Source organism: Carcharodon carcharias, chromosome 13 (genome assembly GCF_017639515.1).
Source record: "Carcharodon carcharias isolate sCarCar2 chromosome 13, sCarCar2.pri, whole genome shotgun sequence".
Taxonomy (NCBI): Eukaryota; Metazoa; Chordata; class Chondrichthyes; order Lamniformes; family Lamnidae; genus Carcharodon; species Carcharodon carcharias.
In genome coordinates this window covers 91186548-91330726 of record NC_054479.1, presented here as the reverse complement: position 1 = coordinate 91330726, position 144179 = coordinate 91186548, and the positions used below count along the sequence as shown (strand labels likewise).

The following is a 144179-nucleotide window of genomic DNA, read 5'->3' as shown; positions in this document are numbered from 1 at the left end:
GTACTCTGCATCTGTCTTTACAAAAAAGAAGATACTGCCAAAGCCAGTGCAAAGTGGAGGCATTTGAGATTTTAGGTGGGCTAACAATTGATAAAGAAGAGGCATTAGAAATGCTGGGTGTACATAATGTTGATAAGTCGGCAGGAACAGATGGAATGTATCCAAGGACACTAAGAGAAGTAAGGGTGAAATTGCAGAAGTACTGGCCAGAGTCTTCCAATCCTCCTTAGATACATGGGTGGTGCCAGAGGACTGGAGAATTGCAAATGTTACACACTAATTCAAAAAAGGGTGTAAGGCTAAGCCCAGCAACTACAGGCCAGTCAATTAAACCTTGGTGTTGGGAAAGCTTTTAGATCTTCCGGTCCCGTCAAAGTCAATGGACTTTTGGCTGGCTTGTCACACCTCCAAACCCATGGACCTGCCACCCTAGATTTTGTTTATTTTTTCACGGCTGTGCAACCCAGTGAGGGTGCCTCCATTTGGAGGTGCCCTCACATTCTCTGACCTGCCCCAGCAGTGCCCGCCTCTCCCAATGAGGCCACCAAGGCACCAGATCTGCCGACCCTCTGATTAGGCTGGCATCATGACCCCATCTGCTGTCCTTAATAGAGTGGGGAGATGGCCAATCAGAAGACCACCTCCCAGAAGATCGTACCTCCGCTCACGGGACCCCCATTTGGACCCTACATCTGAGTTCCAAAGCCCACAGCAAAATCCAGCACTGCGATACTGTGATAAAGACAGAGACAGCTGCTAGAGTTTCTAATAATGAATGAAATTACAAATAAATGCCAAAACCTGAGTTTATCAGGACTGGGCAATGAGTAGAGTAAAGGGGTACATGTGGAGACAAATTATTAACATGTCAATAAAAGTGGATTAAGGTTGTTAGAAAAGGAAAATTGATTTCTTGGCTATGTATTTGGATGGATGAGAATAGAAAAGCAAGGAGCTAAGAGACTGTTAACAAAAATGAAAGCACATGGAATTTGAGGCAATATTTGACATGCATAGTGAATTGGTTTGGAGGGTAGGAGGCAGTGACTATGAATGATGGCTATGCACTCAGATTGATAAGATGCGACTCATGGTGTCCGGCCTGCAGGGATTTGTACTGAGGAATGAGCTTTTCACTACATTAATAAATGACTTATGAAGGAATAGACAGCCATATATCCAAGCTTGCTGGTGAAACCATTAGGTGCCACAGTAAATGGTGCAAACATGAACAAAAGGTTGCATAGGGATATTGAAAGATTAAGTGAGTGGGAAAAACTGTGGCAGATGGAATTCAATATAGGAAAATATGGGTCTGGATTTTCCGTGCCCGCCAGCATTGGGCGTGGTCGGTGGCGTGAGCGGACAAAATGGCGCAACTGGTTTCACGACGGCGTGAGACCAGTTTGTGATCATCCGCTCAGCCCGATGATGGTGGGCCATGTTTTCCACTTCATTGTAATACATCAGCGTATCATTATCAGGCCAGCCCACTGGAATCGTTCCTCCCACCCTTGTCGACAGGGAAACATGCCGTTGTTTCACAACAGCATATATAAGTCGTACACTTGACGGGCTGCACTTCTCTCGGGACTTCCAGTTCTGTTTGCCTACCTCGCTTCAGGCAGCACTCACGGTCATCAAAACCAGGATTCACAGGCAGAACAACATCACTTTTAGGGGGACTCACAGGTAGGTCTCTACCTACCAGATTAGCCAATATGTGGGTGGTTTTTCAACATCTGCAGGACTAGGACTTCCTTGGCAAAGGGGAAGACATGGCCTCAGGCAAGGGAAGAGGCTGCAGGACGAGGGCTGTACTGGGGAAGTGGGGTAACCCAGGATATGTGAGACGGCACTTGTTGATCTGTGCAAGTGGCCTCAAGATGGTGAGGGTTGAGGAGGAGTCGGAGGAGATGAGGCCAGATGGACATGTGAGAGTATGTATGTGAGAATGGGTGGTGATACCCCTTGAACTGGCAGCGAGTGAGATGCCAGTGAATGTGTGATGGGCTTGAGTGTGTGAGTTTAGAGTGATGGGATGGTTGCCTTACCCTGGCAGCGCAGATGAGATCATTCATCCTCTATCTGCATTGAATGGCCAACTTCTTCTGTGCAGCATTGGCACTGATCACCACTGCCATCGCCCACCAAGCTGGAGTGGTAATGTAGCTGCCCCTCCTGCGGCCAGAGCTGGAGTAGAGGACATCATAATGGGCCTCCATGGCATCCAAAGGGCACTCGAGGACTGCAGTCTTCTTGCCTTTTGGGGCTACGTCTTCTTTGCTGCAGTCCTGGGCTGGAAGCACTGAGCACAGCTGTACTTTAAATGTGTTGCCTAACATGATGAAGCGACAAGGTGACAGCATGGCAGACGAATCAGAGCCCACTCACCATGGAAACGGTGGGTTTCCTGCAAATTCATAAATAACATGGCGGGTTTGTGAAAGCGGGCAGGCATACACCCGACCCAATCGGGCGCAAAATAACACGAGAAGACATCGGGCAAGCATTCGGATGCCATGGCACAATCTTCAGGTCGGCAAGCGCGTGCAGGTGTCAGAGCCACGCCCGCTATGAATTAAGAGGCCACTTAAGGCCATTAAAAACCCAATTGAATTCGATAGTAAGTTGCCCATGCGATTTTGCGCTCATCGCACAGGCAAAGTGGGCAGGTGGGCAGCCCACATTTTGCAAAATCTCATCCAAGGGTGGGATTAAAAGGGTCAGCAGCATTACCATTGTGAGTAGTGAGGAATTTAGGAAATAGTTTGGTACTGGTTGCTTATTTGAACTTGAGAGCTTCATCTCCATTCTGAGCTTCATTCTTACCATTTCTAGGCTTCATTTCAGGACTCATTGAAGACTCTAAGGCCCCAGGAGGATTTTGAGTGTGTGGGTCCTTCCAGGTATCAGACAGCCTTCTGTTACCCTGGTAATGGGGATTGTGGTCTTCGCTGGTGGCACCTCTTCTGAGGAGGAAGAGAGGGTCAGAAGTGAGAGGGTGCTAGATGTCCCAATGCAGCTTCCAGGGGAGGGACCTGTGGGAGGAGAGGCACAAGAACAAGGGGCACAGGGCCAGCAGTTAGTCCAAGGTGGAAGGAGCCACAGAAGACCATAAGACGTAGGGGCAAAAGTAGGCCATTTGGTCCATTGAGTCTGCTCCACCATCCAATGAGATCATGGCTGATCTGATAATCCTCAACTCCACTTTCCTACTTTTCCCCATAACCTTTGATTCCCTTACTGATTAAAAATCTCAGCTTTGAATATACTTAATGACCCTCTATAGCCCTCTGTGGTAAAGAATACCACAGGTTGACTACCCTCTGAGAGAAGAAATTCCTCCTCATCTCTGCCTTAAATGGGTGACCCCTTACTCTGAGATTATGCCCTCTGGTACTAGACTCTCCCACAAGGGGAAAGAACCTCTCAGCATCTACCCTGTCAAGCCCCCTAAGAATCTTATATGCTTATAATAAGGCCGACTCTCATTCTTCTAAACTCCAATGAGTACAGGCCCAACCTACTCAACCTCTCTTCATAAGAAAATCCCTCCATACCCAGAATCAACCTAGTGAATCTTCTCTGGACTGCCTCCATTGCCTGTATATCTTGCCTTAGATAAGGGGACCAAAACTGTTCACTGTATTCTAGATGTGGTCTAACTAGTGCCTTATATAATTTTAGCAAGACTTCCCTATTTTTATACTCCATTCCCTTTGAAATAAAGGCCAACATTCCATTTGCCTTCCCTATTACCTGTTGAACTTATATGTTAGCTTTTTGGGATTCATGCACAAGGACTCCCAAATCCCTCTGTGCTTCAGCCTTCTGCAGTCTTTCTCCATTTAAATAATATTCAGCCCCTCTATTCTTCCTGCCAAAGTGCATAACCTCACATTTTCCCACATTAGATTTCATCTGCCACTTTTTTGTCCACTCACTTAACCTGTCTGTATTCCTCTGTCAACTCCTTGGTTCTTCCTCACTACTTGCCTTCCCACCTATTTTTGTATCAGCTATAAATTTGGCAATAGTACGTTCACATCCCTCATCTAAGTCACTAATATACATTGTATATAATTGAGGCTTCAGCACTGATCCCTGTGGCACTCCAGAAAATGGCACTCCAGGTTCCCATCCAGAAAATGCCCCCGTATCCCAAATCTCTGTCTTCTATGAGTTAGCCAATCCTCTATCCATGCTAATATCCTAATATACTAAGACGTCATTATCCTGCTGCCAAGGTTTACAGGCCACGATGTAGCTACCTCAATATGTTCAAGGTGCAATGCCGAAGGAAGCTCTGCCATTCCAAGGAGACTGTGGCCTCTATTTGTCAGATGATTGGGCCTGAGATCAGCTTCGACTGTGTGGGTGGACACCCCATGCCAGTGGCTCTGAAGGTCACAGTGGCTCTCAAATTCTATGCCTTTGGCACTTTCTAGGGGTCTGTGAAGGATCATTGTGGAGTCTCCCAATCAGCTGTGCGCAGTTGTGTCAAACTGGTGACCGATGCTCTGTTCAGGCAGGTATTGACATTTATTCATTTCGGTACAGACATGGCCAGCCAGGCTGAGCTGGGTTCCCCGCATCCAGGGTGTAATCAAAGGCACACATGTGGTCATCAAGGTGCCAGCGGGTGAGCTAGGTGCCTTTGTCAACAGGAAGGGATTCCACTCAATGAAAGTCCAGCTAGCGTGTGACCACAGGATGCAGGTTCTGCAAGTTTGTGCAAGGTACCCTGAGAGCTCCCATGACACTTACATCCTCAGACACTCTCAGGTGCCAAGGCTATTCAGTGCTCCAGCCCAACTAGATGGATGGATGCTGGATGGCAAGGGCTATCCATTGAAAAGGTGGTTTATGATGTCTCTCCACCACCCAAGAACTTGGGCAGAGCAGCATTACAATATGAATCATGCCTCCACAAGGACGGTGATAGATAAGACCATAGGTCTTCTGAAGATGCATTCCCGATGCCTGGGCCATGCAAGGGGGGGCTCTACAATACCCCCTACAGCATGTGTCACTGGTAGTAGTTGCATGCTGCACTCTCCACATTCTGGCACTGACAAGGGGGACCCACTGGAGGAAGAGGATCTTGAGGCAGCTCCACAGGCCACAGAGGATGAATCCAGTCATGAGTCAGAAGAGGAGCCCAGTGTGGAGAATGCAGAGGGCATGGAGGCAGACCTCTGTATCCTTCAGAGAGGCAGGGACACCAGGGATGCCTTGATCCTTCAGCTAGACTGCCAAAGATATGTTTCCACCTCATGCCAAGGCTCCCATCTCCAATTTGGATGTCTAAAATGACCCTTTCATTTGAACCCAAAGTCCACTCAGTGCCTGTGCAATAAAGCTTAGAGCCACTCACGTCCAGCATTACACATAGGCGTATCTTGCACCAAAAAAATACAAAGGTGAAGCACAGTTAGGCCATTAGGACAAAAATAAAATTTATCTAATTTTGACAATCCAAAAAAATTAACATAATCTTCTCTGTTCTTAATTCCCAGACCAGAAAACAGAAACAAAATGTTACACAACGTTAGAGCACCTGTGACCAGTCGCTCTTGTGGCCTACGTTTGCGGGTGCTATGTCTTAGTATCCCATCCCCCTCGCTGGCACAGGCATTGGAGGCAGCCTGCTGACTCTGGCGTCTTGTTGGTCTTGATGACCTTGGCCATCGTCCTCTGACCAATGGAGCTTGTGCTCCAGTGCCACAGCCAGTGCCAAGGCTGGTATCTCCCCAGTCATTGCAGCCTCATCAGATGTCAGGGTCACTGTCAGAGGGGTGGAGGATCTGCCACTGTCATCCAGAGTGCCCTGAGAGGAGCCCACAGAAACGACAGGCAGCTTGTGCGCCAATGTGAGGTCGCTCTGGACCTCCCTGCTCACCATTGATGGACGGGCACCTAGCTGAGATACTGGGCGCCTCATCCATCTCCCACTGACCACCTGAGGTTATTGCCTGTGTGAGGGCTTGCAGGTCCAAGCGCAACCCCAGGAACCCCTGATTCTGTCCCTGGAGCTGCCTCTCCATGAGAGTTGCCACTCTCTTAATGAAGGAGTCGGTGCGCTTGGCCATGAGGATCAACACAGTGCTCATGCTCTGCATGGACTCCTCCACAGCACAGACCATGGCACACATACCCTCATGGATCTCCGCCAGATCCTCCCACACATCCCGCTGGACATCCAGCATCTGCCGCCTAATGGACGACTCCAGAGGCTCATCATCTGCCTTCGACTCAGCATCAACCTGGTCTCCAGTAGACCTCCGACTGCCAGCGCCCTGGGCACTCTGTGCCTCCGCCCGCACCTCAAGTGAGTGTGAAGTGGCCCCACCACTGTGCTCCAACATTCTAGCCCAGGATCTAACGCCCACTGAGGTGCTGGTATCTGTGCTGGTGCCTGGTTCAGAGATCGGGTGTGATGAAGATGCATCTGAAGCCTGGCGGCCCTCTGGCGTCAGGGGTGGCTCTTCTGGGTCCTGCAAATGAGTGCATGCTGGTGAGTCTAAGGGAGAACAATGACATGTCATTAGTTTAAGTCATCACACTGTCACTGTGCATGCCAGGCACCCTGGTGAGACCATGGAGATCTGAATCATGGTGCCATCGTCTTTCAATGATCAATGGGGAATCCAGGTTTGAAGCTCCTATCAATGACTATACAAGAATGTTTGCACCAACCAAAACTTTCACATCTGCTTACTGCAATCTTATCTTTGCCTGACACCCAAGCCTCTTTGTGGCAGCTGACCGGGGTGCATGATGCTTCTCCAATTCCAAGGTGTCCTGCTTGAATCTGGATAGGATTAAGAGGTTCAGGGACCTCCACTTGTCTGTGATGTTTCAACATTGTTATGGGTCATTTTCTCCCGAAAGGACAGAGGAGCATGGATTAGTCCACTCTCTACCTGCAGCGCCATTGCAGCCTGGCCAACTTCAGCGGACGAACACCTTGCAGGGCACATCCGAGTCGTGGCCCTCAAGCCGCAAGGCACTCAGTCCAAGCAGCCAGGGCTAACCTGCTTGGCCAGCTCCAGCATCAGTGACAATTGGCACTTAGACTCTAGCACCCCTTATGCTCCTTGGATGGTCGCCAGCTCTTAACACTTCTCCATACCGATCTATGCCAACACAGTATTCACCCTTCCCGAGCGCAGCAGGCCGTTAAACCTTTTGCGGCACTGCACCCTCGTGTGCCACACAAAACGTCATGGCTGCTGACCTGCACTGCCACCTCCTCCCAAGCGCTTTTTGTCAGGTGCAGTGGCCTCCTCCTTCTATCTCTGGGGACAAGGGTGTACCTCCTGGCAACCACCTCCTCCAGGAGGACTGCAAGGCACTCATCCAAAAACCGGGGCTGGGTTGGGGCCAAGTACCCACCCGACCTGCCCTCTCACCTATCATCTCCAGCCACACTTGATGCCAAAACTTCAGTGTTCTCAACGCAGAAGATATGTTCTTCCCCGGCAGCATGAAATCACAGTCAGGGGCTGATTGCAGGCGACGGCCCATTTCTCGGCTGTTCGTGGGCCTGCTGATCATGCCAGTCTGCCAAGGGTAAAATTCAGGCCATTAAGATGAATAGATTTCTGTGAGGTCATGGTTTCTTAAACAAGGAAGGTAAATGGAGTTAAGGTACCAATCATTCATGATCTGAATGAATGGTGAAACAGACCTGAGGCAGGGTAGCCTACCTGTTCCTAATGTTGAACTTGAATGAAATCTAAGCCAAGCTGCAGTTGGAGAATTATGCACCATTTGAAAACACCATTCTACACAGGATATAAAAGCAGTGGAAGAAAGTGCAGAGTAAGTTCACAAAAGTGTTACCAGATATAAGGAATTGCAAGCAAACCTGAGATACCAGGCTTTTTTAACAGGAGCTAAGAATATTTGAGAATGACACCTGATAGATGTCTTTAAGATTATGACGGGTTATGATATATTTTTTCTACTGGTCAAAGGAATGGTAATGACAGAGCTTAATTTGAAGGCAGTTACAGAAAGAATTAATGGAAAAATGTATTTACAAAATGGGTGAGTAAAGAATTGAAACAGTATGTAAATTATTTTAATGGGGAATTGGAATAACTGTCCGTATACTGCAAAATACATTACTCTCCTTGAGAAAGTTCAACGCCGGGCAGCTTGTTTCGTTACAATAATTCGCGAGATACCAGTATCTCCCATTTTGTCACTTTGCTAGGCTGGCACAATCTCCAGAAGAGGAAAAGCCCCTAAATTGACAAATATATGAACCAGGAGCAGGAGTAGGCCACTTGGCCCTTTGAACCTGCTCTGCTATTCAATAAAATCATGGCTGATCTGAGTGTAATCTCCCACCTACCCCTGGTAACCTTTCACCCCCTTGTTTATCAAGAATCTATCTACCTCTGCCTTGAAAATATTCAAAGACTCTGCTACCATTGCCTTTTGAGGAAGGAAGTTCCAAAGACTCATTACCTTCTGAGAGAATGCTTCTATAAAATTTTGAATGGACAATTAAACATTTCTGAGCAGTACATCAAGCCCAAAAGTTACCGAGCTCAAAGAGCTCGCAACTAACAGCTCTAACTGTACACACCCCAATGTACTTCCTTTGCTAACTCCTTTTTCCCAAGAACAAGGAAGGACTGGAACAATCTTCCACAAACATTAATCTCCATGCCCACCTCAAGATTCATTTAAGGAAAATCTGTTGAACATTAATGTTATCATTGACTGCACTCATTGTAAACCTCCTGTGAAAATTCCCTAGTGGAAGACTACAGAGGGAAACCTTACCAAGTACCAGTACCATCGGAAAAAGTCATAGGGAGCACGCAAGTGAGTAGGATTTGAAAAGGTGGCTCAAGTGCAGAAAAGCACCAGTGCAGATTTGCTAGGCCAACCTGCCTGGTCCAGTGTTTCCATGATACTAGTTAGCCACAAGACAATCTTGTTAATCCCTTAAAACTGTTTCAATACGATGCACTTTAAAAATGAAAAATGTTTATTTTTATGTTCCTCTCTGGGCATCATATTAAAGATATATTATTTGTCCAGTTATGTCTTGAGATAAGCAACTGAGACTGGTGAAAATAATATCTAATCACCATTGTTTACCAGGTAAATTAGAGCTTTCAAGGTATCGTTTTTCTGTAACCAAAGTGTCTAAATATTTTCATCTAATTATGTTGTAAACCTGCATCTTGCAGGCTGGTAAGTTAAATCATCCCACCCATAATCATAAACACCAGGGTATTCACAATAATGAAAATACTAAAACAGCTGCCTCCAAGGGTTGACCTTTCCTAGTTGAATTCTGCCATGAGAAGACTTATCATAAATCAAGACCCAATAATGATACCTCAGATTGCTGCTCGCTCATTTTCTCTCAGTGTGATTCACTCTATAGATGCAATGTGGGGGGAGGGGGGCACAGTGACTCTTATAGTGTCCAAATAGCACAAAGTTAATGACAATTGCCACAATCTAAAGTGGTCACCAGTCTTCTGAAAATTTTAGTTGAAAATGGAAGTAAAATAAAAAAGCAGGAGAGTGCCTCCTTTGCAAGACTTCAATAAAAAGGAAACTAAACCTTTTTAACCATGTACAGGATCTTGCACAATGTGTGTGTATGCCTGTATGCATCTTTTTAAAAGTAGGCCTCCTTATTAGTTCCCACTGTATTTCCAGAGGCACCTGATGGGATAGGAGTATGCACCTTGTACAATCTCCATCCATGTACCTCTGAGGGATGGTTGTTGGTGGGTACATACCTTATAATTATTTTACATTGTTAACTGGCATAATTAATTCTTGGCCTTTCAAAGTGTGTATAAAAAACTGAACGAGCCCAAAGTTCAAGTCTACTTTCTACAATGAACCTTGTTAAGTTGCTGCCTTTTCAGACAATGTCCTCCTCATTCCATAATGTACCTGACCTTAAAAATTAGGAGACCATGTCTGCACTAATTTCAATAATATCACCAGAGGCATTCATATCAAAATGAGGCTCATGCCCATTTTCAGAGCTTCCAAACGTCTATTCTACTCCAGGCTCGCTGACCCCGAAGACCAGAAAATCAACTTGATTAGCTTTACTGAAATTTCCAATGGATTTGAAAGAAAACATACTTTGTAAATTTATTCCTCTTTTAACCTTGATTTCTAGTTCATGTGCAACATTAATGGATGGTCCCATAAATATTTAAAACACAGCTTCCAACAGAATTTCATCTAAAACGGCTGAAATGATTAAATTGGGAGAATCGGCCCCATTGTTCTTCCTGTAATAATAGTAGCCTTGTTATTTCTTGAATTGTGAGAAACTGATACTACAATCATTGAAAGACGTATATGGCCATCTTACTGTGGATTGAAACCTTCCATTTCCTTCTATCCTGAGTGACCAGACTATAAATTACAGTGTTTGAAGTATTCTTTCATGAAGATTCTGAAACTAGGCACGACTTCAGCATTTATTTTGAGATGAGACAATTCTGTAATCTCACCAAGCTGCACCATCGCCTGGACCTTTTCAGACGGTGTCTAATTCATTGAAATGTTTTCCGTTGCTGCTACTCTTTGAGGACTGCACTGTAGTGATTTAGAGTGTCACTATGATAACTGCTCGTTCAAATAAAACAATAGATTGATTCCTGGGATGAAAGGGTTGTCTTATGATGAGAGTTGAGTAAATTAGGCCTGTACTCTCTGCAGTTTACAAGAATGAGAGGTGATCTCACTGAAAATTTGAGGATTCTCAGGGGGCAGGACAGGGTCAATGCTGAGATGTTGTCACCCCCTGCCTGGAGAGTCGAGCACTAGGGGGAATAGTGTCAGGAAAAGGGGCCAATCGTTTGAAACTGGGATGAGGAGAGGTTTCTTCACTCAGAGGGTTGTGGATTTTTGGAATTCACTACCCCAGATGCTTGTGGGTGTTCAGTTGTTGAGTACATACAAGACAAAGACCAATAGATTTGTAGACTCTAGTGAAATTAAGGGATATAGGGATCAGTCAGCAACATGTATTTAAGATCAAAGATCAGCCATGATTTTGTAGACTAATGGAGCGGGCCTGAGGAGCTATGCAGCCTACACCATCTCCTATTTCTTAAATTCTATGGTTCTAAAATGTGTGGTGTTCAGTTAGCCAAAACCACCAGAAACATTTATCTCATTTGTGGGATATTGTCTGCAAATTAACCAATTGTTGTGTTTGCCTGAAAAATGACATGAAACACACTACAAAATAATTAATTGATTATAAAGCACTTTGGGATTCCCTGAAGATGTGAAAGGCACAACATAAATGCAAGTTATTTCTTTCAATGGAGACATCTAAAAGGAAAGCCATGTCTAAGGCCTAGCATGTAAACCACACTGGGAGGTGATGAATGCGTTTGGCATCAGTCAGGGGTGGTAGCACTCCTACCTGAGTCAGAAGGTTAAGCATTCAAATCCCATTCCAGAGACTTGAACCCAAGTCTGGGCTGGCACTCCAGTGGAGTACTGAGGAGGTGCTGCACTGGTGGAAGTGCTGTCTTTCCGATGTGATGATGAACTGTCTGCTCTCAAATGGATGGAGAAGATCCCATGCACGATTTTGAAGAAGAGCAGGTTGTTCTGGTCAATATTGATCACTCAACCCACACTTTCAAATTATCTGATCATTATTGTGTTATTGTTTATAGGACCTTGTAGTGCATTTTTGGTTGCTGCATTTTGTGTGTTGCAGCAGTGACTACTCTTCAAAAATACCTCATTGATCTAAGTGCTTTGGAAGGTACCGAAATGGTGAAAGGTGCTATATAAATACAAGTTCTTTTTCAAAAGGAAAACTCTTTCTAATGACAAGTCTGAAAACATACACTGGGGGTGACAGCAATGAAACTTGGCTTGAGAGCAACAGAGTAAACGAAACCATGTTTGAGTATTTTTATTTATGTTATTCATCCATACGAGATCTATTAGGTTAATTATTAATCCCATACATTTGCTGGCTGAGACACATGAGGCATTCCTTCAAGTAACCATTGAGGTAGAGGCTATAACATTGTTTAAAAGGGAAATGTTTATTGGCCTGACTGATTAGATTAAGGCTAAAGAAGGATGGATCAGTTTGGCTGAGAATTGGTTTTAATGTATCCATAGTTATACTTAATTTTAGAAGCAATCACTGCTCAACACTTACAACTGATATAAAATGAAAAATAATTACAGAACTGAAAATATGTTAAATAGAAAACAAATACCTTAAATCTAATTATAATAATAAACATTTTTTTTTAAATTTGGTTTCAGTACACTGGGATACATTTACATTGTTTGATAGCAAACCAGTCCCTAAGGAACTAAACCCATAATAAACTATCTCACTTCTTTTGGCTTAAATCGAGGCCATTCCACTGCCTCCACAAGTGAGCTGTTATAGGGCATCAGTAAGATCATAATAGGAAGCATTACATTTTAATAATGCTAATAATGAACAATATACAAGACTATCAGAACCATTGAAAAGCAAACAATGAAGGATGATTGCAGCCAGGAACAAAAAACTCAGAATATTGGGTCATGGGAAAAGGAAAGATTAAATTAGGACATGCTAGGGTTTCAATATTATGAAGAGGTTTTAGAAGGTAAATAATGAAAGATTGTTTTCACTGATCTGTGGTAAATCAGTAACAAAGGACATGGATTGGGGACCATCTTGGAATAGTAGGTGGTCATTCGAACCCTCGAGCCTGTTTTGCCATCCAATTAGACATAGGTTGATCTGTGTCAACTCCAATTATCTGCCTGTTCTCCATAACCTTTGATTACCTTAACTAACAAAAATCTATTGATCTCAGCCATGAATGGTCCAATTGTCCATCAGCATCCATAGCCTTTTGGGAAAGAGAGTTCCAGATTTCCTTCTATCCTTTTTATAAAAAGTGCTTCCTGATTCTACTCCTAAATAACCTAGCGCCAATTTTAAGGTAACATCCCATTGTCCTTGATTCTCTCACCAGAATAATTACTTCCTTGGTACCTACTGAATCCTTTTCATTCTTTTTAATCCTTATATCCCTAGAATAAGAAAGGAGGAATTAAGAGAAAAGAAATTACGCAGGAAATGCATTCCTTCAAGTGGCCATTGAGGTAAATAACATAACCTTGTTTAAAAGAAAATTGGAAACGATTTACAGAAACAATATAAAAGGCTACCAGGAAAAGACAGAGAAATAAGGTTGAAGTGAATTACTCACACAGGTGCAATAGGTTGAGTGGCCTTCTTCTGCATGGTAATCTATATGATTCAAAGGGCACTCTAGATTTAAAAGCTTAATGCTTCATTATCCAAAAAACAACTTCAATATAAATAGAACTGGATTTGCCCTCTTTCACATATGTACATACTTTGGGGCCTATATATATTCATACTTCCCTTTCTTGCACATCACAGTGTCTAACATGTGTACTATATAAACTGTATTGAATTCAACAGTAAAACCAGTAAAGCTTGAGCTGAGGCATCAAGTTAAACAAAAGAATGGGCCGCTCTCATTAGGCCTCACTTAACATGACATACAGGCTTTAACAATCTCTGAGTGATGACTCACCTGCCCTATGAAAGTACTGCCAAAGGTCACTTGTAGCATATTAACTGAAAGGATTCTAATATAATTACAGCTATTTATGTCCACAATTTTGGATAGCAGAATATTGCCACTTTTTTGTGTCATCAACTATAGTTTTCCAGCAGAATTGCGAGCAATCATCATTATGTTATTGTGGGAAAGTACATTAGGGTTATTGATTTCCTAAAAGAATTTCTAGAGAATGGTTGAATATATTTTTAAAATTGGGTGTATATCCATGCTATTCAGCTGTTATCTCAAAATGTGTCCTTGATGGTGGAGGTAACTCCCTTGGCGATTTTTTTTGCTCAGTCCCAGGGATGGAGAAAGAGAGAGCACGGGTAGAGAGAGGGGCTGCTATTATCCTCATAAAACCAGGAATGTGCATACAATCTGGATCTGGATGAGACACATGAATGAAGTAAGTAGATGATGTGTACATTTTAATTGGGAATCCCTTGTATTTCATGTTAAGTTGTGCCTAGAACAAAAATGGAAGGTGCACCAGATAGATTGTCCCACCTTCCATGTCTCAGCCATTATCCAATCTCTCTGCAACAACAGTCCACTTCTTCAGTGCTTGACCACAATAGCCTAGACAGAGAAAGACCACAGAGCACTGCTTCGCCCTGTGTTCAGGGGTCTAGGTGGGGTTTTTTGAGGCTTTCCCTGTTACCCTAAGAATGCAACCAAAGACTGTTATTCATTTTTTAAAAATCTTGTTTATTTACAGATGTATATGCATCTCAGTACTCACTAGGTTCCCTCCACATCTCAGTCTCTTAGTCATGCATCACAGTTACACCAGTATCAGTTGCTCCTGATGTTAACTCTTTACTCTACAAACATCTCTTGTAGAAGGCCGTGTAAACTTCCTGAGCTAACTGTGGACAGGAGTGAACACTTGTTTGTAAAAAGCATGTGAGTCTAGAACAAACAATGAAGAGTCAATAGGGCCAACAAAGAGGAATAACCAGCATCTACCCCATTGACGATATATTGCACCAGAAAGCTCCAGATGGGTAACTATTCCACTCAGGCTTGTTATTTTTGTCTCTAGGAACTTAATAAAATGATCAGTTAACAAATTTTAGCTTTATTTACTGAATCTTTCCTCTCTCTGAGCCTGCCATTCAAAGGCTGTTAATTGTAGATTTAGATGGTATATTCCAGGATATTGGTTTCAAATTATCCTGTGACTGTTGACACATTCTCACAAACCCCTTGTCCAAAAGCTTACGAAAGATGCACTGCAATACAATTTGCGACCAATTATCAGACCACCTTCAGTAATGAGATTTTTATTTTTAGCTATTTGGCTGCAGAACTCGTGATAAGATTGCAGAAATGTTTTATAATGATTGATTAACATTCATAAAATCAGCACCTTACTTAGCATTTCTATGGTTTATATAAATTTAGCATTATTACCCCCATGATTATAAGGAAATCAAATAAAGCTTATGGGTAGGATTTTATTTCGTTAGGTCGACGCGAGCTCTCATGATCTTTTGGTCAGCGGGCGCATGCAAGAGTTGGCAGCACGCCCGCCAACAATCAAGAGGCCTACTAAGGCCCTTAAGCAGGTAATTAATTTGTATTTTTTGCTGCCTGCTCAACCGTTTGATCAGGCGGCCTTTGCATTTTTTACAAAACCTCATCCACGGGCGGGATGAGGTTTCCAATGGCAAATAAAAAAGCAGAAAATTTTTTCAACTTCATTTTAAACTTGTCCCTCTTCATGTGACTGAGTCACATGTGGGGAGATGTTTATATCATTTATTAAATCTTTATTTTCCTTTGTCCAAATCTCCAGCTCCCTGAGGCAGCTCTGTGCCCTCAGAGAGCTGTTAGCGCGTGCACCCCCGCACATGTGCAGACTTCCGTGCCCACCCTCCTCCCCCCCCACCCCAACCTTGGCAGCGCTGAGCCTTTCAGTGCGCCTTTCTTGCTGGCTGGCCGTTAATTGGCCAGCCAGCGTGAAATCATGGTTGGGAACCGATCACGGGCAGCGATCCGTTTCGTGGGCCCACCCACTGCATCGGCCCGACGGAGGGAAAACCCTCCCCTATATGTTACCAACTTAGCTGTCTATTGATGCTACATTTTTGTTTGGCCAATTAAAAGGATCAGGATTAGACTCAATGTACAAGATTGGTACTTACAGCATTCATTAATTTATATTTAGTAGGACCAGAATAATACAAATGGTGCTAATAGGGAACATGATCAAGTTAACAATTCCTTTTGTGCCATTTAAGCAGGGCAGCTGCTGAAAATAGCAAGCCTTTATTGTCTGTAAACTTGAATGTCTCCCTTGAGGAAAACAGGAAATCAAAGCAATGAAAATGAAAGCAGTAAAACATGGTTTCATAAAATAAATCAGTTGCGAACCAAATTGCACATTTGGCCCCAACCTCAGTGAGGTCAGTGAGATGCCGCTGTCCATGATCACACCTACGCCAGATATAGAAAGGGTGACAAATCGCAGCCAATGGGTGACAACAAAGAAATGTCAAGAGTCCCATCATGTAAATTTCACCCAAGGAAACAATTTAGACTTTGTGGAAAGGAGCAGCTAACATGAGGTGACGTGAATATTTTCACATAATGATGTCGCCAAATAGATCTGCCATGCATGACGGTAAGTGCCAGTGTCATTGTACAATTGGAATACAAGATACAGTTTAAGAATTTGACAAATGAAGTGAATTTTGCCTTAATAAATCAAATTATTTGCATTTAGAAAACATACACCCATACACATTTCCAAATCCAGAGCATTTTTGTTGAACTTACAATACGGATTTCTTTGAATGAATTCTGTAGTTAGGAACATTTCTCAACTCAAAATCTTTTCTGTTTATTTTAATTGAAAACAAAACTCTTCAAATATTAAGCAGCCAGGAATTTTTGAAAGTTTCTCTAGCTTGAAAGGCTCTTAACAAATCTTTGTCATCTCATTGTTGGGGAAATGAATTGGAAGCACAGATAAGTCCAAAAAATGTTGATGTCAAATACACTCACCGTACAGAATATCAAATGTTTCTACCTTGTTGCATTTAAAGCAGTGGCGGAAATGATTCAATCTATTTATCTGTTCAGTCAGTTTTCCTTTAATCAAACTGTAATGGACATTATATGTATGTATACATTTATATATATAAAACAAAAAAACAATCAAACTTTAAAAAAGGGTCAAAAGTGACAATGTCATTGTTGCATAATGGAAACAAAGGCCTGAATTTTTGCTCCCGGGTCAGGAGTTAGGACAATTCCCAGCTCTACAAGTCCGACTTGGGAGAAGGTGTCCCGGAAGGTTAGATTTTCAGTCTGCGGTGTGGAGGGTTAGGGGACTGGGCTGCAGTGGCAGTGGCAGTTGTGGGGGGGGTGCTGGTGGGTGAAAATGTGAGTTGTGGTGGGCGACACTGGGATGAGTACGGAAGCTGCCAGCTGCAGAAGCTGAAGGCCTTCCTCAGGACACCAGCACTGCGTCAGAGTTTTAAAAGAAGCAATAAAACATAAAATAGCCCTCCACCCCTCACACCCCTAACACTCCTCACACCCCACATCCGCTCCCCATGCCCATCCATGCCAACCTATGCCATCTCATGGCCCCCCACATAACCCCATGGCCTCCATACCCTGTATGCCAACATATGACTCCCACCATCCCCCATGGCCCCTCATACTCTCTGTGACAACTATGCCCCTCTACCCATTCCCCATGGTCCTTTATAGCCACTCTGGAAACTTAATGCCATCTTATGCCAACCCATTCCCCCCCAACCACCACACTTTGCCCTTACACCTACCCAACTCATGCAGTATCCACCATGGGCAGACCTCAGGTCCTATGCTGAGATGAAATAAAATAGAATTGAAGAATTTGCTATTTCAAATAAAACACTCTCATTGAGTTAAAAAAACATTCTCTACATTTAACTTCATTTAATCCCTTATAAAAACAAGCATTGGAATTCATTGTTCCACTTCAAATAGTCTAAAACCTCTTGGAGCAATGAATCAAACTGTGAACTGAGAGACACCCTACTGTGATAATGGAAGATTGTGAATTCAGTCATGCAGCACTAATCCAGCAATAATAAACCTCCGCTTATGTCAATAAACAGAGTGAAATAGGGACCACTGTTTTTTTCAAACATTGCAGACTTTTTTTTCAAGTATTTAAAGGGCAGGAGTTTCACATGGCTAGACAGCTTGACATTTCTTTTTGGCAGTTTCTTTTGACAGTTCCAATGAATTAATGCACTTCTTACACATGCTCAGGTCTAATTTTAACAATCCAAAAGGGCACCTTACCTCTCCCAAAGGTGTCCCAGGTCCATAAGCCAAAATGGTAGCTTAGCTCTCCAAAAGGGTACCCCACCTATCCAAACAACTCCACAAAGTTTAGACTTGGTCCTACCAGTTCTAATCTACAAACGTCATGTTTCCCACTCCTAGCTGATGAAAATCCAACATGATTGGAGGCAGCTGCTGTTTTATATGGGCATCTGTGAACCACAGATGTGCAACTTAGAACCCATCCCCATTTCCCTCCCCACCCCATAAAAATGGCGGGTGCCATGTTTGGAGGCAGGGATACTGGATCTCTGTCTCCACAGCCATTTTCTTAACAATAGAGAGGCTTTCCATCTTTACAAAAATTCAGGCCATAATATTCATTTTTAAAAAGTCAACAGGTTAGAACCCCACCCCTCTAACTGAGGTACCATATCATTCTGATAAAAGCAAAATGCTGCAGATGCTGGAGATCTGAAGTAAAAACAGAACGTACTGGAAAAACTCAGCAAGTCTGACAGCATCTGTGGAGAGAGAAACAAAGTTAACGTTTCGAGTCCGCATGACTCTTCAATCTGACTTTACTTTGCTATATGCAATGTAAATCCATGTTGTGTAGCAGTATAGATTCAAGCTATACAAAGAAACATACCAGGACATTTTTTCATTTTAAATCACAGAATTGCTTCAGCACAGGAGGAGGCCATTTGACCCATCATGCCTGCAATGTGTCTCTGATTAACCAATTCACTTAGTATGATTGTCTTCAGTTCCTCCACATAACTCTGCACATTCTTCATTTTCAGATAATAATCCAATTCCTTCTTGAATTTTTTTATTCACTCATGGTATGTGGGTGTTGTTAACTAGGCCAGCATTTTATTGCCTATATTGTGAACCACATTGCTGTGGGTCTGGAGCCACATGTAGGCCGGACCAGGTTAGGTCCTTCCTTAAAGGATATTAGTAAACCATATGGGTTTTTACAACAATCGACAATGGTTTTACGGCCATCATTAGACTTTTAATTCCAGATCTTTATGGACTTCAAATGCCATGGTGGGTTACAAACCCAGGTCCCCAGAGCTGGGTTATGGAATACCAATCCAATGATAATACCACTATGCCACAGCCTCCCAATAATGCCACAATTGAACCTGCCTCCACCATATTACCATGCAGTGTATTCCAGATCTAACATTATCATTCTTTTCTGTCACATACACATGTCTGACTTCATTCCACTGCAGCCCTGCTATTACATTCTGGGCTTCCAGTAATAGACTCCTACATCTGACGAACTAAAAAAAGTTCTCCGAGGACTCTTCAGTGCAATGAACTACAGACATCAGTCTTGCTTGAATAACAAAAGCACAAGGAGCATCATACTGAAATTGGTTGGACTATTGGTTTGCAATCTACGCTCCATTGAAGTGGATGCTTCACTTTCAACATTTCTAATTTCCACATTAACAAATGATGCAAGTCCCGTGGATTTGTCGCCTTTTACTTAAACAAGGTAATCAGTCTTGATGTTCTGCATCAAAATTAAAGTGGAACATTTATAAGCACATAGAAATAAAGGTCCCTTTTCTTAACCTTCCACAATTTATACATTTAACATTGAAACTCCTAGCAGCAAAGTAATTGTTGAATGATAAATTTAAAGCAGCATTAAGAAAACAGTGATGATATCTTTCCAAAACTTTCTCCTACCACCATCCGCAACACTCAATTTCTATTTTCTTCTCTCCCCGACAGGGATAGTGCCACTTTTCTGATCTGAAGCAGTTCTAACTGGTTTAAAATCGTCTAAAATGCCAAGTGCAAATAGCAGTTCTCTATCAATTAGCTGATGTAAGCTAATACAATGGATCTAAGGAAGGTATTCAAGGTGGGAGAGGAAAATTGTACACATGTCAAATTTAAAGGGACAGGGACAACTAGAGACAAGTGTCACAATCATGGAACACGAGGTCAGAAAGCTTCTGGAGAGAATTAAGAGAACCTGAACTCAACATCCAAAGCTGAAGGAGTTGGATGTTCAGAAACGTCGAACAAAAATGAAGGGTAGTGGAAGCACAAGTGCAGGACGAATCCACAGTCAGGTAAAGACACTGTTCAGCATCAAACATTATCTGATGGAAGGACTGCTGCATAAGGTTGTTTTGAGAGCTGTCCTCTGGATTAACCGCATAGGGCAGCATTAAAGTAAGGAGATATTGAAGTACAGTCAGGTTATGGGTCATAGCTGGCATGACCTTTTTTTTATGTGTTCATGGGATGTGGGCTTCACTGGCTGGGCCAGCATTTATTGCCCATCCTTAATTGCCCTTGAGAAGGTGATGGTGAGCTGCCTTCTTGAACCACTGCAGTCCATGTAGTGTAGGTACACCCATTTGTCAGCCCAAGCCTGGATATTGTCCAGGTCTTGCTGCATTTGGACATGGACTGCTCCAGTATCTGAGGAGTCACAAATGGTGCTAAACATCGTGCAATCATCAAAGAACATCCCCACTTCTGACCTTATGATGGAGGAAAGGTCATTGATGAAGCAGCTGAAGAAGGCTAGGCCTAAGGCACTACCCTGAGGAGCACCTGCAGTGATGTCCTGTAGCTGAGATGACTGACCTCCAACAACCACAACCACCTTCTTTTGTGCTAGGTATGACTCCAACCAGCGGAGAGTTTTCCCCCTGATTCCCATTGACCCCAGTTTTGCTAGGGCTCCTTAATGCCACATTAGGTCAAATGCTGCCTTGATGTCAAGGGCAGTCACTCTCACCTCACCTCTGCAATTCAGCTCTTTTGTCCATGTTTAAACCAAGGCTGTAATGAGGTCAGGAGTTGAGTGGCCCTGGCAGAACCCAAACTGGGCATCAGTGAGCAGGTTATTGATAAGTAAGTGCCTCTTGATAACACTGTTAATGACCCTTTCATCACTTTACTGATGATCGAGATTAGACTGACGGAGCAGTAAGTGGCTGGGTTGGATCTGTGTACTTGACATAGTTGCTTTTTGTGTACTTGAAATACCTGGGCAATTTTCTACATTGCTAGGTAGATGCCAGTGTTGTAGCTGCACTGGAACAACTTGGCTAGAGGCGCGGCAAGTTCTGGAGCACACGTCTTCATTACTATTGCTGGAATATTGTCAGGGCCCATAGCCTTTGCAGTATCCAGTGCCTTCAGCTGTTTCTTAATATCACATGACATGAATTGAATTGGCTGAAGACTGGCATCTGTGATGCTGGGAACCTCGGGAGGAGGCCAAGATGGATCATCCACTCGGCACTTCTGGCTGAAAATTGTAACAAATGGTTCAGCCTTATCTTTTGCACTGATGTGCTGGACTACCCCATCATTGAAGATGGGGATATTTGTGGAGCCTCCTTCTCCAGTGAGTTGTTTAATTGTCCACCACCATTCACAATTGGAGGTGGCAGGACTGCAGAGCTTTGATCTGATCCATTGTTGTGGAATCTCTTAGCTCTGTCTATCGCTTGCTGCTTATGCTGTTTGGCATACAGGTAGTCCTGTGTAGTAGCTTCACCAGGTTGACACCTCATTTTTAGCTATGCCTGGTGCTGCTCCTGGGAGGCCCTCCTGCACTCTTCATTGAGCCAGGGTTGATCATCTGGCTTGGATCTGCATGTATCCTTACAGTAGATGGCTTCAGTTCAGCATCTGGTTCTGTATCAACCCTGACCCCCAGAAGACAGGTCCTCAAGTTCATTGGCAGGTACATGTGCCCTTGAGTGGTTGGTGCCATTTTGTCAACTGTAGTTAATCAGACTTCTACTTTCGACCACTTATGACTTGCCTTCCTTAATGCCAAAGGCATGGCACACTGTATTGGAATGTCTCTGAAGAATCATTAACAGAATGCTTAGTCAGGAATTCAGATAATATAACTAAGTCTCCTGGGGTTGTGCACCTGCTAACTCAGGCTCCTTTGAGAATGGAGTCCTCCACCAGCATTGTTTGCCAATGTAGATAAAGACAGCAGTGAAGTAAGGTCAGCCCATTCCCTATTGTTGAGACACAGATTTCAAGGTGTCCCCTCACCTAAAATTATCATTCATCATGTTTGACTCAGGCAGTGTTTATTGGCAGGCAGGATATTGTGAACTATTGCGACAAGAGCTTTGCCCAATTTTTTCCTCACCTGTGTCTACACTATTTCTTTTTGCAGCAAGGCATGTCATTTATTGGCTAGTAATGGAAACTCCAGCTGATTTTCTTTTCCTGACCTCCCCCCAGGTCCAGAGGCGCTGAGGTCAATCGTAGCTTCTGATATTCTTCTGTCAGTGAAATCCCAGACTAGGAATTGTAGGGAGATTCCCTTTATCCTTCGGAGATCCTCCACACACTCAAGTTCGTGACACCAGATTCACAAGCATATAGCTTCAACAGAATGACCAGCAAGACAAGTTTCTTCTTTTAATTCACAATCACTTTATTGAATTACCCACAGCCCTCAGAGAAGGTCTGCACTTAGCAATGATGAAATACAGTTACAATTACAGTTATGTTCCATGGAACTCTATCCCATTAGAGGCTGCATCCCACAGCCTGTTCCTAATTTAATTCCTAACTTTATCTCCTAATGTAACACTTACAATCACCCCATGATTGCAGAAGCCTCAGTGGAGTTGACCAGACACTGTCGACTTCCTTGACTGCTTGCAGAAACACTGGGGTCCCACGCTTTCTGTTCCCAATTATACTATTTCTGCTGCTGGCCTGGTCAACTTGTTTCCCAAATTTGGCAATACTCTTGTCATGAAGCTATTAACGTATATAATGATATTGGAAATTATTTTTTTAAATAGAGGTTTAGTCTGTAAGTGTGTCTGTATGTGATTTAATTGGATTAAAGCCGGCTAGTCTGTGTAGTCTATAGTAGTTTTGAGATGTAAGCACAGAGGTAGAGGGCATTTGCATTTTGTTGAATGGAACATTCAAAGATTTGGGGTGAAGTCTAGCTAGGAGACACCAATCAATGTATATTACTTATAAAATTGGTACTATGAAAGGGGTTTTATTGTTTGAAGGGGTGGAGTTCAAAGGGCCTGGTGATACACTGAGAATGTAGTTTTAAAGAGAAGTGCTGTGTATAACTTTGTGTGTGGAAGCAGAGAAATGTAACATCAAAGCAGCTGTAAACATACAACTGTCTGCAAAGGAATCAAATTGAAAGGAACCTCATTCTGAATTTGTAGGTGAAAATGCTTTGCCTGGCGCCTGTGTAAAGTCTATGGATTGTTGTTACCTTAGTGGAGATTAGTTTGGGAATTTGTTAAAAAGTTAAGATGGTAGTAATTTGTAGCCATGTACATACGTTTAACTTGTGTAAATTAATAAATGTCTCATGTATTTTGATATAAAAATCTCTCGAGAACTGGTGGTGGTCTTATTCCTGAATTTATAACTGCAACTCAAAACATACCACTTGAAAATATAGGTTATGATAGTTGTTTAAAGTTTCCCTCTGGGTTTTTAAATAACAGCCTTTACCAAGTTCTGTTGAAGAGTCATACAGACTCAAAACATTAACTGTGTTCCTCTCCACAGATGCTGCCAGACCTGCTGAGTTTTTCCAGGTATTTTTATTTTTGTTTTGGATTTCCAGCATCCGCAGTTTTTTTGCTTTTATTTTTGCTTTTAGCCCTTACCAACTGCTGAGTCATAACAACTCTAAATCTTTAGTTCTGATTGGCAACTTATGATCTCATCCATGATATCTCCTTTTTTAAAAAGAAAGGTTTTCCGTGAAAGGCACAACTTGGATCTATTTTCTGCTGATAATCCACCTCAAGAATGCCAGTCTTTCACACCTCTGATTCTTGAATTAACACCACATTGGAGCTGATCTCCTTCTGTTGTCTGGTTCTTGAGGTTATCAGGTGCTTATCTCTTTCTCCCATTGTAGGTGTGGTACACACATGTTTACTGTGCCTCACTTCTTAGTTGAGCTATGTGATTGTCTGCTCCCATCGAAATGTGTAACTCCAGCAGAAGCTCAAACAAGGAGTCAACCCATTGTTGTCCTTCAGAATCAAACTGATGGATCACATCAAGTGATCCATCTAGCCACTAAGCCAGCAGTGCCTCTAAACTGTAGCCAGTGGGTCACAGCTGGCCTATAAACTGTGGTAACCAGCCTTGCAAAGTTTAAGTGACACACATTAACTTCCATTTACCTCTTGCCCTATTTGAATCTGTTTAAAAGAAAAAATAACTTGCATTTGCATAGAACTTTTCAAGCCCTCCGGATGTTTCAAAGCGCTTTACAGCTAAGTCGTACCTTTGAAGAGCTGATTCTGTATGAAATGCAGCAACTGATTTGTACACAGCAGAGTCCCAAAATGAGAGAATAATCAGGAAATCTGTTTTAGTGATGCTAGTTGAAGGATAAATGTTAGCCAGGATACAACGGAGAATTCCTCTAAAGCACTGTTACTTCATTGGTGGTTAAAGCATTAATCAGAATGACAAGATCAGTTAGTAACTGGAATATATACTAATTGATGGAAACAATGATTTAGGTTTTATAGCCATAGTATATACTCAGGAAGACAAAAATACTTGAAGACTCCTGCACTAAAGCATTAGTTATAATAGGCTGAAATCTTCCGTTCTGGAGTTTAAGTTAGGCGACAGGACCAAAAGAGCATGTTTTTCTCACCTGAAGGTGTGTTGGGTTTTGTCTAGCAATTACACCCAGGTCAGTTCATTAGCTAAGTATGCACGAGGAAAATGGCAAATCTTGCAGTGAGGTTGGCGCTGCCTCACGGGGTCAAAGATCCAGGTGCCCTATTTAAAGGGAATGGTGACAGGAATTCATTGCCTGTGACCCAGGAGTATCGTTCTTACTGTCATTCTCACAAACTCAGAAACAATTTCGCACCCTTGGGAACCCAACTGCTGCTTGCAGTGATGCCTCAGACCAGGCAACGGATGGCCCCATGGTTTTCCTCTAGGACTGGCAGCAGAGACCCTCCCACCAAACCAAGGCGGCCTGGACGGAAGTCGCAGCACAGGTCAGCGCCAGTGCAGCCCACAGAAGAACCTGGTCCAATTGGCTTGGCCCAACATCCCATACTGTTCTGTGGATCTGTGAACATTTTGCATGGAATATATAGTCAGCTTTTTTCTGGAAACTGTTCCTCGGGCCCGTAGCATTTGTGTCCCTTGTAAGGCCTACTCTTATCTTTGGTCAAGGGTTGGCCTACATGCACTCCACAACAGTGAAGGCCATCCTGGAGAACCACAGACCAGGTCTGATCTCTTTTATGCAGACATATGCTTGGAGACTGGATTCTTAAACCACACACTGGAAGCTATGTATGTGTAACCTCCCTCACTCAGTTTTGAGGTGCTCTCCATCACCCTTGAGACACTAGCCTTAAACCCTTACCTTGACATCATCTACAACCCATGCAATCCCTTAACAGCCCGGACAATCCGCCTGGGACACTGGAGAATCCAGTACAGTTCATTGGTTGCTGCCCTTCCACCTCCCCACCACTGCATGCCCCTTCACTCTCCCAGAGCCCCCCCACCATGATACTATTGACTGCCTTCCTATGATCCTGGAACTCCCACTCTACCTTCCCCCTATCACTTTACTGTCCCAGCAGCTTTGCAGTACCCTCAGTCCAATCCTCAGGACCCCACCAGAGACCTCGCCCATTAGGTTCATCCATTATCCAACCTCCCTCCCCACTAACCCCCTACTTCGCCAGCACTAATTACCTTAACCTAACATCTTTGCTGCCTTGCCTGCACAGCATGCCTATGTCCGTATATATTACTCCCTTCATGCCTTCCCTGTCACACCACCTAACTTGGCCAGGCTCCTTGCCACAGATAGAATACCTCCCTTGGAATGCCTCCATGCCTTGCGCCCTTAAGGGCTGCTCCCCTGGCCAATCTGAATAATAGCCTGGCAAGGACAAACGCTGTGCAAAGAGATGAAAGTAGCAGGTACTCACGAGAATGACCAGGAAGATGAAGACCTCACCTTCTGCACGCCACTATATGCAATTGGGTTTCCAAAGGCACGTGTTTAGCACTAATTGAGAACTTAATTGGGAAGGGGCACTTAATTCTGGCAGGCTGGAGTTTTAATGAGCATGCTTGAGATGTAAACACATGCAAAGAGCTTCCTGCCAATTACCATGAGGAAGCTCAACCCACCTTTAAGATTCTGAGAACTTAATTCCAAAATTTCATCCTGCCATTGGGATTCTAAATGTTGGCCTCCTGTGCAATAACTCTCCATGCCTGCCTTTCATCCAAACGCTGGCAGCAGCAGACGATTCCGCCCAATGTGTTGTGGCATCCTCCCATCTACAAGAGATGGCAGCAAACAATCCATTTAGGTGGTGTGTCTTTGCTGTGAAGGTCAGTCCTTCACAAATGCCGCACATGTAGCTACCAAGTGTCATTGGTGGATCGTTGTTTCAACATTGGTGCCTCTTGCCAAACTTCTGTAGCCACCACTCCTGGTGGTGGTAGTGGTGCACACTAGCCTGCAGGAGGCATTTCCATTTCCCTCTTCACCAGCTAGTGACCCCCAGGCACGATAGTCAATGTTTGGGGCCTTATATAATGCTAGCAAGCATCCTTGTAGCAGAGACTCGGATGCCCCACTGGTCGCCTGGTTCCAGATACCTCACTATACAGAAGGTCCTTGGGTATCTGTCTGTCTTCTGCCCTGTGGACACACCGAAGTCTCTGATGAGGGCCAACACATCTGGGAGCTCAGCCTGTGAGAGGACTGCCGCATTCGTGATTTTGTCCTGCCAGGATATACCCATATTGCACTGCAGACAGCAAAAATGGAAATTGTTGAGCTTCTTTTCCGGGTAGCTGTAAGTCGCCCATGTTTCCCAACCATACAGTAAGGTGCTGAGAACACAGGCCTTATAAATCATCAGCTTGGTCCTAAGGGTCAGCTTGATGTTATCCCACATGCATTTTGCGTGTTGGCCAACAGTGGTAGCTGCCTTCCCTATTATTTATAAATAATGTTTTGGGATGTTTTTCTGGACCAATACGTTGAGGAACCAACTAGAGAACAGGCCATCTGAGACTGGGTATTGTGTAATAAGAAAGGAATAATTGGCAATCTAGTTGTGCGAGGCCCGTTGGGGATGAGTGACCATAATACGATAGAATTCTTCATCAAGATGGAGAGTGACATAGTTGATTCTGAGACTAGGGTCCTGAATCTTAATAAAGGAAACAACGATGGTCTGAGGCATGAGTTGGCTACGATGGATTGAGAAACGTTACTTAAAGAGATGACGGTGGATAGGCGATGGCAAACATTCAAACAGTGCATGGGTGAACTGCAACAATTGTTTATTCCTGTCTGGCGCAAAAGTAGAACAGGAAAGGTGGTCAAACCATGGCTTACAAGTGAAATTAGAGATAGCATTAGATCCAAGGATGAGGCATACAAATTGGCTAAAAAAAACAACAGACCTGAGGATTGGGAGATGTTTAGAATTCAGCAAAAGAGGACCAAGGGATTGATTAAGAAGGGGAAAATAAAGTATGAGAGTAAGCTTGCAGGGAACATAAAACCTGACTGTAAAAGTTTCTATAGGTATGTGAAGAGAAAAAGATTGGTGAAGGCAAATGTAGGTCCCTTACAGTCAGAAACAGGGGAAATTATAATGGGGAACAAAGAAATGGCTGACCAAATAAATACGTATTTTGGTTCTGTCTTCACAAAGGAGGACACAAATAACATACCAGAAATGTTGGTGAACACAGGGTTAGGGAAGAACTGAAAGAAATCAGTATTAGTAGGGAAACGGTGTTGAAGAAATTGATGGGATTGAAGGCCAATAAATCCCCAGTTCCTGATAATCTACATCCCAGAATACTTAAGAGAGTGGCCCTAGAAATAGTGGATCCATTGGTGGTCATCTTCCAAGATTCTATAGACTCTGGAACAGTTCCTACAGATTGGAGGGTAGCTGATGTAACCCCACTATTTAAAAAGGGAGGTAGAGAGTAAACAGGGAATTATAGGCCAGTCAGCCTGACATCGGTAATGGGGAAAATTCTAGAGTCCATTATAAAAGATTTAATAACTGAGCACTTGGAAAACAGTGGCAGAATCAGACAAAGTCAGCATGGATTTATGAAAGGGAAATCATGCTTGACAAATCTACTGGAATTTTTCGAGAATGTAATGAGTAGAGTTGGGGGAACCAGTGGATGTGGTTTATGTGGACTTTCATCAGAAGGTTTTCGACAAAGGCCCACGTAAGAGACTAGCGTGTAAAATTAAAGCCCATGGGAGTGGGGGTAGTGTATTGAGATGGATAGAAAACTGGTTGGCAGACAGGAAACAAAGAGTAAGAATAAACGAGTCTTTTTCCGAATAGCAGGCAGTGACTAGTGAGGTACCACAGGGATCAGTGCTGGGACCCCAGTAATTCACAATATATATTAATGATTTAGATGAGGGAACTAAATGTACTATCTCCAAATTTGCAGATAACACAAAGCTGGGTGGGAGGGTGAGCTGTGAGGAGGATGCAGAGATGCTTCAGTGTGATTTGGACAAGCTGAGTGAGTGGTCAAATGCATGGCAGATGCAGTAAAATGTGAATAAATGTGAGGTTATCCACTTTGGTAGCAAAAACAGGAAGGAAGATTACTATCTGAATAACTATGGATTGAGAGAGCAGAATGTGCAACGAGACCTGTGTGTCCTCGTACACCAGTCGCTGAAGATAAACATGCAGGTGCAGCAGGTGGTAAAGAAGGCAAATGGTATGTTGGCCTTCATAGCGAGAGGATTCGAGTACAGGAGCAGGGATGTCTTACTGCAATCATTCAGGGCCTTAGTGAGACCACACCTGGAATAATGTGTGCAGCTTAGGTCTCCTTATCTGAAGAAGGATGTTCTTGATTTAGAGGGAGTGCAGCGAAGGTTTACCAGACTAATTCCTGGAATGGCAGGACTGACATATGAGGAGAGGTTGAGTTGGTTAGGATTATATTCGCAGGAGTTCAGAAGAATGAGGGGGGATCTCATAGAAACCTATAAAATTCTAACAGGACTAGACAGGGTAGATGCAGAAAGTATGTTCCCGATGGTGGGGGAGTCCAGAACCAGGGGTCACAGTCTGAGGATACGTGGTAGACCATTTAGGACTGAGATGAGGAGAAATTTCTTCACCCAGAGAGAGGTGAGCCTGTGGAATTCACTACCACAGAAAGTAGTTGAGGCCAAAACATTGTATGTTTTCAAGGAGGAGTTAGATATAGCTCTTGTGGTGAAATGGATCAAAGGATATGGGGAGAAAGCGGGAGCAGGCTATTGAGTTGGATGATCAGCCATGATCATGATGAATGGCGGAGCAGGCTCAAAGGGCCGAGTGGCCTACTCCTGCTCCTATTGTCTATGTTTCTATGTTTCTATGTGTGTATCGAGCTCTGCATCAAAGGACAGAGTACATCAGTTATGATTATCACCAATGATGCTAATGCCTTTAGAAAAATTCAGAACTGACAATGTACAAAGCTCCCTGTACAGGCAGCAGAAATGCCAAAGATCACAATTCAAACAGTCAGGTTAACACATTCAGGCTCATAAGAGCAACTAGATAAACTGGAGAGTTAGCTTGCCATGATGAGTGCACTTTAGAGAAAGTCTCTTTCTTGTAGTGATGGCCTTACTGATGTTCTGGGATTAAAGGAGTGGTTTAATTGGAACTCAGTAGAACAGTTTACATATTTAAATGTCCGCTTCATCAGGGAAGTGGGGAAAATGTCAGTTAATTTTACCAGGATAAGTACCCAGCTGAAAAATGTCCAAGGGTTTCTCTTGTGACATTCGAGTGCATGGAAGGTCTGATGTGTGGGAAGTTCTACCGAGGTTTATTAATTAGAGTTCTGATCTGGGTAAAACAATTACTGTACTACACAAAACGGACTTTAGACAGAATAAACTCATACACCACTGATAGAATGTATTTGTGCTGTTGTTATGTTTCATTGTGAAGATTCAACTTCATCCCATTCCTCTGTTAGGCATGTTTACTATTAAAATTGCCTCATGTAGCACCAATTCTAGTGATGCTGCGGGGACCATGCCACACTTTACCTGTGTGGCCTGTGCTGCTGACTGCTTCCTGCATGACTTACATGTTGTTGCTGAAGGATAATGGCACTTGTGGAAATATTCCCTGTATGTGCCGGAAGGCTTTGAGTCAACACTACCCTGACACCATACAGCCCAACTGGCTGGTGTGATGCCATGATTCCAAATTTGGACTGTACATGCTCAGATGGCCTCTTTGTTGTTTATTTCACAAATAACTAGTGTGAAGCGGCAAGATGGGCCCTACAGTGTCATTGTTTAACATACCAGGAACCCAAATTGGAGGGAAAATATTTTTCTTTTCTATTGCAAAGTGTCTGGATAAGTATATGCTTTCAGATATTTTTGGTGGGTTCCAGGATTTGCCAGAGAGTGTTGCCACATCCTCACAATAGAGGCAGGGTAGGTGACTGCACGCACAAAGGCTACAACAGGTAAGGGGATAGCAGTGGCAGTGCCTCTGGGTCAGCTACATAACAGGGAAATGGAGCAGAGGCTGTGGAGTGGGAAAGTTCTGTGCAATGCCCTAGTTAGGTTAGAGCTGGAGTCCTTTGTGCTCATTGACAGTGGCAGGAAGCTGGCAGGCCAGCCAATACACCTAGCATGTGGATGTAGTTGCCCATCCACACATTCCTGTACATTCCCCCATCAGCTTCCTCATCTGTGCCCTCTTCAGCAGTATTTGCCTGCCACTTGTCCTCTGGTGAGCTGGTAAATGAACCATCCTTTACCCTTGGTCTGACTGAGGGCTCTTGTGCTCTCATGACTCACCACATGTCGGTCCCAACTCCATACTTGCCTCTAAGGTACGTGCAGTACCAGAACCTGAACTTGTGGCTCTGAGTGTCAGATCACGTAGCAGGACCAATGCCATGCTATTGCTCTCTTTCCTCCTCCTTGAGTTGCTGTGGTTGGGCAGGCAGCAGTTCTTGGGTGTCTGTAAGCAGGAATTCAGAAGGGAAAGTCAGGTGTGAGGGATGGAGGGGTTCAATTGGGAATAAGCAGGAGGTCCATGGTTCACATCATCTGCAGCTTGCTCATTATGCCAGATAGAAGGATTAGGGTGGGCTGAAAGTTGAGAAGGGCTTAAGGCTGGATGATGGTGTCATGTTCAATGTTCTCAACAACTTAGGATGCAGTGGGCTCCATTGCAGCCAGCTCCATGGTGCGGAGAATCATCTCATCTTTAGGCCGCAAGAGATGCAAGTGCCTTTGTTACCCCACTGGTTCTGCTCAGCTCCTTTCTGTGAGAGGTTGATGTTATGCTGGGTAGAAGTTGTATTATGAAATCATTTTTACTGACATTGAGTACCTATGTGAGGTCATTGAAAATTTGTGAATCGAGAATCTGTCCCCATGAGATATAGAAAGAAGCAAGCAACAGGATCTCTTTAGCAAATTAACCTTTGTCCTCAGATAAGAAACAAAAATTTCAGGCAAAATGAAAACCTTTTCCCAACAGCCTTTCTCAACTTCTCCCCTCCGTGACCAGCTTTTTTGTCTTGTAAGACAGTAAGACAGATGCGACATGGCTTAATGAAGGAAGACAAACACTGAAAAATAGAAGTGTCAACGAGGTTTTGGAGTCACATTGTATTGTGTACTGAAGTAATCAGTGGGTGGATTACTTCAGTGTTCATGATGAAAATGGCCAATTCTGCTTATTGAACGTGACGTGATGTGACATAGAATTATTCAGTCTTAGTTTTGTTATCAGTTGCCACTGCACCTTTGTGACCACGAGCAATGACATGATGTTCCTTCAGTGGTGGTAGCTGACGAAATTGAAAGGTTCTGTGTCATTCCTCTGGGGAATGAGAAGACTGTGCAGTCACAATAGTATTTTGTACAGCCAGACAGTTGTTGTTATAACGATATCAAGCAAAATTGGTAAAATTAAATGTAATAAACATAGATCACATAAAACTATTTTTAAAATAGAACATTTTAAAAGTACAAGGAATGCTATATCTTAATGCTATATATACATTAAACTATATACTATATATACATTAATACTATATATACATTAAGCTTGCTAAAACGTTGTTCCAAATATTGCAGCAGTAAGGAATTCAGGAGAAACCGCTTTCCCTAGAGTGATTAGAATGTGGGAGAATGAGTTGTTGAGGCATACAGCATAGATGCATTTAAGGGCAGATAGATAAATACATGATGGAGAAAGGAATAGAAGGATATGTTGATAGAGTGAGAAGCAAGGGGTTGGGAGGAGCCAGACCAGTTTGGCCAAATGACCTGTTCCTGAGCTGTAAATTCTATGTAATATGCAATTCTATACAACTTGACAAAGTAAAAAAGACATTCCAGTGTGCAAATTCACAGTAAATAGAAGAAAGTTAGAACATGTCAATCAATTCAACTATCTAGGACGCACAATTACATCCAATGTTAAAAGCAGTACTAAAATCCGAAAAAGGATTGGACGACCCAAAAGTGCCTCTACAAAATTAAGTAGCATTCTAAAAAACATCAGCTCGAGTCTTGAAACCAGAATCTGTGTAATAAAATGTTGATCAGTAATGAATTATGGATGTGAAGCTTGGAGCATCAGGAAACAAGAAGAAAAGAAAACCAACTGCTTTGAAATGTGATGCTTAGGAAGAATCCAAAGGGTTAGCTGGGTGGAGGAAAAGCTAATGAAGTACTGAATGAGGCCAGAAGAACAAGAGAACTTCTAAATAATATCAAAGGAAGACAAATTAAGTGCTTCGGACATGTTATCTGCGTAGAAGAGTTGGAGTAGCTAATTACCACTGGGAGGACTAATGGAAGAAGAGCAAGACGTTGACAGTAAAGGAAGCAGCGAGACAACATTAAAGACTGGCTTAACCAGAACTCCAACAATAAGGCCATCCATTGTTGCTATGATCGGAAAGTTTGGAAGATCACGATCGCTTCCAACACTCTGTATTACACTTAGACGATGAGGATATAGCTTACACTTTTATGAGCATATATGAAAATGCAATGTTGTTATTTTATAAAGAAAGAGCTTGCATTTATATTGCACGTTTTTTTACAGCCATTGAAGTACTTTCAAGGTGTAGTCAATGTTGTAAGGTAAGAATTGTGGCAGCAAATTTACACACAGCAAACTCCCACAAACTGTAATGAGATAAATGACCAGAGAACCCATTTATTTGCTTTTCATTCCAGCCCTGTACAACAAGACAACTTCAAATCACAGTCTTGATGATTCTTTTCTTAACATCTCTGCTCATTCCTATGCTGAGTAATTCTTTACGTTTGGAGAATACACTATTTATTGTCAGTACCAATGATTTGCCTATCAAAAAACCAACAATACATATATTGAAATCTGGTTGCAGTATTGGAGAAGGATGCAATACATTACGGGAAGATTCTCACTGGTTCTGGCAGATTTAAATGTTTGCGCAATCTCAGATATTTTGGGGAAAATCTTATGTCCCCGTTCCTACTCCCAATTGACTGGCACTATCCTGAAAAGGGCCCCCTGCTTGGCGATGGGAATGCTAAGCTCATTCAGATGATCGACCCTTCCAAAATGACAGCCTGTGACCTATTATCAACAAGACGTTGATACCATTTTTGGAGACAACTATGCAGATTGCGCACTAAAGAAAATCAAGTTTAAAATCATTTTTGTGGAGCTAGGAGAAGCAAGAATAATGTGGGTTGCCCTGGGTCCCAACCATCACAATCTCCACTGTTGCACACAGTAAGTTCCCACAAACAGCAATGCGTTAATGATTAAATTATTTGTTCTGGTGATGTGTGTTGAGCGTTAAATATTCAGCAGGACACCAGGGACCTCTCATGCTCTTCTCTGAAATACTGCCATGGGATCTTTTACACCCACCTAAAACTGCAGGTTTGATGTGAAGGAAGCTGCCTTTGCATTGATGCTATACTCATAGCTTGAATGCACTCAAAATTACACAACAAGATGGTTAAATGCTATTTTATTGCTCTGAAGCTTAAGTCATAGCCAAAGTTTGCAAATTAGAAAGGTTTTTATGAAATTGAAACAGGTACATAAGTTTTTTTTACATATAATCTGGATTTGCTGCTTGAAGATGTTATGTGAGCTACTAAATGCTGCCTGCTGAAGTGAGAAAGGTTAAAGCTGAAATATCTTCTCCGTCTGTGCTGCTTAATGAGCTTATTGATGGATCACTAATTGGTTGAAGATTTTATTCAAACCATTCCAAGCCACCATTGAAGATGCTGAAAATTACTTGACTCGCTTCTACTGATTTATTTCCCGTACCTCAATTGCGCTGATAAAAAAACACTCAAGTGCAATTAGGATCAACACTTGTCCATGATCTGTATAAGTACATGATAAGAATACATTTAAACTTCAGCGCAATGATCACAAGAACAATCATTTTTGAAAGGGCTCACTTCTTAAGGTTTTCTATTAATTAGTTGGAAGTCTCTTGGTTTAACCATTTTATCATGGGATGGAAGCCACTACAGTACAATAGCATCACATAATCAGACCCAGAGTTAATTAGGAAGATGCAAGGTGACCACCACTTATGAAGATACAAACCTGTAAATCTATATTACTCTAACCTCACATGTTCCAAAAGAAAAAAATGATACAGTTATGAGAATTCCTCTCAACTATTCTACTTTAACTGATGTTTAACTGCTGTATCTAACCCATGCTGCACCTGCCCTATGAGTCTTCGATGGGACAGTGTAAAGGGAGTTTTACTCTGTATCTAATCTGTGCTGTACCTGCCCTAGGAGTGTTTAATGGGCAAGTGTAAAGGGAGCTGATTCTCTCCGTCAGTGCTCTGCCTTGCAACATAACACTGGGGGAGCAGGCATTCTCCACAGTTTGACGACAGCGTTAGGCAGACTATGATAGAGACATCCACCCCTCCATGTGGCACATAATACAAGACACTTTGAAGAGTACATTGTTAGAAAAAATATTTTAGAGGGGAAAGTACAATGTCAGAAATAGAGAAAGACTGAATCTGTTTAAAGTGACATTTATCATGTTATTTCTGCAGGTTAATTGAAAAAATGATCCATTAGCATTGTATAAAATTAAATCATTAATCATCACTGACAGGCATTCCAATTAAAAAAATGGCCCACACATAAAACCTAAGCACATGTGGCATTTTTGTTTTTAAAATCAAGATATTAGAAGGGAATTACACAGTTGTTTAAACAAAAAGCTAGTTTAACCTGCCATCTTTGCTCTGCAATTAATCTGCAACATAGTTCTGAGAGGAGGGACTGGTTCTTTGGGTTGGACACTCGTCTGCTACCTGAGGAATCTGTGTTTGAATCCAGCCACACTTGCAATGAAAGACCCCTCTCCATACTGGGTCTGAGAACTGGGCAAAAGAGTGAGCTATACTTTAAATTAAATAGTGAGGGGAAGATATATGATAGAGTTCAAAGTAGTAAAAAGGAAATTGAAACTAATATCAGGAGTTGTGGAGGCAGAACAAATGGTGCCTGCAGCGAGAAGAGACCAATATCCTCATAGGAAGATGCAGCACAGCGTCCTGTTTCATGGCTGCTCAAGTCTAGATTATGCTGCATGAGGTGCTTGCAAGGAGAATTGATGTATTTGAAATTCTCCAGCACTTTCACCACGGGGCAGCATACCTGCAGTCAAGTTTCATGACATAGTGTTGCTATCCCGGCATGTGCCAGCCCACTGCCACGCCTTTAGGTGCCCTTAAGGTAAACATCAGGGAGAACTTGTGGTGCAGCGGGTAGTGTCTCTGCCTCTGAGCCAGAAGCTCTGGGTGAGACCCACACCAGGACAAGTTGAGTATCAACTCAAAAATTCTTTAATGCCAATGGTAAGCAGTAAGAATGGGAGAGATTCCTGGTCAGCCATGTGATGGATCCTCTACCTTCAATATCTGTTCTGATTGGTGGCCGAGTTGATCAGCAGAAACATTTTGGGTGGAAACTTTTAGTTTATTTACAAAGGTACTCAGCATCAACTACACGTGTGCTTCCAACTCAAACTCTATCTCTACACTACTAACTATCAACTATAGAGGTAGCACATGCTACTCTCCTATTGGGTACTAAAGATCATGTGATCTTCCTTGCAAGTATTATACTTAAAGGTATATTACACACTAAATAAAACCATAATTACCACACTATCCGTAGCTCCAGACTACAAAATGAATGTAAAATGTACATGTTGCCACAGCAATTGGACCCGCTTAGTGAACTGTAATACACCATGGCAAATAGCATATCTCTGGATTTGCCTCCCTGCTGACCCATGGGGCAGGATTTTCCCAGTCCCACAGAGGTGGCTTTTGAGGGCAGGAATCCAGGAAATTTATGGTAAATTTGGGGCCTGTTTCCCCATGCGTTCCCGCATCCTCACGCATTTCCCTGTGGCAGAAGCACAACGGTAATGGCAACACATCTGGCAACGACAGACAGATTGTCGAAGCAATTATTGATGTAATAAGCAGATATTTCTCAAAAGGATTGCAATTTTGCCAAAGGTGCACAGGATCCCTGCTTTGTCTGTAACTTTCATACTGGAGAGAATAGAGCACCATGAGGTGAATATGAAGCTTTAAATTGGAAGGGTCAAACTGGCGATCCTTGGGCCATTTGCCTGCACGGGTTTACAAATGGATGCACTTCATCTGCAGACAGATCCACCGGACAGTGCTGGAGTGGAAGCGATTGGACACCAGTCACATCTTCACGTGTCTTCATCTTGTGCTGCCCTCTTCTGCTCCATTCAGATCAGCAGCATACAGCCTTCACAATGTGGCTGCCAGCCACCCTTTGTTTGGGGGGGTTCCGATTGGCACTCCCGCTTCCTCAGCCCACCCATTCTTTCTATTTGGGTGGCAAATGCGGAGGCAGCCTATTAATTGGCAGCAGGTGAGGACTCTGAAATGGCCCCAATCTCGGGTTCCTGATGCTCGCAGCAAAATTCAGCCCATAATCTTTCTTGGATAAGTGTGGCATTACCTAGAAACATACAAATATAGAAAATAGGAGCAGGAGTGGGTCATTTGGCCCTTCAAGCCTCCTCCAGCATTCAATATGATCATGGCTGATACTCCTGTGCCACAAACTACCCTTAATTAGGCCCCTAAGAAGCATTATGGCAGCTTTCTTTATGTTAATAGAATAAATTCAAGTTGCTGAAGTCTGTCTAAACTGAACACAGTGCCAGAATTTTATGCTCCACCCCCTCCTCCTGCAGATTCTGATGTGGGGGGGGTGGGTGGTGGTGGTGGGGGTGAATGGTGGTGGGGGGTGGTGGGGGGTGTGGGGGGGTGGGGTTTGGGTGGGGGGCGTGGAGCATGAAATTCAGAATCACAAGATTGTTCCAGTGTAGAAGGAGGCCATTCAGCCCATCGTGTCTGCAACGGCTCTCTGAGAATTTTAACTTAGTGCCAATCTCCTGCCTTTTCCCTGTAACCCTGCACTTTATTTCTATTTAAATAATCATCCAATGACCTCTTGAATGCCTCAGTTGAACCTGCCTCTACCACACTTCCAGGCAGTGTATTCCAAACCCTAACTACTCGCTGTGTGAAAAAGTTTTTTTTCACGTCAATTCGCTTCTTTTGGAACACACCTTAAAGCTGTGTCCTCTGGTTCTTGATCAGTTTATGAGCGGGAACAGTTTCTCCTTATCTACTCAGTCCCTCATGATTTTGAAATTGCATGGAAGGGATTCCCTCCGGGTTCCCACCCGCCCCGACCTGCTAGCGATTTTACACTGGGTTGGACAGGGCCTTGGATGGGAAGCCAGCCCTTGCCCCAATAAAGGCCCTTAAATGGCACTTTATGGCCACTTAGGGGCCTCTGCCTGCCTAGCCTCAATTTTTAGGCTGGCAGGCAGGTGACAGCTCAGGGGGAGAAATGCAAAAATAAAGTAAGTTGGATTTTGGGTGGGGCAGAGCGCTTCCTTCAGAAGCCCCCTTCTGACTAAGGGCACCCTCTTCTTTAGGCCTGGTGACCTCCACCACCCTCCCAGCCTATCCCCCAAGACCCCAAACATTCTCCCCCCCACCCCCGCCTCACGACCCCTTAGGCCTTCCCTACCCTCTCTGCCCTGGGACCCCTGCCACTTACCTGTCCTCCAATTCCCAGGACTTAGTGCCAGGCAGCTCCCTGCTGTGCCCCTTGTGGCCAGTGCAGCGCTGTGCCTGGAGGGACTGGAGAGCTGCCAACCAATCTGATTGACTGGCAGCTTTCCAAGGTGGGATTTCCTCCCAAGTGAGGGGCCGAAGTCCTGCCTTATGCCGATCAATGCTCGTAATATGCCATCAGGGCTGCTGGAGTCAGCAGGGATGTGTTCTGGCGATGGTCGAGCCCTCACTATTTTGGAAATTCAGGCCTGGGATGGTGGGTACTGCTGCAATGGAATGAGTAAAGTGTTTTCTTAATAAAACAAAATACTGCGGATGCCAGAAATCTGAAATAACAAAATGCTGGAAATACTCAGCAAGCCTGGCAGCATCCGTGGAGCGAGAAACAGAGTTAATGTTTCACGTCATGACCTTTTATCATGAATATAGTAAGATATCCCAAGGTGATTAACAAGAGGGATATCAATAAAAAGATTTTTGACATTTTTTTGACACCAAGCCATAAAGGAGAAATCAGGACAGATGATCAAAAGTTCGGATAAAGAGGTAGGTTTTCGGGAACACATTAATAGGGAGAGAGAAAGAGGCAGAGGAGTTTAGGGAGGGAATTCCGGAGTTTAGGACCAAGGCAACTGAAAGCTTTGCCACCAATGGTGGATTCAAATCAGGGATGTGGTCAGAACTGCAGCATCAGTGAAATCTGGAAGGCTTATAGGGCTACAGAGATAGAGAGCATTGAGGCTATGGGGGAATTTGAAACCTAAGATGAGGATTTACAAATTGAGGTGTTGTTGGACAGGGTGTCAATGAAGATCAGCAAACAGCAATAACTTATCTTTATTTGGCACATTTAACATAATGAATCACCCCAAGGTGCTTCACAGAAACATTATAAAATAAAGAATGATATCAAGCCACATAAGGAAATATTAGGCTGGATTTTGACAAAGTTGGGGAGACTCTGCGGACCTTTAAAAATGGCAGCTGGGTGCTGATTCCAGGATTTACAGCCCTTTCTGCCAGCATGGGATAAGGATGCAGGGCTGCCAAGATTGCATAATGAGGTTTGGCAAACAGTCCAGACATCCACTAGTCTAATGAAACAACTCTGCCCGAGGGAAAACATTGCTTGATTGACAGCTCTTTCTCTGTGATCTATTTTGCCATTGCACAATATTTACTTTCACAAGATAAACGGTGTCAAATGCTAGCAGTTAAGCTATTAAAGGGCCTCAATGATTGACACTTTAATAGGGTTGTAGTAAAAGCATGTTTTTAAAGGGAAATAGAAAATTATGAATGAATGACTTTTTAAAAGTCTTTTTCCATATGCTATTGTTATTATAGGATTCAATGCTTCTATACAGGTGAATGGACATGGAAGTGCCATAGGTTGGCATGGAGGGTGTGAGGGACCATCGGGAGTAGGCTGGGAGCATGAGGTTTCATGACTTAGCACGGATTAGGCATGGGAATTATGTGAGGGGTGAGGGCTATAGGGCTGTTTTTAGTTTATTGATTTTACTGTAACTGGGACAAAGTCCTAGAGCACAAAGGCAAGCCTTTTAACCAATGCACCTCTGCACTCGGCAGCCCCTGTGCCTGCCTCTGAACCCCTTCTAAGGGCAATGGGCCCTACTCCAATTAGTCCCGATACCCCAGAATAAAAATTCCACATTTGCAGCACTTTCACGCAAAGTGGATGTGCCGAGCCAGGAAATTTCTCAACTTCTGCTACCTGCTTCTAGGATGAAAATCCAGCCCATTAGGTCAGCTGACCAAAAGCTTGGTCAAAGCAGTAGTTTTTAAGAAGTATCTTGAAGGAAAGTGAGGTGGAGAAGTGTAAGAGACTAGGCAGCTGAAGGCACAGTCGGCAACGGGGGGAGCAATTATAATTGGGGATGCACAAGAGACCAGAAGAGCGCAGATATCTCTGAGGGTTGTGGGGTTTAAAGGAGATAAGACACAGTCACCCAAAACTCCGATGATTTGACCATTCTAGAACCTTTTATATAGGAAATGTTTCTTAATATATAGTAAAACAAACTGCAATAAATTTATCTGAAGTTTTTTTTTTAGGTATTTTTCAAATATGAAAGTTATTCAGAATGTATTTTCTTGCCCAGGAAACAGCTTGTGAGAATCCAAAGATTCACTGCATCATATTAAGTGCAGGTTACCCCGTTGCTGTGAAAAAATGGACAGAGCAGTGACATCGAATGACAACTTGACCACTGACGCAGACTATCCCGAACCACGTGGGTTAAGGCTGGAGGACGGCGCATGCGCAGAGGTTTTCAGCGCTCCCAGACGTTCCAGCGACGGAGGGTTCAAGTTCCGCTGACGTCGTTTCCGGGCGGCTGGTGGGATGCCCATGTTGCGCTGCTATGGCGACGGGGCCAGACCCAGTTCGAGCCCGGTTCATCGTGGTGGGAGGCGGAGTTGCAGGGGTGACCTGCACCGAGCAGGTGTGCGGTGTGCGGTGTGCGGAGGCGGGGAGAGTGAGGGTTGGGATAGGATGGGATGAGGTGCGAGGTGCGGGGTGGGGGGGGGTGAGGGTTGGGGTGCGGGGTGGGGGGGGTGAGGATGGCGGTGAGGGTTGGGGGGTGGGGGATGAGGGTGGGGGTTGGGGTGAGGGTGGGGGGGTGCGGGTTGGGGGGGTGCGGGTTGGGGGGGTGCGGGTTGGGGGGGTGAGGGTTGGGGTGCGGGGTGGGGGGGTGAGGGTTGGGGTGCGGGGTGGGGGGGTGAGTGTTGGGGTGCCGGGTGGGGGGGTGAGGGTTGGGGTGCCGGGTGGGGAGGTGAGGGTTGGGGTGCCGGGTGGGGGGGTGAGGGTTGGGGTGCCGGGGGGGTGAGGGTTGGGGTGCAGGGTGGGGTGAGGGTTGGGGTGCGGGGGGAGGGGAATGAGGTTTGGGGTGTGGGGGGGGGGAATGAGGTTTGGGGTGTGGGGGGGGGAATGAGGTTTGGGGTGTGGGGGGGGGGGGAATGAGGTTTGGGGTGCGGGGGGGGGAATGAGGTTTGGGGTGCGGGGGGGGGGATGAGGTTTGGGGTGCGGGGGGGGGGGGAATGAGGGTTGGGGTGCGGGGGGGGGGAATGAGGGTTGGGGTGCGGGGGGGTAATGAGGGTTGGGGTGCGGGGGGTGGGGAGAGTGAGGGTGGGGAGGGTGAGGGGATGGGAGTATGAGGGTAGGGGAGGTGTTGGGCCGGGTGGGGTTAGGGGAGGTGTTGGGCCGGGTGGGGTTAGGGGAGGTGTTGGGCCGGGTGGGGTTAGGGGAGGTGTTGGGCCGGGTGGGGTTAGGGGAGGTGTTGGGCCGGGTGGGGTTAGGGGAGGTGTTGGGCCGGGTGGGGTTAGGGGAGGTGTTGGGCCGGGTGGGGTTAGGGGAGGTGTTGGGCCGGGTGGGGTTAGGGGAGGTGTTGGGCCGGGTGGGGTTAGGGGAGGTGTTGGGCCGGGTGGGGTTAGGGGAGGTGTTGGGGCTGGGGGGGGTTAGGGGAGGTGTTGGGGCTGGGGGGGGTAGGGGAGGTGTTGGGGCTGGGGGGGGTGGTTAGTTGGGGTGGGGGGATTATGGGGGTGTTGGGATATGGGGGATGGGGAGCAGGTGAACGGGCTAGGCATGGAGCAAGGCCCTGGAGAATGAACCTGCCTCCCTCCCCTATCTGTGTGGACGCGCTTGCCCGGGATCCCCCGTCGGTGTGGACGCGCTCGCCCGGGATCCCCCGTCGGTGTGGACGCGCTCGCCCGGGATCCCCCCGTCGGTGTGGACGCGCTCGCCCGGGATTCCCCCCGTCGGTGTGGACGCGCTCGCCCGGGATTCCCCCCGTCGGTGTGGACGCGCTCGCCCGGGATTCCCCCGTCGGTGTGGACGCGCTCGGCCGGGATCCCCCCGTCGGTGTGGACGCGCTCGGCCGGGATCCCCCCGTCGGTGTGGACGCGCTCGGCCGGGATCCCCCCGTCGGTGTGGACGCGCTCGGCCGGGATCCCCCCGTCGGTGTGGACGCGCTCGGCCGGGATCCCCCCGTCGGTGTGGACGCGCTCGGCCGGGATCCCCCCGTCGGTGTGGACGCGCTCGGCCGGGATCCCCCCGTCGGTGTGGACGCGCTCGGCCGGGATCCCCCCGTCGGTGTGGACGCGCTCGGCCGGGATCCCCCCGTCGGTGTGGACGCGCTCGGCCGGGATCCCCCCGTCGGTGTGGACGCGCTCGGCCGGGATCCCCCCGTCGGTGTGGACGCGCTCGGCCGGGATCCCCCCGTCGGTGTGGACGCGCTCGGCCGGGATCCCCCCGTCGGTGTGGACGCGCTCGGCCGGGATCCCCCCGTCGGTGTGGACGCGCTCGGCCGGGATCCCCCCGTCGGTGTGGACGCGCTCGGCCGGGATCCCCCCCGTCGGTGTGGACGCGCTCGGCCGGGATCCCCCCCGTCGGTGTGGACGCGCTCGGCCGGGATCCCCCCGTCGGTGTGGACGCGCTCGGCCGGGATCCCCCCGTCGGTGTGGACGCGCTCGGCCGGGATCCCCCCGTCGGTGTGGACGCGCTCGGCCGGGATCCCCCCGTCGGTGTGGACGCGCTCGGCCGGGATCCCCCCGTCGGTGTGGACGCGCTCGGCCGGGATCCCCCCGTCGGTGTGGACGCGCTCGGCCGGGATCCCCCCGTCGGTGTGGACGCGCTCGGCCGGGATCCCCCCGTCGGTGTGGACGCGCTCGCCCGGGATCCCCGGTCGGTGTGGACGCGCTAACTTCAGATTCCCGTGTCAATATCGACACACCCACCAGTGATTACCTGTCAGTATCGACATATTCACCTGGGAACTTTGCACATCTGTAAGGAAAGGTAGAATGTTAACATTCATTAGTATTTGCCTGAACTGGAAGCGACTACAGATGAAGAACCCAAAAGGGGAAAAAGCAGCAGATGTGGGGTGGGTCCGGGTGCTGTGTGTGTGGCGAAGAGAAGACTACACATAATCCTTACGAGCGATGTGATGTGGAAATGAAACAGTATTTACAAGTGTAATTTTGGTGTATGTTTAATGGCAATTTTGTAATGTTAATATGTATGTAACGTTTACGTTTGTTGAAAGTCAATTAGGTTGCACCTCTCTGACTTCTATCTCATAGTTCTGAACACATGGATATCTTTTTGTTTCGGTAGCTTGCTGGCCAGTTTCCAGCAGATGTGATCCTTTTAATTACAGCATCACCATTAATTAAAGCAGTGATGAACTTCAAACAGGTGCGTATGGTTTACTGTCAATAAACACTAGCTTTTATCAGCCATTTCTGCTGTTATGTCTTTATGCCTTTAAAATCAATGTGGGTTGCAAATTTCTCTTTTTTATTGAAGGTTTCCAAGACGTTGGAAGAATTTGAGGTTGAAGAAAGGCCATCTCACATACTGGAAGAGCACTATCCCAACATTAAAGTGGTACAATCTGCAGTTCAAGGACTGGATGCAGCAAAATATGTAAGGAAGAATTTGTTTAATGATAATTCATGCTTATTGCTTACTAAGAAGAGATTCTGGGCAGTTGGATCCATGCAGAATATTTAAAAAATATCAAAAGTATTTTTTTTTTTGGAAAATATTGTTCACAAATTGAAACTTCTTTCATTTCTCATAATAGAGCTTTCTCTTTATTTTACAATTCATCTTGTTGAAAAAGTATTTGTGTTGTGAGAAAAATGCACCAAAATCATCTTTAATGTCTCTTCAAAATGGAGTCATATGTCAGATTGATTGATAGAGAATCTTGAAGGCTAACGCAAAACAAAAGATTCCTTGCTGGGGAAAAAAGCCAAACCTTCAAGATCACAGGACCAGAGATGGCTCATTAAGTGGGATATAAATACATTCTGTCTTATCTGGACCTGTGCATGAGCTCTGTGTGAGCAAAGACCTGCAAAGCTTCAGAATGTATGAACGCCTTGGGTGCTGATGTTTTTGTTCACATTATGTAAAAGGGTGTCTCTGTAAAATTGGAAAATGCATTTCTGAGAGAGAGATTGAGTTTACAGGAGTTAAGCTTCTATAGCCTAATCAGTCAGGTACAAGTAGATATAAATGTATTATTTAGATGTGCAAGTTTCCCTGAGTTAAAGGAAAGTGAGCTTTAAGCTACTGATCCAGAAGGTGAACTTAACCATAGCAGAGAATCCAGAATGGTTAGCACCTCTACACCTGGAGGTTCATCACTCTGTCTCAGAAGGCTAATACCTGCCATGCCAGCTCACAAGGACGAGGTCGCATATATTCTGGAAATATTGATAACTATACACGCGTAGACTTCAATCTATCCAACAGACTGGCTTTCTAATGCTGTCAAATTTTCAGCTATTTAAGAACCCTAAATTAATCTCATTGATTTAGATCTTGGACATAATCCTGCAGTTAATGCTGTACATCACTGAGCAGCCTTTGTAATCTGTCACTAACTTGTCAATTAATCCTATTTGCTAGTTATTTGCTTACCTAAATGCAAATATTTAAGTGATGCTAAGTATGATTCTAAGGTTGCCGAGTAGGTTATTTCACGAAACTGTAGCATACATTTTACTAATGTACCCAATGATTTAGTTAGTTACTAAAGATTGGAAATGTCTTTTTGTTCATTGGGTTGCTATCCAGCTGGGTAGGACTGCACTCACCTGGTTCCATTCTTACCTATTTAATCATGGCTGTCAGATAATCACCTGAAATAGCTTCTCTTCCCACTCCCATACTGCTGCCTATGATGTCCTTCAAGGCTCTTATTCCTCATCTACATGCTGAACCTTGCTGACATCATCCAAAAACACAGTGCCAGATCCCATGTATCCACTGACGGCACCCAGCTCTACCTCACCACCATCTCTCTCGATCCCTCCTCTGTTTCTAATGTAAGCTGCGACTATTTTAATGGGCCAAAAATTATATGGATATGAGGATTTTCAGGATTTAAACACTTTGCAGTTAAAATTATTTTCCACCAAGGTTAGAAATACAGTCGTTTACTACAACAGAAATGACTCTCTGTTAAAAATAAATTGCTGCGCTAAATGGAATTTTAGGATCGTAGATGGGTCCAAAAGGATGTCATGTCCTATGTGTCCAACCCACAATTTGCCCTCCATACAAAAACGCTGGTTATACCATGTGTTTTTTGTCCTATTCTTGTTTGAAGTGTCATTGCTTAGACCAAGCCTAGCAGTAATATCTGTGTTTCAATGTTATTTGGATGTTAATCCCCAGACAATGACTGAAAAAGACTTCTGATGTGCAGCTGCAGACTTCTGTGCCAGTAAATTCAAAATTGTTGTCCTTGTGTTTAGGCCTTTGGATGTGGAGCATTAGCCCCACTCATTGTAAGAAAATTATTGAACACTCAGCAACAACTTGCATTTTGTGCACTGTAGCATAAAAACAAACCATAAAAGGAGATATTAGGATAGGTGACCAAAAACTTGGTCAGAGGTGATTTATAAAGAGCACCTTAAAGGACAAGGGAGAGGCAAGAGATTTAAAGGAACATTTCAAGATATTCAATAAAAATACATTCCAGTGAAAAACAAAAATTCAGCAAGAAAGACCCACCTGTGGTTTATGAAGGAGATTGAGGATAGTATTAGATTAAAAGATGTTTATAATGTTGCGAAATATGTTTTAAGTCTGCAGATTGGGAGTGTTTTAGAAACCAGCTAAGGACCACCAAAACGTTGAGAAGGGAGAAAATAGAATGTGAGAGTAAACTAGCTAGGAACATAAGAAACAGATTGTAAGAGCATTTACTAGTGTATGAAAAGGAAGAGAGTAGCTAAAATAAATGTTGGTCTCTTGGAAGCAGAGGCAGGAGAAATTATTATGGGGAATAAGGACATGGCAGAGACATTGAACAAATATTTTGTCTGTTTTTACAGTAGAAGACACAAGTTACCAGAAAAATATGGGGTAACCTAAGGGCTAATAAGAGTGAGGAAATTAAGGTGATTAATATCAGCAGAGAAAAAATACTGGAGAAACTCAAGGGTCTAAAATTGGACTAATTCCCAGGACCTGATGCCCTACACCCTAGGGTTCTAAAAGAGTGAGCTACAGGGATAGTGGATATGCTGGCAGTGATTTTCTAAATTCCCTAGATTCTGCAATGTCCCAGCAGATTGCAAGTTAGCAATTCAAGAAAGGAGGGAGAAAGAAAATGGGGAACTACAGGCCAGTAAGCCTGACATTGGGAAAGTACTGGAATATATTATTAATTAAGCCTTAACAATGCACTTAGCAAAGCATAGTATGATTAGAGCAAGCCAATGTAGTTTTACAAAAAGGAAATCCCGTTTGACAAATTTATTAGAGTTTTTGGAGGGTGTAACTAGCAGGGAAGATAAAGGGGAACCAGTGGATGTGATATACTTGGATTTCCAAAAGGCAATCGATGAGGTGCCACATGAAGGGTTAGTGCACATGAAAAGGACTCATGGAGTTGGAGGTGATATATTAGCATGGATAGAGGATTGGTTAAATGTCAGGAAGCAGAGAGTAGGGATAAATAGGTCATTTTCAATTTGGCAGGCTGTGACTGAATGCCGCAAGGATCAATGCTGGGGCTCGGCTATTTGCAATCTATATTGCTGACTTGGACGAAGAGAAAGTAATGTATCTAAGTTTGTTGACGATACAAAGCTAGGTGGGAATGCAGGCTGAGAAGGACACAAAGAGTCAACAAAGAGATATAGACAGGTTAGATGAATGGACAACAAGGTGGCCGATGGAGTATAATGCGGGAAATGTGAGGTTATTCACTTCAGTCGTAAGAATAGAAAAGCAGAATATTAAAAGGTGGGAAACTTGTAAATGTAGATGTTTATAAAGACTTGGATGTTCTTATACAAAGAATACAAAAAGTTTGCATGCAGGTACAGCAAGCAATTAGGAAAGCAAATGACATGTTGACCTTAATTGCAAGGGGATTGGAATACAAGAATAAGAAAGTCTTGCTAAAATTGTAAGGCGCTTTGGTGAGGCCACACCTGAACTACTGTGTGCAGTTTTGGTCTCTGTATTTAAGGAAGGATATACTTGCTTTGGAAACAGTATGGTTCACTAGATTGTTCTCTAGGATGAGAGTGTTATCCTATGATGAGAGACTGAGAAAATTGGGTCTATATTCTCTGGAGTTTAGAGGAATGAGAGGTAATGTCATTGAAACACTCAAAATTATGAAGGGGCTTGACAGAGTAGATACTGAGACGTTGTGTCCCCTGACTGGGGAAGCTAGAAAAAAGTGACACCGTTTCAGGATAATGGAATGATGATTTAGGACTGTGACGAGAAACTTCTTCACTCAAAAGATTGTGAATCGTTGGAATTCTCTACTTGAGAGGTATGTGAATGTGCCATCATTGAATATATTTAAGGCTGAGATAGATGTTTGGTCTCTCAGGGAATCAAGGGATATGGGGAGTGGGCAGAAAAGTGGAGTTGAAGCCCAAAATCAGCTATGACCATATTGAATGGTAGAGCAAGCTCGACGGGCCATATGCTCTTCGCCTGCCCTATTACTTATGTTCTCCTGTTAAGAAGAGAATTGCTTCGTGACCAGACATGATTACCAGTGGTGGCATGATTAACATCCGGGACCTCAAGAGGCCAGAATTGAAGGAGGGAAAAAATCTCGGTTTGTAAGACTATAGAAGGTTAGAGATGGGGAGGAATAAGGCACTGAAGGGATTTGAAAACAAGGATGAAAATTTTAAAATTGCAGCAATGCCACTCTAGGAGGCAGTGTAGGTCAGCAAGCATAGGGTTGAACAGGGTTTGTTGTGATTTGGGTTATGAACAGCAGAGTTTTGGCTAAGGAATTTATGGAGGAATAGAGGCTTGCCAGCAGACCATTAGGATAGTCAAATCTAGAGGTAACAAAGTCAAATGTCATACCTTTCATGCAGAATACTGTATAGTACTTTGCATTCAGCAAATGGACTAACAATCTGTTTTGAACATGGTGGTAGCTGACTTCAGGAGCTCATAGACTGGTGAAATAGCATATTGTAGATGCAGTGGAATGAACATAAGTGTGAAATGATGCCCTTTGGGAGAAACAACGTGGAGAGACAGTATAAATGGTACTATTTTGAGGGTAGTGCATGTTCACAAATCTTTGAAGGTAGCAAGGCAAATTGATGAGGTCACTTGAATTTGTAAAGGGGGTCACTGAATGCAAAACCAAGCAAGTCATGGTAAATCTTTACAAAACTCTGGCTAGGCCTCAGCTGGAGTTTTGTGTACGATTCTGGACCCCACACTTTAGGAAGGACGTCAAGGCCCTAAAGAGGGTACATAAGAGGGTTACCACTGTAATACCAAGGATGAGGGATTTTGGTCACGTGGAGAGATTGAAGAGACTGGAATCGTTCTCTTTGGAACAGTGAAAGTTAAGGAGAGATTTAATAGAGCTAATCAAAATTATGAGGGAATTTGATCAGGCAAGTACAGCGAAACTGGTTCCTCTGGCAAGTGAATTGGTAACTGGAGTCATAGGTTTAAAATAATTGGCAAAAGAACTAAGGGAGAAATTGAGAAATGTCTTCACACAAAGTTAAGATCTAAGATGCATTACCTGAAAGGCTGGTGGAATCAGATTCCATCAGAACTTCCAGAAGGCCTTGGAAGTGTGTTTGAAAAGGACTACTTTGTGCTGTTATGGGGGAAAATCTGGATGTGGGACTAAATTGGACAGCTCTTTCAAAGAACTAGCAGCATGACCAGCTGAATGATCCCCTTCTGTGATGTAAGTTTCTATTATTCTAATTTTACCATTCACATTTTGACAATCCTGTTAATTTACTTGCAGAAACTTCACACAGAAGAAGGCAAAGAGTACATTTACGAGAAACTGTGCATATGTACTGGAGCAAGGCCAAAACTGATAGCCAAAGGCAATCCGTTCGTATTAGGAATTCGGGATACTGACAGTGCAAAGGTAATAACCAACTTCTAATGAAAGCATATCATTCATGCAATATATGTTCAAAGAAGAAAAGTTATTTTTTCCCTGAAAAGTAACTTGTTGATTGTGAGCAATACAAATACATAGCATTGAAACTGTGCTGTATTTATGTGTGAATAAAGCATTGAGTTCAGATAACATGAGCCTTATGATATTTTTTCAATGTGATCTGAACTCTGAAATTAGTTATATCTTTGTAGTATGCTCCTGGTTGTGATAATTTGCTTACAGTGTGAATTTGTAGAGGTGATTTTCTTCAACTTCCATCACAGACAACAACTTGCATTGAAATAGCTCCTTTAATGTAGTAAAGAATCAAAAGTACTTTAGAGGTGTGTAACTGGACAAAAATTGACACCGAGCCAAGAAAAGTGACATTAGGATAGGTGACCAAAGGCTTGGTGATTTGGTAGGTTTTAAGCAGCATCTAAATAAGGAAAAAAGAGGTAGAGAAGTGAAGAGATTTAAGGAGGGAATTCCAGAACTTGGGGCCAGGTAGATTGAAGAAGCAGCTGCTGATGGTGAGCAATGCCTGTGATCCAATCACTTGATTCAGATAGAACTATTGTGTGGTGTAATTTGAACAGCAGAAATGTTCTTGTATTGAAAGTTACAGAAGAGCAGCCTTTTTTACATCACGTAAAGAGCACTAACTGGGTTTGCATATGTTGCACACTTGGTTGCAGCTGATATGAGTCACGAGAGTAAAGCTGAAGTGGTTTGTTGGCACCTAAGCTTCTAAGTTTGAGTAATGAGCTCTGAGTTTCCTGGGATGCAATTCTAGGGTCAAGGGTTGAAAGAGGAGCAGCCAGAGTGTAAAATTGAACCCAAAATGCTAGGTCTCTAACTGTAAAAGGGCTCCATGACAATTACTGCTGGGGCTTGGGGTGGGTGTTAGTTCCATATACAGCACAATGTTGTCTTTTATTTAAAAGAAGCAGGGTGGCTTCTGAGCATGCAGTGAATTTAGCACCCAGGTCAATAGAAAGGCCCACAGCAGCTATCCAAGCCTGGGTCTTGTTCTGGAACAATCCAGCAAACTGCAGGCAGCTAGGCACAAACAATAAAGGCCTTTTTGGTGCTATTACAGATGGTGATATCAGCTTCTGTCCTCTGTGGTATTCTAACATGGTGCCTTGCTTCCTTCGCTTAATTGCTGATGCATATCAACATTTTTAAAATGAGCTGATCCCATCTTAACCTTATACACTAGCAGGATCAGGAGTGCAAAATATCATTGCATTAAGAATTTCAATCTGATGAATTAATGACAGTGGAGTGGAATTAGTGGACTTATTTTGTCAGAACTATGAGGTTTATAAGATTATCATGTTTTGGACTGTGCCTTTAAACATAGGTTAAAAGGAAGAGGATCATGTCAGACAGAATTCAGAAGAGTCACAACAAGCCTGGCTTAGTCAAGGGACTGGTTAAGCAAGGTGCAACGTTCTCATACTTGGGAACAAAAGGCAGGGGCAGTTGTGCTAATACTAAAGAGACTTGCCAGCTCCAAGCTTTTGGATAGAAGAGAAGCGAGAGAGGAAAAGAACAGCAGTTGGTGTGGTCAGCAGACAGAAGAGACTGCAGGTTCTTTGTAAAAAAGAGAAGGCTGAGAGAGAAACTAGCAGACATTTTAAGATTACGAAAGGTTTTAATAAAATAGGTATAGAGAAGAGGTTTCCACTTGTGGCGGAGCCCGAAACTAGGAACCAGAAATATAACGCACCAGATCTAACAGCATCTGTGGAGAGAAAAACAGAGTTGATGTTTCGAGTCTGTATGACTCTTCTTCAGAGCTGCAGAGAAGTAGAATTGTGGTGAAATTTATGCTGTTTAAGGGGGATGGAGTAGGTGTAGCTGGATAGAAGGCCAGTGATAGGTGGGGGCAAAGGAGATATTGACAAAGATGTCATGAACAAAAGGACAAAGAGGGTGTTAATGGTAGTGGTGAGGGTTAAAGGAGGTGTTGATGGTGGCATTAAGGTAAGAAAGCAGAATGTGATAATAGCAGGACAAGGGTAAGCCCTCTGGAAAGAACAACATGAACAAGTAACAGATGGCCCTTGTGGGGATGGGGTGGGGGCAAGGGACGGTGGTGGAGGGATAAAGATCAAAAATAGGATAAAAGGTGGGGATAAAACAATGAAAAAATTAAAATGAATAAAAATAAGTGGATAAAAAATGAAAATGACTATTGAGAAAAGGGGGTAAGAAAGGGGTGAGGATAGAGGAGAGTTCATGGTCTGAAGTTGGTGAACTCAGTGATAAGACTAGAAGGCTGTAAAGTGCCTAATTGGAAGATGATATGCTGTTCCTCCAGTTTGTGTGGAGCTTCATTGAAACTAAGCAGACTAAGGAAGGACATGTGGGCATGAGAGCAGGATGGGCGTTGAAATGGCAAGTGACAGGAAGGTCTGAGTCATGCTTGCAGTCAGACCGAAGGTGTTCCACAAAGTGGTCACCCAGTCTGTGTTTGGTGTCTCCAATGTAGAGGAGACCGCACTTGGAGCAACAAATACAATAGACCAAATTGAAGGAGGTGTAAGTGAAGCACTGCTTCACCTGAAAGGAGTGATTGGGCCCTTGGACGGTGAGGATGTAAAGAGGCAGGGGTTGCACCTTCTGTGATTGCATGGGAAGGTGCCTTGGGAGGGGAATGAGACAGCGGAGGTGATGGAGTGGACCAGGGTGTCCCGGAGGGAACGATCCCTATGGAATGCCGATAGGGAGGAGGGGTAGCTGTGTTTGGTGCTGGTATCATACTGGAATTTTCGGAAAGGGCGGAGGATGATCCTTTGAATGTGGAGGCTGGTGGGGTGAAAAGTAAGGGCAAGGCTGACCTAATCATGGTTCTGGGAGGGAGAGGTGTGAGGATAGAGGTGTGGGAGATGGTTGAGGGCCCTGTCAACTGCAGTGGGTGGGAAACCTTGATTAAGAAAGAGGGAAGACATGCCAGAAGTGTCGTTTTGGAAGAGACTGGGATAGCCCTCACCTCCACTGTTAACACCTCCTTTGTCCTTTTGTTCATGACATCTTTGTCAATCTTTCCTTTGCCCCCACCTATCGCTGGCCTTCTATCCAGCTTCACCTCCCCCCCTCTTTAACAGTATAAATTTCATCACATTTTTACTTTTCTTTGGCTCTGAAGAAGAGACATATGGACTTGAAACTTTAACTTTGTCTTTCTCTCCACAGGTGCTGTTGGACCTGCTGAGTTTTTCCAGCATTTTCTGTTTTTATTTCAGATTTCCAGCATCCGCAGTATTTTGCTTTTAACCAGAAATGAACCCAATAAAAAATTCGAGAGAAACCTCTACCCAGAGAGTGGTGAGAATGTGGAACCACGTGGAGTATTTGATGCGACTAGCAGAAGCTCAATGTAAAAGAGGAAGCAAGAAATAGAAGGATGAGCCGAGAGGCTTCACATGTTTTAAGGTGGAAGGGAGACTCATATGGAGCATAAACATCAGAGACAAGTTGGGCTGAATGACCTGTTTCTATGCTGTAAATTTTATGTAATATGCTCCTAATCATTGACCCTGCCAAGAAACGTTCATCAGCAAGAGTGTTCAACATTGCCATCAAAGTTTTGTTTTTGCAAAATCTCGTTAGAAGGAATTAAGAATCAGAAATTCTGGCACGGAAGGAAGTCATTCACCCCTCATGTCAGTACCAATGTAATTAGTCCCCATCCAGTCTTCATGCATTTGACAGTTGCAGCAACAACTTGCCTTTGTGCAGTGATTACCATAGAAAAACAAGTGTTTCAGAGCCAGAATTAGAGATACATCAACATCTTGCCAAAGGAGGAGATGTTATCGTATAATTTACATACAAGCATACAAAATAGGTGCAGAAGTAGGCCATTCGGCCCCTCAAGACTGCTCCACCATTCAATAAGATCATGGCTGATCTGTTTGTGTTTTAAATTCCACATTCCCATCTACCCCCAATAACCTTAGATTCTTGCTCGGCAAGGTAATCAATCTATCTTCACCCTAGAGATATTCAATGACCCTGCCACCACCACCTTCTGAAGCAGAGAATTCCAAAGTCGCATTACCCTCTGAGGGAAAAAATTTCTCCTCATCTCTGTCTTAAAAGGGCGACCCCTAATTTTAAAACAGTGGCCCCTAGTCCTGGACTTGCCCAATCTGAATTTTCTTTGTCGTTGTAGGAATTTCAAAGTCGTTTAGCTAAAGCCAAAAGGATTATTGTTATCGGCAATGGAGGTATAGCGCTGGAACTGGTGTAAGTATGTCTTTTGGTGAAAAGTCCAAGTGCTGGAGAAGTGTAAATTGTTGTTCCCTTTGCTATCAGTATTCTTATGAACTGTCCTGATGAGTGCACAATGAAAAGCTTTAACAGCATGTTTCTTTTTTCAGCAATACTGAAGCAGACATTCTTTATTAGGGCAGTACTGTTGAGGTAGGGGGAGGAAGTGTTATGTGAAGTGTCACAAGGATCATTGGTATTATTCCTACTCTTTTTAGTTTACAACAGTGACTTGGACTGAGAAGTTCATTGCCAACTGATCAAAGCACAGATGATGCTATACTATTTGTGGAAGCAGATGAAGGGCAGTGAGATCTGAAGAGACATTCAAGGGACCACAAGATGAGTTAGCTCCATTAAATGGGCAAGACGATTAAAAATACAATTTAATACAGGTATAAGTGGCCAATATGTGGAATGGACTTCTGGGTAGAATAGCGGTGGTTAAGACCTTAGAATCATCGAAGAAACCGTTGGATGAGGGCGTTTGTTTTTGATGGATCTTGTGACCTCTCTTTCATGTCCCCTACAAAAATAAGAGTGGTACTGCCAAATATAGACCTCCCTGGTTGTCTAGAGGAATACAGAGGAAGATCAAACAGAAAAAGAAAGCGTACGATAGGCACAAAGAACTAAGCACTGCAGATAGCCTAGATGAACATAGGAAGTTCAGGGACGAAGTAAAAAAGGAAATCAAAGAGAGGGCATGATAAAAGATTAGCAAGTAAAGTTAAAGATAGCCCAAAGATGTTTTACCAATACATTTAATGCTAAAAGGTTAGTTAAGGAAAAAGTGGGACCTATTAGAGATGAAGATGGAAACCTGTGTGTAGATGCAGAAGCTGCCGGAAAGGTTTTGAATAAATATTTTGTCTCCATGTTTACAAATGAAAGGGAGGATGTAGATATAGTAGTCCAGGAGGAACACTGCAAGATATTGGACGGGATAGTCATAAAGAGAGAGGAAGTATTCGAAGGGTTGAAATCCTTGAAAGTTGATAAGTCACCAGGGCCAGATGGATTTTTTCCGAGGCTACCGAAGGAAGTCAGGGAGGAGATAGCAGATGCTCTGAGGATGATTATCCAATCTTCACTAGGTACAGGGGAGGTATCGGAGGACTGGAGAAATGCAAATGTAGTTCCATAGTTTAAAAAGGGATCAAAGGAAATGCCAAATAGTTATAGGCCAGTCAGTCTTACATCAGCGGTGAGCAAATTAGTAGAATCAATCCTGAAAGATAGGATTAACCATCATGTGGAAAGGCATGGACTAGTCAGGGATGGTCAGCATGGATTTGTTAAAGGAAGGTCTTGCCTCACAAATTTGATTGAATTCTTTGAGGAAGTGACAAGAAGGGTTGATGAAGGTAGTGCAGTGGATGTTTTGTACTTTGATTTTAGCAAGGCATTTGACAAGGCCCCACATGGCAGATTGGCCAGGAAAGTAAAAGCCCATGGGATTCAGGGAAATGTGGCAAACTGGCTAAAAGGTTGGCTTTGTAACAGGAAACAAAGGGTAATGGTGGATGGATGCCCTTGCGAATGGAAAGTTGTCTCAAGTGGTGTTCCATAGGGCTTGGTGTTGGGACCCTTGCTGTTTGTGTTATATATTAACGATTTGGACGTGAACGTGGGGGGGCACGATTGGGAAATTTGCAGAAGACAGAAAGATTGGCCGAGTAGTAGATAGTGTAGGGGATAGCCATAATCTCCAAAATGTTATAGATGGGTTGGTGGAGTGGGCGGTAAAGTGGCAGATGGATTTTAACATAGAGAAGTGTGAGGCCATACATTTAGGGAGGTCAAACAGTTACAGGGATTACAAAATAAATGGGAATATGCTAAGAGGGATAGATGAAGTGAGAGATCTTGGCGTACAAGTACACAGGCCCATGAAGGCAGCAGTTCAAGTAGACAGGGTTGTAAAGAAGGCAAAACAAAAACGGAATTACCTGGAAAAACTCAGCAGGCATATGGAATGCTCTCCTTCATTGGCAGAGACATAATGTTGGAATTATATAAAACACTGGTGAGACCACAACTGGAGTATTGTGTGCAGTTCTGGTCACCACATTACAGGAAGGATGTAATAGCTCTGGAGAGAGTGCAGAGGAGGTTTACAAGAATGTTGCCAGGGTTAGAAAAGTTTGGCTACGAGGAGAGATTGGATAGGTTGGGGTTATTTTCCCTGGAACAAAGAAGGCTGAGAGGTGACTTGATTGAGGTGTACAAAATTATGAGGGGAATAGATAGAGTGGACAAGATAAAATTTTTTCCCTTGATGGAGAATTCTAGAACCAGGGACATAGATTCAAGATAAATGGCAGAAGGTGTAGGGGGGACATGAGGAAGAACTTTTTTACGCAGAGAGTAGTGGGTGTCTGGAATTCGCTGCCCAAGTTGGTGGTAGAGGCAGAAAGTTTAAACTCTTTTAAAAAGTACCTGGATCTGCACCTAATGTGCTGTAAGCTGCAGGGCTATGGGCCGGGTGCAGGAAGGTGGGATTAGAAAGTGCACCTGGGTGTCCTCGGGCTGGCATGGACAAGATGGGGCGAATGGCTTCCTTTTGTGCTGTAAATTTTCTATGGTTCGTTAGTATGGTTGGCTGAGAAGCTGTCCATTTCGTACAAATAAAGGCAGAATTTACCTATACTATTTAGCAAGAATTGAACCTGCTCCATACTGTAAATGCCAGCCAGTGAATACTGCATATTGTGTGTTATGTTACTGTGTTATTGTGCGTATTATGCATATGCCCATTATGTTTATGTTAACAGGCTAGGTTTGAGAGTTTGCAACAGTAAGAATTTTATTGTGAGTGCCCGATAAACAACCTACGTTCTAAAATTGTTCCACTGTATTTCTAGCTATGAAGTTGAAGGATGTGAAGTGATTTGGGCAATAAAAGATAAAGCTATTGGAAATACTTTCTTTGATGCAGGAGCAGCTGAATTTCTAATTCCTCAGCTCAAGGCAGATAAGCCTAAAGCTATTTTCCCTTGTAAAAGGACAAAATACACTACAGAAGGTAATTGCACGGATGCAGTTTTTATAATCCACTTTACACTGAATAATGTGTAGATAACTTTATACCAATTGTGCCATTGTTAAAGCTGCATTATCCCACATTTTACATGTATCTAATTTTAGAATATTTGCTTTTCTCCTTACACCTTGTGGAATAAAATGAGCCTGAACTAGACTGAAATTTCACTTGTTCTTGCAGTTATCTACAATTTAAATTGATAACTTTCAAATATTGTTTTTTGAAATCAATTACAGCACCATAGAGCATCAATGGATGAGCAGAATTTCAAGTTTGAGTGTTGTGTTCCCTCAGCCAGGTCATATTTCTGTATATTGTTTCGGAAATCATTTTTAAAAATGCAGCCTGGTATCCTGAAGCTGATCTGTTTTTAGTCTCATGTTGGGAACAATCTGACCCCTTGTAACCCCATGTAATATGTTAAACGCTAGCATGAATTTGGGGAGGCATTTTTCCCCCCAGAGTGAACTGCTTGTGTGAAGTTGAAAATATCTAAAAGATCATTTTTAAAATCAAAATTAAATATGTAGCTGATATAGCAAATGCCCTTGGCTTATTTGTTTGTTTTAAACGCAGGCTTAGAACAGGAAAAGAAAACTTTTGCTGAAGATGGAGCGCATGGTAGTGCATTGGGACCGGACTGGCATGAGGGCATGAAATTGAAAGGAACAAAACAAGTAATAAGCTGCTTCAGTTCTATTCTAGTGTGTTTGTTTTTGCAGTTTGATTTCTTGCCTAATCAAATTTTTGTTTAGAACCTGTGCATTACCTAATATAAAATTTCAGCTAACACTTCAGTACACAGTACAGCACTGAGTGCTATGCTGTCTGAGGCAATGTTCTTTGGATGAGATGATAAGCCTGAGGCCCCATCCGCCCTCTCATCTGGATGTAGAAGATCCCATGATACTATTTCGAAAAAGAGCAGAGGAGTTCTCACCGGTGTCCTGGCTAGTATTTACCCCTCACCCAGCATCACTGAAAAAAAATGTGGTCATTATCACATAGCTTTTTGTGGGAGCTTGCTATGTGAAAATTGGTTGCTATGCTTCCTACATTATAACTGACTACGTTTCAAGAAATTACTCAACTGGTTATAAAAAGTTTTTCTGACATCCTTATGGTTGTGAAATGCTCTGTACTTTTTGTTTCTTTCTTTCAGATTTCCCACAGAGTCCATGTTGAATACCAGTGTGAGATTGATAAGATTTACTTGCAAGATGAGTTTGTATCATCACAGAAAACATCACTGGCATTCCCTGAAAATGGATCAGAAGAAAGAAAAAGAAAGGCAGATGAAGGTATTTAGGAATGAGGCTATCTTTGATTTTGTTTGAGTGCACTTTTTCTTTCGTTGTGACACCTGACTTCAAAGCAACAGTGGGTAAAACAACAATTTGTATTTACCTAGTGCCTTTTATGAAATAAAACATTAGAAGGCACTTCAAAGTGCTATGAAGCAAAATTTGACACTGAAGATATAATATCTTAGATGATATAGCAGATAGTCAAAAGCTTGGCCAAAGATGTATATTTTAAGAACTTCTTAAAAAAGGAAAGTGAGGTAGATAGGCGGAGAAGTTTAGGCAGGGAATTCCGGGGCTTAGTGCCTAGGCAGCTAAAGCCATGGTCACCAATGGTGGAGTTATTAAGGTCAGGGATGCTCAGGAGGCCAGAATTAGAGAAACACATTCATCTAAGAAGGATGTGGAGCTGGAGGAAATTACAGAGATAGAGAGGGAAAAGATTTTAAACCAAGGATGCAAATTTTAAAGTTGAGGCTTTGTTTAACTGGGAGCCAGTGTAGGTTGGTGAGCAAGTGCAAGTGAGGACATGGGCAACAGAGATTTGAATGACCTGAAGGTTACAACAGGTAGAATGTAGAAGGCAGGCCAATAGTGTTGGAATTTTCAAGTTTGGAGGCATTACAGGCATGGTTGAGGATTTCAGCAGCAGATGAGCTGAGACAGGAGCAGAATCTGGCAATGTTATGGAAGTGGGAAGCATGTGGGCTTAGTGAGGGTGCAGATATGTGGTCAGGAGCTCATCTCGGTCAAATATGACACCAAATTTGTGAACGGTCTGGTTCAGCCTTGGACAGTTGCTAGTGATTTATGAATGAATTAAGAGGCAGCCCATCTATGAAGACCAATGTTCAGTAGTTACTATGCAAGATTCATTGTTCTGATTTTTCAGGCAATAAGAAAAAGGAAGGCAGCAATTAATAGTAATGCTGTATAGTAATTCTGTAACTGTGAGGACATTTCCATTTTAAAAACAGTGGGTATTGCTATTGTGATGACTGACAGTTGCTGCAATCTATAAAAAAACTTCTGTTTTCAATGTTGTTTATAGAGTTAATGCTGCTGCCTTGCACAATACATCGCAGTTCAAAACTCTGATAATTTTCCAATCCATAATCTTGGGAGCCAGCGATGATACATCCCTAGCTGACTGCATAATGCTACAAACAAGGCTTCTAACATAGATTATAGATGCTGTATTTGGTTAAGCAGAATAAACTGGCATGGCAGTGTTTAACAGGCGGCTATAAATAATTGAAGGGAGTAACAATAGCAAATCTGTGTGCAACTGTATTCAATCTTCATTCCGTACTGCCTGAGGCCTTCAATGGCATAAAAAGTAAATGAAGCACTTCCACCTGGATGAAAGTTGGTCAACGACTGCACTAACAATGAAACAAAATGAATGTGATATGTGGTAGTAATGGATACTTGTAGTTAGACATTCCTTATTTTGTGAAGCTATATGGAATAGTGGATTAGCACAATATTCTTTCCCTGCTAGAATTTACATTCAAATTCAACCCAGAGTGACCTGGGTTCCCTCTGTCTCCCACCTATAAGGGTCTTGTGCAAAATGTGCCTGGGTAGAATCAATCCAGTACATTGTAACTCTTTCGAGTATAAACCCGTTTCCATCTGTTTCAGATGAAGTTACATTGTTTCATAGTTTGCTATTGTGAGATTTGAACTCTTGATCTTGGGGTTACAAACCCAGTACCATAACCACTTGGCTATTCAGGCCAAGCCCTCCAGTACATTGTAACTCTTTCGAGTACAAACACGTTTCCATCTGTTCCTATTCAGATGAAGTTACATTGTTTCATAGTTTACCAATGTGAGATTTGAACTCTTGATCTTGGGGTTACAAACCCAGTACCATAACCACTTGGCTATTTAGGCCAAGCCATAAATGCCAATAACTCTTTCGAGTACAAAGCCGTTTCCATCTGTTTCAGATGAAGTTACATTGTTTCATAGTTTGCCATTGTGAGATTTGAACTTTTGATCTTGGGGTTACAAACCCAGTACCATAACCACTTGGCTATTTAGGCCAAGCCCTCCAGTACATTGTAACTCTTTCGAGTACAAACATGTTTCCATCTGTTCCTATTCAGATGAAGTTACATTGTTTACCATTGTGAGATTTGAACTCTTGATCTTGGGGTTACAAACCCAGTACCATAACCACTTGGCTATTTAGGCCAAGCCCTCCAGTACATTGTAACTCTTTCGAGTACAAACCCATTTCCATCTGTTTCAGATGAATTTACATTGTTTCATAGTTTGCCATTGTGAGATTTGAACTTTTGATCTTGGGGTTACAAACCCAGTACCATAACCACTTGGCTATTTAGGCCAAGCCTCCAGTACATTGTAACTCTTTCGAGTACAAACCTGTTTCCATCTGTTTCAGATGAAGTTACATTGTTTCATAGTTTGCCATTGTGAGATTTGAACACTTGATCTTGGGGTTGCAAACCCAGTACCATAACCACTTGGCTATTTAGGCCAAGCCTCCAGTACATTGTACCTCTTTTGAGTACAAACATGTTTCCATCTGTTTCAGATGAAGTTACATTGTTTCATAGTTTGCCATTGTGAGATTTGAACTCTTGATCTTGGGGTTACAAACCCAGTACCATAACCACTTGGCTATTTAGGCCAAGCATTACATTGTTTCATAGTTTGGCATTGTGAGATTTGAACTCTTGATCACCAGTTACTCTTTCGAGTACAAACATGTTTTTCCATCTGTTTCAGATGAAGTTACATTGTTTCATGGTTTGCTGTTGTGAGATTTGAACTCTTGATCTTGGGGTTATAAACCCAGTACCATAACCACTTGGCTATTTAGGCCAAGCCATAAATGCCAATAACTCTTTCGAGTACAAAGCCGTTTCCATCTGTTTCAGATGAAGTTACATTGTTTCATAGTTTGCCATTGTGAGATTTGAACTCTTGATCTTAGGGTTACAAACCCAGTACCATAACCACTTGGCTATTTAGGCCAAGCCCTCCAGTACATTGTAACTCTTTCGAGTACAAACATGTTTCCATCTGTTCCTATTCAGATGAAGTTACATTGTTTACCATTGTGAGATTTGAACTCTTGATCTTGGGGTTACAAACCCAGTACCATAACCACTTGGCTATTTAGGCCAAGCCCTCCAGTACATTGTAACTCTTTCGAGTACAAACCCATTTCCATCTGTTTCAGATGAATTTACATTGTTTCATAGTTTGCCATTGTGAGATTTGAACTTTTGATCTTGGGGTTACAAACCCAGTACCATAACCACTTGGCTATTTAGGCCAAGCCTCCAGTACATTGTAACTCTTTCGAGTACAAACCTGTTTCCATCTGTTTCAGATGAAGTTACATTGTTTCATAGTTTGCCATTGTGAGATTTGAACACTTGATCTTGGGGTTGCAAACCCAGTACCATAACCACTTGGCTATTTAGGCCAAGCCTCCAGTACATTGTAACTCTTTTTGAGTACAAACCCATCTGTTTCAGATGAAAAATTACATTGTTTCATAGTTTGCCATTATGAGATTTGAACTCTTGATCTTGGGGTTACAAACCCAGTACCATAACCACTTGGCTATTTAGGCCAAGCTTCTCCAGTACATTGTATTTGAATCAAGAAAGAAAACAGTCTAAAAATCTTGCTTGGAGTTGCACAGTACTTTTCAATTACTACTGATTATTCCATTGAATGATCTTCTGTGATGGGGCAATGGATACATCTGTGGCCTAGCTCATTACTGTGTGAGGAAGGTTTCAGGTATGCCTAAATTCCCAAACATGAGTTATCTGGAATTTGCTTTTCCATTCCTTTCAGAATCTTGGCCTGTTTATGTACAATTGACAAATGGAAAGATCTTTGGCTCAGATTTAATAGTGAGTGCAACTGGAGTAAAACCAAACATTGAACCATTCATCACAAGCAATCCTGTAAGTACTATGTTTGATTTCATCCAGTCAGTTGTTACTGCATTAGAAGTCAGAACTAGGCCTTACTAAGGCAAGAAGGTGTTTCTCCACAGGGATACTATCTTTGTAAGAAATTAGTCAGAATCTTGAAATATGAATGGTTGCATCTGGTGTATATTTTGTAGCCCAATTTAAGCTATCTGTTCAAATCTGATGCCTAATTGAAAGCTTCCTCCTTGCTATGCTTCTCAAACCAGTAATTCTTCCGCTTTATTGAAAACAGTTCATAAATCCTGATTTTAACCATTCAGTTCAGTTGGGCTGGTGAGGAAAGCTGGTTTGATTTCCACGCAACTCTGAGCAATTCCTTATATTGATAACAGATTTTAAACTGAGTAATTCCTAAAAGTTGATTTCTTCAATAATATTATGGGGTTACTGAATTTAAATCCAACTTCTAACTGGGATTTTTTAAAAATTTTGATCATTTGTCTTTTATCAATGAGTCCAACCCTTGCTCTCTTAATTGCTGAACCAGCTTATACCCATGCATCTGTGCAAAATCGGGTACAGTCCAATATTTTATTAGAAACATTTGATTACGTTTGGTTTCACAGAATAAGGAATTTCATAACTAGATTCTGCTAAATACTCCCTATTCAAGTAACACATACACATCCTGTACAGTTAGAGCCTCTGGTGTGTAGCTTGTTGAAAGACGCAAGTCAAAATTGAAACCCTAGACACATTGTAAAATGCTTAGACCTTGGAACTACACGTGAGTTAAATTATTTTAGACTCCGAATGAACTCTGTTCATAAGTTGCATGAGATTCTGTTTTTTTCTTGTTTGGAAACTGTTAATCTGATAATTCCAGTGAGTTTGCTGAAACAAAGTTTCAAAAATATTTTGAAGAATTTGATTGGTTTACCTTTTCCTTATTTTATTTGTCGCTGTTGACTGCCCATTTTGATTTGTCAGTTTTTAAATTTTAATGGTTGGTGTTTTTCATTCCTACTTGCTAAATGGTAAGTTATGTTTTGCTATCTGAATTAGGATTGAGCCTATTAGCTCCTAGTTTGACACAATTTTATTTGAATATGGTCACTCAGAAGCTTAGTGGAGAAAAGGCACAGCAAATGTACATATTATATCCTTAAGTTAGCAGATTTCTCATGAGTAGATTCAGGTGGTTGAGAAATTAATCATTTTATTGGGGAACTTGGGAGATTGGAATGTGTTTATTAGTTTCGAGTTTGAACTTTAGGTCGGAAAGCGCCTAGCATTTTAAAAATGTTCTCAAAATCGCGAAGTGTGATTTCTAAACTGAATTCCTTCAACTTGAGTGTAGGTAGGCCATGGAAAATTACTCCCAATAGTATTCTGAGTTTAATAAATAGGGCATTGAGTACAGAAGTAACATTATGCTAAATTGGTACAAGGCAATGGTTAGGTTGCAGTTAGAGTACAGGAGTTTGCACATTCAGGTGTCCCATTATAAAAGCATTAAAGAACGTGCCAAGGTCAGGGCCGGACACTGCCTGGGGCCTCAGTGCTGGTGTGAGCTCAGTCTTGGAGAGTAGGGAGCTCGTGACCCCATTCGCTGTTTCTGCAATCCCATTTAGGTTCGTGACCCACAGTTTGGGAATCACTGCCCTAACTGTTGAGTTGATAATAGTCTTAGGATAAGGAGTTAACTACTTAGGACTGAGATAAGGAGAAATTTCTTCACCCTAATGGTTGTGAAACTTTGGAATTCTCTATCCTGGAGAGCTGTAGATGCTTAACCTGTGAGCATTTTCAAGATTGTGATCAGTAGGTTTTTGGGATGAAGAAAATTAAGGATATGGTGGGAAAGTGGAGATGATGTAGAAGTTTAACCATGATTTTATTGAATGGTTCAAGTGATCATGTGGCCTACTCCAGCTCCTATTTCACTTTCGGAGTTACAACAGCATCGTATTAACTGGATTGAAATTAGTAGGATGTAACTCAGACTGTATTAAGAGCTCTGAGTTTGATATAACCTATAGTAGTTCAGTAATAGCATTTTGCAGCTTCCTGGCTTACACTATTATATCCAATTCTATAGCAGCATAACTAGTAGCAATCACAAGCTCCCTATGTCTTAGGTTTAAAAAGGCTTCAACCTCCTTGCCCTAGTAGTAGTTGGTGCATTAAAGTCGAATCTCCCTCTGCCCCCAACACCCCTGTGCCCAACCCCATTTCCTCCTGTGGCATGAAATAGTTACAATATCTAGGTCAGTGTTCTCAAATTGTAGTCTACAGACCCAGGGGGTCAGTAGGAGCTTTGCAGAAGGCTGTGACAAAGACCCAGCCTTATGATGGGTCACAAAAACAGAAAGTGCTGGAAAAACTCAGCAGGTCTAACAGCACCTGTGGAGAGAAAGGCAAAGTTAACTTGTCGAGTCCATATGACCGCGGGGTGAGGTGGGGGGGCTGGTGGTGGGACATAAGGTGGGGATATAACAATAAATAAAAATGAAAATAGATTTAAAAAAATAAGTGGATAAAAACTAAAAATAGAAAAATAAAAATGAATATTGGAAAAAGGGAATAAAAATGGGTGGGGATAGAGGGGAGAGTTCATGGTCTGAAGGTGTTGAACTCAATGTTAAGTCCAGAAGGCTGTAAAGTGCCTAGTCAGAAAATGAGGTGCTGTTCCTCCAGTTTGCGTTGAGCTTCACTGGAACATTGCAGCAGGCCAAGGACGGACATGTGGGCATGAGAGCAGGGTGGTGTGTTGAAAGGATATGCAACAGGAAGGTCTAGATCATGCTTGCAGACAGACTGAAGGTGTTCCGCAGAGTGGTCACCCAGTCTGCGTTTGGCCTCTCCAATGTAGAGGAGACCACATTGGAAGCAGCAAATGCAGTAGACTAAATTGAAGGAGGCGCAAGTGAAGCGCGAGATGGTTGAGGGCCCTGTCAACCACAGTGGGTGGGAACCTCGGTTAAGGATGAAGGAAGACATGTCAGATTCGCCATTTTGGAAAGTGGCATCATCGGAACAGATGCGACAGAGGCAAAGGAACTGAGAATGGGCTGGAGTCCTTACAGGAAGCGGGGTGTGAGGAGCTGTAGTCAAGGTAGCTGTAGGAGTCAGTGGGCTTGTAATGAATATTAGTGGACAGTCTATCACCAAAAATTGAGACAGAGAGGTCAAGGAAGGGAAGGGAAGTGTCAGTGATGGGCCATGTGAAATTGATGGGGGGGGGGGGTGGAAATTGGAAGCAAAATTGATAAATTTTTCCCAAGTCCAGCCGAGAACGAGGTGGCACTGAAACAGTCATCAATGTACTGAGAAAAGAGTTGTGGGGGCGGGGGGTACCTGTGTAGGACTGGAACAAGGAATGTTCCACATACCCCATAAAGGGACAGGTATAACTGGGGCCCATGTGGGTACTCATAGCCCCTTACTGATGGGTGACAACTCAGAGAGCCTCGGTCAAGAGTAAGTAATGAATTGTGGTCAGAGGCATGCTCTGCAGCATCATGCTCAAGTTTTTTCTTAACTTAGAACAACACATTTTTTTTAGACTTGTTGCTATGCTACAGATGAATCTTTGTAATGACAAAAAGCCTTGTCCTCTTTTTGTGTCAAATGAGGCAGCTTCCGTGGAGCAAACTTGGTCAATTCTATGGGCCTTGGTAACTTATTAAAGGCTGCCCCCTGCTGGCTATTTATGGAATGTTTCGACTGAAAATACTTTCTTTTGAATGCTGATTTGGTGTTGTGATTGGTTTGTCATATACCACAGATTTGTATTTTAAAATATTGTTTCTGGACGTATTGGTTTAAGGGCTGGTTTGCCACATTTATGTAGAATGTCTCTTATAACCTTGTTATAACCTTGTCTCAAAGGTATGAGCCTTTGCCAGAAAAGTAACAAATGAATTGCTAGTTTCACTTGGAATGCAAGGATTAGTCATCTTGGGAACTTTTTTTTTGCATTAGAGTGTGCTCATTTGAATTTGGGGTTAAAACAGATAACAAGAGGTTTAGAGAGCACTGGTTGAAAAAATACTCATCCTCCAAGTGCCTTCAATTTGAACATTGAGAGGGAACAAATAATTCATCTCTTCCCCCTCAAAACCAATAGTTAAATGTGTTTGGTACACATTCAAAAGCAAATAAGCATTAAAATATTTATCTGTCATTAAAATATTCATCTGTCAAAATGACAAATGAAAGGCACTGAGTATTTTGCTTCTTGTAAGTAATCATAGTTTTGTAGCACAGTTGACAAAGCAAATTTATTTCTAAAATGAACAAGTCCTCATCATTTGGAAGATCTGACCTCTAACGAACGAAGAACAATTGAAGAGATTTGTAATTGTTTTTGATATCTCGGTTTGTCATTTGATCAGACTTGACAGTGAAAATAATATACCTTCCAAGTTTCCACATGTGATTATTCCTGTCCCGATCAATAGTATCAATAATCTGGAAAATGAAAAGCTCGATCTGAATGTTATTGGTGGTTCCATACTGAAGTGTTATAACTTTTCCTGCAGGCATTTCACCTGAGTCATAATTCCTCATATATGTTTCATTATCTGAGTGCTAAGCAAGTGAATTTGAGTGTATGTGCCACATACATAGTACACGATATTTATCAGCAGTCTCCAGTTGAAGACAGTAAATGTTGTATGAATAATAATCATTTGACTTTTTATATTGCACTGATTCTATTAAGATCTGTGGTGATGTACAGATTTGAATTGTGAATTTCTAGGAAGGCATTTTGTGCAGTTTTTCTTCTTGCCCTCCTCTTGAAGGGTATATGTGCCTTTGCTTGCCCCCATGCATGCACCTGGACAGAGGTTGGCAAAAGGTTCCCACACCTACCCTCTCAGCTTGTCAGAAATTAACATCACAGACTATTTACTACATAATTCAGCTGTTCAAGGGATAAACGTGCTGAATCATTATGAAGCACTGAATGTTAATCTTAAAAATGTTCTTTCTATACCATCTTTATAAAGATGCTTTTGAACCGGGAACACAAGTTTATAATTATCTCAAATGTGCTGCCAAAGTTTTATCAAGCTCAGTGAAGGGCACCTCTTCCTTTCAAATCTAGATCTGTGGTTAAGGTTCTTTAATTTAGAAATCAGTGTGAGGGATATAAAAAAAAAACTTTCTTCAAAGTTGCAGAATCCCAATATTGACAAAAAGTAGGTACTTCTCACTTTCGAGTGTTTTCTTGCCATACTGACTTGCAGTTATTCAAAGCTGGGTTAGTTCTCAACACATTAGCCGAGTTTTTCTTGTGTATCAAGTTGTATGAATTGAACTTGCTTTGTTTTTAACATCTCTTCCCCAGCACACCTGGCTCGCATATCTTCTGCAGCTGTTGTACTACTTGGTTCTGTTCTTCTCTGTTCAAAATTCCTTTGTCTGCAAATAATGTCCAAATTTGGCACTTAAATGGAGCTTGAAAAACTGGTAAAGGAGCAGTTGTTGAAACTTAATACAATGTCATGTATCAAAGATGGCTGTAACCTTCTGAAGCTCACCAAGCCTCACCTTTTATTTGGCCTTTTTCTTCACTCTGAAATTTTTCTTTATTCATTTGATGTGAGCGTCACTTGGCAAGTTCAGCATTTGTTGCCCATCCCCACTTGTCCTCGAGAAGGTGGTGATGAGCTGGCACCTTAAACAGCTGCAGTTCATATAGTATAGGTACATTCACAGTGCTGTTAGGGAGCAAGTTCCAGGATTTTGACCCAGCAACAATGAAGGAACGGTGATATATTTCCAAGTCAAGATGATGAGTGACTTGGAGGGGAACTTGCAGGTGGTGGTGTTCCCATGCATCTCCTGCCCTTGTTCTTCGAGGTGGTAGAGGTTTGAAAGGTGCTGTCGGAGAAGCCTTGACAAATTGCTGCAGTACACCTTGTAGATGGTACACACTGCTGCCACTGTGCACTGGTGACACGGGGAAGAAGGCAGTGAATGTTTGAGGTGATGAATGGGGTGCCATTCAAACAGACTGCTTTGTTCTGGATGGTGTCAAGCTGCTCGAGTGTTGTTGAAGTTGTACTAATTCAAAAAAGTGGGGAGTATTCCATCACACTCTTGACTTGTACTTTATAGATGGTGGACCAACTCTGAGGAGTTCATGAGTTACTTACTATAGAATTCCCAGTCTTTGACCTGACCTTGTAGCCACAGTATTTATATGGCTAGTCCAGTCAGGTTTCTGACTCCCAATGGGATGATACTCAATGGTATTATTCAATGGTAACCCCCAGGAAGTTGATAGTGAGGGATTCAGCAATGGTAATGCCATTGAATGTTATGGGGTGATGGTTAGATTCTATCTTGTCGGAGACGGCCATTGCCTGACACAGGTGTAGTGTAAATGTTACTTGCCACATCAGCCCAAGCCTGAACGTTCACTCTTGAGTCATGCTGCGTGTAGGGACAGACTGCTTCAGTATCTGAGGTGTGAATGGAACAGAGCATTGTGCAATCACCAATGAACATCCCCACTTCAGACCTTAGGATGGAGGAATGGCCATTGATGATGCAGCTGAGGATTCTTTGGCCTAGGACACTACCCTGAGATGTCCTGGGACTGAGATAATTGGCCTCCAACAACTACAACCTTCTTCCTTTGTGTTATAACTCCAATCAGCAGTGTTTTCTCTTTGATTCCCCATTAACTTCAGCTTTGCTAGAGCTCCTTGATGCCACACTCAATCAAATGCTACCTTGATGTCAAGGGCAGTCACTCTCCCCTCACCTCTGGAATTCAGTTCTTTTTTCCAAGGCTGTAGTGAGGTTAGGAGCTGAGTGCTTACGGCAGAACCGAAACTGAAAATCAGTGAGCAGGTAATTGCTGTGCAAGTGCCGCTTGATATCATTGTCAGTGACACTTTCCATCACTTTGATGAATGGGAGTAGATTGATGGGATGGTAATTGGCCAAATTGGATTTGCCCTGCTTTTTATGGACAGGATATACTTGGACCATTTTCCACATTGTTGGATATATGCCAGTGCTCTGGCTGCACTGGAGCGACTTGGCTAGAGGTGTGATTAGTTCTGGAACACAAATTTTCAGTACTACAGCCGGATGTCATCAGCGCTCATAGCTTTTGAATATCCCGTCCCTTCAACCGTTTCTTGCTATCACATTGAGTGAATCAAATTGGCTGAAGCTTAGCGTCGGTGATGCTGGGTCTTCAAAAGAGGGTGAGATGGATCATCCATTCAGCACTTGTGGCTGAAGATGGTTACAGACTCTTTAGCCTTGCCTTTTGCACTGATATGGCTAGGCTCCCCTTTTACTGAAGTTGGAGATGTTTGTGGAGGTGTCTGCTCTACTGGAATATCTGAGGCATCGGGCATCATTACAATTGCCAGCAGTTCCACAGTTATTCCACTTCATATATACAAAAAGCTGACAATTTGTAGCTGCTTGCGTACCAGCTGGCCCACCTAGTGCCTTACAAATGGTGTCTTGAAGCATACTGTGTGGTTGCTATACTTGGATGTTCAACATCAAGATTAAGTGACTTTTTGGCAACAGTTGATTGAAATGCCTGTGAGAAATCGTTATAGGCACAGCTTTTATTTTAAACAAGAATGTTGTGGATAATGTTGCAAGTTAAAATAGATAATTAACTCTAGGGAGAATGGCTGGATGCCCATAATGCAGGTTTGTGTGGCTTGTGCATCAATTGCCATCATTGCAGCTCTTCAAAACTGTGAAAATCTCCCTTAACTCTTAGAGTAAGCTATTGATTAGTATAGGTGCATTTAAAGAGAAGTTAGATGAGTACATGAGGAAGTAGTATATGCTGTTAGAGTTAAATGAGTTACATAGAACTTACAGGACACACGGGCCATTCAGCCCAACAAGTCAATGCTGGTGCTGATGTTCCACATGACCCTCCTGCAACTCTACTTCATCTACTAAGGAAGTTTCTCCTGAATCCCCTATTGGGTTTATTAATGGCTATCATATATTGATAAATATTAAGTTCTGAATGGTCCCCCCCCCACCGAAGTGACGACCCATACCCATCAGGACTACAGCCTAGTGTTATACTGCTTATAACTGAGTCACAAGACACAACTCAAGTTAGGAAGGGTGGAATCTATCTCCATACTCCTGGGCAACTTTTACTGCTCAATGTGGCAGGAGACCTTTGAGCCATGACGATTTATACTTCCCAAATGTCAAGGTGCAGTTTTAGCCCTGTCCATTTTGTTGGATTTGCACCTACTTTTCTCTTAGTGTTACCTTCTAATTCATAAAATGCATTTGAAATGAAACAGAGATAATAATGAAATAAGCGGTTTGTTGATGCAGATTTGTACCAATGTATCATTGGTTCATACTGTGCACTGATCCAGTATGGGTTTTGCTTGTGGTTCCTTATAAGGAATTCCCAATCTAGTCATTGCATTGGAGGCAAATTGATGGTTGAGCCACATGCACCCCATCTTGTGGATGTTCAGAGCAGAAATGCCAGACAGATCACCTGCAGGTTCCTAATAATGAGTGATTTTTGGCAGGAAAATGTTATTTCTTCTAATTGTGGAGTCAGTGTCCAAGCACGCTGGTTTAAAATTATAAACGGTAAATCGAAAATACTAAATGCAGAAATACATTAGAGCATGTAATGTTTTACAACGGCCCAATTTTGATCAATGAAAGTTGTTTATTGTACCAAAAAGATTTGAATTATCCAGATTAAATTTCTGCTTCATGTGCTCTGCCCGAAGGCAGCTCCTTAGTTCGTTGTCTGCTGATGTTTCATCCTGAATCCTTTATCTTGGCAGTTTTTATCAGTGGTGGCTTGTCATTGCCTCCCACTCTCAGGCAGGGTGGGGAGGCAGACCCCAAATCTGCATCATCCATTATGGGAATTGAACCCATTGGTGCTAATCTGAACCACAGGCTAGCCATCTAGCCAATTGAGCTAACCGGCCCCCTGATTTTAATTAAGGTATGTAAGTAATGTAGGAAAGTGGGAAGTTAGTGCGAAAATGTTGAATTACTTGGTTACATTCAATGTCTCCAGGCAAATACTTATTTCTCAACCAACATTACTTTTAAAAAATCTGGTCATTATCATGACTATTTTTGGAAGTTTGTTGTGTATAAATTGGCTGCTGCATTTCCCTACATTAGAACAGTGACTACACTGCAAAACTACTTCATCAGCTGGAAAGTGCTTTGGGACATCCTGAGGTTGTGAAAGATGTTATTTGAATGCAATATTTTCCTTTAAGCAACTTTAAATTAAGAGGACTAGACTGGAGTTGAGACAAAGACCATATTCATTTCACCTTTTAATGGAAAAGTAGATAAATATTTGAAGACAAGATAGATCCAGGGTCACAGGGAGAGAGCAGGGAGGTGGAACTAATTCAGTATTGCTCTAGCAAGGCACTAGCATAGACACGACAGGTCAAATGCCCACCTGTATTGCTGGTAAAGAAAGAATAACTTCAAAATGGAGAGGAAATCTCCAAATAGAATTCTTTATTCAAAACAGGTGGATGCATTCATGTATAGACCGTACTGTTCTAATTGACTAGCAATTCTAACTTCTCTCTTATAGTTTGACGTGGCAGAAGATGGGGGCCTTAAAGTTGATGAGCAGATGCATACTTCAATCCCAGATGTCTTTGCTGCAGGTGACGTCTCCACTGTATCTTGGGAGCCTCGTGCTCTTTGGCAACAGGTACAGGAAGCTCCATCTGTCAAAGTATTTTTCATTCACCTTAGAAAATGCAGTTTGCCTGAATGATTGCAATTTTTTTTTTCTTCATTCACATGACCAAACAGATGCGACTGTGGACCCAGGCTAGACAGATGGGATATTATGCAGCAAAGTGTATAGCAGCAGAAATGTTGGGGGAATCGATTGAATTGGACTTCTGCTTTGAATCATTTGCTCATGTCACCAAATTCTTCAATTATAAGGTAATCTAGAAAGCAGTTATAACAAAATAGGTAGCAATTCATGGAAGCCGAACCCAATCCTTTTAGCTAAAGCTTGACCGGTTGTACTAATGATTGAGGAAAATTCCCTATGTGCCACTTTTTAAATAGATTTACCATTTTTTACACAATGACTGCTGAGAGGGAATGGCCCTTAAATGACTCTGATGTTATAATAACTCATTCATTAAAGGAATTAACTTGACATTGATGCTCTCAGGTTGTTGATTCTTTTCTCATCTTGCAGGTGGTATTGCTAGGAAAGTACAACGGCCAGGGTCTGGGGACAGATCATGAGCTGTTACTGCGGTGCACCAGCGGCCAGGAGTATGTGAAAACGGTGATGCAGGATGGAAGGATGAAGGGAGCTGTGCTAATTGGTGAAACCGACTTGGAAGAGACCTTTGAAAATCTCATTTTAAATCAGATGGATCTTTCTGCATATGGAGAGGATTTACTCGACCCAAATATTGATATTGAGGATTATTTTGATTAAGATGAACAAATCTGTAACACATTTGAATTTTGTTATGCAGGTTCTGTAATTCTGTCCTGATGATCTATAACCAGGTACCATACACACACCTTAAACCAGCTTATATTTCAGCTCTTTCCTGGACTCGAACTCAAGTTCTGTCGAAGGGTCATGAGGACTCGAAACGTCAACTCTTTTCTTCTCCGCCGATGCTGCCAGACCTGCTGAGTTTTTCCAGGTAATTTTGTTTTTGTTTTGGATTTCCAGCATCCGCAGTTTTTTTGTTTTTTTTTTTTACCATGTGCCTGGTGGTTGTTAATGACCCCATGGTACTAATGGAGGAGATGCAGGGAATTCTTCCGGTTTCCTAACCAACTTTCCTCCCTCAGCAACACCACCAAAACAGATAGGATGGTCCTTTGTCTGCTTTACTGTTTTGGGGACATTGCTATGTGCGATTGGCTGCTTTGATTGTTTACATAATAAACTAGGAACTACACTGTAAAGTACTTCATTGACTCTGAAGCACTTCTGGACATCCTGAGGATGTGGTAGGTGCAGGTTCTATCTCGAATGGTGATAAGTGCTTTAAGTTGCATTTTTACTAAAATGCCATAAATTGACTCCATCTTTCTCTGATGCTTCCAAATGAATTGTGTTCTTCTGGAAAAAGAAGTGCTCTGAATTATGTTTTGTGATTGATTGTGATTGACCTTGTAGGAATCAATACTTTGATGAGAAGGCTTCTTGCTCTACTTTGTTTTGGAACTTTATAAATAGCATCGTGCCATCAGCAGCAACAACTTTCATTTATATAGTGCCTTTAAATTAGTAAAATGTCCCAAAGTGCTTCACAGCAGAATTATCAAACTAAATTTGGCTTTATTATCTAGACATTTATGGAGCACAAATGAAACTTGTCATTTCTTTTGTCTGTAGTCATTTTCTCTAACTAGCCATTTATTTCATGTCATTATGTTTAAAGCTGCTCTGCCTGTTTTATTTTTAAATTAAGGTAGTTTATACCCAATACATAATTTATTTTTCTTTATAAAAGTCACATTGTCCCTAGGGCCATTGAGTATGTTGTAATATTGAAGGAACCAGATGAGAAATTGCGGTGTACCACAGTGTGTAATAATTAAGTAAGGTCACCATAGCAATCTCTCCCCTAGACAATTAGGAAATATCATTACCACAAGATTGCATATCTCCCTCTCAATTGACTGCCTGAGTTCAGACCAAAATTCCTTCACTACTGCAGTTCCACTCAAACAATGGCTCATCACCCATTTTTGTGAAAGGTTTTCCTGGTAACGGGGTTTTCCTCCAAGTCTCCCATTTGAGAGTACCCTGGCCATTTTATAGATCCTGGAATTCACAGCCTAAACTTTCAGCGATATTGAAGTTCTGGAATTGAGTGAAACACTAGGATTAGTGCTCTGGAATTCTCTCTATCCTTTTCTGATGTGCTCCACTGATGGTCGCCTGGAAACCTCTTCTTCTGAAGTTCTACAATCTCAGGTTCCTGCATCCATAAAAGAAATATATTTTTATTCTAGATATTACTTAACAGGACTGATGAATTACAGATGGTTGCCATCTTTTTTCCCCAATTATGAGGAGCAGCTAATTGGAGTCATAGAGGTCTACAACATAGAAAAAGGCCCATCGGCCCATTGAGTCTGAAGCGGTCAAACAAGTACCTAACTATTCTAATCCCATTTTCCAGCACTAGGCCCATAGCCTTGTTTGCCATAGCATCACAAGTGCATATCCAAATACTTCTGAAATGCTATGAGGGTTTCTTCCTCTATCATCCTTTCAGGCAGTGAGTTCCAGATTCCCACCAACCTCTGGGTGAAAAAATTCTTACTCACATCCCCTCTAAACCTCCTACCCCTTACCTTAAATCTATGTCCCCTGGCTATTGATCCCTCCACCAAGGGGAAAAGTTCCTTCCTATCTATCCTATCTATGCCCCTCCTAATTTTATACACCTCAATCATGCCCCCCTCAATCTCCTCTGCTTCAGGGAAAATAACCCCAGCCTATCCAATCTTTCCTAATAACTAAAACTCTCCAGCCCAGGCAACATCCTGGTAAATCTCCTCTGCACTCTCCCTAGTGCAATCACATCCTTCCTATAATGCAGATTCCAGAACTGCATGCAATACTCTAGCTAATAAAAACAAAGTCTGTCACTGACTTTAAAAACAGCATCAGAAAACCTTGTGTACACAGTATAATCAATCAGTAAACGGTGGCATAACGTGCAGTAGGTTTTAATGATTGAAATCTTGTTGAGCTTTGTGAGCATAGTGTTTGTTCTTTGCTTTATTGAACATTTTTCCTGTCATCGTATCAAGGCCTACTTTTCAGTCTGCTAGTTGTGTAAAGGCAGATAAAGTTGTTAAATTATAAAGTCTCTGAAGGATCAATGGCTTTGGAAAACAGAAAATGTTTGCTTACTTAGTTTTAAAATGGGATCTTTTTTAACATGCCTAACTTTACCTAGTGTCAGCTTGGTTCCATGGTAGTGCTGCTGACTCAAAGGCTGTGGGTACAATTCCCACTCTAGAGTTTAAGCACATAATCCAGGCTGACACTTCCACACAGTACTGAGGGAGTGCTGCATTTTGTCAGGTCCTGTCTTTTCAAATTAGGTGTTAACTTGAGGCCATGTCTGCAAATGTGAGAGATCTCATGGCACTTTTTTTCCAACATTAGATGTGATTCTGCAATTGGACAACATTTGCTAAATAATCCTCAGTGTGCTAAGAATTACGCTGGCAACCAACTTAAGGTCGTCTGTCAGGCTCACAGTGTTGTGTGTTTGTGTGTACTGAAAGCTACATTTATTAATACATAGAGCCCTGTTCTTTGCAGACAGAACAGCTACACACATTGCACCTGTTTTAGCTAATCAAAATGTGACAGCCATTCATTGGCTCATTCCTCAGGACAGTGCCTTGACCAATCAGGGTCAAGCTGACTGGTTTAAATTTCAGACAATGCTTGGCAGTTAAATATCGGTTACCATCACTGGTGCATTCTCCATAGCAGCACCACTTGCCAACCATTCAGCACTCTCTTTACATATAGCATAAATTGTTGTTTTCCCCTTATATTGATATTCTTTTGAGTGTCCTGAGGAGTGCAAGATGAAAAGCTTCAACATGTCTCTTTTTTCAACAATACTCTCATTCGTTATCTTTGAAACGCTTTGAGACATCCGGAGGTTGTGAAAGTTGCTCTATAAATTATTTCTAATAATACCCGGAACCGCATGTGTTTGTCATTTCACTCATCACAAGTATTGTCTCTAATCACACATTTATTCAAATATGTGCCAGAATCTTTATATTTAGCAACCTCTTGGTCCTAACCTATATCCTCCATTCATCCCCAACACCTAGACCAGCCGGTAGCAAACTTCAACCAAGCATCACCCTCACCCAGAGCTACTTCCCAAGACACGGCCACAGCCTGCGAGCAAGAGATTCTTAGTATGTACATGTTATCTTTTGAAAGATGCCACCCCTAGTGCATTTAATTGTCTCCATCTGTTGGCAGGCCATGTGGGTACAATATGTGTGGCATGCTTTTGCATTGTTTCCTTTAAATAAATCCCATGAATTAATGTGTGCAAACATTTTATCTCGTCTGTTTTAATTAGATAAGTTGGGAATATTAAAAATCTCATGTTCCTGCATTTGCTGGGAATTTTGCCTTGTAAATTCCTATCGGCATATTTATATAGAAATTGGCAAAGTAAACTGTATTGCCGTAAAAGCAGAAAATGTTGGAATACTCAGCAGATCTGGCAGCATCTGTGGAGAGAGAGACTTAATATTTCGATCGATGACCTTTCATCAGAACTTGGAGACTTCAGATTACCAGTGTCCACAGTATTCTGCTTTTATTTTAGTGTTTAATTCACTGCCATTTCTCTTCCAGGAATCCTCACCTTGAAAAAGTTCTGTCCTGCTGTTCTCTGACGGAACTTCTGTTCTACCTCATTAATCTTCATTGCTTTCTATTTCCCTTTGTGTTTGATCAGGTCTCTCCTGCCCTCCATCATAGAACAGACCTTCACTTCTGTTCTTCTCTTCCCCCACTTACCACTTGTTCAAAGCCTATTACATTTCTAATTTTTCCCAGTTTTGAAAAACAATCACAGACCTGAAATGTTAACTCTGTTTCTCTGTGCACAGATGCTGCCTGACCTCCATACTTTCAGCATTTGCACTATTTTGGGCTTTTATTCCACTAAGCTTCATTGAAACAGTGTAAGAGGTAGAAGCACAGAGTCATGTTTGTAGACTGGAAGCAAAATGATCACCTAATCTGTGTTTGGTCTCCCTCAATGTAGTGGAGACTACATTTTAAGCAATGAATGGAGCATAGTAAATTAAAAGTAGCACAAGTAAATTGCTGTTCTCCTTGGAAGGAGTTTGAGGCGCTGGACAATGGGAATGGGGGAAATGAAGGGCCGGGTATTTCATCGCCTGTGCTTACAAGGGAAGGTGACGTGGGAAAGGGAGTGGATGTCGGAGATAATGTAAAAATGGACCAGGATTTTGTAAAGGGAGCTGCCCCTTTGGAATGTTGGGAGAGGAGGGAAAGATGTGTTTATGGCGGAGGATGACCCGTTGAATGTGGAGCCAAATATGGTGGAAGGTGAGGACAAACGCAACATTATTGTGGCTCTAGGAGGGAAGTGGTGAAACAGAAATGGGATGGACATAGTTGGACGTGGGGAAGGGGAATATTCTGTTGAGGAAAGAAGTCGTCATCTTGGAGGCATAGGTGTAGAGGGTGGCATGATCAGAACAGATGCAGCAGAGATGGAGAGCCCATACAGGAAGTGAGATGGAAGGAAATGTAGTCAGGTACCTGTGAAAGTCAGTGGTTTTGTAGAGGATATTGGTTGACAGCCTAATATCAGAAATGGAGATAGAAGGGTCAAAGGGAAGTGCAAAGTTGGAGGTCAACAAAGTAATGGAGAGGGAGGGGTGAAAATTTGAAGCAAAGTTGACAAATTTTCTAGTTCAGGGCAAGCACAGGAAGCAGCACTGATGATCAGTAATGTACCAGAAAGAGATGAAGGAGGGGACCTAAGTAGAACTGGAACAAAGAATATTTCATATAATCTCACAAAAAGGCAGGCAGAGATGGCTAGGTCCTATACAGGTTCCCATAGCAACACCTTTTACTAGGAGGAAGTTGAGTGCAAACAAACAAGTTCAATGTAAGAAGATTTAAAGTGTCATTTAAGAAACCTATAAATTATGTACAGTAAGTAAACTTGTTCCAGAAATTGAAAAAGATAAATACTAGATAACTGGTGACAAGTGGGCATTATTTGTCTGTTTATTTAGAAAACAACGGATCTCAAGCAAGGAGTAGTTTCTCACAAACTACGTGGCCAAATGAACAAATTTGTAAAGGCAAAATACTGCGGATGCTGGAAATCTGAAACGAAAACAATCAATGCTGGAAAAACTCAGCATCTGTGGAGAAAGACAGAGATAATGTTTCGAGTCTGTAAGACTCTTCAGATCTGAAGAAGTCTTAGAAACTTGAAATGTTATCTTTGAATAAATTTGTAATTGTCTTTCTACAAATTGACAGTAGATGGCAGTGGAGACAATGTTCGTTGAATTTGGTTGTCAACTGAATATAACAATTTAACCAACACTAATGGTACAATCATGGGACCATGCAGCACAGATGGCCATTTGGCCCATTTCTTTGCCAGCTCTTTTAAAGAGCTGTTCATTAATTCCCACTCTCTGCTCTTTGCCCATATCCCTGCACGTTATCATTTTCAAGTGTTAATCCATTTCATTTTGAAAATTAGTGTTAAATCTGCTTCTACCAGCCTTTCACTGATACAATAGAAATGTCACAGCTGTAGATTTACAGTTTAGAACAAATGCTAAGTTTATTGTTGTAAAAACTGTTTTCATGGTTATAATAGTTAATTCTTATCCAAATTGCTGTAAGAGGAGATGTATTCTCACTTGTGGTAAGAATATTCAAGTACCACATTATTTTTCAGTGAATTGGACCTCCTCAAACGTATTTAATTGTGATTATACAGTTAAATGATGTTTCTAAACTACCTCCAAAGCAAGAGAGAAAATTAGTGTGTGAGATTCTTTGTACTGCCAGTGGTGGGCCTTTTGGGCCAATGCAAATTTGTGATGAAAAATAACAGTCCTGATGTATAATAGGGAGAAGGATCAAATAGGTTGCAAACCATTGGGCCAGAGGAGATTAAGTCAGTGATGAAGCTGCAGAGTTTGGAGTAGGGGCTGGAGATGATGGTTTCAGTTTTTCCAGTGGATTGAATGTCATAGCTTTTACTTTGACATAATCCACCACAAAGGGCCAACATTAGCACAAGCAAAATTATGCCAAAATGGGCTCTGCAAGTTGGTAAAGAAAAATCTTCCCACCATCTGCACCTTTACCCTGGAAGACATCTTGCCACTTCCTTTCTCCTCAAAATTCAATTCTCTGACAAAGCTTTGGCGACTTCCTACATGAGGCTTATCCAACCTTTTCCATTGGAGGGGCAACATTTCCATTTTTTTCTCCCTCAAGGGGCCAATGAGCAAATTTTGGAAAGGTAAGGTTCAGCACAACTTGAAACAATTTCAAAAAAACAATTGAGGTATTAAGAATTGCTGAGCAAAACTGAAGCAATGTCATAGCAATCAGTTGTTAAGTTAGAAAAGAGTAATTAGTAAAAATTATTGGACCTTGAATAGGTCAGTGTGTGTGTGCCAGGCTCACAGTCTCAGGGTGCCCCCACATGCATACACAGTTGGTGAGGGTGAATGTGTTGGTGTGTGGTGGTGACAGTGAGAAAACAGACTCAGAGTAAGGCAGACACAATCACGCTCATTCACACTCTCATAATCACGCTCTCTCCCTGCCCCCAACACAAACACACTCCCATGCATGCACTGTTTCTCCCACACACAAAGGCACACTCTTTCCCCCCCCCCCCCACACACACACTCCCACACCCTCTCTCAACCTCATTCCCACACCCTCTCCCCCACTCTTTCTCTCACACCCCCTCTCTCTCTCCCCACTCTCTTTTTCTCTCCCACCCCAACTCACCTTCTGCCAGGCTTGAGGGAGAATGTAACAACTAAGCTTAAAAGCTGCATATTTTGGCAGATCCAGAAACAGATGGTATATCTTTTAGCACTCGGTTTGCCTGGTTTCTTGAGTTTGGATCTCACCTCAAATATGCTAGTTTGCATCTATAAGTGTAAGCCCAATAACAATGAATGTGAAAACCCAAGTATGTAAAAACGGCCACCACTTGTGCTCTGAATTCGATATTAAGGACTATGCCCCCTTGTTCTGGATTCTCACACAAATATTAATGTAAGAAATTGCCAAGAGCAATTTTCAGCTCATTAACCTTCTGAGGCTTATTAAATGTTTGTCCTATTGTACACAAATATCTGGTCCAGATTAAAAGCAGATATAATTAGGCACTGTTTTTCATAATAAAAGCTATCATTGGGTTAAAAATTAGTAGCAAAGACTTGAACATATTTATACTTACTGTCATAATGAAGGAAAAACACAATTGCATCTGGAAATATTGGACTTTAAAAAATAAGACCCCAATTTTTAAAATGCACACAAGCCACTGACTGGAATGCTGCAGGGTGACTCCCTAAGAGGTAATGGAACCCCACTTCTAAAGAGACAATGGGACCTAATGGAAGAGATGAATATCATCTCATCAAGAAATTCTTTGGGTATTGCCCAGATTTGTGAATTCACTTCCCACTTGGAATATACAAAGGAGGGGTTAAAAATGAGCAGAAAAGCTGCCCCAGTGTCTGTCTGTGGGGGTATTCTGAGAGAGAGCAAGTGCTGGAAGTTTCACTCAGAAGTAACAGCCACACACACTATCCCTGCAAATCGCCATTTTGCAGATATCCTGATCTCTCTCCCTCTCTACTGGCGTCAACTCCGCTGGAACCTAGAATCCAGCTATTTGTCTGCTGGAGTCAACTCTACTGGAATCTCGACCTTCAAAACCAGATCGATTGGGCCTGGGAAAAAGCTATCTGTGAAAAGGATCCCTTTCAGATTAAACCTTGTTGCGACCATCGGAGGGTGAGTGCTGAATAAAGACGGGGAGCCAGTTCATCCCTCCTCACCTGGGGCATAATAATTGATGGGGGGTGGGGGGAGAGTCCCAGTCAGACAGTGCCAAATTGAGGGAGTCTTGTCTGGATCAACAACTTTGGGGAACCTCACCTGGGGGTGAGTTGGAACATTACATTAATTTTAATTTTTCAGTTGCATGCTTCTAGCCGAAATGACACGCAAACTTTACACAGTGTGATAAATACTCTTGAAATTTTACTGCAGTCAACTCAGGCACAATACATCAAATGGAAGACAATAACTTGGAAAACTTTAATTAAAATCATGCAAGAAATAGTGCAAATAAAATGAATAGTAGGAAAATTGAGTAAATACTGAAATGATTGGTTTTCCACAATTGACAATATTGAACAATTATCACCAAATATTAGTTGTGCCACAGATTCTAGGACTAACAGCAAGAGATGGGCTCTGTTTTTGCTGATGCATTTAGCATTGAAATACTGCAGCTGGACTTCTACCTTTTGTTACACATGGTCAGTCACATATTGTGCAGCAAGTGAACATGGGACACATTACTTATGATTGTTGGGAGTACACAGTAAGTCAGCTGGATACTATAAAGAAACTAGGCTTTTGAGGCTGTGTACTCTTCAGCAGAACCGAGGGGCACACACCCAAAATGCCATAACCTTTCCAGAGTACAGATACTGACTGAGTCTGTGTCTTTCCAACTCAGATTGCCAGTTGCTCCTTTCTAATTAACACAGATCATTTATGTTCAGCTTTGGGAATAAACAACTTCATAAAATTAATTAAGCAAATCATTTTCCAGTTTTTTTACAATTTTTTTAAACTACGAGAAATTTAAAAGCTGTCGTGATCAAAGTTAATGTAATTTTATGCAGCTGATTCTTTTATCAAACCAATTATTTAAATGATCAGATGGTAGAGTGAATTCTATTCCACAGCTTCGATAAAGTGGCAACCATGAGAGACCACATTTGCTGAAGATTACATTGCACGAATGCACAATTCATCCAAGCAATCCAGTCTGCAGCCATCCCCAGCTGTGATAGGCTTTTTTGAGAAGTTATTTTCTTCTCTTCCTTGGGTCTCAGTATGTGCACCACTGTTCCCATCTTCAAAATGTGGGACAGGGATGGTGATGCAGAGTTTCTCAGTGCCAACATGCTCCCAGGCCACTGTTAATGCAACCTCAAGATTGGTGCATGAATGCAAACTAAAGTGAATGCATTTTCTTCCTTGTTCTCCACCAATAAGAAGCACTGTACTTCCTCTTGGCAGCTCAGTATTGGAGAGATTGAACAGTCTGCGTCATTATGGGCAAACAGATGGCCTACCACTCTATGGTGCACTTCTCAACTCCTACATCCATCCCAACCCAATTTTTTGATTTGGGGATAAGTACTTGCAACATGTTAGTGGTAACACTCTTGCCTGTGGCAAAAGGTCACAGATTCAAGTTTCAAATCAAGGTTGAGATTTCAGTGTAGCACTGAGGGAGTGCAGTCTTTCAGATGAGATGTTAAACCAAAGCCCTATCTGCCCTCTCAGATGGATGTGTAAGACCCCATGACACTAGTGAAAGAGATGGGAGTTCTCCCTACTACCCTGGTCCATATTTCACCCATCACTAAATCAGATTCTATGGTCATTATCACTGACTGCTGCCTGTGTTACATTTCCTTATATTGCAATAGTGACTGCACTTCATTGGCTGTGAAGTATTTTGAGATATCCTGATGTTCTATATAAATGCCAGTTCTTTCTTTCATGGTACGCAGGATTTTGTATGGCAAGTGTTACTTAAAAAAATGTGAACATTCCATAAATCACACGTACTGCTGGCATAGTAAAATTGGAATTTCTTTACCTTATGCAAAATGAAATCAATAATGCACCAAAACTGACAACATTTTGTGGCATTTATTTACAAAAAAATGCAAAAAATTAATTCTGGTTGGTTTTGTCATTGTTGCAAACTATATTGTCATGCGTTCACAAGAGGTTATACAGATTTATCGTTCAGGTGAAATCTTTATATTCGCCTGGGTGAAAAAGCATTACATTGATGAGTGGAAAATAGCATGAGTGTCCATTTAGTAAGCATTAAGCTAAGCTTTTTTTTTGGTAAGACTCCTTTTCCATTAGCTGTCTTCCATTTTGCTTGAAATTTTATGCATTTATTTCCTCAAACCGACTTGTTCAAGTTCCTAGTTGTCCTCCTAAAAGGGAGTAATCTTTTCTACTGGTCCTCTACCACATGGCTTTCACGTTATTAGGTGTTGGCTTTCTATTAAAGCAGTCCAATCAGTTTTCACCATCTTATTGTTGGTCTCAATTATTGCAAGAATGGATGACTTTAAAAAATATCCCACATGTCTAGAATGCTTCAATGATCACAATATGTATATTGCAGAACACCGCAGACAACTAGCCTTCCTTCAGGTTTTGTGGACTTGTTTGTTTTTTCACCGAGTTCTGAATCATTAGCTGGTGCACTGTCATGTAATGACATTTATGATCACTAATCATACTTATGCAGCATTTTAGGCTCTTCTGAACATTTATTTTTCCAGCTGAGGACTTCTTGGCAAGCTTGCTTTTGCTGAAAGCTTTCTAATCTTCTTTAGCATCGCTCTTCTCCTCACACTCTGTTCCATAACTGAGATGGATTAATCCAGAAGTGGGACAATCTCTCCCTGGGGATAAAGTTGAAAGAAGTCTTGTTACTGAGCAATTCTTAAAAATTACAGCAATAGTTTTTTTTCATGGGGTTAAGAACAAATGGAGTGATTCACTGACTTTCTGCTCCAGGCGAGAATTGCCCCCAATAGTGGGGTGGTGGGGGGGGGGGGGGGGTTTGCCATAGCTGGCGATATGGCAAGACTGTAGTCCTCATTTCTAACCCATGTGACCACTGTTCCCTGTTGGGAGGGTGGGATCAAGGAATCACTCATCATTAATTATCTCTGCCACTGAAGGTGGGTGGAGATGTTTTTTCTCCTGTTTGTTATGCTAATTGTAAACAATATATCACAAAAACTAATTGATGGACTTCAATAAAACTTGGTACATAGATTGGCCCAAAGAAGAATTGATTAGTTTTGGCGATGATGTAGATCTGGATCCTGGAATTTTTTAAAGGATCCTTTAACATTGAGAGATATGGAGAATTGACTTTTTAAGAATGTTGTGGGTTGTTACATTTAGAATGTTGTTGGTTGTTTTAGAATCTCATGGATTGTTTCAGCTGCTGTGGTGCAATTTGTCACAGCTGTCAAAATGTGAGCAGAGTTTTCAAAGCAGGTTGTTGGATGTGGATTGGCCTAAAGTCATCTCAATGAAATGGAAGCCCTTAATAAAAAGATGGGTTTTTTTCAGCTTTGTAGTTACAGTGCATCAACCAGGCAGGGAAAACCCTCAAGAAAGAGCTGAGTAATTATAATAGCATTGAATTAACACGTCGTGGCAGAGGTAAGCGGCTTACTGAGTGCCCTCTTCATTTGTTTATTATTGCATTTCGTGGTCATGTCCTACCTGAAGTACAATAATGTGTGTGTTTATTTGAGTGAATTATTTACTTTTCAGTCTATTCTTCTAAATTGTTAATGAAACATTCACAAGGTCATAACTAGTAGATCATAGCACAAGTGGAGCAACACTGCTTTCAGTACACTTGAGATAGGGCTTTCATTGTGATACTGAAAGCAGTAATAATTGTTCACTGATATAAAATCCTATGTCTCACTTGTGACCTTGAATGCATTAACAATGCTAATTTTTAAATATTTATTATGGCATAGGCTGTTTTAATCATCTGATAGATGAGGATATGTGTTGGGAAAACATTCAGTGAGCTATATCTTACTGTTCTAGTGGAGGCGAATCAATCCAGGATGAGTGGTGTATCCTCTGGCACCTTGCTTTTCTTGTTGGAGGTTACTTTGCCTGCAGTGGAAGTCTGTTTACGCTTATTCCCAGTCTCTTCCTGCTGAATGCTTTTGACTTTTTCAGGTACTTCTTCAGTAGAAGGATCTAACTAGAGATAGGCATAAATCTAGGAAAGTTAGACCTTCTCTTAAAAAGAAATATTAAACAAACTAGCACATTTTTTTACTTATTTATATTGATATGAACCCAATTTTCTCCCCAAAACAAGGTACAAAAGACAACAATGCCTGATCACTGGATCAATTAAATAACAATGCTAACTGATATTTAGACATTAAACATTAAGGGGTAGTCTCTTAAATTCTCAATGTACAGGTTTTGCACACCACCCTTTCACCCAAGCTAATAAATGTCTTAGATGCGTGTATGGAATACTGACTACTCGCCCAGATGGGTGCAGTTCTAACAATACTCAAGCAGCTCAACACTAGGTCAAAATGATCCATTTGGTTAGCCCCCATGTCCCGAACTCAACATCCACCTTACCCCGCCCGCGGTACATATGAACGAGGAGCAGAAGTAGGCCTCTCGGCTCTTCAACCCTGCTCCGTCATTCAATAAAATCATAGCCGATCTGACTGTAACCTCCCGTCTACCCCCAATAACCTTTCACCACCTTGTTAAAAAGAATCTATCTAGCTCTGCCTTCGAAATATTCAGAGACCTTACTTCCACTGCCTTTTCAGGGAGAGTTCCAAAGGCTCACGATCCTCAGAGAAAAAAAATCTCATCTCGGTCTTGAATGAGCAACACTATTTTTAAACTGTGCCCCCTAGTCCTAAATTCTCCCACAAGAGGAAACACCCTCTTCACATCCACTCTGTCAAGACCCCTCAGGATCTTAAAATTTTCAATAATGCCACCTTTCACTCTTCTAAACTCCAGTGGATACAAGCCTAACCTGTCCAACGTTTCCTCCTTGTATTAGCCTAGTAAACCTTCTTTGAACTGCTTCTAACACATTTACATTTTTCCTTAGATAAGGAGACCAATACTGTACACAGTACTCTAGATGTGGTTTCACCTGTGCCCTGTACAATTGAAGCATAACCTCCCTGCTTTTGTATTCAATTCCCCTCACAATAAACAATAACATTCTATTAGCTTTCCTAATTACTTTCTGTACATGCATATAGCGTTTTGTGATTCATGCACGAGGACACCCAGGTCCTTCTGAATCTCAGAGGTCTGCGATCTCTCACCATTTAGATAATATGCTACTTTTTTATTCTTCCTGCCAAAATGGACAATTTCACATTTGCCCACATTATACTACATTTGCCGGGTCCTTTCCCATTCAATCTATGTCACTTTGTAGCCTCTGTATGTCATCTTCACAACTTACTTTCCTACCATGTGTCATCAGCAAATTTAGCAACCATATCATCTGTCCCTTCATCCAAGTCATTTATATAAATTGTAAAATGTTGAGGCCCAGCCCTGATCCCTGTGGCACACCACTCATCACATCCTGCCAACCAGAAAAAGACCCATTTATGACTACCTTCTGTTTCCTGTTAGCTAGCCAATCTTCTATCCATGCCAATATATTACCCCCTTCACCATGAACTTTTATTTTCTGCAAAACCTTTGATGTGGCACCTTATCAAAAGCCTTCTGGAAACTAAATACAGTACATCCAGCGGTTCCCCTTTATCTACAGCATATGTGGTGCCTTCAAAGAATGCCAATAAATTGGTTAAACATGATTTCCCTTTCACAAAACCATGTTGACTCTGCCTGATTGTGCCCTGCTATAACATCTTTAATAATAGTTTCTAACATTTTCCCTGTGACAGATGTCAGGCTAACTGACATGTAGTTTCCTGTTTCTGTTTCTCTTCATTTTTGAATAAAGGGAGTTACATTTGCTATCCATCGGGACTTGGGGATTTGTCAGCCTGCAGCTCCAACAATTTGCTCAATACCACTCCTCTGGTGATAGTAATTTTCTTGAGTTCTTCCCTCCCTTCTGTTTCCTGATTTACAGCTATTTCTGGGATGTTATTCATATCCTCTATAGTGAAAACCGATGCCAAATATCTCTTCAATTCATCTGCCATCTCCTTACTTTCACTTATTACTTCATCAGACTCACTTTTCTTATTTAAATGTCTATAAAAACTCTTACAATCCAGCTTTATATTTCTAGCTAGCTTTCTCTCTCTCGTGCTCTAATTTTCCTTCCTTATTAATATTTTGTCATTCTTTGCTGTTCTTTATATTCTATCCAATCTTCTGACCTACCACCCCTCTCTGCACAATTATATGCTTTTTCTTTAAGTTTGATGCTGTCTTTAACTTTTTCAGTTAACCACGGATGGTGGGTTCTCCCCTTGTTTCTTTCTCATTGGAATGTATCTATTCTGGGTATTCTGAAATATTACTTTAAAAGTCTGCCACTGCATCTCTATGGACTTATCCCTTAACCTAATTCGCCAGCTCACTCTAGTTCTGCTTTCACGCCCTCTTAATTGCCTTTATTTCAGTTTAAAATACTACGCCTGGACCCACTCTCCTCTCCCTCAAATTGAATGTAAAATTTAATCACATTATAGTTGCTGCTACCTAGGGATGCCTTCACTGTGAGGTTATCAATTAATCCCATCTTGTTGCACAGTACCAGGTCTAGTATAGCCTGCTCTCTGGTTGGCTCCAGAACATGCTGTTCCAAGAAACTATCCCAAAACAAACTATGAACTCCTCATCTAGGCCACCTTTGCCCTTTTGATTTTTCCAGTCTATATCCCCCATGATTATTGCTGTACTTTTCTGACAAGCTCCCATTATCTCTTCCTTTATACTCTCTCCTGTGTAGTTACAATTAGGGGGCCTGTACACCACTCCCACGAGTGACTTTTTGCCTTTATTGTTTCTCATCTCAACCCAAACTGCTTCTACATTCTGATTTCATGAACTTAGGTCGTCCCGCTCTAACGTGCTAAAACCATCATTAATTAACAGAGCCGCCCCTCCACCTTTTCCTAACTTCCTGTCCTTCCTAAATGTCACATACCCTTCAACTTTCAGGTCCCAATCTATGTCATCCTGCAGCTATGTCTCTGAAATGGATTTCTGATCGTACTTATTTATTTGCGCTACCAGTTAATGTTTTGTTTCAAATACTAAGTGCATTTAGATACAGAGCCTTTAATTTTATTCTTTTATTATTGCTGTAATGTCTGGCCTTATCTGATTTACTCTTAGATTTGTACTCTCTGTCCCTTCCTGTCACATTCTGTTTATCATTTCCTATATTAGTACCCTTCTCTCTTGCCTTTTCTCTACTCTATTGTTTACCATATCTTTCCAAATTTGATCCCTTGCCCCCACTATTTAGTTTTAAGACCTCTCCAGTTTCCTAGTTATGCAGTTTGCTAGAACATCAGTCCCAGCATGGCTCAGGTGTAGACTGTCCCAATGGTACAGCCCCAGCTCCCACTTTTCCCAGCACTGGTGCCAGTGCCCCACAAACAGGAACTCACTTCTCCCACACCAGTCTTTGAGCCACACATTCATTTCTCTAACCTTATTTGCCCTATGCCAATTTGCACGAGGCTCAGGTAATAAGCCAGAGACTATTACCTTTGAGGTTCTGCTTCTTAATTTGGCCCATAGCTCCTCATAGTGCCTATGTAGAACCTCCTTCCTTGTCCTGCATTTGCTGTTGGTACCTACATGGACCACGACCACTGGATCCTCCCCCTCACACTGCAAGTTCCTCTCCAGCCCTGAGCAAATGTCCCCGAACCCTGGCACCAGACAGGCAACACAGCTGTCTGGACTCTCGCTCTTTGCTACAGAGAACAGTGTCAACCCCCTCACTGCAATGATCCTGTAATGCAGTGGCAATAGTCAGTCAGCTCATCAACTCTGCAGCCCCCATTCCCATCCAAACAAACTGAGAGAACCTCAAACTTGTTGGACAATTGCAGAGGCTGACATTCCTGGCCTCTGGGTCCCCTTACCTGCCTCACCTGCAGTCAAAGCCTCCATTCCCTGGCTACCTTCCAAATCAGAAGACCCTATTCTAAGGGATGTGACTGCCTCCTGGTACAAAGCATCCAGGTAATTCTTCCCCTCCCTGATGTGACACAGTGTCCACAGCTCAGCCTCCAGCTCAGTGCTCTGAGCCGAAGCTCCTCAAGGCGCAGATACTTACTGCAGATATGTTTGCCCTGGGTCACACTGGCATTCAGGAGCTTCCACATGCTGCAGCCATGACACATCACCTGTCCTGCCATCTTTATGTGCTTCAATTAATTACTTAATTATTTTATTCAATTATTTATTTTCTTTTATGTATTTTACAAATCTCACCATAAATTCCTGTACTATTTTGAATCTTAGGAATAGAATAGACTTATCCACTTACCAGATACTTACTAAACAGCTAGCTTTTTCCCTGTAATAGAGCAAGAAGCAATTCCTGCAGGGTGAAAAAAATTAGGAAAAAAAAGAGGGGCTACTTTCCTCCCCTCCTCACCGAACTTCTGCAGCTCACCAAACTCTCTCATTCCATTCAAGTCGCACTCAGTGCTGGTCACATTGTGAATGTCTGAATTTATATGTTCTGAAACCATGTCGTTATATGTTCTGTACCATTTGGTTGCAGTATGTACAATCTACAGGATGTACATTAGCAAGTCATTAAGGGTAAGCCCCAAGTGCTTCTCTCGCCTGTGACCTCTGCCATTGGTAAGAGCAGAAATATCTTGGGAACAACATAATCTCTCAAGTCAAACACCATCCCAACCTAGGGATATATTGCCATGCTTTCATCGTCATCTAAAGAATGTAGCTAATACAATTTTGGGCACGCCATCACCACTAGGGCCACAGCGGTTCAAGAAGGCCAACCATCTTCTCAGGGTATCTAGGGATGATGGATAAATGTGATCTTGCCACATCCAGCCAACATTTTTTTTTTAAAAAGAGTACTGAACAAAAGCCTCAACCTACCTCCATCTTTGTGATTACTCTTTCCACTTCTTCCATACTCAAGCTATAGTTTTACATTAATACTTCCATAATTACCTCGTTATTTCTCAATCGCATAGGAATGGAAATGACATGCTTCTTATTGCTCAGCAGGTTAGCCTTGGGTGCCTCCTTCAGGTACGAAATTGTGGCGAATGCAGTAAAGCTGAAATCTTCTCTGTAAACCAAACAGCAATTCTATTATATTGAGCAGAATCATTGAATTAAAATCAATTTCAGTTAATCTTAATGGACGCTTTGAGAAATAGTCCAATAAAGACTCATAAAAATTTAAGCACAGGAAACCTTCATTTAGCCCCTGTGCCCAGTGCTTCAGTTCTTCAAATGGAGGTGTCTTATTGTTTAATCCCATTACCGTCCCCATGTCAAGTATCCTGATCTGCTTTCAATTTCAAATATCCTTTCAATTCCCTTTTAAATTATGCTAGTTTCTGCCTCATTAGCCTATTGTGATAAAGCATTCTACACATTAATAACCCTTGTGTGTAAAAGTATTCTATCTGCCTCCAAGCCTTTTGTTTCCGATCTGCCATCTAGTGGAAACAACTGTTCACCATCTCAAAACTGTTCTTAATTTTCAGGACCTTGCTGAGATCACTCCCTTAACCTATTCTGTTCAAATAATACAGCCCCAGTTTTGAAGCTTTGTTTAATAACTATAACCTCTTATTCTTGCCATCATCCTAGTAAATCTTCAGTGTTCCCATTGCATGGTTCTACTACATAATTATAAAATTACTAAAGGATCATCACACTTACTTCAAGTATTGTTCTAGAAGAAGATGGACAATTAATTCTTCCATTTCATTTCTGGAAAGATCTGGAGGGCTTACAGAAGCCACCCTCAGTTTAGAGGGACCCTTCCCATTCCAGGCTTCAATTAACTTCAGTGGGGTGAGCTTTTCACCAAGTTGCTCAGCTTGTTTTAGTATTTTGATCAGATCAACACAGTAACTGGTCACATTGACCTTTGTATTTGCTACAAGACAAAAATAAATGCATCGCAGCATCAGAAAGGATTGCTTTACACCTTAATTAGATTGCTACTACACTGCAATTTATTTGTTTGAACATGTATAAATATTAAATTATGATATTGAGCTTCTAGAATACATTAAAGGCCACTTAATCCCAAGTCGAAACAATACTCACCATCGAAGCAGTGATGGTACAGAAAATCATTCTCTCCCACATTACAACTTCTATATAGAAAACCATTCTCTCCCTTGTTAATAAAAACTCTCTCCCATATAATAGCAGCTCTTATATAGAAAATCACTCTCTCCTACATAATTGCAGCTCCTGTATAGAAAACCATTCCCTCCCACATCTCCCAATGCTTTAAGTTTCCAATTGGGAGTTTGAATCCGAGCTGTTAAGCAACATTCAAATTCTATTTCAACGTTTGTCTTTCAGGTTGCTGGTGGGTAAGAGGAGGTGAAGAAGAGTAGGACACAACCCAATCGAACAGATCAAATTGAAACTGTTTACAACCTTAATTCTATTATGACATACCGATGAAAGGTCATCAACCTGAAGCATTAACTCTGTTCTTCTCTCCAAAGATGCTACCTGACCTGCTGAGTGCTTCTAGCATTTTCTGTTTTTATTAACTCTCCACGACTGGTGACAGGTTGCTGTTTAAATACTGCTAAGTGCTGCTTGTTTTGTTACTATAGACAGGTACAAGGTGAACACTCGCCCTTCCTGCCAGCAGTCTGACCCTACTGGATAGTTCTCACTATTAATTGTGTATGTTTTACTTTTAATGGTCTCAATTACAGTCAAACATGAAACACCAGTCATAGTCTGACAACTGAAGATAAAACTCGCTGGCAATAATGGAAAATACAAACTCAGGTACCGAATCCAAAACAGATTAACCCTGAAAATATAAATAGTGCTAAAACACAGTAATGTATGAGTGTTTATGGGTACAATATACTCTTGGGTGTGACAAATGCCTAAATTAATGTTTCAGTTTTGCTTTTAGTGAAGTGATCTTGAATCCCCTGTGATGTTTTTCAAGTTTATATTGTCCATGTTACAGAGACAGTTCAGAACTATTTTCTAATCTTTCCACTTTTACCTTCATTTTCTTTTTCTGACCAATTATCATGCTCTAATCATGCTATGGAATCTACAGAATGTGGTACAATTATTTCCAAACCCAATCAAAAAATCAGCAATAAAAATTAGCATTTTTTTGTTGATTTTGAAACTCACTGAATGTTCCTATTGAATAAATAAGACATGGGCCAAAATTTTAACTTCAGCATGCGATTGCACACCCGAATGTAATATGACGCGTGATGTCGGGCAAGCGTCCCGATGTCATCGTGCAATATTTCGTTTGGCGGGCGCACGCCGGAGTCAGCTGCACACCTACCAATAATTGAAAGGCCTACTAAGGCCATTAAGAAAGTAGTTAACTTGAAATTTACGCTGCCCGTCCAACCTAACAGTTGGCGGGCAGGTGAGAAGGCCAAGCGGCCTCTACATTTTTAGGAAACCTCATCCACGAGCGGGCTTCCCAACCGCCCCCACCCACTCAGGAGGGAAAAATTCTGGCCATGAGCACTTTGCTTCCACAGTAGTCACATAAAGTCACTTTGTAACAAGTTCTCAGGGTACTTAGTTTCTATCAGAAAAATATTCTGGTTACAGGAAGAAAACATCAACAGAACAAATCGGTATCTGAAAAACCAAAGTACTTACATGTTGCATTGTTGCAGTTATCACACATCTTGTTGCACTTTGTTGTATCCCAGACTTCATCAAAATATTGTGCTATCTGCACACGTCGACATCTGGAAACAAAGTACATTGACACACTGCAATGAACATCCCGCTTTTAATTCCGTATAAATGGATGGGTTTTGAATGGGTTAAGACCATAACTTAAGCAGCATCAGTATGAATATACCATGTTAGTATATGCATTGGATTATGGCAGTGTCACAGTGTGAATGTACTGTGTTAGTATACACAGCAAAATGTCTTTTTGAGAAATATTCCTTCCTATATTCCTTTCACTCCCAGATCACCTGACAGCAATTAGAACAATTTCTCTGCAAAAGAAGCCTTGGTGCAAAGGCCATTAGAGATTTGGATTTCAACTGTGACCTCCCAGGTGAGAGTCCAATGCTGGAGAATTTAGACAAGGTGGGTGCCCTAAGAGCATCTTTTTATACAAAAGACTTGGTTGACAGAACTATTTACTGACTATAGTTTAAAATGTACCTTCTTGAATCCTGACAGTATGCCACCATCTCATAAACTTTCTGCAGTCCTACGTTCTCCATGACCACCATCGTGCTTTGCCTGAAGATATCCATAAACCCAAAGTACAGAATGCAATCGGCTTTTAGGTCATCTCGACCTAGAAAACACAAGGCAGGGAGTAGGTTTATAATAGTTCCTTTTGATTGAAAGATGCCTCCATCTCATTAGCTTAACTAATTGTGCGAGATGCTGCCTGGGTGGTTCATGTTAGCTGATCTCAGCCAGGAAACAGTAAGGTTATGATCTATCTCACTCACTATAGCAAGAAGGAGGGGGACAGCAAAAAACAGCCTACATGTTGGCAGACACAGCTGAGTAGCTTATAATCTTCAATCTTGATATCAATATTGGTATCTAGGAGCTTAACCAAAGATGCCTACAAATAGCAGAGAAGCCATACCACAGCACTAAGTCTAAGATTGCACAAGAGGGAGAAATAAACAGGCTTAGAAGATGGAAAATGCTTCATGTGCAGTTCCCAACAAGAAAAGTGAACATATTGTTGTTAACTCATCTTGTCTGCTTATGTGGTGCACAGTAAAACCTAAAAGGTAAGGAACCAGCATAATTTTTTTAAAAACTGCAATCTCACTTAGCAACTACCTCTTCTAATTAGTATTGCATCAAGAATCTTATCATTAAGTTAATCATAATCAGGTGCAACAGCATGAAGATCCAACTTTGCATGAAATCAGCAGAGCTTTCTAAATTAGTGATTACCTACTGAACTGCTTGGAATAGTCAATGTGATCAATATGTTATAAACAGCACCTTTGGAATTAATACCTATAGTAATGGAAATGGCCAGTACCATTTTCCTCAGTGTAGGCAGCTGCCTCTGCTAAGTGTGTTCGATGCAACTGATGGCAATTGTACTTGATTACGAATTCAGATTAAAAATATTATTGAAAAAATTGGAGAATTCATTGTAAAAAGGTTTAACACTTAGCTTTTAAGAACATGGACCAATGACCACCCGATTGTTTTTATTTCATACTTATCAAAACATGAGTTCCAAATGCATCAGAGTGCTTCATTGGATGCTAAATAAGTGCCTTTAAATCAGAGTTTGTTAACGCATCACAGCCCTCTTCACAATGTAATTCCGATTATTGTAAAATATGGTTAACAAGAAGGCATAAATTTGGGATTAACGTCAGAAAACAAAAAGGAAAATTAGAAGATTTATTTTTCACAAAAAGGGTTATTAGAACAGAAGTGATTTTGAAGAAAGAAGGCATAATATTCAAAAGGGAACTGGATGAATATGTGAAAAGAGAGGATATGGTGCAGAGCAGGAAAGCAGAAACAGAGCTAAAGATGGTCTCCATCTGTGCTGTAAATTTTATGATTCTATGAAGGACATTTAAAATTGAATAAAATGGATAAATAAAAGTTAAACATAAGACTGTCACTTTTGACTATTTTGTCATAGTCGCGAATTCAGAAATCTTTTCAGATACTCCACCTGCCCGCCCACTCTCCTGGTAGTAATTCTCCATGGATTTACTGAGAGTCTGATGAAGCACAAATCGTACATCGGCTTTGTCGATGCCCATGCCAAATGCCACCGTTGCCACGACAACCTGAAAGAGAACCTTGACAATCAGAATCAAAAGATGCACCATACTTCTTTGTAAATCAAGAGAGTTGGTTTCCCTCTACCCTACCCCAAGAAAATCATTTTTAGGGGAAGCACTTGAATTCAAAATTTTTTTTTAAAAACCATGCACCCTGTTCAATGGAAACATGAATGTTATTTTTCACTAATACGAAAGGCAGCATGAATAGCAGAAACACATTGGTCCATAATCATTCTGCTCCCCCCACCTTCTGCCAACATCACATCATAGAAATCACAGGGAACTAAGCGCTGCTGTTGGAATAGAATTATAATATACACCCTTTAGCACGGGTTGCTGTTAATAGTTACAGAAAAGATTTTCTGCAGGTTAATGGTGCTTGTTTTGGAATACAGCTTGGTGGATATTTGTTTGCAATTGCATTTAATATTGCCTCCAAAGACAGCCAAATGATTGAGAAGAAAAGAAACCCTATAATATAACTGTCTCTGGCATCCCCTAGAATAGCTTAAATCCGAAAGAGGTTAAAGGGGAATTTTCCAGCCAGCTTTCCACCTTACTAGCCTGGGTTTTTATGTTTTTTTGCATTTCGTGAGAGATTATATAGCTCTGGGTGAGCTGCAGAGTATCTGAATCATAGTGCACAAGGTATTGAAACTATACGGGGCAGGTTAGGCGCACGACCAGATCTTTTCCAGTCCAGGTATTCTCTATGTAAATGAAACATTATTGGATGCATAAAGAAACAATTGAATAATTTATATCACTTCCACCTATCCACTGATCATTTCACATGGATATAAAGGGCTATTTTCACAGTCAGCACTTGGATGCTAATCTGGACAAGCGGACTGCCCACCTATTGTAGAACTCACCTTATCTTGCTGAACTGAGTGCCATCTTTCAGGTGAGACAGGAAATTGAAATCTGTTTACCTTCATGGCGCTATTTCAAAGAGCATGGGAGTCTCACCAATGTCCTAGCCAATGTTTATCCCTCATTAAAAAAAAATCAGGCCATCATATTACAGTTTGTGGGACCTTGCTGTGTGCAAATTGGCTGCTACATTTTGCACATTATAAATGACTATGCTTCAAAGGTACTTAATTGGTTGTAAGATGCTTGGGAAGTCCTGTGTTCATGGAAGTTAAATTAAAATGCTAGTACTTCTTTCATTAGATCAAAGAGCCACGTTAAAATAAAGGAACTTGAAGACCATGAAAAGGTTTTAGCAATCGTTCTCATTTTACTTGACCTTTATTTTGTTTAAAGTCCAGTCCTTATGAACTTTACTCTTCGCAGTAGCCTCCATATTGGCGTGGTAACACCCAGCTTCAATGCCAAGCTTTTGCAGACTGATGGTGACTTGCTCAGTATCTTTCTGAGAAAGACAATAGATGATTCCTGGGGGAAAAGTTAGCAGAGTCAAAATGACAATTCAAATTGCACTAGGTGCTAGCAGATATGCACTTTGGGTCACAACATCAAATACAGGAGAAATGACTATTAGAATCTGAAGTATCCCTCCAAAAGTAGATGGCCAGAAAAATCGCTATAATACACTTCTGACAAAGCTAATCAATACCAGTGATAGTGAGAGGATTAAAAGGAAAGAAAGGAAATGAGAAAGAAGGGAGGGAACCCAAAAATCACCATCCTTACATGTAGGATGCAGCATTGAGAGAATGTGAAAATGGAGATATTTGGAATACCCTAAGCTCCCCATCTCCTTACCAGAGTTACCGCAAGACTTGCCTACATTAGTATCTACAAAGGGGTCCTAATGATTGTCTTTTAGTGTACCCCGAAAAGGAACGATCACATCAGCCCAAGTTTAACATGATTTAACTAGAATGTGCACTGAAAGCTCTTCAGGCTACTTTCCAAGACATCTGTATCTAAGCACACTGCTCTGAAAGTATAGGAGGCAGCCTTTTCAACCATCAGCCAGTGCTAACTCTTTGAAAATACTGTCCAATTAGTCCCATGAGAGTGCTGATTGGTTGGCAAGTGGGCTCTAACTGGTAGATAGGTTGCCATGGAGAATCCACCAGGGAACAGTTAACTTCCAGGCTTTTGTTTAAATTCAAACCAGACAGGTCAACTCTGATTGGTCAAGGCATTGCCATGGGAAATGAACCAAGGAGTGGCTGTTCCCCAAGCTTCTGTTTAGTTGGAAAAAAGCACAACACGTGGACATGCATATCTTAAGTCTGATTAATAACTGTGAAGGGGAACAATTTCTTAATATTTAATCTATCAAAACCCCTCATCATTTAGAAAACCTCTATTAAATATCCCGTTAACCTTCGCTGTTCACAGCCTTTTGTTACAACTACTCAGATATCTTGTCACTCCTCCTTCACAGCACAGCATGATGAGTGAGCCCAGGCCTAGATCCAAGGTAATCTTCCATGAAAACCATTATACCCAGTATGGGCTTAAACGTGTTATTGTCCAGGACAAACTGACCCACAGAGAAGTCCACAGTATGTCAAAAGGTATTGCTGGCTACCCCATGGTTGCATAGGTCAGATCCCATGGGTTTCCATACACTCCAGAGTGACTTCTCATTGAAATCTAAAGCAGTGATTTAAACTGTTTTTCCCTTACCCTTTTGTTACAATTGTTCACCTGAATTTTGATGTTTGCTCTTGTGACTCACAAAGCTACATGATCCTCCATAGGTCCGTGGAAACTTGACAGCAGAAAACCTGGAGCTCAGTTTTGTGTCTCTGATTTGAATTATTTTAGGTAAAAATGTCTCTGAAGGTGATCCCACTGATTCTCCCTGGATACGAGTGCCACGTTTCACAACCTTGATAGATTCACACCTCTAGATGAAATTTATGTAGCAGTGAACACATCCACTGTCCCAGCGACTGGGGCAAATAGAGATAGGGGAGGTTTGTCAGCTCTGCAACTGAAATAATCAAAATGGCTAGTGGGATAGGGTATCAGGCAAGGAGAAGAATGGAAAATGATGGCCAAGTCCCTTCAATTGTGCAAGTCTTCCTAAATCAACAAGTAGATATGGATTTAAGAAAGGAATTAATGCGATGGCAACATTTCATCTATGGATGTTTGGTAGAGAGTGAAGCTAATAGGTTTTGATGGTTGAAGTCCAATGTAAAAACAAGATACCTGATTTCCCTTTGTAACGTCCATTGATGATTCTGACCATATCTTCGATGCAGGCTTCAAAACTTGATGGTTTTTTCCGGATCTGAGAAATTAAAATTAGTAGTAAATGCTGTGAGAATACCTTGCAGGTCCACTCATATGCCGAGTTCCCTCATCTGACAAAAATAACCAAGAACGCTTTACACACCTGTAACAACAACTATACTTATGTAGTTTCTTTAATGTTTCACAGGAGCATTATAAAACAAATCATGACACCGAACCTCTTAAGGCGATATTAGGGCAGGTGATCAAAAGTTTAGTCAGAGGCAAGTTTTAAGGAAATGTCTTAAAGGAGGAAAGCAAGGTAGAGATGCAGAGGTTTAAGGAAGGTGTTCAGAGCTTAGGAACGTAGACAACTGAATGGTGGAGCAATTAAAATCAGGGATGCTCAAGGAGACAGAATTAGATGAATGCAGAAATCTCAGAGGATTGTGAGGTTGGAGGAGATTGCAAAGATAGGGAGGGATGAGGCCATGCAGGAATTTGAAAACAGAGATGAGAATTTTAAAATCAAGACATTGCCTGACAGGAGCCAATGTAGGTCAGCAAGCACAGGACTCAAACTGGACTCGATGCAAGTTAATAGATGGGCAGGAGAGTTTTGGATGTCCTTAAGTTTATTGGGCGTAGAATGTAGCAGACTAGCCAGGAGTGCACTGGAATAGTCAAGTGCTGAGGTAACAAAGGCATGAATGAAGTTACAGGAAACACTCTGTTCAATAGAACAGTGGATCACTGTTTTCTGATAGCAGATCTTAGAGCAACAAATACCTCCAGACTCAACTATTCTAATGATCTCTTGGATGGCTTCCCATTGTCCACTATTGCATAAACAGAGCTCAGCCAAAATTCTGCTGCCCATATCCTAGCCTGCATCAAGTCCCATTCTCCCATTGCTTCTGTGCTTGCTGGTTCCTGGATTGGTAATACTTCAATTTTAAAATTCTCATCCTTGCATTCAAACATCATCACTCCCCCGATCTCCTCTAGTCCTACTACCCTCCAGGAACTCTGGCCTTTTCTGCACCACCCATTTCATTTGCCCTACCAACGGTAGTCATGCCTTCAGCTGCTTAGGCCCAAGCACTGGAATTCCCTCCATAAAGCTCTCTTCCCCTCTCCATAAAATCTAATCCTGTAGCCAAGCTTTCAATCACCTGTCTTAATAACTACTTACGTGGCTTGGTGTCAAGTTATGACTGATAAGGCTCCTTAGAAGTGCCTTGGGATGTTTTACTGTGTAAGGGGTGCTATATAAATGCTTATTTTTAACTAGGAAGACATCACCACTAAATTGTTATGGACTCAGAATGCAGAAAGCTAACAATACTGATTTCTTTCTCATTTGACCAGGAATTGCTGAAGGAAAAATATAAGTTGGCCCCTTGAGTGAAATTACAGAATGGGTTGGGCTGCCCCAACCCTGTCCCTACCTACTATTTTCATCTGTCATTTTCTTTCTTCAGGCACCTTATCCCTGTAGCTCTGACCAGCAACGCAAGCTTCAAGGAGTACAATTTACAATTCACAGGGTCAATTTGTGCCATGATATTCTTTCCACCCTTATGAGAAAAAACGGGGACAAATACAAGTCTATGGAAAACACTCAATTAAATGGTGTGGCCAAGAACTAATAGAAGTCTGGAAACAGGTAATCATTGGGAGTCAACTGGGGGATGACTGGATCCTATTTGACACATCATTGTTCATGACAAGCTCCACTCAACTCATACAGACAATATGGCCAATCACCTAATGATAGCAGACACCTTGCTGATTGAGTTATTGATATATTCACTGACAAAGAAAAACCAGGCTGCCCTCCAAATTACTATCAAGTATCAGCTATATTGATTGACCACAAAATGTATCAGTAAGCCACGGTCATGGGAAAATACTAGCCATAATGGATTTGGTGCACAGAGATTCTCAAATGCTGCCCTGGTGAAGCACAAGACTGTCCCAGGCCACAGTACAAGCAAGAATGGGCTGAAGTTCGAGTTTGCAGAGACCAGCATAGCTAAACGCTAATTTCCCTGGTGCCGAGAAATCTGCACTTCACCAAAATATAGAAGAAATGCTACAGTATCTCATGAAGTCAATAAGCAGAATTAGTCAATGGACTTGGGGAAATCAGTTGGACGGCTAGACCCAATCACTGAGCAAATCTCTGCTACTGCTTAGATTCACCAGTCCCACTCTGCAAGATGCCTGAAACATTCCATTGGCTCCAATGCATAAAGTAGCCCTCATTGAGTTCACCTCCTCTCAGTACAGATGAAGGTAACCCATTCAACGCTAGTCAGATTCCACGAAAGAAAGTTTCCCTAGGCTCTCCTTCACCTTTCTTAAAGAGAGAGAGAGAAAGAATGTGTGAGATTGCTAGCACTTAATTTTGAAGAGGTGTGTACAGATATGTGCTAAATAATGAAGAACAGGGCCTAGAGATACTGCCACAGAACTTCGCTTCTGGGATAGTCCCTGCACTATGCACAGATATCAATAATCCCTAAACCCCAAACATCTGACATGGTAAAGCGAGTTCCACACCTTGCAAAGACTGAAACTAAAGGTCCCAAGATGCTTTAAACAAACCCCGAATGAGGTGCAACAAGAGATCCTGGGTGTTAACCCCACCTCTCAAATCCAGACATAATGATCCACAGAAACATTAGTAATGCTTAATATGTGAGTGAGAGACAGACAAAGAGAAGACAATAAAACTACAAGCATTTGAGAATGAGAAGATATATGAGGAGAGTATCACTCAAGTATGTGAGGGATGATTTTGAGTGGACTGTGGAAATGTTAAGAGTGTACTGTCAAGGGGTGTGTCTTCATCGCCTCAGAAATCGGATAAAAAGGGGCAACTAATCTAACAAATGGGAGGGGGCACCCAATCTACAAGGAAAGGTTCCTGGGGATGTTTAAGCTGAAGGTTAACTTTAGTAAAATACTTCAGATCTTGAAGTGAATCAATAAACTGGATCAGTATGTTTGATATTCAAAGTTTGACAAGAAAATGTGAACATACAGTTACTAAGATGAAATTTTTTCATACTGGGGTGGATGGAAAACACATGGACTAACAAATTGAGGCAGCTAGTGCAAAAGGGGCATATTAGAAATGTTGAGAGAAGTGACAGATTAATGTTTGGCAACAGGGCTATTAAAGTGCAGAGATGAAATGGGGTAGGAAGTCCATGACCATTCCACGCAGCCTGAAGGATGAAAGTGTTTGCTCCAGGTCAGCAATGCCCTATGTTCCCAAGGAAATTAGAATCTATGGGGTGGAGGGAAATGTGGTTAGCTTAAGGAAGTCTGGTGATGCATCATAGGTAAGCGTGATCTCCTGCAGCTTACTTGGTAGGTTTAAGCAGTTGGTGAGAAATTCTCTGAAATCGGCCACAGGTCTTTTTCTTTCCTCAGCCTCCCACAGCAGTTAGCATTACTAGAGGTCATGAAGATAGCAGACAAGGCTGTGCCATCTTGTGGATAGAATAACCTTTCAGTTCACATTTATTGTGTGTGCACTTGTGTAAGAGAGAGACAGATGGCACATGAGGGAAAGAGAAAGAGAGACCGTGCGAGATTGTTGGCATTTAGATTTTGAAGAGGCGTGCACAGATATGCAATGCCTCAAAGCCCATTTAGTAGGGTTCTAAATGCAACTTGGTGGTTCAATTTAATGTGGTCACATTTTTTGTAATAGTTTATATGTCATTCATATCTAGAGTGCTTGAAAAATACACTAGACCTTTAAATACACCTATGTCAAGGAATTTTCTTCATGATTTTTTTTCAGCAGGTTGGGGCTAATGAGAACCCCTAGCAAAATCATAGCATCCCCCCATCCCACTCCTTTAAACCCATTAAGTTGATGCATGGATTACAAACAATTTTCACTGCCAGCTACCAATTTAGAAAATTCGTCATCCTCCAATCTTAAAGTATGAAGAACATGCTTTCTTATATCATGTGCTAAATTTGAACACATTTGCATCATATTGTGGAAACTCAAGTGAATCCAATATCTATTACAGAGAATGTATAAAACAAATAACGTGCAAGTTGTTCAATATTTCAATGCATTTTATGTACCTCATAAAACAGATTGGGTCTGTTGAAGGAAGCTGTAAACGTGAGGCATTTGGGAACGCATAGGATTTTTTTCACATCCTCCAAGACACTGCTTGTTGCAGTTGCTGTCAATCCAATCAATGGAGCATTTGGGAACTGACGTTTCAGGATACCGAGGCTCTTGTAGTCTAGAGGTAACAAGGTTTAATGTTCATCTCTAAAAGCACTTACAGGGAATCTTTATCCTCACCTTTAAATGTGTTTTCCTCAAGTTACTTCTGAGAAATTACCCCAACAATACAGTTTTAGTAATTTGCTTAACAAAATCTGAATAATTAGAACTTTAAAAAAACAAGTACTAGCCGTCAAGGCAAAGCATTCTAAACTTTGAAAGCAATATTTTAAGAGTGCTTAAAAAGTCAGCTGTATGTTTAATTGAAAGTGGCAGCACAATTTGTTGCAAGCAGCAGTATCTCTTGCTCAATGACTCTTAAAACATGCTAGTCCATGGGGATGTGAGTGAATACATTGCCCAAACCTCATCAATGTAAAGCCCGAAACTGCTGACAACTAATTAGTTTCTCATTAAAATCTAGTTGTCAAGGGTTCAATAGCCATAAATATTAGTGCTCCTGGGCTTGGCAAAAACGGAAATTTACAGGTCCTGGATGGCTGTGGCCCGTGAATCTTGACTGCCAGCCTTTTTTCTGTTTTATTCTCTATGTCCGGGTGGCCTTGGACAGGGAACAGAAGGTGCCTGCCCATACACTCAAGGCCTTTTGCAATTGGTGAACACCAATAGGACACTGATAACATTTTTATTTAGTTGGGAAGTTTCCCTTTGTTTTTGTTGGGACTTCTTTTGCTTCTGCTGAGCTTCTTTCAGTTTGTTTGGACTCTTTGTCGCTTATCTTGTATTCATGTTACTCTAAAAGGAGTACTTATGAGGATTCTTGTTTAGTGATGGGGTGGTCTCATGTCACCCTTATTGGTCTATCAAATTAGGCACAGTGGATGTTCATGATGTCAGTTGTTAATTCATCAGCGGTGATATAAATTTGACAGCATTGAAGTGAATATTCCTGATTTTAAAAAAGTGGGAATTTCATTGCTCATAGAAAGGAAAATCAGGAGAGGTGTAGAAAGAATGGGCAATCCGATATTGCCCTATTTACACCATCATCCAAAAGTCAAACTTATCCCCCATAATCGAAGCATTTTGGACTTAAAAAAGAATAATCTGTAAATAGATCAAACTGCTTTAATTTTATTGTACACTAATTAAATATATTGGTTTAGTTGGAAGGAGATTAATAGGGCCATGGATTCACACACCAACTTGAGGGGCTGTTGCATTGTTGGAGGCTCTGCCTTATGGATCTGATGTTAAAATTGGGACCTTGCTGTGCTCAAATTGGCTGCAGCATTTATCTATGTAACAAAAGTGACTGCACTTCACCAGTGGTGTTGTTTTGAGATGCCCGGAAGTTATAGTATAATGCTATATAAACGCAAGCCAAATGTATTGAGAATTATACTGCCGACTAAATTAAATGTGTATTGTTTCATTTCTTCATATACACTCATTATAATAAGTACAAAGCAGTAGATATTTTTCCCCTTTGGGGCACCTGAAATATAAGTACATATAAAACTGACAGGCAAGAAAAGACCCACTGGTCCATATTAGCCTGCCCTACATAATTTGGAGCATTATGACTAAACACATCCTACCCAGTAAACATCACCTTCTCCCCTCATGCAGCCGTGTAACTTCCCGAGAGGCAGAGCAAAAGTTCAAAGGAAATATGGGGGAAAATACTCTGGAAAATTCCTCTCTGACCCTCCTCTACCACCATCCCTTTCCAGGAATCAAAACTAATTCAGAAGATGACAAGGATCAAGTATTATCTTTCAAGACACTCAGATTCTTTATGATTCAATCTCTGCCCCAGTAAGGAACCCATCCATCTCCCTCTTGAAGGCAATGCAGAAAGTCAACAACCAGACAACAGCTGGCAATGCATTCTACTGCTCTCTATTCCTACTCTTACACTGATTAAATGCTCTGAAGAAGAGTAATGCTGACTCGAAATGTTAACTCTGTTTCTCTCTCCATAGATGCTGTCAGATCTGCTGAGTTATTCCAGCATTTTCTGTTTTTATTTTGTTTAAACGCACAACCCTGGTCCTCCCCAGTCCTTTCAAGTGGAATAATTTGAGGTATGCAATCCCACCCTTTAAATAAATAGAACACATACCACTATCAGAGTCATCCAACTCTAAGACATTAGTACTCACCAGGCCTGAAATCATGACCCCACTGACTGCAACAATGAACTTCATCTACGGCAAAACGGGTTAGGCATCCCGCGTGGTACGCCTTTTCCAGCTTCGACATGAAGACTTTACTTTTAGCAATCTTCTCTGGGGTCACATACAAGAGCTTCAACTTGGAGGACTTGTTGAGCATTTCGTCATGGACCCACTTTATATGCTCCTGTAAAAAGAGAACACCACTGTAAATAATGACTGTACAATGGAAGCCAAATGTCACTTGGTGGGTTTGGTAACAAACCTCCTTTCCAAAATATAGAGGTTAGTAAGATAAATATCTCCTCAGCAACAGTTAGCTAGCAAAACTTTGAGGTCAATGTGATTTCCAAAACACAGTTGCTATCTACAAGTCTTTCCATCTTAGAGCACTCAAAGTCCTGTGGATCTTAGAACTGGAATGGAAATCAGTAAGCAATGATCATGGGCAAAAAACTCATTATTACCAGCAAAGATCTAATGGTCAACCGCTGGATTCAGCTTAAAGTGCAATGTCACTGGACTATTCAAGAAGGATCCTGAAAAGAATACCCTGTGAAGGTCGTGCAAGGCTGATGTGATTATATCTCATACCGTTAACTGCGGAAAAACTTTGTTTACAACTCACAACAGACACTCATGCAATGAAGACAAGGTAATAGGCTGTCACACTGTACTTTGCTCTGATCTGGCACACAGGCCAGAATTTTACATCCCGTGGGCAGGCGTGCGCCCGATCCAAATGGGTGTGAAATCTTGAGATGACGTTGGGCAAACGTCACAACGTCATCAAGCACTCACGCAATATTTCGCTTGATGGGCACAAAAGTTGGAAGAGCACCTACTGACAATTAAGTGGACAATTAAGCCCATTAATGCCCAATTGTCAGCAATTTCTTGTGGCCCGTCCATGGGCCAATCTGCCAGGCAGGCTTCACATTTTTGATGAAACCTCATCCAAGGGAGAGATGAAATCTCTGTTAGGATTTAAAATAAAAAGAAATATCTGGGGACTGTTTGTTTTTGAAGTCTGCTTTCAGGTGCTTGATCGTGCTGCATGGACATTTTTTGCAGCATTTTTGGGCTCTATTTTCTTATATGCAAATCCCTGAAGCAACTGTCCGTCTTCAGGGAGCTCTCTCGAAGCGCACACCAGCCACCCATGGTGACATTGGCACCCGCTCTCTTCCTGCCCCCAATGGCAGTGCTGAGCCTTTCTCGGGGCTCATTTCACAATGGTTGGCTGTTAATTGGCTAGCCAGTGTAAGATTGCAGTCCAGGTGGAAGCGCATTTCGTGCCCACTTCTGGGCTCGTGGATCGCGTGTGCCCAACGAGTGTACAATTCAGGCCACAGTCTGAATCTTGACAAGCATAAGGTAGCCGACTCTGCAAATGTTAATGAGATAAGGCGGACCAGTGCTGGATATCTTTTCTCCCCCCAAGTCTTTGCTTGATAGAGTTGCTACAGAGTTCTGAACATAGGAACAGGAATGAGCCAATCAGCCACTCAAGCCTGTTCCAACATTCTGTTTGATCTGTGTTTCAACTCCATTTGCCCAACTTGGTTCCATATTCCTTAATACCTTCAATTAACAAAAAAATCTATGAATCCCAGGTTTGATTTTTTTTTAAATTGGCCCTCAAACTCAACAGCTTCTTTTTGAGGCAGAAACTTTAGGACCTCCACCACCACTTTGTGTGAAGAAGCGCTTTCTAATATCACCCCTGAATGGTCTAGCTTGAAAATTTAAGATTGTACCTCCTTGTTCTGGACTCTCCCACAAAGGGAAATGGTTTCTCTCTATCTACCTTTTCAAATTCTTTAGACACTTTAAAAGCCTTGATCAGGTCACCCTCAACCTTCTGTAGTAAAGAGATTACAAGCCAGTTTTATGCAGCCTGTTCTCATAATTTAACTCTTTTAGCCAGGTTCTAGTGAATCTGAGCTGCGCCTCCTCCAATGCTAGTTTGTCATTTTGAGATGCAGTGTTCAGGACTGAACACAGTACTCCAGATAGGAGGGACTGCAGTGGCTGCTGAGCAAGTAAAAGGCTCAGAACCTTCCCATAGCCCCACTGCATGGTGTCCAATCTGCAGCCTCCAAGCCTCAGCAACCTGACCCTTGAAACCCAGGCAACTCAATTTTTATTGAACTCATTCATACTTGCTGATTTTTTTCTGCAGATTTTCCTGTAGCTGGGAGGTTTAGAGAGGGATATTTTAGTGCTGTTGCCTCGTTGGTGGATCAATCCATAATCAAAGCACCGACGCCTGTTTTGATCAGCAATTTGAGACATTAGCAAATGTAAGGGAATATTTGTTTATATATGGCCTTTGAGGTATCACAGTACACACTATGCAGCCTATGAAAATAAAAGGGTGGGACTCACCAGGACAGATTTGTTTGGTAGCTGATGATTATTAATGTTTAAATGATTTTGTGCAAGAGTCAAAATCACAGTTAATGACATCGTTTGAGACTGAGGTCCACAGGCAGAAGAGCCAGTCTGTATAGCTCCACTCCTGTTCAGACCAACAACATTGGCAAGCAAAACAATTCTAACATCTGTTATAAAGATAACCAACTCCTCAAAATCCATTTGGTTTTCAATAGATGTAAAAGATTGCATGGCTCTATTTGAAAAAAAGTAGTGGACTATTCCAATGTTCTGATCAAAATTTGCCCCTCAGCCAACATCGATAAAACATAGCAGTCAGCAGTGAACTAACAATGCAGCCATTTGTTATACTTGTACTCGCCCACAGACTTTTGTGTGTTCTCGTACAATAAGTGCTGTCACTCAACTTTCCAAAAATTGCTGCATCCTTTAGGGAAAACCTGGGGCATGTGTGAGCAAGCCAAGCAACTGTGTCTGTACTTACCAACCACATGGACAAATCGTCAATGTGTAGTGCTGAGTCTGAATAATGAAATGCCAGAATCTAATTCAATGTGAAATCAAGTGCAAAAGGCAAAATAAGGAGGGAAAAAGGATTGAATTAAGAGAAATAAAAAAGACAGGAGGGAGGTGATGGCGTTGTGGTATTGTCGCTGGACCAGTAATCCAGAGACCCAGGGTAATGCTCTGGGGACCCAGGTTTAAACCCTCCACGGCAGATGGTGGAATTTGAATTCAACAAAAACCTGGAATTAAAATTCTAATGATGACCATAGAACCATTGCCGATTGTTGTAAAAACCCATCTGGTTCACTAATGACCTTTTGGGGAAGGAAATCTGCTGTCCTCACCTGGTCTGACCTACATGTGACTCCAGACCCACAGCAATGTGGCTGACTCTTAAAAGCCCTCTGAAATGGCCTAGCAAGCCACTCAGTTGTGACAAACCACTACAAAGTCACAAAAAAGGAATGAAACCAAATGGACAACGCGGCATTGACCTAGGCACCGGAAACAACAACAGCAATCGCAGCCCTGTCGACCCAGCTTAGTCCTCCTTACTAATATCTGGGTGCTAGTGCCAAAATTGGGAGAGCTGACTCACAGACTAGTCAAGCAACAGCCTGACACAGTCATCCTCATGGAATCATAATGTCCCAGATACCATCTTCAACATCCCTGGATACCCTGTCCCACCGATAGGACAGACCCAGTAGAGGTGGCAGCACAATGGTATACAGTCGGGAGAGAGTTGCCCTGGGAGTCCTCAACATTGACTCCAGATTCCTTGAAGTCTCATGGAATCAGGTCAAACGTGGGCAAGGAAACCTCCTGCTGATTACCAGGTACCAGCCTCCCTCACCTGATAAATCAGTGCTCCTCCATGTTGAACACCTCTTGGATGAAGCACTGAGGGTGGCAAGGGCACAGAATGTACTCTGGGTGGGGGCCTTCAATGTCCATCACCAAGAGTGGCTCGGTAGCACCGCTACTGACTGAGCTGGCCGAGTCCTAAAGGACATGGCTGCTAAACGGTGTCTGTGACAGGTGGTGAGGGAACCAACAAGAGGGAAAAACACACTTGACCTCATCCTCACCGACCTGCCTGCCGCAGCTGCATCTGTTCATGACAGTATTGGTAGGAGTGACCACCACAGTCGTTGTGGAGACAAAGTCCTGCCTTCACATTGAGGATATCCTCCGTTGTGTTGTGTGGCACTACCATCGTGCTAAATGGGATAGATTTCGAACACATCTAGCAACTCAAGACTGGGCATCCATGAGGTGCTGTGGGCCATCAGCAGCAGCAGAAATATACTCAAACACAATCTGTAACTTCATGGCCTGGCATATCCCCCACTCTACCATTATCATCAAGCCAGGGGATCAACCCTGGTTCAATGAAGAGTGCAGGAGGGCATGCCAGGAGCAGCATCAAGCATACCTAAAAATGAGGTGTCAACCTGGTGAAGCTATAACACAGGACTACTATGTTAAAGTGGTGAAACAGCATAAGTAGCAAGTGATAGGCAGAGCTAAGCGATCCCACAACTAATGGATCAGGTCTAAGCTCTGCAGTCCTGCCAATCCAGTCGTGAATGGTGGTGGACAATTAAACAATTCACTGGAGGAGGAGGCTCCACAAATATCCCCATCCTCATTGATGGAAGAGCCCAGCACATCAGTGCAAAAGATAAGAATGAAGCATTTGCTACAATCTTTGGCCAAAAGTGCCGAGTGGATGATCCATCTCAGCCTCCTCTGGAGATCCCGAGCATCACAAATGCTTGACTTCAGCCAATTCGATTCGCTCCGCGTGATATTAAGAAACAGCTGAAGGCACTGAATACTACAAAGGCTATGGGGCCTGACAAAATTCCTGCAACAGTACTGAAGACTTGTGCTCCAGAACTTGCCGCGCCCCTAACCAAGCTGTTCCAGTACAGCTACAAAATTGGCATCTATCCGGCTGTGGAAAATTGCCCAGGTACGTCCTGTACACAAGAAGCAGGACAAATCCAACCCGACCAATTACCACTCCATCAGTCTACTCTCTATCATCAGTAAAGTAATGGAAGGGGTCATCAACAGTGCTATCAGGAAGCACTTGCTTAGCAATAACCTGCTTACTGATGCCCAGTTTGGGTTCCGCCAGGGCCAGTCAACTCCGGTCCTCATTACAGCCTTGGCTCAAACATGGACAAAAGAGCTGAACTTCCGAGGTGAGGCAAGAGTGACTGCCCTTGACATCAAGGCAGCATTTGACAGAATGTGGCATCAAGGAGTCCTAGCAAAACTGGAGTCAATGGGAATCAGGGAGAAAGCTCTCCGCTGTTTGGAGTCATACCTAGCATAAAGGAAGATGGCTGTGGTTGTTAGAGGTCAGTCATCTCAGCTCCAGGATATCACTGCAGGAGATCCTCAGGGTAGTGTGCTCAGCCCAACCATCTTCAGCTGCTTCATCAATGACCTTCCTTCCATCCTAAGGTCAGAAGTGGGGATGTTTGCTGATGATCGCACAATGTTCAGCACCATTCGTGACTCCTCAGATACTGAAGCAGTCCATGTCCAAATGCAGCAAGACCTGAACAATATCCAGGCTTGGGCTGACAAGTAGCAAGTAACATTCCTGCCGCACAAGTGTCAGGCAATGACCATCTCCAACAAGGGAGAATCCAACCATCACCCCTTGATGTTCAATGGCATTACCATCACTGAATCCCCCACTATCAACATCCTAGGGATTACCACTGACCAGAAACTGAACTCCCACAACACTCAGGAAGCTTGACATCATCCAGGACAAAGCAGCCCGCTTGATTGGCACCACATCCACAAACATTCACTCCCTCCACCACCGATACACAGTAGCAGCAATGTGTACCATCTACAAGATACACTTGTAGGAATTCACCAAGGCTCCTTTGGCAGCACCTTCCAAAACCACGGCCACTACCATCTAGAAGGACAAGGGTAACAGATGGATGGGAACACCACCACCTGGGGGTTCCCCACCAAGTCGCTCACCTTCCTGACTTGGAAATATATCGCCGTTCCTTCACTGTCGCTGGGTCAAAATCCTGGTACCTTCTTCCTAACAGCATTGTGGATGTACCTACACCACATGGACTGCAGCGGTTCAAGAAGGCAGCTCACTACCACCTTCTCAAGGGCAATTAGCCAACAATGCCCACATCCCGTGAATGAATAATAAAAAAAAATTAAATCCTTTTACTAAATCTCCAACATTAAAACCCCAAGGAATGAGACTCCACATTTATAATTTTCAGTGTCACAGTGGTTGTTCATCAGTAATTAAGACTCATCATGCCATTAAAAGCTTACTTCTCTGGATCTACATGTTCCACATCTTTCAATACTGAGTCTTTCAGTAAAATACCAAAAAACAAAGCTTCTTGAGAAGAAGGGCATCTTGGGAAGCAGCTTCCTGATTTTCATAATTAACCGCACTTGTGCAGCTCAATCTACAGTTTAGTAACATTGAGCGACTGTTAGCTTCACCTGTATTTCTACTGCAAAATCTGGCCCAGAATCTGGTTTCTTACCTCATTGCTGTTTGTGGGATCTTGTATGCCAACTGGCTGCTGTGTTGACCACACTAAAATTATTCATGGCCTGTGAAGCACTTCAGCGTGTCCTGAAGGTATGAAATGTAATATATAAACGCAAGCTTTATCTTTCTTACCTTGGTGCTGTTGGAATTCAGCATAGTGGATGGGATGCCTAATTGTTCTAGGACCATTAGTTGATCTTCCATCAACGAGATTAATGGGCAGATTACCAGAGTGAATCCTAATCAAACAAATGAGCAATTATCTCTAAAATAGCAGCTTTTGTAAAATCCACATTACAATATATTCTGGACAATTAAAAAATGTTTGTTACATTTGTTTGTTAACCATGAAACCTTATATACGGACCCTAGTGCTATTTTATCACCGTTTATCGATGAAAAGAAATTGAACTTACCTCATCGTGAGGTGTGACTTAACCACCAACTTTAACAATAAACAGAGTGCTACTCAGAACGAGAGTTGGAATCTCATACATAATTGTAATGGACAAAATCACTACAGCCACTGAAGCTAGTAATTGTATTTACTGAATTAGATTAATTTTCTTCACGCTGCTGGCTCCAAGCTGTTCTAGTGTCAACTTGGGTCAGTGGTACCGCTCACTTCTGAATCAGAAGGTTGTGGGTGAAAGCCTCACTTGAAGGACTTGAGCATAATTGAAGTTAACACTTCAGACTAATATAGTGAGGGAATGTGACATTGTCAGAGGTGCGTCTTTTGGGTGGGTCTTTAAACAGAGAACCCACCTGTCTGATCAGGTGAATGCAAGATTCCTTAGCACCATTCAAAGCAGCACAGAAAAGTTCTGGCCAACATCACAAACAGACATATGGCCATTTACCTCAATGCTTTTTGTGGGACCTTGGTGTACACATATAGGCAACTCAACAGCCAATTTAATAAGGATGGCTACTTGAAAATAAATTAATTGGCTATGAAACATTTGGGGACATCTTGAGGACATGAATGATGCTGTATAAATACAAGTGTTTTCTTTGTAACTTTCCCAAGCTAGTTTCCTTAAAGTGAGCAGCAATTACCATTTAAACACGAACATTTTGAAGCAGGATAAAAGCAGAAAGGAAAAAAAAAAATTTTTAAATCAGCTGACAAGAATCACACAGGCTTTTTCAAAATATTACAAATGAATCTGGAGCCAAATAAAATACTGCATTACTGGAAGGAATGACATCAGCAGCTTGTAGTACATACCAGTGGAGCAGACAGCTGGCAGCTCGTAGCACAAGCTCTTCCCACCACCTGTCGGCATTATCAGAAATATATCCTTCCCTGCCATTGTAACATTGATGGCCTGAAGCTGCAATGGTCGGAAGGTTTGCAGTTTAAACACGCTCTTCAAAGCCTCATCAACCTTCTGTGACCATGAAAAATCTGGGTAGGAGTAAAAGGTAAACTATACTGGTAAACTACATCTGCAAAACAAAAACCCAACCACTGACCACTCAGTGTTACTCCCAAAATAATAACCATCTTTTCCAGTGTTTACACATCAGAAATATTAAAGTTTCTAAACACCTATATATAAACTTTCAACCTAGCAAACAGCCAAACATCTTTGCATTGTACTACATGTATCTATATGAATAACCAATATTTTTGAAAGTATATAAAACATTTCTTCAGCTATTTACTATTTATTAAAGTTAACTTGGTTAAGTTTGTAGTATTCCCAGCTCTGAGTTAGAAGGTTGTGAGTTCAAGTCCTTGTACAGACCTAAACACACAATCTAGACTAATAGTTCAGCGTATCACTGAAGTGTGCTACTTGTTGGAGGTGCCCTCTTTCAGATGAGACATGAAATCAAGAATCCACCCACAGGTAGATGTAAGTGAGCCAATGATATTCAAAGAAGTATTCAAAGGAAGGGGAGTTCTTCCAGCATTCTGGCCAACATTCTTCCCTTAACTACCTCTACGAAAAACAGCTCATTGAGTTATTCATTTGCTCTTTGTAGCATCTAGCTGCACATAAATTAGCTGCCACATTTTCTTACTTCAACAATAATCCATTGATGGCAAAGCACTCTGATGTGTCTGGAGGGCAAAATCATGTTCTATATATTAGTTCATTCTATTTGCACCATTTGTATTGATCAATTTGACGACAAGTGAAATTAGCCTTTTCGTTCAGCCATTCCTCACACACCAAGTGATTTTTAACTTGCATAAAATATTCCAGCAGCAAGGTAGTGGAATGTTTATTTTGCTTTATGGGTCATTTCTTCATACCAACCTCTGGACACAAAGCTTCACAGTGGGAGCATCTATCATGAATATTCTGACCAGTGTGCCCTCATGTGAATTTCCACACATTAAATTTAATGGACCAAGAAAAGACTCCATGCCAGTCTTGTTAATCTCAATGGGGTTCCCAACATGTACTGCCGTTATGTGCTGCTTTGTGGTAGGTGCTTTAATCTTTACTCAACAACAAAAGATGGTTGGAAAAAAAAGTCAAACACAACATAAAGTTGTAACATTCACGATGCTGACTTTGCGGTTGTATTTGTGTGAAAGCTGAAAGTCCTGATTATTACAGGACATTCAGCTGTCATGGTGGCTACAGATCAGAGATGAAGAATTTGCCTCAACACCATTCATCTATTCAAAAATAAAAGCTCAGCCTTGCCAAGAAACCCATGGAACCTTTCACAGTTTCAAAAAGTTCAAAGTACTACAAGCAGCTCATAGTAACACATTGGGTTGTTTTAAACTGCCCTCCTGCTCCCACAAGAAGCCCAAAGAGAACGCGGCATTTAGGAATTTCAAATTGGAGCAATGCCCAACTCACAGGGGCCATGGCTACTTCACACTGTTTTCCAAAGTGGGGCTCTGGCCAGAGTGCAAGGGTCTCAATGAAATGCAAAAGAGGGCATCAGATGGTGGCATTTGGAGCCCCAACAGGATTTTAACACTCAGTCACATGTCAGGAGCTGGATTCTCCAGCAAAACCTGGTGCAAAAGGCCCAGAAGAGAGCCAAAAAGTAAGTATATACATTGTTTAAACAAAAACAAAAAATGCTGGAAAAACTAAGGAGGTCTGACAGCATCTGTGGAGAGAAAGACAGAGTTAACGTTTCAAGTCTGTATGACTTCTTCATAGGGGCGTTAGAGGTGCTCTGAAGAAGAGTCAGACAGACTCGAAACGTTAACTCTGTCTTTCTCTCCACGGATACTAGCAGACCTTCTAAGTTTTTCCAGCATCTTTTGTTTTTCTTTCAGAGTTCCAGCATCTGCAATATTTTGCCTATATTTTTCAAAGATTTTTCTTGTGGGTCAGTGGGGAGAAGGACTGAAGTGCTTACCCAGGTGCCTGAGAACCATCACCTTGGGTCTCTTGCAGGGGCCTGCTGTCACGATTTCTTTTCCTGCCCAGCCATTCTGACAGACAACTTTGGGGGGAGTAAGTCCTGGGATATAATAATGCAGCCCGGCGATTAAAAGGGAGGAATTGTCTAGTCACGATTCTCTGGTCATCATGGTGTGTGGGACAGGCTTGATAGACCAGCTGGTCATTTTCTGCTGTCCAATTTTGTAGGTTCGTATGCTGTGCACTCATAGCCTTCTAATGCCCCTCTTCATTCTTCTAGTTGCCTTTGCTGATTTACTGATCAGTTGAAATAATCTTTCATTAAACCATATCCTTCATAATTTTGAAATCATCTCTCAGATATCCACATCTTAACTCTTCCTGACCCCAAATATTCAAACCTTTCTTTACAACTAGGACAAATTCAATACTTGAATCTGGAAACAACCATTAGGAGATGGTCTAAAACGTGCTAGCAGTTACAAATGAGGTGATTTCAAAAGAAGCTTTGTACCTGGGGTGCCAGTACCACTTTCTCCTAGAGACATAAGGTTGTGGGCTCAAGTTCCACGCCTGAGATTTGAGGATATAATACAGGTTGGCACCTGTCTTTCAGATGAGATATTAAACAGAGGCCACATCTGCCCTCTCAGGTGGATGTAAAAGATCACGTTTTGACCAATATTTATCCTCCAGCCTACTACACTATATCATTACACAAGATTATACAGGATATATGGCACAGAAACTGGCTATTCAGCCCAACCAATCCATATTGGTGTTTATGCTCCAGCCAAGCCTCTTTCCATCTTTCCTCATCTAAATCTACCATCATAACCATCTATTCCCTTCTCCCTCATTTGCTTGCCTAGCTTCCCCTTAAATGTATCTATACAATTCACTTCAACCACTCCCTGCGGTAGTGAGTTCCACATTCTCACCACTCTTTAGATGAAGAAGTTTCTTTTGAATTCCCATTGGATTTGTTGTTGACTATCTTACATTGATGGCCTCTAGTTATGCTCTTCCCAACAAGAGGAAACATTCTCTCTGTATCCGCCCTATCAAAACCTTTCAAAAATTTTAAAAACCTCTGTTAGGTCACTCCTCAGCCTTCTTTCCACCCCACACCTACCAATCAAGAGAAAAGAGACCCAGCCTGTCAACCCTTTCCTGCACTTCTGGCAACATCTTTGTAAATCTCTGCAACCCCCCCACTGCTTCTATATTCTCTTTATAATATGGTAACTAGAACTGAATGCAATACTCTAAATGTGGTCTAACCACATCTCACTGCTGTTTGTGGGAGCTTGCAGTGCGCAGATTGACTGCTGCATTTCCTACGTTACAGCAGTGATTACACTAAAATATACTTCATTGGCTGTAAAGCGCTTTGGAACGTCCTCAGGTCTTTCCCTTTTTTACTCAAAACTCCTCAAACAGAAGTTGATCTGATTTGATTTCACTAACCTTTCTTGCTCCAGTCCTCTATAGATGTTGTGCTTGATCCGCCCTCGTTCTTCTCAGACAGTTTTTCTATCTTCTTCTTTAGTTGCTGCTTCCTTTCCTGCAGCACCTGCTGTCTCTCCAGCAATTCCTGCATCTGGACCTCCAAGGCCTGCATCTCACTGTCAACCAGTGCCAATTGCTCCTCCAGGTCTGTAAAGGCGCAATTTTTAATCAAGAGGCTGATGTCACTCTGCCAATTTCATTGGAACAGAATGCAAACGAGAAGCGTTTACATAAAGCGGAAAAGAGATTTTATCGATATTGGTCATGCAAACCAAATTTAAATAGAATTTAAATGGATATTATTGATGTAGTTTTACATTTCCAGATATAGTTCTTTCCATATATGGTTCTATAGTGATGCCTCTGTAGATGGAGATGCTATAGTTCACTTACAAATTTAAGAATACTTTAATTAGCAAAGCAGAAAATATTGACTCAAGTCAATTTGAGGGAAACCTGAACACCCAACTTCAAGGGACAATTTTCCAGGTTTTTTCTCTAAGGTGAAATCCAGATGGCGCTGACCAGTCAGGTGGCTCTCTGGACCAGAATTGTTGAGGTTTCTTCTAAGGGTGCCAGTAGAGCCCAGAGCTACCGCAAAAGCAGATCCAAAGTGTTCCCATCCTTTCCACCAGCTTGGTACCATGACTCCGGGGCACCCAAAGTAGCTGATTATGGTAGGCTGCCTCCCTCATATTGGAAGGTCTGAGAACGATCATCTACAAGGCCATAAACAAAGTGGTTCCCTTTTCTGTTCATAAAAAGAACAGGTTCAGGTTGAATTTGGAGCCAAATCCATCAAAGCTGGCAGCCAGATCTACAGCTGCGCTCTTGTTTTTGCCTTGCTTAGTTGGCTCAGGGCCCTGGAAGGGATCGGCCTTGTGCCAAGGTTACAAACAGGTCATGGTAATGTGTCTGGTGCACCAAATCCAGCTGTGGCTTCTCCTGGGCAGGAGCAACAGGTTCCAAGTGCACAGTGGGGTAAAGGGAGGGTTGGAAGATCAGCCTCCAAGATTTGAATTGCCAGCCTTCATACGACAATCTGTAAATGTATTCTTCTCACCCATTCCTTTAAAATAAACTAATTGTCATGGCCATGGATCCTATCCCTCAATCACTTATGGGCCTACTGAACTTGTGAGTACGACATGTTTTTTAAAAAAAGGACATATGAGCAAAAGCTGGCTGAGACTATAAGGTAACTACTAGCTGGAAAATTCCTGTGTGGATTACTTGACCAATTAGTTCAGAGAGAATGGAATGTCACACCTAAAAGGTGTTACACGGCCTACTTCAGACAGAGGCACCTCAAAGGAAAAGATACAATGCAAACTGAACTGTAATTTCATGTGGTTGCGGAGAATATGGAAAATAATTATCATCTCAGCCAAAATCACCTCCTGTTGAGTTAAATGCAGACTGTGAACATGAACTGAGTTGAAAAGAAAACAGATCTGAGTGAAAGACATGTTTGTTTTTCCCTTTCAGGGCTACACAAGGAAAGGGGTTTTAAAAAGCTAACTGCAACCCTAGTCTGGTGTTTTGTTCTTGTGTGCGCGCTGTGAAGGTCACAGCTGAAGAACATCAACTGGGCATCCCTGCAACTTGCAGGTGAAAAGTCCTCTCTCACTATTTGCTGGAAGCAAGAATCTCCAAACCAACTGCTCAACTGCCAAAGATAGCACGACTGGAATCACCTCAACTTAACGGCCATAATGTTTCACCATCTGCTCCTCACAGACAAGCCAAAGAACTGATTCGTATATCTTGTCAACTTTCATTTTTGGATTCAATTTCTCATTTCTAATCTGTTTGTGTGTTGCATTTTTATAATTTTTTGCACGTCTAGTAACTAATAAACTCACTCTTTCTTTGACTCCAGCCTGCCTGGTTAAATTGGCTCCTTTTAAAACATAAATAGATCTGGACTGAGAAAAGGTATCCACGAGGGAAGGGATCTTTTTTAAGTAACCTTGTTGCGACCAACTGAGGGGGTTGAATAAAGAAAGGGAGCCAGTTCATCCCTCTTCACCTGGGATCATAACAAATTGGGGGAACCTCACCCGGCAACTAGTTGTAACATAATCAACTGCCAAATAACTTTAGTGTCAGGGTCCAATTCAAAAAAAAATGATACGGATATTCAGGTAGATTATTATACCCACGTTTATCATTTTATCAAGACATACAGTCTTCCTGTAGTAATATTTCCTACTTTATAACCAAATTTACTTCCACACCCTTACAACTGCTCCAATGTTTCCATAGAAAATTAAAATCAAGAAAATTATAATGCTTCAAAACTTGGTACACTCACAATTCTGAGTTATTTTTACTGCTGAGCCTGGTTCAGGCAGAAGGGATTTAAAAACTGAACTTACAGATTCCGAGCAGTTCTACAATGTCATATCCTTTCCTTTTATTGCTTGGACAACAAAAAAAAACCCTAAGATGTCTCCTCCTTCTGATGACACAACCGAGATCAAAGGTCCTAATTTTCACTGGCAGGCCGGGAATGCAGAGCTAGGACTATTCTTGGCTCTGCAAATCCAATCCAGGAGAAAGTGCCCCAGAAGGTCGGACTTTTAGTCCGGGGTGGGGGTGGAAAATGGGGGTTTTGGCAGGTGATCCCGAAACAAGTGCAGAGGCTGCCGGGTGCAAAGGCGGGTTGGGTGGAAGGCCTGCTTCAGCGCTGTGTCAACATTTTTTAAAAAAATCATTTAACAGCCCTCCAGCCCTCATAGCCCCTCACCCTCCCCATGCTCCATCCATGCCAAGACAGGACAGCTCATGCCACCACCCATCCCCATGGCACCTCATACCCTCCATGCCAACCTATGCCCCTCTACCCATTCCTCCATGGCACTTTATAGGCCCTGTGCCAAGATAGTGCCATCTCATGCCAACCTATGCCCCCAATCACCCTTCGCTCTTACACCTACCATACCAATTCACCCAGTATCCACCATGGGCAGACCTCAGGACCCATGCTGAGATGAGATAAAATAAAGATATTAAGTATCTATTAAAGAATTCACCATTTAAATATAAAACACTCTCACTGATTAAAAAAAATCATTCACTACATTCAAGTCCCTTTAATCGCTTATAAAAACTGGCATTGTAATTCATTGGCCTGCTTCAAACAGTCTGTAACCACTTGGAGTTGTCAATCTAACTGTGAATTGAGAGACACCCACTGTGATAATGGAAGGTTGTGAAATAAGTCATGCAGTGCTAATCCAGTAATGATAAACCTCAGGCTGATGTCAACAGAGTGAAATATCAAGCACTGATTTTTTTTAAACATTACAGAGCACTTTTCCCCCAAATATTTAAGGGGCAGGAGTTTTAAATGCCTTTTGACAGTTCCAATGAGATTATGCACATTCATGTCTACTTTTAACAGCCCAAAGGGCACCTTGCCTCTCCTAAGGGAAAGTTTACCAATCCCACAAGTGTCCCGGCCCATTATCCAATAGGATGTCCTACTACCCAAGTAACTACGCAAAGTTTAGACCTGATCCTACCGGATCTAATCTGCATATCATGTTTTCCATTCCTAGCTGACCAAAATCCAACAAGACTGAAGGAAGCTGCTGTTTTATATCGGCAGCTGCCTCCATAAACCACGAATGTGCAATTTGGAACCCGCCCCGATTCGCATGTGAAAATAGTAGATGCCATGTTCAGGAGCTGCACTTCCAGATCCGGACCTCCACAGACATTTGTGCAATGAAAATTCAGGCCAAAGATTCAGCAAAGTCACAAAGCTTCATCTTATGTGATACAATGATTTGAGGTAGCCACACAATGATTCATGGCACCACTGAGACTTAGTTTCCGATCTGGGGAGGGCACCCAATGGATGAGAAACTTAACTCTTTGTCTCTACAACATAGGTTTGAATACAGCTCATGCTGATCAGATTAGAATCTCTTCTCTGTATTGGCTCTAAACAGAAAAATTTAGCAACCCTTTGGTCCTAGCACTGAACCTTAAATGATGTGAGTGGGATTGGACATTTGGACTGTAGCCTAATTTCCAACTTTACTCTATCATTTTGCAAGGCTTAGTACTGGATGAGCAGATCTATGAATAAACCCTTTAGTCTGGTCAGTCTCACTCAGGTGCTGGTGGGCACTAGTCAACAACTCCCAATAAAACTTAAATACGAATTGGTAACCTTGTTCTGCCATCTAACCAGCTAGGGTAGAAATATAACACTGCTGCAGGAGATGCTCTTCAGATTAAAGCTGAAACAGCTGAGAGCTTATGATGCTAACCATCTCAAGCACCAACAACTTGAAGAGCACAAACTTCACTAAGTATACACACAGCTAAGCTATGACTGAACACCGTCACATGACAGCAAATTATTAACTCACCTGAAACTTCAGCCATTCTTGAAACAGAGTAACTGCCACTCCTCAGAAATACTGGTACACCTTCAAAACCTAAACAAAATTGTAATCAAGTGAATTCCTATGTACAGCTTGGACAGTCCAGCACAACACTTTGTGTATGTTGGGGATGCTGTGGGGGGTGGAGAGAAAGGGGTTAACACACACAGATAACTGAGCCAACACAATAGGCAAATAGCCAACGTGGAACTGGCTACATAACCTCAATTTATTAACTTTTAGGATTTTGTATTTAACAAGTAGGATACAGGGGTACATGCTCTAATTACAAACATTTCAAACCGCCATCACCAACTTCTGGCCTGAATGTGAATTTTAGCCATTGTTCAGACATAAAAGGTCGGTGTTTATAACAGTTAACAGCTTTGGCAGAAGAAGCCAAGCTTCTCAGAGAATCCAGGCAACAGGAAAGCCTGTTTAGGAATTTACAGCTCACAAAGTTTACATTTGTTCGAGCTATAAAGTCAAAGTTGGATGGAGCATGTTCACAGCTCAAGATACTAAATTAATCATATCAACAGAGCAACTGCTAGCTGAAGAAAGGCCAAGACCATTTTAACATCCTGGTAGTTGCTTGATGTAACAAAGGAATTGATGACTAAGAATAGCAATCAATCAAATAATTCACAACAGATCCAGACATGACATGCAAAAAATCCCAGTGGTGGACAGTTCTAGGCAGAGGTTCAGTCACCAGCTCCATTATGATTTGATTTTTAAATTAAAAAATGGCTCCTTAAACTTCACAAATGCAATACAGTAGAAGACCTGGAGCAGTAGGCGAAGTCTGATAGCCCTCTCTTCTCCTGATTAAGGTTTTATTTTATTTCTGAATTCAGATATATTCAAAAAATAGGTGAAATCAACCACAAACAAATCAAAGAAAAAAGTTCATAATCATAATCTTGAATTTTGCAAGGAAAGTAATTAATGACTGGTACCAAATAATGTGTTTGTACCTCGACAAACAACTTCATGGGATGCATCAGTAAAGAATCATCGAAACTTACACAATACAGCAGAAAGCCATTCAGCCATTTGTATCCATGCCAAGCAGCCACTCAGACTAATCTGACCTCACAGTTCTTGGTCCATAGCCCTGTAGGTTATAGCACTTCAAGTGCATATCCAAGTACTTAAATTTTGATGAGTTTCTGCTTCTAACACCCTTTCAAGCAGCAAGTTCCAGATTTCCCACCACCCTCTGGGTGAAAAATATTTCCGAGTCCCTTTACTGCTTCCACCTCCTTACACGAAATCTAGAGTAGATGACACAAAGATTGGCCAAGTAGTGGATAGTGTGGAGGATAGCCATAATCTCCAAAATGATATATATAGGGTGGTGGAGTGGGCAGTAAAGTGGCAGATGGTTCTTAACATAGAGAAGTGTGAGGTCATACATTTAGGGAGGTCAAACAGTTACAGGGATTACACAATAAATGGGAATATACTAAGAGGGGTAGATGAAGTGAGAGATCTTGGTGTTCAAGTACACAGGTCCCTGAAGGCAGCAGTTCAAGTAGACAAGGTTGTAAAGAAGGCATATGGAATGCTCTCCTTCATTGGCAGAGGTATAGAATATAAAAGTAAGAATATAATGTTGGAATTGTATAAAACACTGGTGAGGCCACAACTGGAGTATTGTGTGCAGTTCTGGTCACCACATTACAGGAAGGACATAATAGCTCTGGAGAGAGAGTGTAGAGGAGGTTTACAAGAATGTTGCCACGGTTAGAAAAGTGTAGCTACGAGGAGAGATTGGATAGGTTGGCGTTATTCTCCTTAGAACAAAGAAGGCTGAGAGGTGACTTGATTGAGGTGTACAAAATTATGAGGGGGATAGAGTGGACAGGATAAAATTGTTTCGCTTCGTGGAGAATTCTAGAACCGGGGACATAGATTCAAGAAAAGTGGCAGAAGGTGTAGGGGTGATATGAGGAAGAACTTTTTTTTACGCAGAGGGTGGTGGGTGTCTGGAATTCGTTGCCCAAGTTGGTGGTAGAGGCAGAAACTCTAAAATCTTTTAAAAAGACCTGGATCTGTACCTTAAGTGCTGTAAGCTGCAGGGCTATGGGCCGGGAGCAGGAAGGTGGGATTAGAAAGGGCACCTGGGTGTCCTCGGGCTGGCATGGACAAGATGGGCCGAATGGCCTCCTTCTGTGCTGTAACTTTTCTACGGTTCTATAGAGACCCTTCAATCAAGTGTAATATGGTTTTCCTGTCCACTCTGTCTAGCAGGGAGACCGACTCATTAAATAAAATAAGGGACACTTTGACCATGGGACTGGAGGGTGCTGATGACACTGAAGGGAGGGGATTGCTGGTGGCCAAGAGTGTTGGGGCTGTGTAATCGGGAGGGGTGGGCGGGGTGAGGTAGATAAGCATCAGCTGGGGTTAAAGTGGGTGATGCTAAAGTCAACAAACTTATGATCTTATTGAACAGCAGAGCAGGTTCGAAGGGCCGAATAACCTATCTCTAATTATGTTTAATAATAATTATAAATCATATGTTTGCATGTACATTTGTTACCTTGTGTCACAACACTATCATCTCTCCACTGACCAACACTCACTTGCAGTCCCGCTTGAATCATTTAAACTCACCTTGAAGACTCCCGGGTTCAGTCTCCAACGGGCTGTCCTAGAAATAAGGGACAAAGGTGTCCCTTCACAAGGCAAAATACAGGACAGTTGGTCACTCTGCTATTTAGACACTTTATATTTGTAAGCACTTCACCTCTCTTCAATTATGTTCTTTTCAAAAAGCATCCCCAATCCAATCTTTTCTCAAACTAAAATGATCCCATCCTGCTTCAGGGAGCTTCATTCTACCCTCAGCCACTTCAATGGTATTCATCTCTTGTGCAGTATTGAGGGACTGCTGCACTTCAGAGGGCCCGCTGTCTAACTAGTGCACCCCATCTGCCCTGACAGACCAGTCCGCTGGGACTCTCAAACATTGGTTCTCAGGGCAGGTGGAGCAGAGGTTGAGGGCCGAGGAAAGTTCCCATTTCACCCCCTCAGGAAGCTGCCTCCGCAGCTCTGCAGCCAATCAGCATCAAGGCCACTCGCCATTGGCCAATCACAGCCAGACTGGCTGGAAAATAAAAGCAGACTGGAAAGGTTGACTCTCTTTCTCTCTCTCCACAGATGGTGTTAGACTTGCTGTTTTGTTCCAACACTTCATGTTTTTATTTCAGCCAAGCCAACATTTTCCATGACGTCACCTCCGGCGCTCGAGGTGCTGTCCGTTTTTTATTCAAACTCCCGGATTATTTATAAACCCAGGGCGACTGATTTCGCCATTACCCGGACCAATTCATTCACCGACAGAAACGGGCAGCGCCCGAGCTGTCCTATTCTCGTGGGTAAGAGTACACGCCGCTTCAAACCTGTAAATGGTGCTCACAACCGGAGATGAAAGAAACGGCGGCTCCCTTCTCGCGGCAACCCGACTTCCAGAGGCGGGACTTTCTCCCGTCAATCACCCATTCATCCAATTAGAGGTGAGATCCCCACCCATCAATCATTTGGCACACTGTTGGTCCAATCAAAAGTGCGGCCTTCTCCAACCTATAACATGATCCCGCGTGCTTCTCCAATCAGAAGCAGGGTCGCCACCCATCTCACCAATCCTTTGCCTCTGCACCCCACCAATCAGAGGCGAGGACGACGCCCACGCACAGCTCGGCGCTCCACACTGCTCCAATCAAAGGTGGGATCCCCACCCACCCCACCAATCCTGTGGCTCGGCGCTTCTCCAATCAGGTAGGACCCTACGCCTATCAGGACGGCGCATTCCACCAATCAGATCAATCACCACCGAAGCTCAACAGCAAGTGCTCCTCCATCAGAGGCGGTGCCTCCTCCTGTCAATCACTTGGCTGTTCGGAGAGAAGGGAGGTGTTGGTGGGCCTGATCACAACCTGATGTCAACCCTGGTCACATGGCGCACGCAACCCCGCCCCCGGAAGCGGTCGCACGGTTACTAGGGGGAGGTGTGCTCCTTCCGGAAGACGTGGCGGCTGATGTGTATTTGTAGAAGCCGATGAGAATCAGCGGCCGGCGATATGATTTCCCTGACGGACTCGCAGAGTGAGTGAGAGCCCGCGCCTCGGAGTTGCCTGGCCGGAGCCGGCTGCCTGTAGCTGCCGTGTGACTGGGGGAGGAATGGGATTGAGACGCCGGCCTGGGTCCTCTTTAGGTACCTGGGTCCTGTCTGCGGCCGGGCTCGGCTCGGCTCCAGGAATACTTGCGGGCACCATGCGCCCAATCAGCAACCGGGCTGCCCGGCCTTTGAAGGCCCAAATAAAGGCTGAAGGCCTCACGGGTGTGAGCACAGACCCGCGGTAACATGGAGAGCCAATGACTAATAAGCTTGCCTTTTGTATAGTTCAGGGCTTGCCCATTCACCACTTTTCCAAGGGTGGTCATTAATGTAGGAAATTCGTGTACATGGTAAGATCCCACAAATAACCATGTGATAATGACCGCATTGTGCATTGAATCAATCAGTTCTATAATCCCAATATACTGCAGGTCACCTGGAAAACCTCTGCCGCTCTCCTTTGGCGCTGTGAACTTGAGAGAACAGATGGGATCACGGGGAAAATTCGCAGGGCTGCATAGGGAAAGGAGTGTGTGGGACTAGTTAAGCTGCTTTTGCAGAGAGCTCGCATGGACTGGAGCGGGACCGAATGGCTGTAATCACTCTGTTTTTCAGTTTAAAGACTGATCTGAAAGGTGGTACCTCTGGCAATGCAACACTCCCTTAGTGCTAAACCAGAGTGTCAGCCTAGATTTCTGTGCTCAGATATCTGGAGTAGAGCTTAAACCTTCTGACTGAGCCAAGGCTGGCATGGATGATGTAATTATTCTGCTGTAACAGTGGCACCAGAGACAAGAACTACCAGTCAAAAGGGACGACCTGCTGGAAATGGGCTGGCTGAGAAAAGTGTTTTTGGATGCTGCCCACTCCAACTCATGGGGTGAAAGGAAAAACTTTGAGAGAAAATGTAGTTACATACTAGAACAGTTGTATTACTGTTTTATTTGGGTTTCTGATTTTTTTTGGCAAGTTATTCCCAGGAGTGATCTGCTGTGAGATGTGTTGAAGGAGCAGTATGCCCACATAAAGTAAAAAGTTACTTAATTCCTCTGAAAACTATTTTAAAACTCTTTTCTAAAATTTATCTTAAGTCAAATGCACCTGCAACCAATAAGTTTCATACTGAGCTAGACAATCTTTTTTGAAATGTTTACTTTTGACATGGGGTGAATCTGCACTTGAAAAATCAGGTATGAATGCAATTATACCACATTGCTCAGTCTTAACTGAGGCTGTGACTTGTTTTCTACCTCAGATGAAAACTCTTTGCAAAAATGAAAGAAAACTTGTATTTATAAAACACTTTATCACTGTGGGATGTCCCCAATTGCTTCAGTCAATTAGTACTTTTAGAAGTTTAGTCATTGTCGTAATGTAGGATTTCGAAAGCACGTGTGTTTCTTTTTTCCCTGAGTGACATTAGGGGAAAAATCGGCAGTGGATTGCCTTAAACACCATGGGCATTCAACAGAATGCATAGCACCTTGTAAAACAAGCTTCACACCAGATTGGGATTGTGCCATATACATCACAAAGCCCTAAACAGTTTGAGATGCCATCTGGAAAATTGTCAATCTCTTGACATCATTGCACTCAGACGTGTCAGATCAGATCCCAAGTTATATTACCACTTTCGTGTTGTGCACCTGAAAACATTGACCAAGTGGCCATATGCCTCCAGCCTTACAATCATGCAAAGCCAAAATCATCTCACCGGGTAGTAGAAATATCCCTCTCTGAGGTTAGTTACTACAATTCCAACGCTGTATTTCTTGTATCAGTGATTTTACTGCTATACTCTAAATTAATTCCCTACAATTTTTCAGTTGTAACATGGAAATATTATGAACAAAAATACAACATTGCTACAGCTCAGCAGGAACTGTTGTGATTAATGACTTAATTGTCAAGGACAATGCCCAATCATGGCCTTTGATACGCATTCAAGTGCTGAACAGTTTGGTCCTCTGTGGTCCTCACTTTGTCTGGAATCTTCTTTGCTTGGATATGTTGTGTACAAAGGATAAAGAAATCATCCTCTTATACATAGGAAAAGGAAGAAATCTATACCCATTTGTTTAGCAGATTATTTTGCTTGTAGCATTACTCAAAAAAAACCTCTCACTTGATTTATTTACTTTGTATCTTGATTAGGTATGTAGGCTGGTAAGGAGATGAGTGATCATTTACTGTCCATCTCTAATTTCTCTTGAGGGGTGGTGGTGAACTGCCTTCATAAACCATTGCAGTCCATGAGGTGAATGCACCAGCACAGTGCTTTAACTGAGTTTGACCCTGCGCCTAGTAAGGAACAACGATATGTTTCCAAGTGTGTGACAGGGAAGGGAACTTGGAGATGGTGGTGTTCTATCGTATCTGCTGCCCATCTCGTTCCAGGTGCTGTCAAAGAAACCTTGGTGAGTTACTGCAATTCATCTTGCACATGGTACACACTGCAGCCATGGTGGTTGTGGGAGGAAGTGAGTGCTTGAGGTGGTAGATGGGGGTGCCAGTTAAGCAGCTGCTTTGTCCTAGATGCTGTCAAGCTTCTCGAGTGTTGTTAAGAGCTGCACCCATCCAGGCAAGTTGAGATTCTTCCATCAAATTGTAGATGGTGGAAAAGGTTTGGAGAATCAGGAATGAGAATCTTAACTTGCCTGGATGGGTGCAGCTCTTAACACCCCTCGAGAAGCTTGACAGCATCCAGGACAAAGCTTCTAACTGGCACCCCCATCTACCACTCAAGCACTCACTTCCTGCCATACCACCATGGTTGCAGTGTGTACCATATGCAAGATGAACTGCAGTAACTCACCAAGCTTCTTTGACAGTACCTGAAACGAGATGGGCAGCAGGCACAATGAGTTGCACACTGCAGAATACCCAGCCTCGACCTCCTCTTTGTAGCCATTATATTTATGTGACAGGTCCAGTTTAGCTTCTGGTCAGTGGTGATCCCAGGATGTTGAAGGTGGAGGATTCAACTTTGGTAATGTCATTGAATGTCAGTGGAAGGTAGTTAGACTCTCTTGCTAGAGATGGACACTGGAACTTGTGTGGTATAAGTGTTCCTTGCCACTTAGCCAAGCTTGAATGTTGTCCATGCCTTGCTGTGCTTGGGCATGGACTGCTGATTGAATACCAGCTAAGAGAGCCACATAAAACACTATAACCCTGCATTTTCATCTGAGGCAGAGGGTTACGAGTTTGTATCCCACTCCAGAAATTTGAGCAGAAGATCTAAACTGATTGTCCGATGCAGTAATGAGGGAACACTGTACATTTGGAAATGCTGCCTGCCAGATGAAAAGTTCGACTGAAGACCTATCTGCCTGGTACTATTTTGGTGCAGGGGTGTCTTCCCCAGTGTCCTGGCCAGTATGTAACTCAATCAACATCACTAACAGATAACCATTGCTGTTTGTGGGAGGGTAGGGGGTTGGGGTGGGGGGTAGGAAGGGTTGCTTTGCGTAAACTTGCAGCTATGTTGCCTACATTGCAACAGTAACAACAGTGTGAAAGTATTTCATTGACTGTCCTGTTGGGATATCTCTTGTTCATGTGAGGTATTCTTTAAATGCAAGTTTTTTTCTGTCTTTGTTACATTTTTAAAGTTCAAGATGTGAAAAAATATAGCATATCCTATTTAGGAAATTTAGTAGTTACGTAACGTGCATTTAAAAGCTTGACATTGAGCTGCTTTGTGTGATCAGATTAATCTCCTACACCAATAGCAAGAGGTTTATGCAGTTAAACAGACACTAAATTTATTATCATTGGTGTTAATTTATTTGAATTTGGTTGTGCATCAACAATATTTTAAATAATTGTGTTCTCATAGTTCAAGTGACAGCAGGGAGTGCAGATAGAGTAATGAATCTGATTATGATATACTTTTATTTTCTTCCCTTGCAGAAATTGGAATGGGATTAACAGGCTTTGGTGTGTTTTTCCTGTTCTTTGGCATGGTTCTGTTCTTTGACAAGGCACTCCTTGCAATAGGAAATGTAAGTTTGAATTATTGAACTTGTGTGAGTCTAAACTAATCATTTTGATATGTAGACGTATTGTGCTATACTGATCATAAGCTTTTTAGAAAAAGGGGAGCCAAATTGTACTCTTTAGTGCTTCAGTCTGTTGCCTGTTCTTTTGAAAAGAATTCTTTTTCTTATATAATGTCTAGTAGGTGGCAGAAAAACAATGCGATAAGTTTAATCCCTGGTTTTATAAATAAGGCAGTAAGGTAGAATATATGGAGTTGAATGAATGAGTATACAAATCCAATGGAAAGGGTTCTTGCGCACTGCAATATAATTGTCATCAGGCAGATTTAGGATATTGATAATTAAGCCAAGACCTTCATTGTTGAGGTAATATGCTTCTTGTGTGATGCTCTTGAATGATCACCTAATTCCCCCTATTGCTATCAGCATCAGTAGCTCACAGGCTTTGGTGCATGATTCCTGTTCTTTTGGCTCAAAATGCTCTTTACAGGCACAACCCAAGTGGGAAGGATAAAATGTAATTGCAACTGCTGGATTTTTTTTTCGCACTGGACATGATACAAAAAGTTGAAGTAGCCGCTAACATCGAAATCCTGGTGACAACACTTTAACTGAAAAAGTTTTGAAAACTTTTTCAGCTAAACTTTATGAAATCCAGATGTGTAGAAAAAACTGTTAAACTATCAGGAGTCTTATACTGTTTATGCCTAGATATTCATCCTTTAAAGTACATTGGATACCTGTAACACAAGGAGGAATTTGTGCCAGCAAATGATTCGTCTACCTTTAGAATTTGTAAAATAATCTGACTGCTAAGAAACCATCCAAAGTACAGCTCATTTATTTAATTTGCAGAACACTTGGCTAATATCCTATTTCATAATACAAAGCTGGTCCTGGTGAGAGGAACATAGGACTTGTCCTACTCCTGGTCCTTCAAGTCTGCTCCGCCATTCAGTAAGATCATGACTGATCTAGTTGTGAACTCAACTCCACTTTCATGTCTGCCCCCATAACTCGACTCCCTTGTCTATCAAAAATCTGTCTAACTCTGGCTTTGATAAATTTAATGACCCAGCCTCCACTGCTTCCTGGGAAGAGAATTCCACATACTAGTGACCCTCTGAGAAAAAATTCTCTTCATCACCATCTTAAATGACCTCTGATCCTTAAACTGTGTCCCCTAGTTCTAGTCTCTCCCACAAAAGGAAACATCCTCTTGGTATCAACCTTATCAAGTCCCCTCAGGATCTTGTATGTTTCAATAAGATCACCTCTTATTCTTCTAAACTCCAATGGGTACAGGCTCAACCTGTTCAACATTTCTTCATAAGATAAGTCCCTCATCCCAGGAATGAGATGATTGACCCTTCTCTGAACTGCCAATGCAATTATATCTTTTTTCAAATAAAAGACCACAACTTACACTGTATTCCAGATGTGGTCTCACCAAGGCCCTAATCATCCAACTGCAGTAAAACTTCCCTACTTTTATATTTCATTCCCCCTGCAATAAATGCCAACATTCCATTTGCCTTCCTAATCACTTGCTGTATCTAGCATATTAACTTTTTGTGATTGATGTACCAGGGCACCCAGATCCCTCTGTACCACTGTGTTCTGCAATCTCTCTCCATGTGAATAGTATCCTGCTTTTCTATTCTTCCTGGACAAGTTCACATTTACCTATGTTATCCATCTGCCAAACTTTTGTCCACTCATTTAATGTGTCTTTACCACTTTACCTCCTCTTGACAACTTACTTTCCTACCTATCTTGGTGTCATCAGCAAATTTAGCAAATATTTGGTCCCTTCATCCAAGTCATTGATGTAGGTAGTAAATAGCTGAGGCTGCAGAACTGATTCCTGCGATTATGTACTCTTCAGAATGATAAAGTACAGTTGTTGAAGACTAGATGTTGGAGGAATTCAGAGTTAGAATTTAAAACATGGGTTTCTAAACTGAGTGTAAGGCCTCATACATCAATGCTTTTCAGCTGTTTCAGGTCAGTCATTCTAACAATCCCATTCTTTCCTTTCCAGATTTTATTTGTGGCAGGCTTGTCTTTTGTAATCGGTTTAGAAAGGACTTTCAGGTTCTTCTTTCAGAAGCACAAAGTGAAAGCCACGGGCTTTTTTCTGGGTGGCATTTTTGTGGTGCTGATTGGCTGGCCTGTAATAGGCATGGTTCTTGAAATTTATGGATTCTTTCTTTTATTCAGGTAAGAAACATTAGAAGTCATACTGAGTGATTCATTAAGCATGCCACTGTCCATAAAACCAAGTGTGCTCATGTTATGGATAGTTGATTTCTTTTGGGTAGTATAATTTTAAGAAAAAAAAACCTCTATTCTAATTGGACAAACAATTAAGAGGTTGGAATTCATTATTTGAAGTCATGTGGATTTCATAATTCGTAGTTATATTTATAAAATATATCACTAAGCCAGAACTTCAGTGTTAACAGCCCCTTTGTTTCATTGCTTGACTGAAGCTATTGTCTTGTCTTAGTATCTTTAAAACAATTAATGTGCATTTTCTTTGGTTTTTTTATGCCCAAAGTTTCATTTTCTAAAAGCCTATTTCTTTCTTTTTATCTTTGCTAGGGGTTTCTTCCCGGTGGTGGTTGGCTTTATTAGACGAGTGCCTATATTAGGCTCTATTCTGAATTTACCCGGAATAAGCTCAGTAAGTATTTATATTATTCAGTGCATGTTAGATTATAATCATATCATTTAGAAACATTTAAAGAAGATTTTTTAAAAATTCTAAATTCTTAGTAGTGCATTTAATAGATTTCGGTTCCTAAGTCTACGGTCTATACCTGGGAGTGAATTATAGGGCCCGTTATTTAGTCAAACCATATTAAGTGTTCTACTAATTGAAAGGGAAAAGCTCAAAGTGGGCATAAACTGCAGAACTCATTGAATGCAGCATTAACCTTGCTTTCAAATATGTATTGCATTTTGTAAATTGTATGAAGTGGATGTGGGGGTCAGAAAAACATTAACTGGCCCGTTAAGTTTATCCCATACAATCATGGTGCAGTTGAGCATCATGACCCCTAATCTCCCCCGCCTCATCCATCAGCAACCATGTAATCTTTACAAGAGACATAAATCTATTGCCCCCCCCATCTGTACTTTTTGGGTGGCATCTATATCACCCTCAATATATGAGGGAATGCAAACTAGACCAAAAAAATCTCATTCTAGATTGTGTAAATAAGATATTATACAAGAACAACATAATTGCTGTTTATTGTTTTTTTATTGGATCAACCTAATAATATATCTGAATATTTTACTTTTAATGCTTGAGTAATGGCATACAACAATGCACCTTCCCAAAGATATCCCAAGTAAAATCAATGCATTTGATATGCGAGATGGAATTCCTACAAATGTCTTAAAACAAAATAGATCCATTTGGTCCAGTGCTGAAGGACTAAGAAAAAGATTTATGAAGTACTGATGATCATTGAGGGGTGAATGGACAATGCAGAGGCACCAGTAGACTGAAAATAGGGTAATACAAGAGCATATTCCAAATTAGTGACAAAACAGACATGGACAACTACAGATCCAATAATTTTACTTCCATTCATATAAACAGAAGTCATTATCAGGAATAAAATTGATCTTCTACACAAACAGTTGATACAGATACAGAAGGGCAAGATCCTGCTTCACTAGCTTCCTTGTATTTAAAGGAGAAGCAACTCCAGTGAACTGTTGTAAACCCTTATGACCTACTGTACTTCGATTTCCAAAGGAATTTTGATAAATTTCAATGTGCAAGGCTATTAGCTTAGTTCTCCAGGGGTTAATGGTGAGCCCAGGGAATGGATTAGGAAATGAAAAGTACTCATTATGGGGGTTAGGTCACAGTAAGGATTGAACTGTGCGGGATGGCTCAGGACAGGTACTGTCATTCTCCCAGATTTACATAATGACCTAGATTCAGAAACTGCATGCAAAGTGATCAAGTTTGCAGATGATACCAAAATTAGAGCAATGGAGTTGGAAGAGGCAAGTCAGAAATTGCAGAATGAGCTTGGCAAAACGTATAAGCAGAACAGTTGCAGTTGGAATTTAATCCCAACAGGTGCAAAGTATGACCAATAGAAATGAAAAGTAAATGACATGAACAGTGTTTAAATAGCTACTGATGGAGACCTAGGTACATTTAGGTTTGACATTGTGTAACCAAAGGAGAACATCAATCAACAAAGCTTGTAGTCGCAGAATCAGAGGGGACAGGGATCTAACAAGGTTAGACCATAGCTTGAATGTGCATCCAACTCCAGTTGCTAAGAAATAAAAGATATTCGGGCATTGGAGGCAGTGTAGAAAAGAACCATGAGGGTGATTGTTTGTCAGAGGTCCTAGTTATGAGCAAAGTCTGGAGAAAAATAGATTTTTCAGCTTTTAAAATCAGCTAATAGATGCTTCTTTTCGAGACTTGTATAAGATTAAGGGCTTTAGAAAAAGTTGACATGAATTGCTGCTTCAAGTTAAACTGTAGGTGTAGAAAAAGGGGACATGTTCAAACCAATAAAAAAAAAACTTTCAGACTGATACCAAGAAATTCTTCAAACACAGCATTCAATGTGTGGATTAGACTTCTAAATGGACTAATGGTAGATGCCAAACCCCTTGCAATTGTTTAAGAAACAATTTCATCCATCACGAGAGATCCATATGTCTGTCATGCTCCCTGTGGTCAAGTAATCTGCTGACAGTTGCTGTTTATCTCAGACAGGAAGAACGGTGACATGGATGAGTTACTGAGATATCCATCCATAAAACTGTTCTAAACATGAGTTACTGTCTTTAGGGTATGTGTTTTTTTTCACTTTTACATATTGTACTTATCCATTGAATCTTTTACACTAACCATGGCATTACAAGCATTGATAATTCTCAGGTAAAATTGGGTAAAGGTGGGAATAGATACTTTATTTATATTTTGAGTTGCTTAAAATGAGAATTTATCTAGCATTTAGTTTTTGTTCCTAGTTTCACTTGCTCTTCAATCTATTTGGTAGTGCTGGTAGGAGATAGAGTTATATCATTGAGGAAGCTGTTGTGACCTTTTGAAAGAAATTGTCTTCCATAGGTGGTACATAAACTGAACTTCCTGGTGTAGATTGAGTCCACAACCGTGATCCTAATGGAGGCTTCCCAGCTGTCATCTATTTATCAGGAATATAAGTATGTGACTTCACTGCAGAATTGCTGGCAGAGCCATTTTAATCTCTGGTGTTCAGCTGCTGGTGGATTTGGTATTTTTACAATGGAAACTTTGACTGTTTTCTGTATTAGTGCTAGAGGAGGCAGGCAGCACATTTAAACCCCAAAGTATTTTGTTGACACAATTATCTTTGTGTATCAAGTTTTTGTTTTGGGTGATGCCATTGTGTAACCTATGGGATAATCTGTCATATTATTAGTTTAAAGAATTCCATAGGATTTAGATAATCTGGTGATCCCGCAGTCAGTTGGGTTTGATGCAATAAGTGACTGTTTTTGCAGCGTTTATTTTGATGTAAAGATTGAAAGCATCCATAATCTAAATGGCTGGCCTTTCATTATTTTGGGCATGGGATTGAATAATTTATGGCTACAAATCATTATTGAAGGGATCTTTGTCACGTTTTCAGCAGGCGATTAAAAAGTATATGAATCTTATGTTTTTCCACCTTCAATAGTTTGTTTGAGCCATATCTGTAAAGATTAGGAACATGAATCACTTATTTGTCCATTCAAATGAGGAATCATGCATACACTTGGAATATCTGAATGGATGAGAAATAAAGAGCAAAAATATCCAAAAACCTGGAATGTTTCTTATGCAGTTCAGTATTAACTATTACTTGGATGATATGTTAAGGAAAAGACATATTAACTAAAATACAACTTCATTTTATTCTCTTTAAAGTGTAGTGGGCCCTCCCCGACTAATAGGAGTACCAGTAGACCCTAATTCGAGCATAGGCCTTGTTTGCTTCTACAACTGTATTGAACATATCTGATATGTAATGGCAGAAAAGTGGGCAGATTCACACAAGAACAGAGACTGCCTGGACAGTGCCTGCACAATGAGGAATTATTGAAAAAGCAAATTTAAAACGTGCCAATTACTCCAAATCAGCAACAGGGATGGGACAGGGGGATGAATTTTAATGAATATCGAAGATGAACTTCAGTTGAAGAATGAGGAAGACATGCAAAAGCTAGGTAATAATCATTCATTTATGTTCAATATGCTTTAGGATTGAAGTGCAAAAAAACAGGCAAGCGACTTACTTGACCTGATGATAAACTATGAAATTTAAAAACACTGAACCGTTCACCATAAAAGGAATTATGCTCTCTTTAAAGGATTTTCTTTAATATTCAGCAATAGAGATAGCAAATTAATAATTTGGTAAATCAAGAAGACCACAAACTGCTGACTGTTCTTACTAGGGTTCAGAGAAACCAATTTGAAAATCTTTGCTCTGCACCATCTAGTACCCAGGAGCAGATTAAAGTACATTTCTAGTGACTTAGAGCCCCGACAATAAACCAGTTTCCGGTGGTTTTTTAGTTAAGGTTCATAATGTAGAAGGCTAGTTGATGGGGAAAATGGCAATTGCATAATGTTGTAATCAGAGGAGTGAGAGCACATTTTATTAGGACTGAGTAGAGGGTGCTTTTGGCCTGCACCTTCCCATCCTTGACACAAGATACAAAAAAACTTAAGTTTTTCTACTGCTGGAGACTGCTACTTTCCCCTAACTGAAGAAAAGTAATTGCATTTATTAATTGCATTTAAGCAGATTTTCTATGTTTATCCCACAACAAGTATTCCATTGTTTAATAACTGAATAAACCTTGGAAATCCCACAAGCAAGAAATTACATCTAGATTTTCCGTCCCATCTTATTTTCAGCCTTTTTGAACATGTAACTAAAGCATCCTGAAGCTATACCTCAGGTGGGGTGTCTTAAGTTTTTTGCTTGCTTCTGTGTAAGATTCAATTATAGCTTGCAGAAGGGACAAGGAGAGAAAGTATTTAGTGGAAATATTTTTTTTTTAAATCTGCAAATACTGAAAATTTAAAGCAAAAACAATAAAATTCCAGAAATGCCCAGCAAGTCTGTCAGCTTCTGCAAAAAGAAAGTACAGGTCAATGTTTCAGGTGTGTACCCTCCCATCAACTCTGAAGGGTACCCATCCAAAAGGTAAGCTGTCTTTTCTCTTCATGGACGCTGTTACAGTTTGTGTGTTCCCAGCAAAATATGTGTTTTAGCAACAGCTGACACATCTCAGATCATCTGCTATCTATAGTCGACTTGCTGTGGAAGGTCAGCCATTTAAAGGCAGGACTGATGTCTATCCTATTTGTGAAAACTTCTACTTGGATGCAAAAGATGCCTTGATATTGTAGTATTATGCATCACTTGGTACAGTTGAAAGCTCTATTGCCTTTGATTCAGAGGTTGTGGGTTTAAGACCTACTGCAGGACTTGAATATATAACCTATTCTGATTGTCCGGTACAGTATTGAATGAGGGTTGTATTGCTGGAACTAGTGTCTTTCAGAGGATTGTTAAAGCAGACCATATCTTCCTGTTGTGCCAGATATAAAGATTCGTGACCATATTAATGGGGGCAAGGTGGTGGGGTGGGAGGAATGCTACAAGATCTCCAGGTATCTGGCCAATACTCCAGTTTCAACAAAAAGCACCCAGAACAGATAATTGGTCATTCATCTTAACTTACTGTTTCTGTTACTTGCTGTGGACAATTGACTGCTGCATTTGTCAACAGAATAACAGTGCCAACCACATTTTGGATGTAATTCATTGGTTGAGGTGCTTTAGAATGTACTGAAGGCATAAACTGTTGCATAGTTGCAACTTCTTCCTTGTACTGTAATGTTTTCATCTCCCTTTATGATATTCAGTATTCTGCATTTTATAAATTTTCATTCATCCCTCCCTGCTCCACCAATGCACAGTAGCAGCAGTGTGTACCATTTACAAGATGCACTGCAGCAATTCACCAAGGCTCCTTTGACAGCACTTTCCAAACCTGTGACCACCAAGAAGGATGAGGGCAGCAGATGCATGAGAACACCACCACCTACAAGTTCCACTCCAAGTCACACACCATCCTGAATTGGAACTACATCGCCATTCCTTCACTGTCGCTGGGTCAAAATCTTGGAACTCCCTCCCTAACAGAAATCTGGGTGTGCCTACACCACATGGACTGCAGCAGTTCAAGAAGGCGGCTCACCGCCATCTTAAGGACAATTAGGGATGGGCAATAAGCCAGCGACATCCACACCCTGTGAATGAATAAATTAAAGAAAAATTTGTTTAGCTGAGCAGCGAGGGAAAATGAATTTAATCTCCATGTGGAAATTTAGTACCGGACTCTGTTATGCTAGTCATGCACTGAAATAGGTTGAAGTGCTGTGAGCAAAAGTAGAAATCAGTCATTCCAAAGAACATTTTTTTAAATTAGTGATCTTTCCAATCAGCATAGCTTATCAATAACACATTGACCCTATTGGAGTTTCTGTTATCTATGCAGGTAAAGAGTGTCTGAGTCTCAAGTTCAATTTATTTTAAAATGATTGTGTTCTACCGTTAGGTGTTAAGCAACATTATCTTCCCTACACCTTGTGGCAAAAAGTCCTCCTAAGATAGTTTCTAGGAGTCCACATTTAAAACCTCAAACTCCCAATATGCAGCTCCTTTCCATTCAAATCATCAGCTGCTATGCATTCTGTTCAGTTTGTATTTTGTTTAAACAAACCTGCAAGAAAATGTTTACATGACCAAGCCATCTAACACTTTGAATAATGAATTTGCTGGTACTATGCTACTTGTTAATAATTGTTCCGTTAAATATCTTTAAAGCTGACGATATCATAAAGGAGGCTGAGCATGAAGTACGTACCTTGTTATATTTTCATAATGGTATTGTTTGCATAACCTGGAAGGAAGACTGCTGCCTATAGCAGTATAGTTTAGCATTGTTTTTAAACTGAGATGTGTTGTGAACTTATTTTAAAAACTGCAAGGCAAGCTAATAAGAGGCACATGGGGCACTGACCAAGATCCTGTGCCACTGGTCGGAACTCGCACAAAAGGCAGCTTATTGGAAAATCACAAATGTGATGTCTATAATCTGCCATCCATTGAGAATGGGTGGAAAATGACCATCAGTACACTCTCAATTTTCTGATAAGCCATTTGCTGCATATGACTCCTCAAAGATGGTGTGGCTCTTGGGAAATTTAGTTGCTGTTATGTTGAAGGATAGATTTATAAGGTAGAAAAACCATGACCCTAATGTTCCTTGGGTTGAATGACATGCTTCATTGATTTCTATATTGGGATAGATTTCTGAAATTGTTTTTATTTTAAAGATTCTAACAAAAATCAGACCCAACTGTCTGAATTGATCTCAAAGTCTGTGCTGTTTGTATCTGATATAAAATTGCTTTTTCCACTGATCATATTTGGCCCAATTAGTACTATGATCACAGCATTGAAATATTTTAGTTTTTAGATTGTGTGCGCTGCAAGCACAGAGGAGATGGTAACAAGATTAAATATCATTAACATTCTTTTCCAGTGTTGATCCATTGGATGACACAAGCATTAGTACCACACCAATTAGTATCAATAAGTAGTTCATTATTTGGAACCTATTCATTTGCAACTGATGGACTGTGAGATGCTTTAACTTATTTGCTATTTCCTTTACTGAAGTATCCCTGTGCTATGCACCTTCCTTGATCAGGAAAATAGGCTATAAACCTGCTTAGACTGATATTGTATTACAAGTTGCCAGAGATCGCACTGTACCCCTCTCTCTTCCTCACTTTAGGTTAGGGTAGAAAGCTTACTAGGCAGAAAATGATGGAAAAATATGTCATGTTTCCCTGGTCGAACTAATTACAGTCCCAATTTGTATCCCCATGCACTCATTATCTTCCATGCTGTTGCATTGGATTACAGATATCTGTTGTGCATTTACATTTGTGTTCAAAATATGGAGATCAGCTATTTAAAAGCAGTCATGGAACATATGCTGTGATTCATCAACAAAAGGATTGGACTAGCTTCTGCTTTTTGAAGATTAAGTACGATATGGGAAGTTAAAAATAGAGATGACGAGTTTATTATGTGAAAGATACTAATCACAGAGATGAGCTGGTTGAGAGGAATACTAGAGTTATCTAAGACATTGAGAATCAAGAATAATATAAGAACATGGAATAAAAGAGAATTCTGGAAACACTCAGGTTAGACAACATTTATGGAGAGAGGAGCAGAGTTAATGTTTCAGATCAGTGACCTTTTGTCAACTGGAAAAGGTTAGAGATGTGATTTTATAACTTTCCAGTTTAACACCAAGCTCAGCAATTTCAGGTCATAACCAAAGCTTCTCATTATTTTGAGAGCAGATCCTGGTAATAGTTCTGTGCTATTTGCAGCTCCTCTTGAGCCATCTTATATTTCTTTACTTATGTATGATTACCACCCCATTATCTTGCAGTGTTATCACTTCTGCCCTCTACCCTAACACAGGTTTTAATCCTTCCTCTTTCTCCTCTTTTCCCTTTCCTACCTCTGCACTGGTTTAAAAACTGGTACCTCTCTACTATTTTCCAATTCTTTTCCAGGGATACAGATTAATGAGCCAACCAGGCTAGATCAACTCCAGCAATAATGCAGTTAGTCCATTTGGCATCGTGATTGTTGTTGAGATGACTGGGAATTTAATAGTGACAATTACAGTATCATGAGTTGCTCCCTGCTATAGTGTTAGCTGGTTTTTGAGGACAGGTTGCATGGGATGGTGTATAGCATTGAGAAACCTCACTGTGGAAAGGAGAAATTAGCTCCTTAAGAGCTTGCCCTGATCAGAAGCTTTCTAATTTGTTTTGAAATTATTTGATGGTGTAGAAATGAAGGCGCTTGTAATTGTGTTACTTGTTGCAAATATGGAGGACTGCCAAAGTTATGACCATCACCAGCACAGTTAAACTTCCATTTCAATATAATCCAATATATTAAATATGCAGTCAAGTTAAATCAGTCATATCTTCAAAAATTATAATTTTCTTAATATAAATGATTCATCTGATAATGAGGCTCAAGGATTTGTTTTGGTTTTAACCTTGCTCTTTAGATCAGTGCATGGACTGTGAACTTCCATTTGGGAGGTGGGGTAATTGCACTGATTCATTAATAGGCAGTGAAGCAATGAGAGTTTTGGACATGCATCCTAATTGTCATTGATGTAACACAATTGTATCAAAGTCTTTGAACATTAAACCAAATGGTTATCTCACACTTTGGTTAATTATGATTTCCTTTATTTTTGCAGTTTGTAGATAAAGTTGGCGAAAGCAACAGCATGGTATAACAGAGACTGGATGGAAAACTACTACAGAAGTATACTGTATCATATATTTATAAGGTTTACCTAAGGCAAAACATTTCTAAATTTATATTTTACTGAGTTACCTGTGTAGGAAAAAATAAAACTTGATAACATTCTTTGTATCAAAATATTTTGTCATAGAGGGGGAAAGGTGGTCATAGCATTGAATTCCACTCTTTTTGACCCTTCCTCCCGACCCTCATGTTCTAAATGTCTCTTTGTGTGGGATGCTTTACACCACATCCTCCAGCAGGAAGGGCAAGATGGGTTGGGCTGTGGACTGCACCACTACCACCATCAATGCTGCTCAATGATCAGCAGGAAGGAAGTGGACCTTAAACTAGGTGAGTTGGACCAAGCAAGACCAACTGACAAGGAACATGTTGCTTTTTAATGTTGAACCATGTTCAACTAAGACAAGTGAGTTTGAAAAACTAGAAGGGCTTTGACTCACCTCACCACTTTTTGGTTTGCAGGTCAAGTAATGAAACACTTGAATGAAATAGGCCATGTCCCATTTTTCACTTAAAAAAAAAATATGGCTGTTCTTATCTTTTAGATAAAAATAACTAGCTTACAAAACCATGCTTGTCTTGCCCCAATTGTGTGTCCCCCTACTGTTATTTTTGATCACGTCATTGTCTCTTTGTGTTATACCTGCATTTTCTTATGTGAAAGACCAGGTTAATGATGAGTTTTTATCTTTTGTGACTGCCTCATTTGGCAGGAATTTTGTGCAAACAGACATCTTGGACTTATTATGTACCTTTAGAAGATGGTGATTATAGGTGTTAAGATTTTTTTTTAAGAAAGGTTATCTTTTCAAACATGCAAGTTCTTCTTGATGTTAAACTATTGTAAATAAATGTTTGAAGCAAATTATTATCACTGATTTTTTTAAACAAAATGTTCCCTTAATATGACGGCAGTTGTGTACTGAGTGTGTTTTGCTTATATGTGCAGATTTTTGTAAGCCCTGCATTTATCTGCCTTTGGGAGAAAATACTTTTTTTTAAATGCAATAGTAGCAAAAATAACTTGGACTTCCAATGACATGGGTATTGTTCTTGATCAAAAAGAAATTCTACAATGGAAATCCACCTTCCTGATCTCTGAGAAATAGAGATTGATAACATCAGAACTGGTATATCAGATCATTTGTTTGCAATATTGAAAAGACTAATGTTAAAAATTATATTGGTTCATTGTCCTTAAGGACACTTGACTTTGCAACTATGGAAACCAAATACCTTCTAAAATAAGATGATATATAAACACCGGAACTGCTGATGTAATTTTCATAATCTTAAGCAGTACTTTATTGGCATAGATGCTTTCATAAGTAACTGTGTCTAAAGTGCTAGGTCAGCTGGAGTCATAAACTACTGGAGGAAAGTCAGCCAAGAATATAATCAAGAATGGGCGTGTATTTTAGAAAAAAAAATCAATTTTTTGTTTTAATTTTATAGGAATAGAATTCAAGTTGATTGTGTACACACCAAACCAATACAGCAAATTCTAGTATTTGTTCCAGGACAAAGTAGGTTGAATTTATTTGCAATGCATATGGCAACTGCTAACCATATCAGAATTGCATTTTTTTGTATGCTACTGCTGACCTTGAGAGCAGATGTCAATGCATTGTGCATTTTTTTGTAGATATGTGCCCAAAACTTGACATTTTTATCTTTCTGGACTGCAGAAAGAAAATATTAATTATGGTTATCCATATTTTCCTATTGTGCTGAAAAGAAAAGTTTGCATGTATTTAATATACCAATCCTTTCAAGCATACACACCTTATTGAACAAACTTTTAAAATTGGTATATTGATTTTTAATAGATTGTGGATAGTAAGTCAGGAAATCCCTTTTTCCTCTTTTCTGTCTCTATTTTATGAAAATGCAGGTCTTTCTGCTGTGTAGTTTGTCTTTAAAGATATCTCTAATTTGGGAAACAGAATTTGTCCTAACTTGATTTGCACCATAGTAAAGAAATTAAGAAATCTCATGTCAACAGGCTTACGGAAGCACACAAGTCTCTAACTCAATTTGTCGCCCAAATTTATGGGTTTAAAACAGATTTGAGAATCCATTATTCTGGGCTCAGCAACTCTCGGGGCAGGTGGGTACTTGTGTAAATGACACTGTTAAGGAACTGTACATATCTTACCTTGAATAGATTGATTTTGTAAACTGTTCTAGTGAGGTAGCTAAAATAAACCAAATGTTGACAATGCAATGGATCTGCAACTGCAGTAGGTTAGTACTGGTGTTCTGGATCAAAATATTTAATTATGAAGGGGTGTACTGAAAATATTTGAATCGCAATTGTTGTCGTGTGGCTTTCTAGAGTTTGTCTTCTGTAGCTGGGAATGATCACCAAAGTTATGCTGTAGATATACTACAGCTTGACTAATAACTGAGCACACATGAGAAAAAGAAATGATTCAATGACCCTTAAACTGATCTCTGAAATAGTGAATTTGTATTCCCCAACCTCATCTGCCAACTTTTATGTTTGAAATTCCATTACCGTAACAACTAGTGAGGTCTGATTTTAAAGTTAACCATGATTATTCAAAAATAAGCTATACTTTTTTCCATTTGATGTATAGTAAGATTCTGTAGAAGCCTATTGTATTTTTCTGCAACAGCTTGGATAGTACAATTCCTAGGCCTGTCATCTTGTGATCTGCTTGTATTGCAAAACAATAACCCCCCTTCATGGGGCCTTCATGAGTAGGAAATTGTGAGGAGTATTAGCAGAATCAGCCACAGTCATAAAGCAAGAGAGGATTTCTAGGACAATTTTGAAACTGGGGAAACAAACTAGAGTAGTTTAGTAAAGAAAATTTCAAGCGTAGAGAGATGTTTGGAGAGTGGCAGGTGCACAGTATGTCCGGTTGAGAAAATGGAGGATGCAAACTGGCTGTAACAGGTAGAGTGGGGGAGATTTTTAAATGTGGACAAGGACGGGACTGGACTGGATACAGGATAGGACATGTAGTAGGGAGGCTGTAGAGAACTTGAGCCTGGGAGTGATAAAACTTAGAGTTTCAGTGGAGGTGAAGTCAGGACCAAGGCACATGAAGTTGTAGAGGTGGGAATCTGAGTTCATAGTCAAACAATGTTGAATTTGTGCACAATTGAGCCCTACTTCAGAGTACACCCTCAACTGGGAGCTATAGTTCAGTTTGGCTAGACTGGAATATGGATGCTTTTATCTTGTCTTTTTGATCTGAAGATAGTTCTCATCTATTATAGCTTGAGTTCAGACAAGGAAGCAGTGTTACAGCTTAAGGTGATGGAGGGAGAAAGTTGGGCCTCATTAACCTTCAGCTACCTGAACCTTAGGCTCTGGAATTCTGGCACTAAGTATCTTTCCCTCTTTAGCTCCTTCCTAAAAATAATCTACCTCTTGACCAAATGTTTGGTAACTGGCTCAGTGCTGCATTTTGTTACTGATGTGAAGTGCCTTGGGTGCCATTTTACCATGTTAAAGGCACTATGTTAGTGCAAGTTGTTACACGCACACATGCCAACCTGGCAAATTAGCAAAAGCTGATAGGCCAAAGCAGCCCCAGATGAAGGACGAATGACCTGTGAAGATGAGTTAGACCAAAAGTGCAGAGGGATATGGGCTGTTCATAATTTAAGATACAATAATCCCAATATATCATTCCTTGACTTCTGGAGGAGTAAAGAAAATAATCAAATAGCTTACAGCAGTGGTGGATCTAGAACTTACTGAACACGAGCGCTGAAGGTATTTTCTCTGACCTGGAGCCAATCCTAGAAAATTTTGATTGTCATGTTCTGACCCATTTGGAGCCAACTGTAAATTGGCCCCTCAAGCCAAAGATGATTTCTCTTGGAAGGGTTAGCAATGTTTGAAGTGTGGAAATAAAAATAGGTTTGGTGACTTCAGTTACATTTTACATTGTCCAGTAAATCTGAGCCCAACTGCATCAATTGACTTTGTGAACCAGAATCTTTGCAGTATAGTGTTACAGCATAAAACAAAATTTTGCATTGAGTCCCTTCCCTGACTCAATTGGCTAGAGACAGGTGTGGGACGATCTGCATTGAAGGTATGCTGATTTAAATAAATTTTGCTTTTAAATAGATTCAGGAAAGATAGAGGAGTCAATATCATTGAAACTGAACTGTACAATGGAATTTTGGCCACACCCAAATTTTAGCATGTTTATTTCTCATGCTGAATAAATGACTCTTTCAATCATTTTCTAACACGCTAGGTTAGTAATTGTTATTGTTTATGGTATCCAATGAATGCTTAATGTGCTCCTTTGATTTTACTCTGTCTGCTATTTTAATGGGGTGTTTGCACATTTAATAAATGGTGAAATAATTCCATAAAATCGCTAAAGATAAGTTAGTAAACATCAAGAATTACTGTCCTATATTTTTTGACTGCCAAACAACCTCATGTTAGACTGGAAATAAAATTTTCAAATTATCAATATCCTAATGTGTGAAACCATGATTTCTAAGAATCGATGGGGACTGCATTGTGTACTTGGATGGACTGTAAATATCAAATTGGAGATAATCTAATATATTATTGATATGGCAGTTATAATGGCTATGTAACTGGTGTTTGATCCAGAAAACATGAGTTCAAATCTTGTACTGAAACAGGATAGCTCATTCTAATTGACCAGCAAACTTTTGGATTGTTGTGAAAACCTAGCTGGCTTGCCAGTGTCCTTTCGGGAAGGAAACCTACCATTCTTACCAATCTGACTCCTGGCTCTAGTCCCACACTAACATATTTGACACTTCACTGTCCTCTGAAGTGGCCAAGCAAGCCTCTCCATTGTATCAAACTCCCAGGGCAATTAAGGGTGGGCAATACATTTTCACAAAAGCTAATATCTACTCTTGCATTTCCCTATAATTGTTGATAGTTTTAATTGAGACATTGTGGCTTTCTCCCTCATAATAGGATAGTAACAAAGGACCATGAAAACGAACTGCTTTCAAAGTTACATAACAGAAATAAGTCACTCTCAAGCAGACTGATTGTCCAGTTTTCGAACAT

At 41.7% G+C, this 144179-nt stretch overlaps 3 protein-coding genes across 7 annotated transcripts; 2 read left to right on the top strand and 1 right to left on the bottom strand.

The window, feature by feature from the left end:
* Positions 1-40548: 40548 nt before the first annotated feature.
* pyroxd1 (pyridine nucleotide-disulphide oxidoreductase domain 1) lies at positions 40549-75839 on the top strand. Its single transcript, XM_041203499.1, has 13 exons — positions 40549-40666; positions 43339-43419; positions 43531-43650; positions 49010-49138; positions 53343-53416; positions 56308-56468; positions 57063-57163; positions 57649-57787; positions 61640-61752; positions 71339-71461; positions 71566-71703; positions 71969-72434; positions 75616-75839. The coding sequence occupies exons 1-12, from the start codon at positions 40586-40588 to the stop codon at positions 72215-72217; spliced, it is 1509 nt and encodes a 502-aa protein (XP_041059433.1). The 5' UTR covers positions 40549-40585; the 3' UTR covers positions 72218-72434; positions 75616-75839.
* Positions 75840-82285: 6446 nt separating this feature from the next.
* Positions 82286-123031, bottom strand: recql (RecQ helicase-like). Of its 3 annotated transcripts, none has more exons than XM_041203497.1 (16): positions 122933-123031; positions 119505-119573; positions 115075-115263; positions 111486-111665; positions 110384-110490; positions 103765-103963; positions 101485-101651; positions 97342-97423; positions 95453-95601; positions 94083-94200; positions 92573-92711; positions 92048-92139; positions 90089-90308; positions 89366-89486; positions 84246-84416; positions 82286-83076 (listed from the first exon to the last, which is right to left on the bottom strand). In XM_041203497.1, the coding sequence occupies exons 2-15, from the start codon at positions 119518-119520 to the stop codon at positions 84264-84266; spliced, it is 1932 nt and encodes a 643-aa protein (XP_041059431.1). In that variant the 5' UTR covers positions 119521-119573; positions 122933-123031; the 3' UTR covers positions 82286-83076; positions 84246-84263. The 3 variants fall into 3 exon arrangements, with proteins under 3 accessions (XP_041059431.1, XP_041059432.1, XP_041059430.1); XM_041203498.1 differs by lacking the exon at positions 122933-123031 and adding an exon at positions 122145-122206; XM_041203496.1 differs by lacking the exon at positions 122933-123031 and adding an exon at positions 120551-120670.
* Positions 123032-123439: 408 nt separating this feature from the next.
* golt1ba (golgi transport 1Ba) lies at positions 123440-139991 on the top strand. 3 transcript variants are annotated; one of them, XR_005944835.1, is made up of 6 exons: positions 123440-123635; positions 127564-127655; positions 129697-129875; positions 130260-130341; positions 133597-133895; positions 139056-139991. XR_005944835.1 is itself a non-coding variant. In XM_041202869.1 (5 exons), exons 1-5 carry the CDS (start codon positions 123611-123613, stop codon positions 139092-139094), a joined length of 417 nt encoding a protein of 138 aa, XP_041058803.1. In that variant the 5' UTR covers positions 123440-123610; the 3' UTR covers positions 139095-139991. The 3 variants fall into 3 exon arrangements, 2 of the variants coding, with proteins under 2 accessions (XP_041058803.1, XP_041058804.1); XM_041202869.1 differs by lacking the exon at positions 133597-133895; XM_041202870.1 differs by lacking the exons at positions 133597-133895; positions 139056-139991 and adding an exon at positions 132775-132850.
* Positions 139992-144179: the final 4188 nt, after the last annotated feature.

What these genes read in the sequence shown, in the direction of transcription:
- golt1ba (XM_041202869.1), top strand. Translation starts at nt 123,611, where the DNA reads ATGATTTCCCTGACGGACTCGCAGA. An exon ending in TTCCCTGACGGACTCGCAGA is followed by an intron (nt 123,636 to 127,563) that starts GTGAGTGAGAGC and finishes CTTCCCTTGCAG; the next exon opens with AAATTGGAATGGGATTAACA. An exon ending in ATTTACCCGGAATAAGCTCA is followed by an intron (nt 130,342 to 139,055) that starts GTAAGTATTTAT and finishes TTATTTTTGCAG; the next exon opens with TTTGTAGATAAAGTTGGCGA.
- pyroxd1 (XM_041203499.1), top strand. Translation starts at nt 40,586, where the DNA reads ATGGCGACGGGGCCAGACCCAGTTCGAGCCCGGTTCATCGTGGTGGGA. An exon ending in GACTGGATGCAGCAAAATAT is followed by an intron (nt 43,651 to 49,009) that starts GTAAGGAAGAAT and finishes ATTTACTTGCAG; the next exon opens with AAACTTCACACAGAAGAAGG. An exon ending in CCAAATTCTTCAATTATAAG is followed by an intron (nt 71,704 to 71,968) that starts GTAATCTAGAAA and finishes CTCATCTTGCAG; the next exon opens with GTGGTATTGCTAGGAAAGTA.
- recql (XM_041203496.1), bottom strand. Translation starts at nt 120,578, where the DNA reads ATGGCTGAATGGCTTTCTGCTGTATTGT. An exon ending in AGAGGACTGGAGCAAGAAAG is followed by an intron (nt 111,666 to 115,074) that starts GTTAGTGAAATC and finishes ACTCCTACCCAG; the next exon opens with ATTTTTCATGGTCACAGAAG. An exon ending in ACGTTACAAAGGGAAATCAG is followed by an intron (nt 95,602 to 97,341) that starts GTATCTTGTTTT and finishes CTTTTCCCCCAG; the next exon opens with GAATCATCTATTGTCTTTCT.